General features: G+C 36.9%; 2 protein-coding genes and 4 long non-coding RNA genes across 7 annotated transcripts in view; 2 read left to right on the top strand and 4 right to left on the bottom strand.

Moving 5' to 3' along the window:
- The window catches only part of NUDX1 (nudix hydrolase 1), a 1,894-nt gene extending 68 nt beyond the window's left edge, over positions 1-1,826 (bottom strand). The window contains exons 1-2 of the mRNA XM_006840833.4: positions 1,463-1,826; positions 1-618 (exon numbers count right to left, since the gene is read on the bottom strand). The exon at positions 1-618 is cut by the window's left edge and continues 68 nt beyond it. Of these exons, the coding sequence (XP_006840896.1) occupies positions 326-618; positions 1,463-1,598 (429 nt within the window). The 5' untranslated portion in view covers positions 1,599-1,826 and the 3' untranslated portion in view covers positions 1-325. The remainder of the gene's footprint in view (positions 619-1,462) is intronic.
- Positions 1,827-12,066: 10,240 nt separating this feature from the next.
- LOC18430710 (uncharacterized) lies at positions 12,067-13,629 on the bottom strand. Its single transcript, XR_016058177.1, has 2 exons — positions 13,112-13,629; positions 12,067-12,626 (listed from the first exon to the last, which is right to left on the bottom strand). It is a non-coding gene; the product is annotated as an uncharacterized LOC18430710 (long non-coding RNA).
- Positions 13,630-31,997: 18,368 nt separating this feature from the next.
- On the bottom strand, positions 31,998-90,598 carry LOC18430708 (peptidyl-prolyl cis-trans isomerase FKBP15-1). Of its 2 annotated transcripts, XM_011623757.3 has the most exons (7): positions 90,468-90,598; positions 89,793-89,842; positions 67,787-67,849; positions 63,933-64,023; positions 35,344-35,448; positions 33,219-33,388; positions 31,998-32,219 (listed from the first exon to the last, which is right to left on the bottom strand). In XM_011623757.3, the coding sequence occupies exons 1-7, from the start codon at positions 90,526-90,528 to the stop codon at positions 32,205-32,207; spliced, it is 555 nt and encodes a 184-aa protein (XP_011622059.1). In that variant the 5' UTR covers positions 90,529-90,598; the 3' UTR covers positions 31,998-32,204. The 2 variants fall into 2 exon arrangements, with proteins under 2 accessions (XP_011622059.1, XP_011622060.1); XM_011623758.3 differs by lacking the exon at positions 33,219-33,388.
- A 4,999-nt stretch (positions 90,599-95,597) lies between these two features.
- LOC105420363 (uncharacterized) lies at positions 95,598-99,772 on the top strand. Its single transcript, XR_966553.3, has 2 exons — positions 95,598-95,812; positions 99,005-99,772. It is a non-coding gene; the product is annotated as an uncharacterized LOC105420363 (long non-coding RNA).
- Positions 99,773-113,984: 14,212 nt separating this feature from the next.
- Positions 113,985-118,644, top strand: LOC105420362 (uncharacterized). Its single transcript, XR_966552.3, has 3 exons — positions 113,985-114,510; positions 118,196-118,258; positions 118,387-118,644. It is a non-coding gene; the product is annotated as an uncharacterized LOC105420362 (long non-coding RNA).
- Positions 118,645-129,245: 10,601 nt separating this feature from the next.
- Positions 129,246-133,832, bottom strand: LOC148781658 (uncharacterized). The gene is made up of 2 exons (XR_016058176.1): positions 133,387-133,832; positions 129,246-129,525 (listed from the first exon to the last, which is right to left on the bottom strand). It is a non-coding gene; the product is annotated as an uncharacterized LOC148781658 (long non-coding RNA).
- Between the last annotated feature and the right edge of the window lie 10,347 nt (positions 133,833-144,179).

The raw sequence follows: 144,179 nt of genomic DNA, 5'->3' as shown, positions 1-144,179 counted from the left end.
AAGTGAGAACACATTTTTAAGGGGCCACCCACTATTTACTAACATTACCTATCCCCTTGGCAAAAGACAAGAAAAGTAACAGAAGATATCCCACCTCCACGATGCGTAAGAAGTGCAGAATAGGAGGCATGTGCGTGGACATTTTAGGAGTCTAAGCCATCAACTCAGTACAATTACATATTCCCCTGCAAAATCAAAATGCAAAGAAGAGGACAGGAAAAAAAACCATGACCACAAAAAGGTAACAGGGTCAACCTTCTGAATTGTTGACATAGAAACAATAGGCTTAGAGAAATGGAGTAAACCCACTTTCAACAGTAGACTTCTAAGTAAATGGAGTGAACCCACTCTCAAACAGGGTTTCCAGAGGTTGGAAAAGGGGTTTTGGGAGGTTTTCCCATTCATACCACTCCCATCCAGCACATTTATCAGGTTCTAAATTCTGAGGAATTTGTTGAGGATCAGCGAGAACACAACGCATAAAGATTGTCACATAATGCTTAGGTGTTGTCTCACTTTTTAAAATATTGTTGGTGACTGTTACAAATTCAATTTTTTTGACGTCTAGACCAGTTTCTTCTTTCACTTCTCTTGTTGCACATTCCTCCCATGTTTCCCCTGTCGCAAATAACACAATAAAGGACTAAGAAAAAAAACAAGGAAAGGGTTTATATAAAGTGCCAGCTTTCTACAGAAGTAAGGTGCACCTCAAAAACCCAACGTAAAAGGTTGTTTTTTCATCAGAAAACTCTCAAAATGGTCATCTCAACCTTGATATGTATTTACATAAAAAGGAAAAAACAATTCCAAGGTAACACATTCTATAGACCATCAATTTTCAAGATTTTCGAGTGTTTATGATCTGAAAGATCTGTATCATTTTTAAAGCTTTAAATTTAATAATAGGCATGAGAAAAAAATTTAGGCCATCATAAGGGTTTCAGGCACTGGAACTACAACTTTAAACAAGATTTAGAGGTGAAATTTACTGTGATTGTTCAAGGTTGACGCCTTATATGAACCTCACCCAAAAAAAAAGGTATACATATCCTCAGTGAGCATTAGTCCTATGTATTGGAGAGTATAAGCGTTTTAGAAAACTAAAATTACCAAGAGTGATCTTTTACTGTAATCTCCAATTGTGTCTACCAAAATTGATTATATCATGCATCCTTACATGAAAATGACCAAAATGCCAAAAACTGGCAATATTAACCAGAAAAACAAATTCACAGTAATTTTATCCATTGTTTTGAAGAATCTTTTTTGGAATAGTACTTCTATAATTTATCTGAGGTCTTTGCAAAAATTATCAAGATTAATTCATTCACTAAGCAAAACCCCAGAATTTTCAGAAGTAGTTGCCCTAAATCTTGCAACCCCAAAAGGTAATACAGAACAAAAAAACACTTCTTAATGGAGAGAGAAAGAAACAAAGTAGGGTTTGTTTTCTCTATCTTACCAAACTCGAGATGGCCACCAGGAAGGGCATAGGTGGAGTTTCCAGTAGAGGAGAGTCTCTTCCCTATCAATACTGACTTTTCTCTCACTACAAACGCTGCAACACCAACTTTCGGCGCCCGTAAATCGCTTCCCATTGCCAAAATTTCCCCAAAAAAGCTTTCCTCTCTCTTCTCTCTTCCCTTACTGGTTTATAAGTGCCGTTGGTTCCCGCCCAAATGGACTCTCTCTCTTCCCTGACTGGTTTATCCTTTACAGTGTGCCGTTGGTTTCCCCCCAAATGAGGGTGCTTTGATGCGTTCTGTCTATGGGAATCACTTCGGAAACTCCGGCGGGTACGTAACCCGAGCGCGCCACCGACTAGTGATCTTAAAAAAATAATAATAAATTTATATAAGTTTAATAGTAAAGAATTTGTGTTATATATTTTTTATGTGCTTTCAATCAGTTTGGCAAAGATCGAAGGTGTTAGATATTTATTTTTACATTCTGTTTCTTCGTTTTAAATTATTTCTACAATACCTCCCGTCACAAATTGATTTTTTTTTTAAAATTGTTTCGACAATACCTCCCGTCACAAATTAATTTTTTCAAAAATCTAGTTCTTACTTTTTTTTAACCTCATTAAGATGTGTTTTGTTTAGTTATACTTTGAACACATTTTTCCTATTTTTGTATTTTTTTTATATTTTTTAATTTAACTTTTTAGCTTTCCTTACTCAGACCGATTAACTCGAACTTGGCCCGAGTTTTTTTGGCTTAGTCATGGACCGAGTCTTGTCCTCAAGTCATGGTTTGGAACGGCGAATAAAGCTCCAGGAAAATGATAGAAACCCCTTTAGACTATAATTTCTTGGCATTCTCCCCCAGTATTCTTTGGCATCATTATCATCAATACTATTTATTTTTGTATGGTAAGGTTTATATAAAGTACCTACCTTATGCTATACAAATTTTTCTGGGAGATAAAGTTTTGGTGCTGCAAACCTTATGTTGGCTTCAAATTCTATTATTCAACAATATTTATAAAATTCAAAATTTTAAAAATGATGAAATCTAAAAGCATTTAAAAATCTTCAAAATAGACGATCCAGAAAACTTGTTACAATTGTATCATTTTTAAGACTTGATGTTCCTTATTTTTCTTTATATTCATATATTTTGAGATTGAGTTGATCAATTGGAAGTTTTTTCTAACTTCGAAACACTCTTTTCTATTGGATTTTTAAGGTACACTATATTTTGATAGTATAGGATTGAAACCTTACATAAAAATTTTCCATTTTTATATGTACCCCTAGAAGCTTTTATAGAACTAAAATACCCCCATATATAAATGCTAAAATTTGATACATTCTCTATCTCTAAAATTTCAATTTTAAGATAGTTTTTCTAAGAATTTTGGAATACTTTTTCGCTCTAAAACTTGAAATTTGATATAATTTCTCACTAAAAATTTTAACATAACTTCTCACTAAAAATTTTAACATAACTTCTCTATCTAAAAATTTAAATTTTGATATAATTGCTCTACCTAAAATTTTTGAAATAGGTTTTCTCTTTTAAATATTTTGAGATATTTTACTTTCTAAAAATTAAAATTTTGGGTAATTTTTTCTTTCTAAAAATTAAAGTTTTGGGAAATTTTTCTATCTAAAAAGTTTGAGATAGTTTCTCTCCCTAAAAATTTTGAGATAATTTGTCTTACTAAAACTTAAAATTTGATATAGTTTCTCTCTTTAAAAATTTGAGATAGTTTCTTTTTCTAAATTTCCAAATTTCAAGTTTTTAGAGAGAAATTATCTTAAATATATTGAGGGTATCTTCATTTCAAAAAACTATTTTCTTCCTCAGGGGTAGGATGAAATAATATATAAGATTGGGTTTGTTGGTGTGATTTGAAAAGTGTTGGTGGTGGACATGCCAAGAAAGTATACCCCAAGGGCTCTATAGTTTTTCTAATTTAAAGTGGACCAAGATAGTTCAATTCTACAGAGACGTCCTCTTGTTCTTGTTATTGGAGAAATTTATAAAGTTACCTACAAGAGATGAACAATTTAATGTCTTACCCATATCTTTTCTTTTAATTTCAAAATATCCATAAAAATATGCATGATCTTTAGTTGGAATAGTGATAATTGGGTAGAATGTTAAATAATTCATCACTCATGGGTATTTTGATAAATTGTTATTTTTTGTAAGATATATTATAAGACCGTGCACTTTTTGTATGGAGAGGTCACATTCACCCTTATGAGGGCTTTAAACTAGTCTGGGTAAAGGAGGTGATTTGTATTAGGCAGTCAGCAAATGCCAAAACCTTTCTATGAATCCTGAGTCTATAATACTTGTTTGTGCTAGGACGTTCCTCGTTAGCAGCGCATTGTATTGAAATCCGGGTATAATTAGAAATGAGCAACGGTTAGGTACAGTATTCCTTAAAAGCGACATGCCGCAGTGCCACCCCCATTGCAATGAAAAATAGACAAGGGTTCCCGCAACATTGTGGATGAGTGCAAGTAAAGAAGCAAGTCCAAGATAATAGGATTCGTCTAGCATGAAATATAGAAACGCTTATAGGTAAGAAGAGTACGGAGTTAGTGAGTACAATGAGACGAATGAGAGTAAACATGGCTTATCTACAAGAAACTAAGTGGAAAGAGAAAAAATCTACGGAACTAGAAGAGTATAAACTTTAATAAACATGAAAGGATGATAATAGAAATAACATCGGCATAATAGTAGACAAAGATGTAAAAGATAAAGTAGTTAATATCAAGAGAGTAGGTGATAGGCTCCTATTAATTAAACTTGTATTATGGGAAGAGATAATTAATGTAATTAGTGTTATACACCACAAGGAAGACTATATGATAGAATTAAGAGACAATTTTGGGAGGATATGGATGGAATATTCCAAGACACGCCAAATGGAGAGATGACCTTTTTAGGAAAGGATTTAAATAGATATGTAGGTAAGGATAATAGAGGATATGAAGAGGTATCATGGAGGATACTGGTTTGGTGAAAGAAATGAGATGGGTGGGGCTATTCTAGATTTTGTTGTGGCCTACAACCTAGCAATAGCAAACACTTAATTTAAAAAGCAAGATGAACATTTAAAAACCTATAATATGGATCACATAAGCTAGATAGATTTCTTCGTAGTTAAGAAGGTAAATTGACCATTATTAAACGATTGTAAGGTTATCCCTGGAGAGAGTTTGTTACTGAACACAGACTCGTAGTCATGGACATCTGCATACAGACATGGATGAGAAGGGGTGAAATTAATAGGTGTCCAAGAACTACATGGTGGAATACAGAAAAATAAGAAAATAGAATTATTTAGGGACAAATTAATTAAATAAACAAAATAAAACTTTGAATATGAGATCAATATTATGTGGAGTGAGATGACTAACTGTATTAAGAATGTGGCAAAACAGTTTAGGAGAAACCGAAAAACCAAAGGAAAAAGAAATTCTGATTTAGAAACTTGGTGGTGGAGAGATGAAGTTCAAAAAGCTATTACCAAAAAATGACCATGTTATTAAACTTAGCAATATAATTAAAATGAGCAAAACTTAGAATAATATAAAAATACTAAGAAAAATGCTAAACAAATTGCAAGTAAGGTTAAATTTAAAGTATATAATAATCTATGCAATAAACTAGGAAAAAGAAAAGGTGAAAAAAATGTCTCCAAATTAGCGAAAAATGATAGAGGTAAAATATAGGGATCTAAACCATATTAAATGTTAAAAGCAAAGATTAAAGGGTCTTGGTGAAGGATAAAGAGGTTGATAATGACTTGAGGCCTTAGCGGTAATATTACTGAGCCACATGATGAGGTCTTTAAGTCCATTTTCACCAAAGGGTCTGGACCCAAATCCCTACAGACTTGCCACTTTTAAACTTACCCAAAAAGAATAAAGAAGTCAATGAAAGGTGGACATTTTATTTTTAAAAATGATTAAATGACAAATATAATAGTTCATAGCGATAGAAGGATCCATTGACAAAAATGACGTGGAAGGTCATATGTAGATTTGCATGATTATGTTATCAGAAGTGAAAGAAGCTTCGAAGAGAATAAAAATAGGAAATATTTTAAGTGGGGGAGAATGATTAATCAATGATTAAGATGTGAAATGAGTGTATCAAAAAACTAATTTGGTTTTATGCTAAGGAAGTCAACAACTTAAGTTATTTTCCTACGTAAATGATTGAAAAGTCAATGAAAGGTGGAGAGTTTATTTTTAAAAATTATTAAATGACAAACATAGCGATGGAATGAACCGTTGACATAAATGAGGTGGAAGGTCATATGTAGATTTGTAAGATTATGATATCAGAAGTGAAAGAAGCTTTGAAGAGGATAAAAATAAGAAATACTTTAGGTGGGAAGAGTGATTAATCAACGATTAAGGTATGAAATGAGTGTATCAAAAAACCAATTTGGTTTTATGCTAGGGAAGTCAACAACTTAAGTTATTTTCCTACGTAACTCATTGAGAAGTTTAGGGCTAACGGAAGAGACTTCGAGATACTTAGTTTTATTACTCTCTTTGCATGATATCCACTAATATTAGTTTTAACCCCCTTTTTTTCTCATGTTTGTTCTATCCCATGTTATATTCCTATTTATATTCTTACTTTGTATTCATATCCCTTTGTCTTGTTAATAGGGATCTCTTCTCCTTTCATATTCATGTTCACGCTCTCTTTTCTTTAATCTTGTCTCTCTCTTTTATTTTACGTTCTGCATGCTTAATTTAGATAGTAGCTTATACTTTGTAACGTCCATGCTTTTTACTTTCTTATTCTTCTTGCATTTCAAAGTCAAATTCTTTACCCATGTTTACCTATATCTCCTTAGTTTAGTTGCTTATTTTGTAGTTCTCTTCTCTTATTCTCTTTCTAAATCTATTTTCTTAAAAACTTCATTTTACCTCAAACCGCCTTTTGAAAGATTTCTTTGTTGAATCCCAAAGTTAAGATAGGAGAGAAGCCGACTTTGTCGGCAGTCAAAGAGAGATAAAGTCTTAGGACCCGATTCTCCCTCGGAACATAATTTGACGGGACCCATACTCTATCAACTCATCGATTTGTTTGCATCCGAAACCAATGCAAGGGTGAAATCCTTTACCCGCAATTTCAAGTATAAACATGATGCCCCCTTCTGGTATTTGCATTGCCGGACAGGATGGCAAGTATGGAAAAAAAAATGGCCGTTGTAGGGCGGGCAGAGGGTGGTGCTCATAATTTCGGACAAATGAGATCCCATTTGATAATTGAGCCCTCCCCCACCAATAGTGTCCGTACATAATTTGCTCAAATATATATTATTATGTCAACTATATATCATTAAAGCTACCTTTTGGATAGTGTAAGTGCATGCTTGTCAACAAGGCTGGCAAATACGCATCTTGACATCAGGCAGCCTAACCAAGACTTCATTCGCTATTTACTTAATAAAATTGGCTGCTATATTATATATACTAAGTTTTTATCTTCATCTTCTTAAAAAAAAATTTGAGCTAAACTCCAATGAGTTAGTTGAACTCCAACGAGTTAGTTGAACTCACCTGAATAACTTTCCTTCGCCAAGGCCCTAGTACCTTGGCCAAATCGATTTTCTGAACGCTACTCATCTCCCTTTGCAATACAGTCTCTCTATCTCATATCCCCCTCTCTCTCTCTCCCACAGTACCATCACTCTCCCCACCCTATCTCTCTCTCTTCCCTACACTACCATCTCTCCATTGCACTAGCACCTCTCTCTCTTCTCTACACTACCATCTCTCTCTTGTACTGTAGAAGTCAAGTGCACCTATAATATTTACTTAAAGATGTTGTTTCGGCGTCGAAAATCTTATGATAACTTTAAAATCTCTTTTTAAATTCAGTTAGAAAATTTAAAATTTGAAAAATGGTACAGATCGAGCAGATTAATAAACATTTGAAAATCTTGAAAACAGACGGTCCAGATGACTTTTTACTAAATGTACTATTTTTTGAACTTGAAATTCTTTGTATTCTTCATATCCATTCATCTCAAGGTCTAGATGATCAGTTAGAGGTTCTCCTATGTGGGAACACTCTCCACTGTAAGATTTTTGAGATGCACCTTTCCTCAACAGTATAAGGTTACAACCATATACAAACTTTTTCTTTATTTATAATCAGGAGCTGTTTTCCTTAAAGGGAGGAATTATCAGCTGAGTTTAACAGCTCTCTCTTTTCTTTAAGGGGACCAGAGCAAAGGCAAATTTACTTTCGAATTCAACTGCTTTTTAACTTCTTCTCCTCCTCATTCTACAGGGAACAAATCGACCACCTCTCTCATCTATTGAATTGGTTTTTACTTCACATAATTTTTTTGCATGAAATAAATTAACGAATTCGGTCTTGCTGGTTTTTCTATATGTTAAAATTTGGTTTTGAATGTTTTTGGGTTTCATTAGTTTTCATGTCAATATGATTTCTCTATTTTTTCTCTATTGGTCAACAACATTAAAAGTTAGCTAAACCCTTTCAATAACAAATAGGTGCAGTAGGCATACGGATGCATCCGTAGGTGTAGAAGTAAGATGCACCTTCAAATTTTATTATGGTATATAATTTTGATGTAAAGTGTTTTTAGGATTATCTCAAAATCGATTTTTATATTTAGTTATAAAATTTTAAATTTTAAAAAATAGTTAAAATCAAGTAGATCTATAAACATATGAAAATCTTGAAAGTGGACAGTGTAGATAGTATGTTGTAAAATGCACTATTTCTGATACTTAAAATCTTTTGATTTTTCGTAGTCATACATCTCGGTGTCGAGATGATCAATCAAACGGTTTTTCGACATTAAAACTACCTTTTTCGATGGATTTTTGAGGGGCCTCTATGGTTCTACATTATAAGGTTGCATGCTTATATAAACTTTTTCCATAACAAATTAGAAGAGAGAAAGTATTTGACTTAGCTAAACCCTGTCTAGGAGATATCATGAAGCCACCAATCTATCCAGATCTATCTAAAATAGAAGAATCTAGAGCCTAAAAGGGAAGGGCATAAGGATAAATTATCCCAGAGTTACCTTAATTTCTAAAGAGACAGCAATTACAAGTAAGAAAACAAAAGTTGTATGAAATGGGAAAATTGGACCTTTTTGTATGGTAGGAAAGTGGCTCAAAGTAGAAAGTGTAGTTCAAACGTCTTTTCACTCTTGCACATGTACGTGTATCAATGGTTTAAAAAACGGACCGGTGACCCGGATCGGGCTTCCAAAAAACCGATCGGGATCGGCGAATAGGCGATCCGGATCGGGAATCGGGTGAATCGGTCAGAATAAAGCTTAAAAAAAATCCAAAAAATTTATTAAAATTCATTATAAATATTGTTTTTTAGGAATTCAATAAGAAATGAGGTACTCCATTAAGAATTTTCATGTTTTTGAATTAATATGCGAATATTGATATGCTCTTTCCCTGCATGAACCGCCATTCAGCATTTAATTTACATCACACAAAAGGATAAACATATAATTATCATGGAATAAGTATATCAACATACATAGACTGCAATAAAGCATAAAATTGTAACATATGATCCAAAAATAAAATGATAGACGACGTTATTGTTCTTCTTGGTCACGCTGGTGCCATTGATTGAATTCGTTTAACAATTCATTGATTCGATCTAAAAACGAATCATCGATATTAGCGGGCGTCTGACTATTCCCAAATTCTTGAGTGTTAGTGTTTTGTTGTGTTCACATCTTTTCGGAAAATCATCATTTTTCAAATATTTCGATCATGGAAAAAAAAAAAAAATTACAGCAAACTCAAACAATAAAAATTAAAAATTGGGTTTAATACATTATGATAATCAAAACTTTATCACGATTTTCACATCTTTTCGGAAAATCATCATTTTTCAAAAAATTCGATCGTGGATAAAAAGAAATATAAAAAAAAAGTACAGCAAATTTTCAAAAAATTCGATCATGGATTACAAAAAAAAATTCGATCATGGATTAAAAAAAAAAATTAACAAATTTTCAAAAAGTTCGATCATGGATTAAAAAAGAAAAATCACAAATTTTCAAAAAATTCGATCATGGATTAAAAAAAAAAATCACAAATTTTCAAAAAATTCAATCATGGATTACAAAAAATTCGATCATGGACTACAAAATTTTCGATCATGGATTACAAAAAATTCGATCATGGATTACATAAAATTCGATCATGGATTACATAAAATTCAATCATGGATTACAAAAAAAAAAAAAACATAAAAAAACAAAAAATTCGATCGTGGATTACAAGAACAGAAAAAAACAATTCGATCATGGATTACAAGAAAAAAAAACAAACATTTCAACCATGGATTACAAAAAAGTCGATCATGGATTACAGAAAATTCTATCATGGATTACAAAAAATTCGATCATGGAATACAAAAACAAAAAATAAAAAAAAACAAAAAATTCGATCGTGGATTACAAAAAAAGAAAAAAACAATTAGATCATGGATTACAAAAAATTCAATCATGGATTACAAAAAACTCTATCATGGGTTACATAAAAAACAAAAAACAAAAAACAAAAAATTCGATCATGGATTACAAAAAAAAAAACAAACATTTTGATCATGGATTACAAAAAAAAAAAACAAACATTTCGATCATGGATTACAAAACATTCGATCATGGATTACAAAAAATTCTATCATGGGTTACAAAAATAAACAACAAAAAATAAAATTCAATCATGGATTACAAGAAAAAAAAACAAACATTTCAATCATGGATTACAAAAAATTCGATCATGGATTACAAAAAATTATATCATGGGTTACAAAAAAAAAAAAGAACAAAAAATTCGATCATGGATTACAAAAAAAAAAAAAAAGCAATTCGATCATGGATTACAAAAAAATCGATCAAGTATTACAAAACATTTGATCATGGATTACAAAAAAAAAAAAAAAAAAAAAAAAAAAAAAAAAAAAAAAGAAGTTCTGTTCTTCACAAACAGAGCCATTTTACATAAGCGATTTTAACTCAAAAATCTACCACCAAGTGAATAAAGTACATCCAATTGATTATATTTTCTGATAAACAACAATATAAGGAATCAAAACCCTAAATTTTTAACACATTATTTCTAATATATCATGAAAACAAAATCAAAAGGCGGAAAAAAAAAAAAAAAACAGCGGAATTTTGGTTCCGCAGACATCTCAGTGTTCATCTCAAATTTCATGCTGTAATTGACCAGATTATGTAAAATTGAAAATTTTAAATCATACTAGACACAATAAAGATTAAAAACCCTAATTATTGAACTCATTATGTTCAAAATATGCCGTGAAATAAATCAAATGGCGGAAAAAAAAAAAAAACCCAAACTTCTTACCTGATTTTGTGAACCGAAGCCTTCAATCTCCAAAAAACTCTGTTTTTCTCAACGATTATCACAAATTAGTAACAAAAGGTTTTGATTCACAGCTTTACGATCAAAATGCCTACAAATTTTGAAAGATTCATGCCCTATTTGGCATGAAACTTTCAGAAAAGGCGGAAACCCTAAACACCAAAATTTTCAACCATTTAATCCTTGAAAAAGGTGAATAAAGCTGTTTACAGCCTGCAAATTAGATCACATGCCAAAAAAAACAAGAAAAATAATCAAAAAATGACAAATTTCAAAGAATCCCGTGAAGAACACTGTGCAACCCGTGTTCTTCACGGACTCGCCGATTTCGCACAGTGACTCGGCGAGTCACTGTGCAGAATCGTCCGGTTCTCTCTAGAACCGGACGATTTCCGATTTTTTGGCCGATACGATCCCCTTTTTACGATTTCCAAATCGAACCGAGCGAGTCCGGTTCGACTCGGCGTTTTTTAAAACACTGATGCGTATACAAATACGCCAAACGCTGCGCATGCTCTGCATAAGCTTTTACGCTCTCCCATTTGTTCTATAAACATAAAGCTAGAAAGTTTGTCTATTTAAATACATAACTTTCGATTCTCTCGACTAAAAACCTGTAACTCCTCTCTTTATAATGTAATATTTTAGAAATAGTATAAATTTTAGGATTGAACCTTTTTTTTTTTTTTTTACCCAATGGATAAAAATTATAATGCCAAAAGCCAAGTATAACTCTGACGCTAATACATCAGCTCTTCAAACTAGAGTTTGTGGCAGCTCTCTTATGCAATGAAAAATTAGAATTGATCACCTGCAAAGAATTCATCGAAGGATACCAAATGGGAAGAGAAGGCAACCAATTAGCAAATGGCACATCCACATCAACTCTGAACTTTTTAACATAAAATATGATTGAATGGACCAATGTTAGAAGACCCGCCTCGCCCTAGGTAGTCGGCCCTGGCCCGGGAAGAGTTATTCAGGTGAGTCCCAGTGGACTCATCCGAGTACTGAGCACTTTGTGTAAAAATTTAAGGCAACCTAAGAAGTTCAAATAAGCTTAAAAAGGTATATAAAACATAGATTTAAAAAAAATGATTTATAGTTTGAGACACTTTAAAAGTCCCAAAAAATAATAATTATAGGGCATAATGACAAAAAAAAAAAAAAAAACTCACCAATCTCTGCCAATAACATCAAAATTACGTATAAAAATTGTACACATTAATACCATAACCAACACAATTCTTAGAAGATAACTACACTCAATACTATTCACGCAAAAAAATTACACTCAATACTTGTGAGAGCACATATCTAAGAGATCCAACAATCTACCTACTACTAAATACGCCCACTAGAAGAGAACCCACAACCACTAAAATGTAACAGAGTCGACTTTCTCAAGATTTGAGTATAGAAGCAATGGATTGTGTTAAAATGGAGTAAACCCACTTTCAAGCATTCACTGCAATGGTGGAAAGAGAGGTTTGCGGAGGTTATCCCATTCATACCACTCCCACCCACCACACTTATCAGGCTCTAAATTCAGTGATGTTTGGTCTGGATCATGGAGAACACAACGCATGATGATGGTCACATAATGCTTAGGTCTTGCCTCACTCCTCAAAACATTGTTTGTGACTGTAACAAATTCGACTTTCTCGACATCAAGACCGGTTTCGTCTCTCACTTCTCTTGCAGCACATTCCTCCCATGTCTCCCCTGTCGTAAACAACACAAGCAATATATACATAGATAAGGAACACATGCAAAATGCACAGATAAATAAGTAATAAATCCTTAATCATCATGGAATGGCAGCCACATGACTTTCAAGTTTTTTGAAATCTACAAATTCAACTTTCAACTTAACAATATTTCCAGTTTGCTTTAAGGAAAATGTTGAAAAAATGTACTCTTATTCACCATTACAAACTCAAATTTTTATCCAGAAAATAGCAGTCTTCATCGAAAGTCAAATTTGCATTGCTTTCAAAACTGTTTTTCCCAATCTTATTGTACGAACTCATTCATATAAGTGTTTCGAATAATCACCAAGCCGATGTAGATAAGCAAAGAGTTTCAAAGCATCAAAGAAATCGACACCCAAGAAATTGTAATTCGAACTGAGAACAATGCAAAAAAAAAAAATCTCTTCTTTTAGGAAGAAAGAAAGGAAAAAAATTAAGAGTGTTGCTTTTTCTGACCAAATTCAAGATGACCACCAGGAAGTGGCATAGGTGGAGTCACCAACGGTGGAGAGCCTCTTCCCCATGAGAACTGAGTTTTCTCTCACTATGATCACTGCAACGGCCACTCTCGGTGCCGGAAGATCGTCGCCCATGGCAGAATCGCCGGAAAACCACCCCTTCTCTGTTGAGCGAACGATGAGTACAGGTTTTTGTATTCCGTTGACCCCTGCTATCCGCCTACCCTGTTGCCTGGAAGTCCAACATTGAATCTTGCTGCGCACGTTTTAACATGGGCACGTATTAAGAGGTGGCAACGGGTCACGCCCAAACCGGACCCGAATTATTATCGCGACGCGGAGCTGACTTGGATTACATTAAAAATCTGGAGAGTCTTGCTAGTACATGCAAAGAAAAGGGAACCCCGAGACCATATTCTTCTTCTCGGATATGAGTTTTGATGAAGTCTCGAATGAACTCAAAGAAATTTTCATCGTCGGTTGTAATCGTATGTGCATTCCAAATAACTGCAGTAGCTAAATATGAGGTTTAAAAAAATAGATCGGTAACCCAAATCGGCCATATCAAAAACTGTGTCGGATCAGTGGATTAGATAATTGGTTGGATTGGTTGGTTTTGGCTTAAAAAAACCTTAAAAATAGTGTTTTTTGAGTTTAAAATTTTTTTTGGGGTTGTTATATTATGTACTTTCATTATTTTACAAAAATACGTGAATTTTGAGACGTTGTTTCCTTATCTAGATATCTATAAATTATTAGTTATAATATAATATTATGATATTGCATTAAACATGATTCAATAAATACTAAAAAATACTTCTATGTAATAAGAATAAAAATAATAATACCCTATATAAAGTGAAATTTGCATCACATCAGGTCTTAATTTTCTCTACTCATCGAAAATTATCACAATCTAACCTATTATAATATTATATATTAAAATTGGAATTATTATTTTATATTTTATTTTAGCTATGAAAATAAGAATAAATTTAAACTTTGTCTTATAATATCACCTAATTTCTTTTAAAAAATTTATTTATAACTATAACAAAAAATAATACATTATATAATTTGCATCCATCTTTAAGGTGGATGATTTATACCTCGAGGACTGCAAATGTAGAAATGCGGTCCCCGCCGCATGAAACAATTTTCCTAAAAATAAATATAAAATGCCTTATATATTTTGATGTTATGACATTAAAAAAAAATGGGAAATTATTGCTAATATGCCTATATTTTAATAAAATCGGGAAAAAAAAAAACCCTCAACTTTCAAAAACCTCGTCTACACCTGTTTTCCTAATTTTTGGCTTTTTGTAGATGAAAATACCATTTACGATAGTTTTTTACCGTAATGAACATTACGGTAATTTAAATACCGTATTAAGTTGAAGGACTATTATGATAATTAAAATACCGTAATACCTTAAAGTAGTATTACGGTAATTTAATTGCCGTAATAACATTACGGTAATTTAAATACCGTAATACTCATTATGGTAATTAAAATACCGTAATACCTTAAAGTAGTATTACGGTAAATTAATTACTGTAATATTGCCCGAGCCTCATAACAAACGATTTTCTACTCTCTTGAGTCTAATATCTATTTCCTCCCTCGACAAAAATCCATGTTAGCTGTATTTTTTCAAATCTCAAAATTTTAAGATATAATCTCTACTTAATTTTTATATGGTTAAATAGGTGTTTTTGAACGAGAGAGTAGATCCACATAGTGCTCCCATGGGAACATGAATTTTTGTAAAGAGAGAGGGGTAGACATTATAGGAGCACAATATGGATCTACACCCTTGTTCAAAAACACCTATTTAAGAGTATTTTTGTTCTAAAATTTTGAAAACCATATAAAAATTAAGTTATCCTAAAAGTTTGAGATTTGAAAAATACACCTAGCATAGATTTTTGTCGAGAGTGTAAATAGAAAGTAGACTCGAGAGAGTATAAAATCTTTTGTTTTGAGGGTAGGGCAATATTACGGTAATTAAATTACCATAATACTACTTTAAGGTATTATGGTATTTTAATTACCATAATGAGTATTACTGTATTTAAATTACCGTAATATTATTACGGTAATTAAATTGACGTAATACTACTTTAAGGTATTACGGTATTTTAATTACCGTAATACTCCTTCAACTTATTACGATATTTAAATTACCGTAATGTTCATTATGGTAAAAAAACTACCGTAAAGGGTATTTTTGTCCAAAAAAGACGAAAATTGGGGAAAAGGGTGTAGACAAGGTTTTGGAAAGTTACGGTTTTTTTTTTCAATTTTATTAAAATATATGTATATTAGCTATAATTTTTCAAAAAAAATTACTTAAAAAATAATGACTTAAAATTTGAAAAAATTTTAAAAAATAAAAATAAAAAAAAGATTGAATCACACACCATATGCATCAAAAGCCATGATTTCTCAAAATCCAAAAACCGGTTCTGATTATGGCTCAAAATATGAATTTGTGTCATATTTTAATGAAAATAAAAAAATAAACAAATTTATGCTTGCATGCATGAGATATTGTTGTTTACCTAAAAAAAAATACTTTTTTAACAAACTTACTATATTTCATTATTTTACCTCAAAATTTATTTTTCTACTCGTCCTATTTATTCACCCCTAGAATTGGTAAAGACAGCCCATTTAGTCACCCACAAAAAAATTGTGTTGAAAACCAAGACTTGTCCCACAATCCAAAAGGGTGCAGTTTGTATAGAGCCGAGGCTCTAAACAATCAAAGTAAAGCGCATATTTAAATAGTGTCAAAAAATGTGATTTCAATACTAAAAATCTTTGTTATAGCCATAAAATATATTTTTCATATTTAATTATAACAGCTTCAAAAATAGTGTAGATCGAGCAGATCTATGAAAACTTGAAAGTCTTGAAAATTGACAGTCCAAAAAATTAGTTTCAAAATGCACTATTTGCAAAACTTGAAATCCATTTTTTTCTTATATCCATACATCTTGATGTCGAGATGATCAATTTGAGAATATTTGAACACCAAAACAACCTCTTCTAGTGAAATTTTGAGGTGGGTTCTAACTTGACTGTTTAGAGCCTTAGCTCCATGTAAACTTTTTTCTTGGTTATCATAAATAAATAAATAAAGATGAAGTTTCTATAGACCTGCAACCCTATTTATTGAAGTTGAGCTGAAGCATCTGCACCATCTATGTATTTGAACGGTGCAGATCTTACACACTCCCCGATTTAGGAAACCGGAGCTTGCGGTTACCTCGCTGGTATCCAAACTGTGTGCCCTCTGTCTCTTCCCCTCTACCCCTCTCTCTCTCTCTCTCACATCTTGGCAAATCCAGCACTCACCTCTCTCTCTCTGCTCACAGCGAAACCATTTTGGGTTTGAACTGCAGCAACGAAATCATGCTTATTTTTTTCCTTCATCGAGGTCAAGTTTTTTGGTTGCGCATTGAATGATTTTGGGTACCCTTCGAAGTTCAGACAGAGCAGATTATTTTACCTTCAAATAGTGTCAAGAAATGTGGTTTAACAGAATAATTTTTTTAAAGTAAAATTAAAAAAAATACCTTAAGACAAGATTATTTTACCTTCAAAAAGTAGCGAGAAATATAGCTTCAATATTGAAAATATTTGTGCTAGCCTTAAACTATATTTTTCATCTTTATTTATAAAGTTTAAAGCTTAAAAAATAGTGTAAACCAATAGATCTATGCAAATTTTAAAATCTTGAAAATTGTCCATCCAAAAATACATTACAAAATATACTATTTCCAAAAAATTAATGATAAGATTTACATAATGTAAAAAAAGGGTAAAGCAAATTAAAAAGTAAAGCTTCACCTCTAAACCTTGTCAGGAAAACGCTTTGGCCATAGGAAGTCTATGTGATGGCTCTAAAATCCATTTTCACAACCGATTATGAAAGTTGTAGATCAAAAAATAGTACAGATCATGCAGATCCATAAACACTTGAAAATGAACAGTCTACATAATATATTATAATATATATTATGTTTAGAGCTTGAAATTCTAATTTGTTTTCAAAATCAAAATTGTCAAGATCGAGATGATCGATTTGAAGGTTTTCCGATTCCATATGTATCACTTAGGAGTTATTTTAACCTTTTTCTATTAAAGGATAAAGAAAAAAACTTTATATAAAGTTGAGGCCCTAAACAATCAAATTATGGCCCACCTCAAAAATTCACTAGAAGAGGTTATTTTGATGTCGAAAAAACCTCAAATCAGTCATCTTGACCTCGAGATATATAGACATCAAAAAAATGGATTTCAAGTCTACGACACAATACATATTGTAATGCATTATCTAAACCGTCAATTTTCAATATTTTCAAGTCCATTATCTACTTGCTGTATAGTAGTTTTCAGGCTTTAGTTTTTTTAATTAGTGAAAAAAATAGATTTTTAGGTCATCACGAAGAAAATAAATCGTCTTACTTTAATTGTTTAGGGCCTCAATCTTATACAAACCACGCCCAAGGAAAAGAGGATAAGGTTTTTGTGTCATCCAAAACTATTTAAATTTTAAAGATGGATTTTCGTTTAAGATTATAGAGATTGAAAATCCAAGCCATGATGATTATAAATCTAGAAAAAAATTATTTTAAAAAAATAAAAATGAGATTCTAACACCCCCAGTTTTGAATCTGGGCTGGCCTATCATTGGATGTTGGTTGCATCAAGGGACACTATTGTATAAGTGCATCACATGATGCACCAATTAATTTTCCATTAAAAAAAAGAAATGACAAATTAAGCGCTAAAATTGGTCTAGTTGTATCATTTGTTTGAACTAGTGGTTTAAAAAACGGATCGGTGACCCAAATCGAACATCTCAAAAACCTATCTGGATCGGCGAATCGGCGATCTGGATCGAGAATTGACTGAATCGGTTGGATTAAACCTTAAAAAAAATCCTAAAAAATTATTAAAATTCATTATACATATTGTTTTTTAGGGATTCAATAAGAAATGAGGGTACTCCATTAAGAATTTTCATTTTTTTGCATGAATATACGAATATTGATATGTTATTTCCCTGCATGAACTACTATTTACCATTTAATTTACATCACACAAAAGGATAAATATAGAATTATCATGGATTAAATATATCATTATACATAGACTATAATAAAGCAAACAATTCGTAACATACGATCTAAAAATAAAATGACAGACGGCGTCGTTCGTCATCTTGGTCATGCTGGTGTCATTGATTGAATTTGCATGACAATTCATTGACCCGATCTAAAAACGAATCATCCAAATTAGTAGGCACCTGACTATACCCAAATCCCTGAGTATTAGTATTTTGTTGTGGTCCTAATCCAAAATCCCCGAAGCTTGTCGATCCTTCATGCTCACCTATACTATCGTGCTCATCCCTACCATCTTGTTGTTGGGACTCGATATGTGAATAATTTGGCTGGGATTGGGTGACTTCAAAATCATCATCTCTCTCATTGTCCCTTAAACCCCCTTCCCACTCTCCTTCATTAGTTGCAATATCATTGATATCTCCGACAAATTGTGGATATGTTGACGGGCTGCTTCCTCTTTCATGCTGCTCATCACCTTCTTCAAGATCTTCCTCACCAATAGCCTCAAGAAATGTTCTCTTGTGCAACACTGGCTCCTCTTCTTTTACTACCCATTGTTCTGCTGTGTCTGTGATAAATATTGTGTCCAAGTCTATCGCCCCATAGTCTTCAAGCTTCCTTCTTATTTGTCGCTCTTGGAGGTTTAAGTTGTAATGAACGTAGACTAGTTTATGAAGCTTCTCCGAAGCGAGTCGACTTTTCCTAGTAGTGTGCAACCATTGGAACGTACTCCAGTTTCGCTCACAGCCTGTAGCAGAACATGTCTGGGAGAGCACCTTGATTGTTATCCTCTTTAGGCGAGGTGCATCACTACCATATATCTCCCACCATTCAGTTGGATTAAAATGCAAAAAGCATTGCAAGGGCAAGAACGATTCATAAGATTAAATATATGAATGAACAAAATATTATTTTGGAGATAACCTGGATCCATCTTAGTTCGAGAATTCCTGGTAAGTCTAGTTTCAAAGGACCCTAATACATCCCTATACATAACAAGCTAAAACAAAATATTTCGTTTTAGTGCATTATTACTCACAAATATCACAACTCAATCAAGTTTTTACCCAAATATTAAATAATACCTCTTGTATTGCTGCTACCTGGTTTCGATGGCTTCTCTCCAACCTGGCAATAATGTATCTGACCCACCCCTTCCATAATCTTGTGGGGATGTTCAGGTGCCAAATAGAAACATTTTCGGTTGAAGTCGTAACCTAGAAATTATATAGATAGAGAAATATCATTTAAAATTTCATAAAAAAATAATTTAGAATGAAACATTCTAATGATATAAAGATATATTTACCTGCATAATGAATTGGACGTCCAAATTTGGTGTTCCACCTTCTTTCTATAATCGAGATCACTTTATTAGCAAAACTACACTTCTCCCCAATAGCTGATTTGGCCCTCTCGATACCCTCATAAATGATGCTCATGGTAGCTTTCTTGTCAGCATCCACTATTCTTAACACCGTGACCAAAGGAGTAGTGGCCTCTACGATCCTAGAACATCGAGACCAGAACCTCCTATTTGAGGCTATGCCATCCACTTTTAGCCCTGTACTACACTTCGAGAGATGGTCATTTAACCGCTCTTCACTGGTAAACAATCTCTTTATTGCACCTTCAGATTCCTGAATGGAGTCCACGGCCAAGTAATCTGTCGCAAAGCGGGTTATGGCAGGCCTGATTATCTCTTTTTTCTTAGACTGTTCTCTGAACAAAATAAAATTTTAAAATGGTTATATATAAATCTTTACACCAAGCTCACTTCCTGTAGAGTCTCCTTCATAATTTTGATCTCACCGATCTCCTTTAACATAAGATCGATGTTGTGTGTAGCACACAGGGTCCATACTAGATGCTTCCTCTTATCCATCAACTTGCTGCCCACAAAAACACATGCACGTGCATTGTCCGTAATAAACTGAACTACATGCTTATCTCCCACCTCCTCCACTATCTAATCATATAGTCGTATGTAGAAGTTTGCATCCTTTTTTGTACCTGATACGTCTTTGCTCAATAAAAAAGCTGTACTTTTTAGGGAATAGGCCAAAAAATTTACAAACTCATTTTTCTAACTTTATTCAACCAACCATCACTCATGAGAGTAATGCATGTTCTTGCCAACTCTATTTATATTCTTTAATCCACTTTTTAACTTCCTCCACCTCTTCATCCAATGTTGACCCACTGAGCTCATATGCCGTCAGGGGTTTGACCCCGGGCCCGGCTCTCTGGATTGCGTTGACCATAGGTGAAAAATATGGACTATTGGCTGCATCAAAGGGGATCCCTTTATCGTAGAACCATTTACCAACATATCTGCCAAACATGGTTCTCGTACCTTTTACCATGCCTTTGAGGATCATCTTTTCTGACTTAAGCTTTGAGAGTAATGGGTCTATACGACCATGACCTGCAATACTGGCAGTCCTAGATAAGCTAGAAACAAATTTTTCAACGTATGATTCCTCTTTATACATATTGCCATCAATCCCTCTATACATATTGAGCTAGGCTCGCCATACATGCTCGAGCTAGGCCCGCCATGCATGTCTGAGCTAGGCCCACCATGCATGCCCATGTCATAACCACCAGGCATTCTAAACTCGCGTTCCCTCTAGTATGTTTCTTGTAAACTCATTCTTGTGGCCATCTCCAAGTCATTATTATATTACACTTCTGGATCATTCCCGCTTGATGGCGTTTATAAACTAGCTATCTCCTCATCCATCATCTGCTTTGCAATTTCTTTTCCTTTGGTAGCATTAAGAAATGCTGCCATCTGCTTTTTTACATTATTAGGGACACTATTGCACGCAGAAACATCTTCCTTAACCCTTGCCAAGTGTTGCTTGAACCTATGTACCCTATTTGGCAGTAATTACAAATAAATTTGTCTTTTTTGTTGGGATCAAGTCTGACCCCATGTTGCCATGCAGGGTCTTCCGCAGATCTTGCCATGGTTCAACTTTAATATGTAAAAGGGTAAAAATTAACCTGACAATTCAACATGAAAAATAATCACCATGTGTAGTGATAATATGTAGGGGTAGTTCATGAAGTTATATTTGTTGTTAATGCAAAATACTTCTATTGATAAAAATATTTTAATCTCTACTAGGAATAATAATTTAATTATGCAACATTATAGATAAAAATAGCCTATATCAGCCACTACATATAAAACAAAAAATTTACATTGATATACTATCAATAAAAAATATATTTACAATGGTATAGTAATTCACAATGCCAATACATATGGACTTGTCACAAATCTTCATTTCGACAAACATGAATTAGTTCCTACTGAGAAAAAAAAAATATTTATACAACATTATAGATAAAAAAAAGTCTGTATAAGTCACACTTAGAATCAAGAAAAAAAATTACATTAATATAGTCATCCATAATGCCACTACACGTATATTTGATACAAAAAACGTTTATAATGATATAGTCATTCACAATGCCACAAATAAAATTTACAATGATATAGTCGGCACAATCCTAACTCGATTGAAATGATCACAAATAGTCGTACATCTCAATTACAAATATGCATGATAATATAATAAAAAATACAAGCACCAAACATGGCTACAACTCAATTATCAAGAACATACAGTTTTGGCATTAAAATTTAATAATAAAATTGAAAAATGCAAGATAATATAATTATCATACATGCCACGATTTTTTTACAATGATATTTACGTTATTTCTTTATCATGATACAGTTTAACAACATGTATTTTTTGTATTAAAAATTTTAAAAATTAAAAATACATTTTTAATGCAAAACTGCATTAAAAATATAATACAGTTTAATAGCATGTATTTGTTAATGTATTTTTTTGCATTAATAACAAATTAAAAAATACAGCTTTGCATTAAAACTATTATAACATGTACTTTTTTGCATAAATAATCTACCAACATGCAAATTTTTTAACTAGAAATTTAACAATAAAAATTAAAAATATTGTTTAATTCCTCATGATAATAAAAAACTGGTCACAATTTTTCGGAAAATCACGATTTTTCAACAAAATTGATCATGAATTCAAAAAAAAAAAAACACAGTTCTTCACAAACCTACCAAACATCAGCCATTCTAACTCAAACAAATCGACCTCAAATCGTATAAATTACATCAAATTGAATGCGTGTTTTGATAAACAACACTATAAGGAATCAAAGCTCTATAATATTAACACATTATTATCAAAATATTAAATAAAATCGATTGAATGGAGGAAAAAAAAAAAAAAAACACTGTTCTTAACAAACATCAGTCATTAAATCTCAAAAATCAAGCTCAAATTGAATAAATCAGATCAAATTGAATACATGTGATGATAAATAACACTATAACGAATGAAAACCCTATAAATTTAACACATTATTTGCAAAATATTTACTAAAATTGATAGAACGGCGGGAAAAAAAAAAACTCAGTTTATTGTTTTTTTCACAAACATCAGTCTTTTCTTCTCAAAAATCCAACTCAAATTGAATAAATAAAATCAAATTGAATACATGTGATGATAAACAACACTATAATGAATCAAAAGCCTATAAATTTAACATATTATTTGTAAAACATTGAGTGAATTTGATAAAATGGCCGGAAAAAAAAAAAAAAACGCAGTTCTTACCTGTTTTTCGTGCATCTGTGCCTTCAAATTCAAAATTGATATGTATTCCTCCAAAATAATCACAAATTATGAACAAAAACTTCTGAACAACACTCTTACGATCAATCACCCTGAAATTTTACAAAAAATGATGCCCTCTTTCACTTGAAATCAGTGAAATGGCAGAAACCCTAAAACTCACTCTTCAATCCAAATTTTTTTTATCAAAATCGTTGATTTTTATTACCTTTTATTGGCTGAAATGGCTTAAAAATTTGAATTAAAGCCTGCAAGATTCGATTATAACGCTCAAAAAGATGAAAAATGATAAGAAAATGACAAAAAAAGATGAAATCCGTGAAGAACACTGTGCAGCCCATCTTCTTGGGCGAGACTCGGTGAGTCTTAGCGATTCACTATTGGGAATCGCCCGGTTCTCGCTAAACACGGGCGATTTTCGGTTTTGTAGTAGTACCGGCACGCTGTTTGCCGATTCTCGAGTTGAACCAGCCGAGTCCGGTTCGACTCGGCGAGTTTTCAAACCCTGGTTTGAAAAAAGCAGATCGACGACTCGGATCTTCGATCCAAAAAATTTGGATCGGTGGATCAAGGATCCAGATTGGCAAGATCCAGAGCTTAAAAACTCCAAAAATAGCTAAAAATTCTTAAATATCTAATTTTGTAGGTTTTTCAAAAAAATAGTTGTATTGTATTATAATAAGGGTGCAGTTTGCATAAGGATGCTCCGTAGGTGTAGAGGTAAGGTGCACCTTCAAATTTTATCATGGTATATAATTTTGATGTAAACTGTTCCTAGGATTATCTCAAAATGTATTTCTATATTTAATTATAAAATTTTAAATTTTAAAAATAGTTAAAATCAAGTAGATCTATAAACATATGAAAATATTGAAAACTGATAATATGTTGTAAAATGCACTATTTCTAATACTTCAAATCTTTTTGTTTTTCATAGTCATACATCTTGATGTCGAGATGATCAATCAAAGGGTTTTTCAACATTAAAACTATACTTTTCGATGAATTTTAGAGGGGCATTCATAGTTCTCCATTATAAGGTAGCATCCTTATATAAACTTTTTCCTTGGAATAATTAGTTATTCTTATTGAAAATACATCGGTACTGAAGACCTCTCTCATGCCTAAGTATTTATTATCCATTACATGCATTTTATAGTCAAATGAAGTTTAAAATACTATTCATTGCAATAAAATGGATCTCTTAAACTCAAATTTACAGTGAAGAAAAGGAAGTGTATAGTAGTTTTGGACCTTTTGATTTAATATAGAGAAACGGACCTTTTGATTTAATATAGAGAAACAAAGGTATGACGCTTACAAATAAATAGATCTAAAGTGTAATAATTAGTATGACAAAAAAATATAGCATTTAGAAACATGAACTTGCAATCATATTTTAATAAAGTTAGAAAAATAAATAAATAAATTCATACTTGAGATGTTGACTAATGGATAAAGTTATTTGAAAATATATTATGAAGTGGGTGTATGGAGCTAAAGGCTCCCCATGAGGTAGTGTCATTTTTTTCTTTTAAATTATCCCATAAGTTAGTATTATTTTTCTCTTTTAAAATATCCCATAAATTAACATTATTTTTTACTTTTTAAATATCTTATGAGCTAATATTAATTTTTATTTTTAAACATCCCAATAAACTAGTATTAATCATCTCACATTTTATTAGCCAGATTCTATTCACCCAAATTCTATTCACCCAAAGGCGATGATATCAATTTTATTAGTCTGATTTTATATACCCAATTTTAGGCAAACTTTCGTATAGAACCCTAATTCCTCGTATTATTTCATGGTAGATCCTCCTTCTGTTTTTTTTTTAAGTGGCATAAGAAAACCCCTATAGATTTCACCATACCCCATCATCTATTATCTTCCTATTTTATTGACTTTTGATTATACAAGTTAGCCCCAACAAACCTTTTTATACCATTTCAACCTAAAAACATTTTTAATGAGTGGAAAAGAAAATAGAAGGTTAAATAAGTTTTTGGGATGAAATGGTATAAAAAGACTTGTTGGGGTTAATTTATATGATCAAAAGTCCATAAAAGATGGAGATAAGAGATGAGGGGTACAGTAAAATCTTTAGGGATTTCCTTATGCTGTTTGAAATAAAAACGGAAAGAAGGTCTACCATCAAATAATATGAGGAATTATGGTTCTATATGAAATTCTCCCTAAATTTTATTAGCCGGATTTTTTTCACCAAAACACGATGATATACTTGAAGAAACGGAGAAAATTTATCCCACATCAAAATTATATCTAAAAAATGAACCCAAATTTATGGTTAGGTCCCACTTTGAAGTAAGTAATATCTGTTGGGCTATTGCTCCATAGAAAATTTCAAAGATGCCTATAATACCTCAACCTATTATCAAATGTCGAATTTCCTCCCCAAAAGCTGGTTCAAGAGAAACCCAGCCAGTTCAGTTCTGACAGAATCAACCGGTTATTAATAATACTGACCTGACCTGGCTGGATCTTGGGGAAACACAGTCGGTTCCTGAAATATAGGGGGAATCATACCAGATTCAAAGATTTTCGATTTGGATCGAAATTGTCTGATTCGGATCATCGATTTTTCAAACATTGGTTTGAACAATCTATTTCAGGTCTCGTAAATTTGTCATATCTACACCATGTTTAGAGTAATAGAAATGGTTTTACAAGCCATCACAAAGTTCTTTCATGCTAGGGTTCTGAGGTGCGGTCTTACTGGATTTCGTGAAGCTCCATCTTCACCAAACCCTCATTATCTCTCAAATTTCACATTCCAAAATTCAACAAAATGATGAGCCAAGGATGCAAAATTCTTTCGATCCACCCTCGTAATGTCCAAGATAGAGATGTAAAAAAGAGTGGATTTGGCCCAATGTTCCATCTTGAGTGTTATCCTATAACCCCCTCGAAATTCTGACTAAGAGAATTTTTAAATATCTCTTTTTTGAGCTTGAAGAACCATAAAAACTTTAGTAGACCATATGCAATCTAGAATCAATATAATTGATCTAGACCTGCCTAAACCTATCCCAAATTGAAGTATACCCCGAGAGCTTTCTAACGGTCCAATAATCACCAAAATTGGACCTATGATTAAAAAGATCCAGAAAATGACAATTTGGTTCTTGCGAGACCCTACAAGTGTCGGGCATCATGGTGGGATGTGTTGCGGCCCGAAAAATCCAAACACGGCCTGATGATGCAGTAATTAGATAAAAATAAATAAAATAAAAATAAATCTAAAAAAATCCAAAAAAAATCCCACTTGAAGCTTATAAACACCCCTTCTAAAACCCAAAAAAGACATCAGAAATCTCCTAAAAATATTTAGAAAATAGGACACAATTCCCCAAATTAAGAAAAATAGCCTAAAAATACCCGACATTAGAAAAAAAACCCTAGAAAATTCCAAAAAAATTTGGAAAAATCCAAAAAAAATTTCTAAAAATCCCAGAACTCAGATTCTATAACCTTAAAAAATTAAAGAAATTATCCTCCAATCCCAAAAAAAACCTAGGTAGACCCGACCTAAAATTCTCATGCTTTAAGAACCCTAGATCTAGGTCAAGGAACATGAGATCTACCAATTCCTGCAAACATAAGGCATTCAAAAAAAGAGATAGTGAACCCTTTCCTTATAAACTCTCAATCTATGTCAAGGAACCTTAAATATATCAATTCTTTTAAGCATAAGGCATCCAAAAAAAGAGATAATGGCGCAAATAAGAAGAGAGGTTTGATCCAAGCCCAAAACTCTGGGTTTCAGATCTTTAGAGCTAAATATTTATTTTTGTGCTTAATTTGATTTTAATTTTTCATTTAATTCTTTGTTTTATTTTATTTATTTCTAAAAAATAATTTATTATCATATTTTATTAAATTTATAAGCATTTTTAAGTAAAAAATACATATTTAGAACTAGTGCTACTAATGGACCCAAGCAAGAATCAAATATGAATAGACTTGTGCCATTCTTGAGCCCATAATTCAAGCGACCACACTTTCTCTATCCCTTTAAAATTTAATTAAGGTTTCTTAAAATTTGAGTAGATATCATCCCAAAGATCGGCGTATATCGGAGTGTAAACAGTTTGGCGCCCACCGTGGGTTTGACGACCTTTGACCTTTCGTAGAAAGCAACTTGATCTATCATCCATTGAAATGAAAAGGACGCAACCCATGGGTGAAGAAATTCATGTATTATGGAAGAGAGTTCTCTAGGCACATACTCATTTGAGAGGTTTCGGGAAACGCGCAATCAATGATCTTTGATGAAGATTCTTAGAATCGATTGGCAAAGTCAGGGAAACGACTCAACAAATTACTTGCGCTTCAATATGCGCTGACCTCTGGGATTAGATCTGCTCAAATCTTAACAAAACTTAGTTAAATTTAAAAGAGTAAAGAAAGTGGGGGTTGCTTCAATTATAGGTTCAAATTTTCTGATTTGTGCCATCATTTCATTTTTTTGATGTCTTTACATGCTTGAATTGGTAGATCTAAGGTTTTTTTTTAGATCTAGGGTTTCTAAGGCAGAGCGAAAAGCTTGAGAATTTTATGTAAGGTCTACCTAGGCTTTTTTTGGGATTTAGAGGAGAATTTCCTAAATTTTTAGATGAGGATTCGAGATGAAGCTTTATTTTGTTTTCATGAAACCTAGGCCTTATAGAAATTGCATCCATAATTAAAACCAAATACAAATTTTCAATTTGGAGGAAGTACTTTGTTGCAAGCCCGCTAGGTCTGACAACCACATAGCTGAGGCATCTTAAAATCCTTCCCCACTCCTTTGAAAAAGGTAACCCTTGGAAAAAAATGATGAGTTACAGAACGGAAATAGATGCTTAGTAGCTTACTTAATTTGGCACCTACTTACTCAAGTACTTATGGTAAAAAAAATTATGGAAATTTTTCAGAAGCATCCCTTATTTTTAAAAAATATCTCTGATATTTTTTGTTTCATGGCTGCATCCCTTTTTTAGAGATACTAGTGTTAAACAAAATTTTGAACCCCAATTCCAAAACGGTAGTATTATTTTCCTGGTGGACAAATTCGCCGAAACTTCAAGGTTCGAATCAACTTTTAATAAATAACTTGGTTTAGAACTCGAAGTTTCGAACAATTTATTCATTTAAGAAAAGGTTATTCAGTCATGTTCCAGACCAACTAAAAATGTTACTCCTTGAAGTGACAATATTCAAAAGTTCGCTTGCATTCGTGTCCTCGCAGGCCGTATACGAAATCGCTGATACTATTCAGTCATTGTCCTATTGGAAAACAAATGGTTCTCAAGGGACCATTTGTACACTGTGGTCCCAAGTGGCACCATGAAAGTGACCTTTTGAATGGTGTCCCTTGAATGAGGTTCAAAACTTCAAGCGCCACCCTCAACACTTTTGCGGGTTTAAAACTTGAACTTCCAAGCAGACTAAATTTTATGTAAATCCTTGGAACTTCAAGAGTCGAACTAGTTTATTTATGAAAAAGTCGATCCGGCATTGAATGATCCCATTGGCAAAAACCGAACACCCCATCAAGAACTTGGAGTTCCGAACAGGATTTAGTATGGAAAAAAAAAATTTATTTTTTTTTTAAAAAAACAGGGACATGAGCATAAACTATAAAATTTCAAATATTTTTCTCGAACTGTAAAAAATAAGAAATATTTGTGAAAATTCCCAAAAATCCAAGGCAATGAACAATTGAGTGCATCCATTGGTAATTCGAAGCTACTTCCCGGTAATTCCGGAGAATCCAAATATTAGAGATTGCTTGATAAGCTTCGAGAGTGTTATTGTTGGCATAACAGTTTTGCCCTGTATATTTTGCTATGCCTCTTAGATCTTCTTTAGGGGCTTATACAACTTTGTTTTAACATGTTCATTCCAACCTTAGAGGCTACCTCAAAGCATCTCAAAATTAGGTACAAATTCTTCCCTTTTCTGCCACTGACTTACCAAAAAAAAATAATTATAGTTTATTAGATTGAAAGGATCATAAAAATATAATTAAAATTTCAATATTAATTATATTGGTAAATACAAAAAGCTACTTCTATATTTATTCATTTATGTTTTATTTATCTTTTTTTTTTGTATTTTCTGGTTTTTAATTTTTTGCAATTTCCAAAAAATAATCCTAATATGTAAAAAAAAGAAGAAGAAAACACTACTACCATAATAGAATTATTAATTAACAAATTATTTACTCATAAGTAAATAACATATATTATTGAATTTATTTAAAAAATATATATTTACTTATACATAAATTAATATTTACTTAATAATATTTTTCCTGCAATTTTTCAAATAATATTTACGTATAAGAAAATTATATATTTACTAATATAATAATTTCAACTAATTTAGTAAAATATATAGTTGGGGATTCCAAAAAGAAAAGAGAAAGCAAAGAAAATTAATTGGAAATATAAATTATACAAGATAAATAATATAATTATAATTGTAATTTATCAGCACGACAGAATTTTTTTTAAATAAAAATTACACAAAAATGCAAATTATATCATTAAGCGATATAATTTTAAAAGTATAGTATTCCTTGTATTAATAAATGAAAAAACTTTCTTCTGTGTTATTCTTTATTCATTATTTTTTTATTTTTCTTTTTTTTTGTTTTTTGTTGTTGTAAATAAAATTGCTACCAAATATGTTAATAATTCCTGAATTTAATAATAATTATATTATGGTATCAATAATATAAAAATCGCTAATACGATAAATAGAATTATGACATTATCATTATATTTAACAATAATTCTATAGTGACTATTAGTATTCATATTTTTATGTTTATAAGATATGTTATGGAAATTACAATTTCTTTCCTTCTATAGTTAGCACTATTAGTATTTTTATTTTTATGCTTATAAGATATCTTATGGAAATTACAATTTCATCGAAAAAATATAATCTACTATCTGCTTTTATCATTTATTAAATAATATTTACTTATAAGTAAATAATAGATTACTAATATAAGTAAATAATATTCTACTACAACTTTTGGAATAAGATTTATTTATAATTAAATAATATATTTACTAATATAAATATAAATAATTTTTAATTATGCTGTTAAATAATATACTAGAAAATGAAAAAATTGAAAAAGAAAAGACAAAAATATAACTTATAACACAAATTATAATAGATAAATAATATAATTAAATTATAGTATGTTAGCAAGAAACAATTATTTTTGGATAAATAACTACTTAAAAATAAAATAAAAAAATTTCTATCTCGATTTTTCTTTATTCATTACTTTTTTCTTTTTTCCCTTTTTTTTTTTTTTACATTTTTTATCTCTACTTTTTTGCACAATTATTTCCATATTTAGTCTCTTTCTCCCCCCTCTCTACGAATGGTCTCTCATCTTTGTTTTTTCCTATTAAAAGGAAATTTATTCTCTCCTTTCCCTACATGCACACCATCTCTCTAAATGTATTCTTTATGGATCTCTCTCCTCTCTCTATCGAAGGCTTCTTTTCTTTTTTCTTTTTTTTTTATTATTATTTTTTATTTGTAGCCTCCCTTGTGATGCATCTCTTTTATATTAAATGAACATTTTACTCTCTCTATTCCCCATGCAACTTCACCTATATGATGACCCACACAATGGTCTGTGCTGCATGATCTTAAACTGCACAGCCGTGGTCCGTGCTACATCACCTTAAACTGCTCAGCCCATAGTCTGTACTGCATGACCTTAAACTGTACAGCAGTGGTCCGTACTGTATGACCTTAAATTGCACAACAGGGGTCCATGCTGTATGACCTTAAACTGCACAATCGTGGTCGGCGTTGCGCGACTCTAAACTGCATAGCCTTGGTCTAAACTATATGACCTTAAACTATAGCAGAAGTCTAGTTGCACGACCTTAAATTGTCAATCTAGGCTGTTAGTCTCATAAGTTCATATGAACTAGTGGACGTGTTCATATGAGCTAGTGGGGTGAGCCCACTAGCTCATATAAACATATGAACCCAACGGCTTAGATTGAATCTAGACCGATCTGATTATCACGGATGTTCGGTAGTGCTTAAATTTTATTTTATTTTTTCTACAAATCCAAATCACTTAAAATTTTAGGTGTGGCCTTCTCATCAAGGCGCACCTAATAAAAAAAAAAAAAAATTATCTGCGAAAATCAAAATGACCAAAATACATCCCAAAATTTGTCGGGGGTATTTTGGTTAATTTATTTCACGTAAAATATATTTTTGATATTTTTGAAAAATTAACTTATTTTTTATGAATATAGGCCTCAAATTTTAAGTGATTTAGATTTGTAAAAAAATAAATAAAATTCAAACACTACCGGACATCCGAGATCGTCAGATCGGCCCCGATTCAATCTGGATCGCTGAGCTCATATGTTCATATAAGCTAGTGGGCTAACCCGATATATATATATATATATATATATATATAAGCATCTACAAAATACCTATACGTGAAGTTCTGCAATACATCACATATACCTCATCACCGCCCAAAGTTCATCACACGGTTACAATTTTTGGTAGTATTTAAATTTTTATAATTTTTTTACTAATCAAAATTATCTAAAATTTGGGGCGTATATACATATGACTAACTCGCACCAAAATAAAATATTTAAAAAATAATAGTCATGAAATAAAATGATAAAATTACGCTTGAAACTTTATAAGGATATTTTACATAATTTTTATCTTTCAAATTATTTGTTTTATATTTTATTCATATGAATCTCACTAAGGCGCACACATTTACAAAATGTTTTAAATCAATATAATTTGTAAAAAAAAATTGAAACACTATCAGACATCTGTATTAATCACAATTAATGATTACAACAGTTATCTTGCTTTTTCTTCACAAAAATTTTCTGGGTAGATTTGTCAAGAAATAATCTGATCAAAGTTCTTCTCTAGTTATTAATATCCTGCCTTAATCAGGACAACGTAGAGAATTACCCGAGAATTCTTGCTCCGATCGTTTTAGAACATTTCTAGCACATAAAAAAATTGCATATCCAAAGTGCTCAAATTCAATGTTTTGTTTGACAGATAAGTTGTACCCTAAACTTAGGAGTAATTGAAAGCATGGAAATCTTACCAACCTTAAACAATGTCCATTGAAATCAAATTCCACTACAATTCACTGTCTGCAACAGCACCTTTTCCATTTACTGATACAAGCTTTGTCTCAAATATTAGAGTTGCACCACCTGCAATTGTAAACTGGAAATCTCAGAACATTGCAAAACATGTACATCAAACGTGATCCTGTTCTCTCAATGCCATACGCATGGTGTCAAAATATGATTCTTCATAGCCAACAATCAAAGATGAGCAACAAACCAATGCAAGTGTTCTTGTGGGGCGTTTTTTGCAAGTAGTTTCTGCAGCTACTCAAATTTGGTTTACATAGTTTAGAAATCAGGTTCAGCTTCAATAAGAGCTATGCCTACATAATTAAGAAAGCAGCTGTTGAACCTACCGAAGGACAAAGTTTGCAACATGATCAACTGTGAGTTTAAACCTACGTTTTTCATAATTTGGCAGAATGTGATTCCTATATGATAAGAAAACAGCTCTAACAAGGCAAACCAAAATAGAAGTAAAAAATAACCAATAAGGAAAAAGCAAGCTCAGAGGAAGAATGCAGAAAGGAAGTAAAAATCAAGGGTTCTACATTACTCCCATCCCCAAACAGCAGCCCATAGTAAGCAAATTCATCAAAGATTCTACTTTGATGCAAGAATTGTGGAAGGGAGACACTGAAAATTTTCGTGCCTTTGTTGACTTTTTCATATCTCAATTAACATCATACTTTTCCTTTCATTTGCCCCACAAAAAAATTACTTTTAACACATACAGAAAATGGTTTGTATATAAGCATTCAGCGCACAAAAAGTGTGCTCCATGTCAATTCAACAACAGAGTTGAGATGAACATTTCCTCCACTCAAGTGGAGCTTGGTGGACGTAGGTGGGAAAAGAATTCAGTCTAGCCATCAGTTAGGTGATATACAGCACTCTGTCCATGTGCCATATGACTCAATGTAATATTTTCCCAATAACAAATGTCACAGTTATAAAGAAGTGCCACAACTGGTTGCATGTGTTGTATGCAGTTATACCCTGCTCTCTAGCCTCGAGTACCTTCTTTTTATGTGACTAGCTACGTTCTGCACTTAAAGAAGAGCATCAGTTAACCAGTGTTACCTTGAAAATGCCCATTTCCTTGAAGGTGTGATACAAGTCAACTGTCAGGAGTTTAGCCATCAACAACAGAAGTGTCATAAACTCTTCATGAGGCCCAGGCGATTCGAACAAAGGTTGCCTACCCGTGACACATGCACCACACTTGATATTTGGAAATGCCACAAACTTTGCTGGAAATATAAAAGTTGTCCACAATTGAAGTGTGAACACTTCATCATAAACAATTGAGAGACGCTAACACTTTCTAGAAGTATCAGATCCTTTGACAGAAGTGTCGAGAATGTGTCGAGATGGGAAAAAAGAAAAGGTGGTAAGGGTTTGTATACAATGAGACAAGTGAAGGCTCCTACAGTCTTCAACATCAGCACACTCTCAGATAACAACAGATGGCTGGGCTGATGTGAGAGAATTATAGGAAACTTCTGTGCTCTCATTGAATACTTCGCCTTTCTTACTTTAATTTTTATTTTTTCTTTTTCTTTTTTTGTTACTGTTGTATGGGCGTGTCAACATTGTCAGAGTCTATGGGGTCACCATGGTAGAAACTGCTACAGGTGTCTGTGACACCAAAACTCATGTCAATGTCTATGGAATGCTGCATTTAACTGCAATGGGTAGCATCCAATTTTCCAAACAGAATATCAAATACGTAGCTACTGGTGTGGGCATTAGACAAATAAGCAAGAAAAACTACAGAAAAATTTAAACATGATAAGCCCAAGATATGTAGAATCCCACTTACGTTCATAATCAAGCTTAAAATAATTAGATTCCCTTCCCTAACTATAATGCATAAAAAATAAATACTATTCATGCTTTTCACTGCCTTGCTGCAGATGCTGAAAGGCCACAACTTTGTGATATTAGGACCTAGTTAGGGTAAAACCACTTTCGAAAAAATCACTGATCTGGATAGGCAATCATCTATCTGGATTGGGAATCATTCATATCAAATCCGGTTCTTTGTAGGAATGAGTGATTTGAACAAGGTATAAAATAGAATGGGTCCTTTTTTTTTCAAACCAGTGTTCACAAAATTGAACCGGAACGGTTAACCGGACATGGGCCAGGAAGCGGTTTAACTGGCCTAGCCGGTAAACCGGCCGATTCAACCATTCTAACCAGTCAAGTCCCGAGCGGTCAAAAAATTGTTGAAACAAATAAAAAAGACACAAAAAAAATCTACTAAAATATGAAAAGCATATAAAGAATAATTAAAACAAAACATATTCAAATGAAGTTGAAAATCTGAAAAAAATGGATTTTAACAAATCGATTTGTGCCTAGGGGTATTTTTAAAAAATTTGAAAAAGATGGGAAAATATAATAGTGAGTATTAATGACCAAAACAATTTTTAATTTTTACTATAATGTAAAGAATATTAAAACTGCATTACAAACCAAATTCCTTATTTTTGGGAATTTATATACAATTTTTTTTAAAAAAAAATTGGAATACCGGTTGATCACCAAAACCGCCCAAAACCGAAACCGGCCAATGGCCGGTTCCGATCTAACCAGGCCGTTAGCGGTTAGATCGCCCGGTTTTCCAACAGTGTTTCAAACCACTTGAAAGGCTTACATTGTAGCAAGGACAAAGAAGTAGTGTGACGTCAGTGGTTCAAAGCTCCCCCAACGCACTTCCTTTTTATAAAAACTCATATTTTGAGAGGTTCAAAATTTTAAACTTCAAAAAAAAAAAAAAACTTTTCTATGAGGTCCAAATGACTTCGCCTACAGGATTAGGACGCTGGATCTTGGATACAAGGTCACAAAGCACGCCCAAAAAGCTAAAAGTTAGGGATGTTAGGTGATGTCAAATAGGCAAGTTATTGTATATAACACTATTCTTAAAAAAGATTACCAAATCGGCGATCTGAACAAATCCGAAAACAATCCAGATCGCCCATACCGATTGGGATCGAGGGTAGATAATCCGCCCCACCAATCCATTTTTTTTAAACACTGGGTAACACTATCACAAACCAAAACTATGTTACAAATCCATACCAAAATCTATCACCAGATAAATTTAAAAGCATAAAAATGTATTCGTTTTGAAAAGCATGGAGAATATAGTACTTATAGGAAAAGAATAGCACAGTCCCAAACATGATGACATTACCTGGAATTTTTGGAGGAGATCCTTGTGACCCATAACCAAGCTTTGAAGGTATCTTAAGCTTCCTTTTCTCTCCCACACACATTCCCAATATACCTTGATCCCAACCTTGAGAAAAATACCAAATCACATGGAAAAACGTTAGTGGTCCTGTCTAACACAATACACGTATCAATCTTTTCGTGGCTGACATAAATGTAGTTGAAAAGATGTAACTTCCGTATATTGCTACATGCCATAAAGCATAGTTAAGCTTTAGCATAAAGATTTTGCTGGTTTAGTTCCTTTTTCCCACAATAAAGAGCAACTTCAATTTATTTGAGACAAATATGCATGTTAAAATAAAGATAAGATATGAGGAAAATATTGTTCATTGTCTTATTTAAAACAGGAATCTACTCTGAAAATAGCAGTCATTACAAAAGGAAGATCTAAAATACCAACACAAGTCATCATCTATTATTGTTCATTTTCTTGTAATGCACATTTGTTTTCTTTGTTTTAAAACAATATTTCTTTGTTTATTCTTTATGCATAAAACGTGTTCTAATATGTTAATTTCTTTACATAAATGATTCAAACTTACATTACCATATTTCTATAGATGGGAACATAGTTACCGAGAGCCGGAGCAGGAACAGCTCCCGGGTCAGGAGCAGGAACATCAAATCGAAGGGTATTTGGAGCTCCGGCACTTCGATCGCGCTCCATAGAGGGCATCTAGCCCGGAGCTGGATCCCATATATAAACAATCTCGCTCCTAATGCTCATGGGATCTGGATTCCATTCTGCAAGGATCGCCTTTCCCTCTTCTCATGGGATCTCGATCTCAAATACCCAAGGACCACGATGGATATAAATTGGAGTCCTTGATCCATATAGATATAAAGGATTGCAATCCCAATTCACATGAAAAACTAGATCCTATTGCACAATGACTGGGGTTCTACCTTCCCATTGTGTTAAATGCTTTAATTATTTCTATTATTTATATGGTTTATACATTTTACAACTCTCGTAGCAATCTAAGTAATCTAATTCTTGATGTTTGGGATCAATACACAATAAGATGGAGATCCACAGATATAGGGATCGACATCCCAATAAGGATGGAGATCCACAAATATAGGGAGCGATATCCCTGGATCTAGGGATCATGATCGCAACATGGTAGGGATCAGGATCCACAAATAGAGGGATCGAGCACCATGATTGGGGGGATCCAGGTCCCTATGAATAAGGAATCGAGATTCCGTGGAAAGGGCGCGAGTTCCCTCAAAAAAGAACAAGTTCCAATCAAGATCCTGGCATCGAAGCGCGAGATCTAGATTCCGGAGCTGGAACCATGCTCTCTAGGGGTGCTCCCCATAACTATACATGGGAATATAAGGGAAAAACAAGTGTCGACATTAATGTTCTTTTGGCTAAGCAAATTTTCTTCCTTTTTTTTTTTTGAATGTTGGCTAAGCAAAAAATTACTTTACAAATTCTAATCGTGATATTAAGGGCCCATTTTGGTACCTGGAAATGCATCCGTTAGAGAGATAAATATCCTTAGAGATGCATCTATTTGTGAGATAAATTCTCTAGAAGGCCGGACAATACTGTTTGGATAGTGTTTGGATACAACTAGAAGATGGTTTATAATTTTTCTGCCGACACCAAACAGTTGGAATAAGGATTGGATGATGATGAATATTTCTACATAATTTCCCCTAATTTAAAAGGCAATTTTTCCTCCACTGTTTAGAAACTCGACTCCGCCCTTGGCTGAGCCATGGACTTAACCAGGTCCAAACATAATGGACTCAACCGAGTCCTGCACAACCAAGAAAAGGCAAAAAAAAAAAGTAAATATTTTTAAAAGGTTAAAAATAAGAAAAAACATAAAAGAGGTAGTAGAAATCATTAGAGGTCTAAAAGGACGAAAAAACTCTATAAAGATGGATTATTGAAAGTTTTTATTTAGATATTGAATCATCATTATCATCAACATCGGAGCCTTATCCTAATATTAGAGTCAACTAATTCATAGTAGGGAGGTGGCAAAAGTGCTCCGCTGGCTGCCAACCTAACATAACCCTCCTTTCTCATCTACGTTTGGGATAGGGGCGGAGTTTGATTTCTTGAATACATTTGAAAAATTAAAAAAAGGAAAACAAAATATAAAAGTTCCCAAATCACCTTAAAAACTATTAAAATTATACTGAAAACTAATTGTAGGTATTATGGTGGCGTTTTCCAATTTCATTTACTTTTTTTTTTTTTTGAGAAACGTTTACATTTTTTTTATTTTTGTATTTTTTCCTCCTTAAGAACAGTGGGGCGAGTTGTCGTGGAACTCAACACTACTCAAACGCATCCATAGGGCGAGTCCGTGTAACTCCCCTAAGTCCGATTAGGCTCAGGCAACTCATGAAACATTGTTTTCCTCCTTTCTAATTAAATCATCACAATGTAACATTTTTATCTCTCTCGCACTTGCTAGGCCTCAAATTTTCACAGGGCATCAAATCTTGAAAAATAGATCCCGGAATCAGAATATAATGTACATTCAAGATTCATGGAAAAGATATGCGGACTTATGGCTTCACTAAAGGTATGGCCCTTGATAGAACATAATATCAGACCAAGATTTGTGTAGCCGATCCCAAATATTTGCAAAAAGGCTCTTATAATAATGATGATTGATCCCAAAATCATAATATAACTAAGAATGCACACATCAATAACAGCGGTAATGTGCTCTTTATCCATGAAAATTTCGCCCAAAAGAGCCATTCTTATTCCACCATTGGTGTGCCATGCATTTTTACAACAAAAGCCCATTTCAACATTGTGGTTCTCAGGGTGTTTAACCTCTCTCTCTCATTTAGGATGATGCAACAGTTTGTTTGTATCCAATTGTGTCAAAAGGGTAATATTGTAACACTCCTGCAACATTGTAAACACTCATCAAAATTCCTCGGACAAATGATCTATAAGCATTGCAGCTGAGGGAGTCAAGACAAAACTTCCAAATCAGAGTATCAGAATTCTTTGAATGGTTTCAGTTATTAAACTATCAACCAAGTAACAGCCAAATTGAACCAAACCAAGCGTAAACCAAAAACAAAAAAAAAACAGCCAAGATATCAGATTAAGAAACTCAATCGAACGAGAAAAGAGTTAACTGGAGAAAATCGAATAATCATATGATTACTAAGGATTCAAAGAACTGTTATGACCAATAGTGCATTGGATTGCAGGATACAATCTAGTTTGCAATGGAACAAAAATAACGCATCAATCATTATCATCATCATCATCTGAGCATGATCCTATCTATTTAGATTCGGCTACACAAATCTTATTCCGCCATTCCGCTCGATAAAGGGCCATACTCTCAATCAGACAATAAATCACCATATCTCTTATCACTACTTTCATCCATGTTCTTTTGGGCTTTCCCCTTGCCCCTTTAGAGCGTTCCACTTGAAGGCAATACAAAATAATACATCAATGCAAAATGAAAATAAAAAGATGTGAGAGTGCTATGGTGTGAAAGTGATGTTGAAGATGAGATTGACATGGGAAGTAATTGAGACAAAGACAGTGCCTTATTGAAACCAGGAAACCCTTTGATAAGAAAAGAGAAAAGCACTTAAGGAGAGGCTAGAAGAAGCAAAAACACAGTCAACAACGGCAGGGAGAGCAGCAGGTGGAATGTCCTCAAACACTTCACCACTAGCTCTGCACCCAGTTTTGAAGAAGCATCAGAGCAAGGTACCTCCGTCTCTAGGAATTGGGCCCATGGTTGAGTGTATGAGTTAAAAAACTGGGTTAAGAAAGAGCGGAGGATGCAGGGAGAGGGGATGGTTGAGGGTTTCAATTGACAAAGAGGAGCCAATGAGGAGGAGGGGGGGTGTTGAGAGAATATTGTAAAAAAGAAAAAAGAGGAGAGAGGCATCCATAGTAGAGCTGAGGTATAGAGTTCGCATCAATTTGATGATGATGATAGTGATTAGGAGGGGTGTGAAGAGGTGGAGCAGCTTGCTATATCCCAGACTAGGGGGAAGTGAAAGAGAGGTGTAATTGGTTCTAGGGGTGGGGGGCCTAAGAAACCTCAAGTTAGGGGGCCTATAGATTATTTTTTGCCTCGGCCTGACCCTGAGGTTGCAGGTGAGAAAATAAAGAAGCAAACAACTATTGAGAATAGAATCAAGAAGGAAGAGAGAGAGAGAGAGAGAGAACTGCATAGTACATTGCTAAATAGTTTTATGAGGCCAGCATTCCTTTCAATGCTGCTCACCTAAGCAGTTTCTGCATCTTGGTAGAGATAATTGGCCAATTTGGACCTGGGCTGAAAGCCCTTTGTTAGCTTTTTGTAAAAGCTATTTCTCAAAACAACTTTTATCTTCAAATTTGTTGCTAGTGTTTTTTATAGTGTAGACCTTTTGGTCCACACATCTTATGCTCCATGTTTTTACATGAGGTGGTTCGTTTTCATCACCTTCTCTGTGGCAACTTTACACCCGCTTTTCATGTAATACTGACACCTTCTTTATGAGATGTTATGACAATCTCTCTCTCTCTCTCTCTCTCAAGAAACGTGACTAAGTTAGAAGGCTCTCTCCCTCACTGAGTTTTTACAGAAATTATTGAAAGAGGGATGGATGATTTTCTCTTAATGAAATGGATGACCATCTCATGGGAAAATCGACATCATGAAGTGAATGATGGATTTTATTTTATGTATGGATGTGTTCTACATAAAGAAATATGCTCACTCTCAAATGTGTGGTTTTGTAATCATCCAGTAAGATTTTGAACATAACATAACTCCATACAGAAATTTTCATGGTTTCTGTACCTAATCGAAGTTTCTTTCACAGATTAGAAGACTTTTTTTTATAGAGAGAAGTTCTCAATGATGTTTTATTGTAGTATACCAATTGGATGATACATTTTGTAGTAAGATAGAGAAGTCTGACTCCAAGTTATGTTTATAATATCATACCGATTGGAAAGACATCAATTTTATAAACTGTGGTTTTGTATAGACCTCTTGAATGTGCAACTTAGGGAGACTCAAGAAATTGCATTCCAATCTGGCTATATTTTGGGAGTGTAATCATGGGACCACCCATTTGCACCTTGGAATTTTATCGAGACAAAGGCGTTTAACACTTTGAAGAAAGCTAGCTCTTCTCGTGCCTCCAGATCCCCTTATTGGTCCCAATAATATGGAAGAATCCACTCTGATGTATAGTTTACTGCGGTGAGACCCCAAACAACCAATAATTTCAAAGTGTTAAATATATTTTTGGAGATGTCTATTGATTACTTGCTAAACTATAAGAACCAGGATTTTGTAAGGCCATATCAGTTTTGATGATGCGCTTCATTAAGATGGCAACAAGCATTCCAATTTCTTAGAAAATTGGAAGGTGTGTAATGTACAGACCGATGGTGTCTGCTTGCTAGCCATGAATTTGTTAATTTGGTGGTTGATCCGATCACGCACAAAATTTCTGCAGGCTTCGAAAGAAGCAAAGGCCTTAGGCTTATCTGTGACCAATGAATATAGTTTATTACGATCTCCAATGTCATTGTAGTAGGGGGAACCATTGTGGGTGGACTGAAGTGCCACCAGACATGTTTTCAAAATTTATGCTTGTATTGGGACCTATAGAAATTGTGGGGGTGACATCGTCCTAAAAAGGACTACCCCATCTTCGCCAAGGCAATTGGCAAAGGAACATTTGAATAAAAATTTACGGTGAGGTCCTTGCTTTTTCAATTTGTATCATGCCCTTGAAATCCGGAGATATTTTGTTAAGTCTAGGATTTCTGAAGATATTTTGTTATGTCTAGGATTTTCACCTCAATACGCATGTTTTCTATGAGATTTGTGGTTAACCGTTGTTGTGGGTCAACTGGATATATATACTAGTAACCCAGGTTAAGAGCAATGGGATGTGGTCTGTAGGGTCTTGAGATATTTCAAAGGAACTATAGACTGTGACCTACATAATGTGGGTGATTCGCTATATTAAAAGGTACACTAATGCTTTCCGAATTCTAGTGAATCTATGAGTATCAAAGGTATCTCCACTTGGAGTAGGGGTGTATTTTTGGATTCCAAGAGGTAGACTTGTATCTCCATTTGGAGTGGGGGGTGTATTTTTTGATTCCAAGAGGTAGACTTGTATCTCCACTTGGAGTGGAGGGTGTATTTTTGGATTCCAAAAGGTAGAATTGTATCTCCAAATGATTGGAGAAAACTGCCTTGGAACCCATAGTAAAGAGGCCAAGTGGCTATGGACTTCATGGTAGGTGTACCACCTATTCAAGGCCCATGCCTTTAGTCTCATACAGTGTGACTGTGAAGCTATTGTATACTAAGCAAAAGGTTAGGGATTCATTTCGGCAAATCCAGTTATACTCACTTGAGGCACAGTCAATTGAGACTTATGCTTGAGATGGAATGATAACAGTAATCCAGATCTGTTCTACCCACTACTTGGTAGAATATTAATAAAAGACCTTGCAAGGCACTAAGTCTGAAAGATAGCAAGAGGGATGGGATTGAGCCCAAATGTATGATGCCACAAGGCGATGGGAACCCTATCTAGGATAAGGAGATCTCAAATCCAAGGTTCAAAGGAAAAAAACAAGACGTTCATGTGATGCCTGATGGATGTGAGTACCACAAAATACTATATTATGGAATTTATAAAATTTTGCCCCATCCCTGGTTGTGCGGTACAATTTACTGCAATGAATGGAGAGGTTGAGCGTTACTCTGAATGATTCTATTTGCCTAGATAATATAAGGCCTAGGCTATGGTGTCGTACTGCAGAACATCCTCCATACAATCAACTATGTAAGTGTGGAAGTAGAGGCCACTTTGTATGGGAACTGGGCATTCCCTAGAGCACTCATGAACACCAGCATTGGCACAAGGCCTTTTAATGAGCAAGCTTATTAGAAAACCACAATCTTTTAAAGTGAATGTGTGGTATGTGGGAGGCTTATCAATAAAGGACATAGTTCAAGGTGCGTCCGCTCACTGCCCTAGTTAGCGCTCTGCATAATACTACATGGAGGTTCAGTTCTATAGAACACCTTAACTTATGAATTTGTCTTTCCTGATATGTTTAAGAGAGTTTTGTTGTTTTGAAACAAGTGGGGGATTGTTAGCTTTTTGTAAAAGCCATGTTTCAAAACAGCTTTTATTTTCAAATTTGTTGCTACTCTATTTTCATAGTGTAGACCTTTTGGTCCAACATCTTATGCTCCATTGTTTTACATGAGGTCGTTCGTTTTTACCACCTTCTTTGTGGCAACTTTACACCCCCTTTCATGTAATATAGACACCTTTTATAAGGTGTTATGATAACCTCTCTCTCTTACTCTCTCTCAAGCAACACCATTAAGTTAATTAAAAGGCTCTCTCCCTCACAGAGTTTTTATAGAAATTATTGAAAGAGGGATGGACAGTTTTCTCCCAATGAAATGGATGACCATCTCATGGGCAAATCAGCATCATTAAGTGAATGATGGATTTTGTCTAATGTATGCATGTGTTCATTCCATCATAAAGAAATATGCTTGCTCTCGAACGCATGGTTTTGTAGTCATCCGGTAAGATTTTGAACTTAATATAATTTTATATAGACATTTTTCACGTAATTTTATCCAATCAAAGTTTGTTTTACCGATTGGAAGACTTTTTTTTTTTAGTGAGAGAAGTTGTTCTTAGTCGATGTTCTCAGTCGATGTTTTAATGTAGCATACCGATTGGGTGATAAATTTTGTATTAAGAAAGAGAAGTTTGTTTCCAATTGATGTTTGTAGTATCATACCAATTGGAAAGACATCAATTTGATGTAACTGTTGTTTTGTACGGGTCTCTTGAGTGTGCAACTTAGATATTCAAGAATTGTATTCCAATATAGCTGTATCCTGAGACCCGTTTGCGCCTTAGAATTTTTTCTAGATGGGGCGTTTAACATATTGAAGAAAGCAAGCTCCTCTCATGCCTCCAAATCCCCTGATTTTGGTCCCAATAAGATCGGAGTTTATGTCCACCGTGATGTATCGTTAACATCGGTGAGACCCCAAACAACCAACAGCCCACAAACCCATATGAGCTTTAAGAGTCTCTTTTTAAAAAAGCGGTGAATGTCTAAGGGAGATTGTGGAGTCACAAAAGGATGCATAATGCATAGGCTCAGTATTGGGTTTCTGTTATGACTAATACTTGGAGTGATAAAAAAGAAGAAGCCACATGAATTTTTTGGTGAATTATCCTTTAAGGACTATTTTTATAAGATTTATTGATGCCTCCGATGATAGCCATGATGCCCATTACATATTTAAAGTGATGGAGAAGGGTATCAAGGAGGTTGGGGAGCAGCATGTTATATAGGTTGTCACAGATAATGCTGGTCCTAATGTTGTTGCCGCTAATTTGTTGCGCATAAGTTATCCTAGTATCTTTTGGATACCATGCACAACATACTGTATAGACTTCCTGTTTGAGGCTCTTGGCGGTTTGAGCGACATTTCAAGTGCAGTTAAGTAGGCCAGGTCAATTAGGGATGTAGGAGAACTTGAAGAAACATAGAAAATCAGCAATAAGCAATCCAAACACAAGCAATTTTGGAGAAACCCTAAGGTTTTCTCGCACCAAGGCTCAAGCCTTAGGCTTCTTTTACAAGATGAAGTCTTTCTTTTCTTAAAGAGGCATACATGAATAACTCTCCAGCTCATCCATGCCCTTATTTATATTGAAAAAGTATTGTTTGGGACAATATTTGTCTATACAATTTTAACTTCTGACCAAAAGGTCCTAACTTAAATATAACTTGAAACTAAACTCCTTAACTTTAATTAAAATATCTAAAAAGTCCCTAGAATTCTTAGAAACTACCCTAGAGCTAATCCCTAAAACTAAAATCCAAATATACATCCTCTAAAATTGAATAGAAATTAAAAATAAGTATAATTTTTCCCTCCATCATTCTCCCTTTGTTGGAGAAAACTCGTCCTCGAGTTTTTAAGTGTTCTAAGATGAATTCAGCGTCAAAACCACCACCTTCTTCTTTGTTGGTTCAAAAATTATTCCTAGTAAAAAAAATTCCTAAAGAAACGGATCTTGATATGTATATTGAGGAGTTACGGCCACAATTTGCCGCTTCTAAATCGAACATGCTTCCACCACGCTACTCTGATTCCAATACCCCGAATTTCTTGAATGTTTTATCTCTTCAATATTAATGACATCTTCAAAGGCCAAGATTTGGATCAGTCCTCCTGTTGCCTTGTCTCCATATTCTCTACCCTCTTCTAAAATATATTCATTATCATTTTGATCCTTATTATAGATCGAATCTCATTAGAAATCTTGTTGTTTATCTAAGTATATATCGAAGATTGGTGGTGAATCCCAAACTACAATTTGCTGACTTTCCATGCAATTTGTGTCAAAAAAAAAATCTTATCCTTCATCACTCAACTCCCTACACAAAGTGCAAAAGTGAAAAGGCATGTACTCGAGATCCTCTTGAGCTGAAAGATCACCGTCTTACCCATTATTGAGGCTCACGAAATGTTGTGCCAGCTGCTGTATCAGCCTTTCAAGTTCCTCAAATCTGTCATCTATAGGATCACAAAGTAGATCAACGGAAATCCACCTGCTATGGCCTTTTCTCACTACCATGGGTACACCGAAATCACAAACCCTAGGAAAATAATCAACAAAAATTGCTGAAATCAGCAAGATTTAGGTTGTTTTGGCAAAACTTTGACAAAAATCAGCAAACCCTAGACCCTACTATAATTTTCTCTCTTTGTTGTTGACTTAGGGCACCAAAAAAAGTGGTGCTACAGTACTACCGTATGTGTTATCCGTGCTTATTTTATTAGTTTACATTTTACTAATTTGTATTAGTCAGTAATTCAAAAAGCGGACCGCCCTGCGCCTAGGCAGTCTAGAAGGCCTAAGCGTATTACTCAGGCCTAGATGGCCAATCTGCGCGGTCGATCCGCCTAGGCGGGCACCCAGCCCTAGGCGAGCACCCAGCCCTAGGCGGGCGCTCAGGGCCGGAAAAACCATTTGGTGAGGGCATTTTTCGTCTTTTTTTGGTTTTTAAGGGCCAAAAGGTAGGGTTTTAGGTTCATTTGAAACCTAAAACTTATTGAAGCCAAATTTAGAGAAAGCCCCCAAAAAACTAGATTGTGGGGAATTTTTTAGGATCGAATGGTTACTCAAAGTTAACAAAAATTAATCAAAACATCACCCATTGGTATTATATTTACTTTTTGATGTTTTGCAAAGTTATTGGGGGTTTTTTTAGCAGATATTGAGTATTTAGAAGCATCTTTGAGGTGGAAGTTTGAAGATTGAGCAATCAAACTCAAAGTAAGTTTTTTTTATTGCTTTAGTAATTTGCATTATTTTTGAGATGTCTTCTTCGAGATCTAATAGGAGTGGTGATCCAAGTTGGAAATATAGCTATACCCAGATGCTAATGATAAAAATTATATAAGATGCAAGTTTTGTGAAAATGATACAAAAAGGGGCATAAACCGGTTCAAGAAACATCTTGCCGGTATCAGGGGGGATGTTGCCCCACGTAAAAAGACTGATGATGTTGTTAAAGAGGAAATAAAGAATTTTTTGAACACGGTGAAAATGAAAAAAGATGAGAGAATTGCCTCTACAAAGATTAAGTCTGAGGTTCGGGTCAATTTTGATGATGATGTTAGTGATGAGGAAAGGATTGAGGAGGAATGTCAAGAGGTTGAGCAATCCATTATTAGGCGAAAGGGGAAGGCAGTTGTAATTGCTTCTGGTTCTGGGACTAAGAAGCCTCGGGTTAGAGGCCCTATGGATAGTTTTTTACCTCGACCTGACCTTGAGCTTGCAGAAGAGAAAACAAAAAAGCAAACCACCATTGAAATAGAATCAAGAAGGAAGAGAGAGATAGAGCTACGTATTACCTTGCCACATGATTTTATGATGCGAGCATTCCTTTCAATACCGCTCGCTTAAGTAGCTTCTATGTTGCAATAGAGGCAATTAGCCAATTTGGCCCTGGGATGAAACCCCCAACCCCATATGAGCTTTCAAAGCCTTTTTTAAAAAAAGGCAGTGAGTGCCACAAAGGAAGTTGTAGAAAGGAAGTTGTAGAACTTAAGAATGATACATGGGCTCAGTATGGGGTTTCTATTATGACTGTGGCTTGGAGTGATAGGAAGAGGAGAAGTCAGCTGAATTTGCTTGTGAATTGTCCTGCAGGGGCTGTGTTTTTTAGGTCTATTGATGCCTCTGATCATATCCATGATGCCCAATACATATCAAGTGATAGAAAAGGGAATCATGGAGGTTAAGGAGGATCTTGTTGTACAGCTTATCATAGACAACGCTGCTCCTAATGTTGTTGCATCTAATTTGTTGCGCATAGCTTATCTTAGAATCTTTTGGACAACATGTGCAGCACATTATTTAGACCTCATGCTTGAGGCTCTTGGCGGTTTAACCGAGATATAATTTCATTTATAGCCATCATCTCACCCTCAGCATGATACGTACCTTTACAAAGAAGAAAGATATTGTGAGGCCTGAGGTCACGAGATTTGCGACTTGGTACTTATGTCTAGATAGCATACATTCGAGGAAAGTGCAGTTGAAGCAAATATTTATCTCAGATGAGTGGAGAGCATGCAAATGGTGTAAGGATCAGGTTGGGAAGAAGGTGAGAGATATTATCCTTTCTAAGGCTTTTTGGCGAGGGGTGGAGGGCGCTCTTAAGGTATTTTTTCCTCTTGTCAAAGTCCTTCGCATGGTTGATTGTGACAAGCCAGCTATGAGCTACATATATGATGCTATGGAGAAATGCAAAAGAGAGATAGCCCAAAAGGAAAAATGAAGAAGAAACCCGCTACAAGCCTGTTTCGGAGATTATTGATGAGAAGTGGGATAGGCAGCTACATCGGCCATTGCATGCAGCTTTGTTTTATTATGACAAGGATTTAAAAACAAATGACACAATTATGAATGGATTTAATGAGTGTGTAGAGGTGCTAGTCCCTGATCTTGAAATGCGGGATATCATATGCATTGATGAGCTGATAAATTACAAGTGCTCATTAAAGTCTTTCGGGACTCCAATGGCGATGAGGTAAAGGACCAAAACTGGACCAGGTATTAATAATATTCTTAAGTTCATCTTTATCAAGTTCAAGTAATCAAGTAATTCTATTATTTATTTATGATTTTTTTTCTATATCTTTGCAGCCCATCGGTGGAGCCAACATGGGTGTAGTTCTCCAACTTTACAAAAGTTGGCCATTCGGATCTTAAACCTAACCACTTCTTCATCCGGTTGTGAGCGCAATTGGAGTACTTTTGAAGCGGGAAAGCCATAAGGGTAATTTATATAATTTTAGAAATAATACATGAACCATAGATATTAGATTTTAATTAATTTCATTTGATTTTGTTAGATTCATACAAAGAAAAAGAACAGGCTTGAATAAAAAACGCTCAATGACCTAGTCTATGTCAAGTACAATCGATTCTTGAAGGACAGGTTTGCTAAGAGAGATAAGAGAGACCCCATCAGGTCAAAAAATATGGACCATGCTATGGAGTGGTTAGTTGATGATGATGAGGTCGAGGGGCATGACGGATTGACATGGGACATGATCATGGATGCTTCAGGGACATCAGTTGACCCTTCTAGGTACACTAGATCTTCTGCACAGAAAACAATGATGAAGGAAGAGGAGGAAGAAGAGGCTGATTCAGAAGAGACAGAGGAGGACAAGGACGACCAATATGTCGAGGAGAGTGACGACTCCGCCAACTCCGATGAATATGATGTCAATGCAGCTGACCCAAGATTTTCTAATGATGAATGAATGATGATTGATGAATGTTGATTGTTGAATAATTATTAAACTTTGAAGTTTGAACTTTGATTGAAGTATTGTGTATTGATTATTGAACTATTGAAGATTCCTTTGAGTCTTCAAGTTTTACTTTCGAAGTTTCATAATTCAATTTTGTTTTCTTCCTCATGGTGGTGTACTGCAGTACTAGTGTGATACTATTTAATAACTTGGTTTGATAATTTGGTTGGTTGGAAATTTTAAGTTTTAATTGGATATGGAGTATGAATGGATTATGGTTATGCTTATGGAGTGTGTGCTAAATGCTAAATAATATGCAGTATAATTTGAATTATGTACTGCAATACATATAACTGATACTGACATAACTGCAAAATGCCAGAATCCTTATTTGGAATCAATTGAGCCGCCCAGATTCTGGGCGCCTGCCTAGGCGCTGGGGGGCCTAGACCCCCCAGGCCGCCTAGGACCCGCCTAGCGCTTTTTGAAACTATGGTATTAGTACATTAGTAGTTACTAGTTAGTAATTGCTTATTACTAAGTCAATTGTAAATTTGTAGTATTATATTAATTAGTTTCATTTGATTTTATTAGATTCATACAAAAAAAAAAAAATAGGCTTGAATCAAAGAGGCTCAACGACCTAGTTGATGTGAAGCATAATCGATACTTGAAGGAGAGGTTTGCTAAGAGAGATAAGAGAGACCACCTTAGATCAAAAAATATGAATAATGGTACGGAGTGGTTGGTTGATGATGAGGTCAAGGGGCATGAAGCATTGACATGGGATATGGTCATGGAGGCCATGCGGTCAGCAACCAACCCTCCTAGGGCCACTAAATCTCATTCCCAGAAGACGAGGCCGGAGGAAGAGGAGCAGCAAGCAGAGGCTGATTCAGAAGAGACAAAGGAGAACCACCATTATATTGGGGGAGATGATTCTGATGATGATGGGCTCAACTCCGATGCATATGATGCAGCTGACCCTACTTTTTTTTATGATGAGTGACTAAAGACTCCTTTTGAGTCTTCAGGTCTATATTTCTTTCATTTTCTTTTCCTCGTCTTGGTTGTGTAAGTTGTAAACTTGTATGTATGGATTATGAATATGGACTCCTGGAGTATGGAGCAGGAGTGTATGTGGAGTTGTGGACTATGGACATTTGATATGTCCTAACTCCTATGTGTTATTTCTTACCTTTTCTTGATAATGAATCGATATCTTACCGTCTTGGATTATAGTTTCCTAGTTTTACTGTGCATTATTTCTTACCTTTTCTTGATAATGAATCGATATCTTACCGTCTTGGATTATAGTTTCCTAGTTTTACTGTGCATGGACTACGGAGTGCATGGAGTTTGGATTATGAACTGGACTTTGGAGTATTAGACCAATACTCCATTTCTAATGGTTTGATGTTTGAACTTTGAGGTTTGAATTTGAACTTTGATTTTTGAATTTGAAATGTAAGGAATATAGTTACCCGAATCGCCCACTGGGTAGCAATTCTGTTTCGGAATCCCGATTCCACGTTTCTCATGACGAAACTCGATTTTCAAGGAAAATAATCACTTTCGCAGTTTTTTGAAATGCGATTCAATTTAGTTTATGAATCTCGGTTCCTGGAAGCTTGGAATCAAGAATCCATAACGCAGAATTTGTGATTCTTTGCTACACAACAATGCGATTTTGCTTGTGCGAAATATTGATTCCAAATTTTTAGGAATTGTGAATCCATGTTGTTTGGAATCAAGATTTTATATCGTAGACATTGTGATTCTTAGCTACACAACAATGCGATTCTACTTGTGCGAAGCGTTCCAAATTTTCAGGAATTGTGAATCCATGTTGTTGATTCCAATTTTTTAGGAATTTCTATCCTTGCATTCGAATTCCATATAACTTTTTAACAACTCTTACCAAGAATAAATATTACTAAAAAAATTTGTTACTTCAAATTTAATATTTTATGGTAAATGATATATGTAAGAATGTAATATTGTTTAATATATGATGGGTACCAAGACATGCTACCACTGCTTTTCTTCAAGTAGAATAAGAGGATAAGAATATGAGTGAAGTGCCCTATGGTGTTTTAAGTTAAATTAATCATTAAATATCATACATTGACTTAAAATTGAATAACTCAATTTTCAAAAGTCAAAACTACATTTAACAAAGAAGAATTTCTATGTCATTTGCTTTTTTTATAATTCTAGGGAAGGAGATAGACAGAGCTCACCCATGTTCTCACCAGTTGTATGCCGTAGACCAGCTCCAAGCCTTATAAGCAAAGGGTTGTTTCGTAGACCAAGTCCATTGTATGGGATTGTTGACAAAGATATCATGAATATTAATATTGTAATTGGACTCAATATATATAAAACCAAAATTCAATCTTGTAATAATGATAAAATTTAAATATATTTTGAATACTTCTCTTATATACCGGAAGGGATTGGTGCGCAATTCCAATATAGGGAGAATCTCGATTTCTGAATGCTGAGAATCTTGAATCCAAGTTGATGGGGACAATGATTCCAGAATTTTAAGAATCACGATTCTATATTTTTAAGAATCACGATCCAATTTCATTGGATGGCGATTCTAGGATCCACTGAACTATGTAGGGTCAGGTGTGATTCCATATAGGTATGAAACTCAAATCCAACATGAAGAGACATCGATTCTTACAAATAGGAAACACGATTCCTAATTTTATTAGATCGCGATTCCGATATAGTGCGAATCAGAATTCATAATGCCGAATCGTACGGACAACGATTCCACGATTAAGAAACATTTGATACATGTGATTCCGCGATTCCAATTCCTGAAACGATTCGGAATCACAGGCATTTCCAACAACTATAGTAAGAAATTATGGACTATATAATGTATTATCAATGTGTAGACATATGAATTTTTAAATTCTTTACACAAAATCTAACCATAAAACAGTTAGACAATTAGATCTCCCAATGCTTTCTATTCTACTGGACCGCCCAAGTTCTAAGCGGCCTAGACCCCAGCCACCTAGGCACTGCCTAGTGGTTTTTGGAACATCCGCTTCCATGTAGAGAGAGAGGTTTTTTATGAGAATGAGATGATGCAAGAAATGGGAATAAAGGCCCCTTTTCTTTAGGCTTCAACCTTCTTTAGGATGAAATAAAGTGTTATTTTCGGCTCCGCACAGCAGTTGCATCTCACGGAGATGCAACTCTTTCGCCTTTCTCGTGGAAGATTGATCTCCTTAATTTGATCTCCATGAAATACATCAAGGTGTTTTTTTGAGCCAAAGGGAGATCGCTCATCTTCCTGGAGATGCATCTTCAAGAGACGCATTTTCAGCTTTCCAAATGGGCCAAAAATCTCCTTTCATAATGATGGAATCTACACCAGATGGAATTGGGAGCAAGCATGTAAGGCCCTCCAAGATTGCCATTGACTCAACCAAAGCAGAGCCAATGTGTTCAGGACGCCCTAAAAAGGAAAGGATTTGCCCTTCATGGCTAGCCAATGAGCCTCCATAACCCAAGGGACCCAGATTTCGGAAAAAGCACCCATCCACATTGAGCTTAAGAGACCCCATAATCGGGGGAGACCAAAGCAACCTAGAAATTTGGATCCTAAGGGCCAAAAATTGGAACTCCCCAGAGAAGACGACCTAACTTGTGAAATGGAGGGCTCATTCAAATGATGAGGAGTTGCTGGATGGACTTCAGGGTGATGCATTAAAAACAGAAGAGTTGCAGGAGAGAGGCCCAAGGGGATCGAGCAATGTCACAGTGGAGGAAGAGATGGCGGATGGTTTCCTAAGCTTTGAGGCACATGACACAGCAGCTGGGCAGCTGCATCCCCCTCTGTTGGAGTTGGTCCCCTGTCAACACCCCTGCCATGAGTCAAAATCCAATAGAAGGCTTGAACCTTGTGGACCACAGGGGCTCACCAGATTTGGGGGAAGGACAAGATAGGCAGCAGGGAAGGCTGAACAGTTGCATAGAAGGAGGCCTCCGAGAAAGAACTGGAGGGGGTTGGGGACCACAGCATCTAATCCCTTGCTTCGAAGGGCCCAAAGAAGTCTTGGGAAGATAAGCCATTGCGCAAGGGTTGCGCTCTCAAAGTCTGAGAGGGCCCGCCTAGAGGTAGGGGACCAAATGAGATGGTCACCTTGGGTTTCATCAGAGTCTGCAATGGTGCAGTCCTGATCTATGGCTATTGCTCAAAATACCAGCCACCGAAGTCCTAATATCTGATCACTGATAACAGATGTTTCCACAATTTGATCGTCTCCCATACCAACTTTGAACCTAACCGACCTTTTGAAAGCGTAGCCGCACTTCATAGTACAAGTCCAACCCTCCGAAGCTCTATGTCGTGGAAGCCTTGGGAGCCACCCGTCTTCTCCCACGCCATATTTAGCACTTCCCAAAGGCCGATGTCGTTAATACTAGTTAATGTATATGTCCATAGAAATTTGTGCCAACATCACATTAAGGCATGAATTATCAAGAAAAAACAATCCATTTCTCACCAATTTATTGAAAACTAAGATTCCATGGCAAAGCTATGATTTCTTCACACATACAGAGCTTAAAATGAAACAAAAAAGAAACAGCAATATCAAACTATATGAAAAATTTGGGCAATTTATGTCCCTTATAATTAGTGGTATATAAAAAACTTCCTAGATAGCTATAATGACCGTCACAAATTGCCAATACTAATTTATAAAGAATCAATTGGATTGAAGTCATAGCATCATCGTTCACTGGAAACTGAATATCTGCGAGATCCGGATCACAATTTGTATCAATTAAACAAATCGTCAAAATACCAAAAGTGAGGCATTCTCTAATAGCCATATATTATGTTAATTTCCCTTATAATTAGTGGTATGTAAAAAACATAATCTTTATTTTACATATTAAGCTCATGAAAAATGTTTTGATAGGGCTGCAGCCCTATCAAAATAAGTAAAGCCTCACCTCAAAGCTATGATTTCTTCACACATACAGAGCTTAAAATGAAACAAAAAAGAAGCAGCAAATATCAAACTATATGAAAAATTTGGGTAATTTATGTTAATTTCCCTTATAATTAATGGTATATAAAAAACTTCCTAGATAGCTATAATGACCCTCACAAATTGCCAATACTAATTTGTTAAGAATCAATTGGATTGAAGTCATAGCATCATCGTTCGCTAGAAACTGAATATCTGCAAGATCCGGATCACAATTAGTATCAATTAAACAAAATCGTCGAAATACCCAAAGTGAGGCATTCTCTAATAGCCATATATTATGTTAATTTCCCTTATAATTAGTGGTATATAAAAAACATAATCTTTGTTTTACATATTAAGCTCATGGACACCCTGTCAAAATAAGTAAAGCCTCACCTCAAAACTCATGTAAAATTCCATTTTTGGCATCAGAAAATCTACAAATCGATCATCTCGGCCTTGACCATTATAGTTGTGAAAAAAAAAGGATTTCAAGCGCCAAAACCGTGTATAATGCAAGGTTAAAAAAATTCGACCGCTTAGGCAGCCAGGCTGACAGTTCACCTAGGTATAGCCTAGGTGGAGGGTCTAGGCAGGCTCAAGGCGGCCGCCTAGGCAGGTCTGAGTGCCCACCTGGTGCCACCTCGTTAACTTTTTTCCTTTAATTTAGGGAGAAATAATTAGGTCTTTGGAGAGAGATTTTTCATTCTACTTGTACTATTATACATTTATTTTAGAGAGAAAAAATATCTTTTTTAGGAAGAGAGTGTATGGTTTTTTTATTTGAGTAAAAACTTGGTCTTTAGAGATGGAGAGAACTTTTATAGGAGTCGTACTTTTTTTCATTAAAAAAGTAAAGTACCTGGCATGGTTCTTAAAAAAGTGTAGTATCCTTTTTCTTTTATTTAGTAAAGTACCTTTCTAAAGTGTTTGTTCATTAGAAAAGTAAAGTTCCTCGAACAGTTCTTAAAAAAGTAAAATATCCTTTTTTTTACTTAATAAAGTTCCTTTCTTTTAATTTTTGAAAGAGAGAGAGGATGCGTTTCTTAAAAAAGCAAATATGTGGCACATTAATAGAGTCTTGGAAAAGAAATAGGTTCTGATTTTATCTGTATATTTTTTAGATTTTTTACTTCGATTAATAAATCCTTTGTTTCAGGATCTAGATCTAACTCAATAATTTTTCCTAATTCTGAAATATTTCTATCAATATTTTCTAATTTTTGCAAGATCATGTTTCGATCTACGTTTTTTATAGCATGGGTTTTGCTAAACCAGCTATTTATTAAGTCTATTAATGCCTTTATGCCATGACTAATACTATGTAAATTATTTTCTAATTTTTTATCTTTATGGCAAATATGTTCGAGATAGCCTTTTTTCCTAATTTTTTATCTCCTAAGCAAGGAATATCTGCCATCTAAGACTCAACTGTGGCTTCTAAGGCCTATTAACCAATGATTATTTCACTTCCAATAGGTCCAATGCCAACACGCCACTCAGGGCAAAACGGCAAACCCCAAAGCTACTAATCAGTCAAGTGTATGGGATATTAGGAGAGCAAAGACTGAAACAGATAGTCTCTAATAGAAAAATAAAAATTTTTGGAAATAAAATTAAATGAGCAATTTTATCATAAAGAAAAATTTTAGTGCATAATTTCTGATGCGAGAGTTCGTCGTTAGACGCAGTCGCAGAGCATACTTAAACATTACAAAATAAAAGCATAACACAAATAACTTATTTAAAATATGCAGGTAAAAATATCATTACCTCCCCCCTGGCTCTGATACCAATCGGTTGCGGAACAAGAAAATACAGGTGCTTGGATTACTAATAAGATGGATTCTTACAATGATTCTTGCATAAAGATAAAGTCTAAATGCAGGGGTTTACAAACTACTGAGAAGTGGTTCTCATAAAGCAATAATGCAAAGAGAGAGGGAGAGCGAGAGCTAGAATGAGACTCCGATGCCTTACTAAGAGGGGTATCCTCTATTTATAGGCGAAGAGCTTGATCCGGACTTCAAATAAAAATTTCAACTCCGCCAAGGTGAAGGCCTTTGCAGATAATTCGATGCTTCTTCAGATGGTTACTATTGGCTACAGTAATTGGTCAGGTGAATCATCACAAAAGAATAGTGTTTTTACTATTCAATAAAACTGTTCCTATGGATTCGTGTGTTGGATAGTGTTTGCAGTCGATCGTCCATCTCATTATCATTCGGTAAGTCTCAATTGTATAGTGGTCTTTCAAAGGGTGCATGAAAGAAGATTCCTTCTTTTGAATAGTTTTATACAAAAACTCATGGCTTTTTGCATTCATTGCAAGGTAGACCCTTTTTGCTTTTTTAGCATTCATTGCAAGGTAGACCTTTTTGCATTTGTAGTTTAGCATTCATTGCAAGGTTAACTACATGCATATGCATATATTTTATTAAAGAAAATCTTTGCATACTGTCTGCTTTATCCGAAATGTACTGGTTTAGTCTTATCCCAGGTCCCATCTTGCATACGTGTGTCAATCTTCCATCGTATTTTGTACATTGGCTTCGGCTACGCTGTCGAAGCTGAAGCTTGGCATTGGACTATTTGGTCCTTCTGGTTCATCAAAAGGAATTAGATATTGTGAGACATCCAGTTGGTGTTTTAAACAATTATCCAGGAGCTCTTGGACTTACTAAACAACAGTTGGCTGAAGTCCAAGAGTACATGGACAATTGTATAAAACCCCAACTGGACGTCCCACAATATCTAATTCCTTTTGATGAACCAGAAGGACCAAATAGTCCAATGCCAAGCTTCAGCTTCGACAGTGTAGTCGAAGCCAATATACAAAATATGATGGAAGACTGACACATGTAAGCAAGATGGGACCCAGGATAAGACTAAACCAGTACATTCCAACTAAAGAAGACATTATGTAAAGATTTTCTTTAATAAAATAAATGCATATGCATGTAGTCAAGCTTGCAATGAATGCTAAACTACAAATGCAAAAAGGTCTACCTTGCAATGAATGCTTAAAACACAAAAAAAGTCTACCTTGCAATGAATGCAAAAAGCCACAAGTTTTTGCATAAAACTATTCAAAAGAAAGAATCTTCTTTCATGCACCCTCTGAAAGACCACTATACAAGTGAGACTTACCGAATGATCATGAGATGGACGATCGACTACAAATACTATCTAGCACACGAATCCATAGGAACAGTATCTAACAGTAAAAACACTATTATTTTATGATAATTCACCTGACCAATTATTGTAGCCAACAGTAACCATCTAAAGAAGCATCGAATTATCTGCAAAAGATCGAATTATCTGCAAAGGCCATCATCTTGGCAGAGTTGAAACTTTTATTCGAAGTCTGGATCAAGCTCTTCGCCTATAAATAGAGGATAGCCCTCTCAATAAGGGACCGGAGTCTCATTCTAGCTCTCTCTCTCCCTCTCTCATTGAATTAATGCTTTATGACAACCACTTCTCAGTAGTTTGTAAACCCCTACATTTAGACTCTCTTTATATAAGAATCCATCTTATTAGTAATCCAAATACCCATATTTTGGTGTTCCGCAACCGATTGGTATCAGAGCCAGGGGGGAGGTAATGATATTTTTACCTATATATTTTAATTAAGTTATTTGTGTTATGCTTTTATTTCTGTACTGTTTAAGTATGCTCTGCGACTACGTCTAACGACGAACTCTCGCATCAAAAATTATGCACTAAATTTTTTCTTTATAATAAAATTGCTCATTTAATTTTATTTCCAAAAATTTTTCGTTTTCTATTAAAGACTATCTGCTTCAGTCTTTGCTCTCCTGAAATCCCAAACATGTGATTGATTAGTAGCTTTGGGGTTTGCCATTTTGCCCCAAGAGGCGTGTTGGCATTGGACCCATTAGAAGTGAAATAATCATTGGTCAAGAGGGCTTAGGAGCCACAGTTGAGTCTTAGATGGCAGATATTCCTTGCATAGGAGATGAAAAATTAGGAAAAAAATGTTATTTCGAACATATTTACCATATAGATAAAAAATTAGAAAATAATTTACCTAGTATTAGTCATGGCATAAATGCATTAATAGACTTAACAAATAGCTGATTTAGCAAAACCCATGCTATAAAAAACGTAGATCGAAACATGATCTTACAAAAATTAGAAAATATTGATAGAAATATTTCAGAATTAGGAAGAATTACTGAGTTAGATCTAGATCCTGAAACAAAGGATTTATTAATCGAAGTAAAAAATCTAAAAAATATACAAATAAAATCAGAACCTATTTCTTTTTCAAAACTCCATTATGGCACAAAAATGCTAACTCTGGAAATTTGGAAAGAAAAAGATTTTGAAAAATGTAACTCTATCAAGGAACTTCTGGAATACTGGAAAACCCGATATATTAAAGAACTAGATATTTTAGAAAGAGAAAAACTACAAAAAAAGATGCAAGAACTTTTTTCGAGCAACGAAAAACTCTTGACAAATTTTAATTATGAACTTATCATTTCTTTAGAAGAAACTGATGAAGAGACTGTTGAAATTTGCTTCAGGCAATTTTACAAAAACTGTAGACCCAGAAGAAACTACTTCTGATTCAATTAGTGAATATGATATAGAAAATATCGATTCAAAAGGAAAAAGGAAAGTCGAAGATCCAGATCCATTGGAATTAGACCCTGAAACAAAATCATACACAAGCCATGAATTTTTAAGAAAATTGGATGAAGATCAATTCAATATTTGGCGATTCATCTTCAACAGATCCTATAGAAGAAGAAATTTTAATTAAAAATATGAACAAAAATTCAGTTGGATGTTGGGGTACTTATCTAGATCTGACAAGTATCCCTTATAATGAATATGAGCACGCAATCGATGATTGGGCTCAGTCCATGGCTGTAATAATAATACAGAAAAAAGGTGAATGGAATAATGAAAAAATTTTAAATTATATTTGCACAACCCTGCAAGGTGATGCATTAAGATTTATCAAAAAATGGCTAAAACAAAATACATTAGGCCAATTAAAAACAGGCTGAAATTATAAAAAATCCACTTTTTGAAAATGTACTATCCGATTTTACAACCTCCTAAAACAGGAATTTATCGGATATCAAAGCATTGCTAGTCAACAAGATGATGCAACTTATTCACTAACAAAGATAAAACTTTGGAAAATTAGTGAATTTGAACTTTTGCGAAATCATTTCAAAGATACTTTCACGAAGTGAAAGAATCTGATTCAAAATTTTAGAAGGGTCAGGTTTTTCATAAACTACATCCACCTTGGGATGAATTATGTAATTGCACATATAAGCCATATGTAGAATTACATATTTGCACATACTCTTGGTAACAGGATTGCTTTTGTACTTAGAACTATGATGGAACATTGCCTCACTTCTAGGGCAACAAAACAAAGAATTTTAGAAGGGTCAGGATTTTCATAAACTACCTCCACCTTGGGATGAATTATATAATTGCACATATAAGCCATATAGAATTACATATTTGCACACACTCTTGGTAACAGAATTGCTTTTGTACTTAGAACTATGATGGAACATTGCCTCACTTCTAATGCAACAAAACAAATTAAAAACCAACTTTCCCGAAAAATATGTAAGAAAGTCCTAAAAGAGGAATGGGAAGTAGGTTGTAACAGTCCAAAGAATTACAAAAGAAAAATTCAAAAAGCATTTCAAATGGTAAAAATGGAAAAATAAGAATAAACCATTCGAAAAGAACAAATATGTTGTTAAGAAAAATAACAAAAGATTTACACCAAAAAAAGGTTGTAGATGTTATATTTGTAATGAAGGACATTTTGCACCCAATTGTCCTAAGAAAAACCAAAACACCAAAAAAATGGTTAAGTTTTTGGAAGAAAATAATTATGAAATTTGTTTTGGAGAAGATCTCTCTGAAACAGATTCCATTCTCTATGAAATAGAAGAAGAAGAGGGGGAATCTTCTGAAGAATAATATTTCATGCTTAGTACATCATCTAATAATGAAATATTTCGAAAATGTTCAAGAAGATCTTGAAACTATTAAATTGGGAGATGTCATAAGGGAAGAAGACTCAATCAACGAAGATAAGCTAGATAAGCTAAAAATAATAAAAAAAGAAGAGATATACAAAATCTCTAAGTTCAAATTCAGGTCAGCCAGACATTTTGAGCAATTTAATGGTAATACTACTGCTAAAGCATCAGAAGATGGAACTTGTGAAATTTCTATTTTTGACAAAACAAAAATTAAGAAATTAAAACAAAAATTCCTAATATAAGATATATTCATATTGGGGTAATACAAGTTGAAATAAAATCATTATTTCGACAAGATATAGATACACCAATATTGGTCATAATGTTAGACAAACGTTTTAATGACCCAATTAAAGCATTAATAGGTGGAGTTCAATCTAACCTTGCTAATGGAATAGTTTGGTTTAAGGTAAAACCAAATTATTTTATTTCCGTCAATGAACCTAATATTCAGATACGGTCAAACTTAGAATTCAAACCAAAAATATCGGCATGAAATCAGATAGTTTCGACCTTTCTATTGAATGGAAAGCTATCCATGAGTTGACTAGTTTAACCAAAACATCAACCAAGGATTACGACAGAAAATTTGTTGAAGTGTTCGAACCACGAACCTTTGATAATGAAATTCAACCGAGACTTCTAAACTGGAAAGATCTGGAAATACCTAAAGATTGGCTTGTCCAAAATTTTACTGAACATAAAAGAAATTATGAACCAATAAATTTTCAAGAAAGTGGTAAAAATCTTTATATCACTGATTCTAGATCTAATCCAAGAAGATCTATAGATATAGGTCAATTATCTGGACTAGATGAAAGGTTAAAATTAAAAGAAATTAAAGAACCTGAAATTCTCGAAACAGAGGAAAATGTTTTTGCATTTAAAGGTTTTGAAATACCAATTCTTCCTGCTTTACAAGAAGAATAAAAAGGTTTGGTAATTTCAAATATGAGTATTGGAAACGCAAACATAATCTTCTTTAATAATCAAAATAAAAGAAGATACACTTATGTCTTAGCACAATTTAATTTCCAAGGATACAAACCTTATCAGCTAGATGCACTAATTGATACAGCAGCTACTACTTGTGCTTCTCGACCTAATGCAATACCATTAGACAAATGGATTGCCATGAGAAACCCTATTCTTGCTAAAGGAATAAATGGTGCAGACACCCAAATTGATTTAAAAGCCAAAAATGTTCCAATATGTTGGAAATCATAAGTTTATTATTTCTAGAATCATATGTTTTCCATATATGCATGGAGATATAATTCTAGGAAATAATTTTTTGCATGAATATTTCTCTATGGAAGTTGGCCCTAAAACTATCACTCTAACAAACAATTCATCAAAAATTATGATCGACTTACTTGTAGAACATAAGTATCGCCGTAAAAAAGGATTTACGCTGCTATAGCGTGGTGAAAGTACGACTACAATTTTTAATTTAAATACTTCACATTGGATCTATAAAATTCTAGAAAAGAATTTTAGTGAAGACCCCTTAAAATTATGGTAACGAAAACCTCGTGACTATAATTTAAAGCTCAGTGATCCTAGATTATTAGAGTAAAACCAATGGTCTATACTAAACAAGATATAGACGAATTTTCAAAACAAATAAAAGATCTTTTAGAAAAAGGAATAATTGAATCTACAACTAGTCCACATTCCAGTCCTACATTCATAGTTAGAAACCACAATGAAATAAAAAGAGGAAAAACTAGAATGGTCATTAACTACAAACGGCTAAACCAAAATTTAGAGTTTGATGGTTACTTTATTCCAAGAAAAGATGTGTTAGTTAGACAAACTAAACATGCAAAGTACTTCAATAAGTTTGATTGCAAATCAGGTTTCTGGCAAATCAAACTAACCAAAGAATCCAAACCATTAACGGCATTTAGTGTCCCTTATGGACACTATCAATGGACTGTTATGCCCTTTGGATTATGCAATGCACCACAGATTTTCTAAAGTTGGATTGACAACATTTTTTCTGACCTTAAAGATTTCTGTGTTGTTTACATTGATGATATTTTGGTCTTCTCTAAAACAAAAGAAGACCACAATAAACATTTAAAAATAATATGTGATAAATTCGTAGTAAATGGAATTATCCTTGGCCCAAAGAAACTAAAAATAGAAAAAACTTCTATTGATTTTTTAGGAATTGTTTTAGACCAAACTGGAATAAAACTTCAAGAACAAATTATTTCCAAGACCAAGAATTTTCCTGGAGATTTAAAAGACAAAAAACATCTTCAAAGTTTTCTTGGTTAATTATGGAAGAAACTTTATAAAAGATTTATCCAAAAACGAAAAACCTTTATTGGAAAAATTAAAAAAGAATAAACAAATCTTTTGGTGTGAAAAAGACTTGCAATTATTAAACAAATAAAAGCTGATTTATTAAACATTCCTACAGTTTATTTTCCAAAAGATGGAGAAAAGCTTATACTTGAAACTGATTGGGGAGCGGTTTTAAAAGCATGTGTAGATAAAAAAGAATTAATCCGTGGTTACAATTCTATAAAATTTAAACCAAGTGAGATTAACTATATTACCTACGAAAAAGAGCTTCTTGCCATAAAAAATGGCTTAAAAAGATTTCATATTTTTCTTGCTCCTGAAAATTTTCTTATTAGAACCGATAAACACTCAGTAAAAGACTTTCTTAAAAATAAAAAAGGAGAAGAAAATCCCAGGAGAATCAGATGGTACAATTTTATATGTCAATATACTTTGAAATTGAACATATTAAAGGTATTAACAATGTAATTGGTGATTTTCTTAGCAGGGAAAGTTCTTAAACAAGGAACTACGAGAGATAAAAGAAAGGGTAAACAACCCTTACTACCTCATCAAAAAAAGGAAAAACTTTACGAAGGGATAAACCAGGGAACATTCAATTTAGAGAGCCTAGACAAGCCTCTTAGCTGCATCAACATTTTGCTCAAATCCCAGATACTCAACGGTTATCTTTTAAAGATATTTTGAGATTACAAAAGCAATTATGCTTATCCCAAACTAAACAAGTTGCGGATTTTTTTAGAAACCCAGATATCACTTCTGAGTTCTATCATGAATTAAATGCTCTATGGAAATCCCATATTTCACAAAATCAGACAATTTAGAAAAAACAAGGGAAAATTTTCTGAATTGTAAGCAAAGCAACGAGTTAAAACTAGGGATCTGCACAACCTGTCTTTTCAGATTTTTAAACAAATCGACTGGGAAACAGAATTTTCTTAAGAAAAATAATTTTCTAAAAATTTCATAACACCTGGATAGCCAATCCAGAGATCCTATTTTTGAAAGAATTAAAAGAATTTGCCTTTATGAAAAACTAAAACTAGACCTCCCATATGACGTTTTTCATGAGCATATTGAAAATAGCCCAAACAAGCCTGAAAGAAATATTACCAGAATACTAACCAAGTATAATGGTAATCTTATTTATGAATCCAACAAAAACCCAAAAATTGTATTTTTTTTAATCATGACGATTGGGAAATTGAACCAACCGAATGGAGACTTGTGGATAAAATCATTTTTGACCATCAAGATTCGATAAAATTTAAAAATTTTCCAATGATGATCAAAACTATGATTTATGAAACTACCAAAAACTTGAAGTTTCATAATTATATTACTTTAAAAATTTACAGTTCAATAGACTGGACTAGCCGAGAAAGGTTTTTTCAACCCTATCAGATTTGGCTTTTGAGAAATGCCACAGATAACACATGCACATAGCCATGATATTAATATTATTTTTTTATACAACTGCATATTGCTTAGCATTAACGTTATTTGTTTTTATACAAATTGAAACCATTCAGGGAGAGAATTCCCTACCCTCTCCCCCCCCCACCCAAAAAAAAAAAACCAGCACCGCCTAGGTATCTTGGCACCTGCCTAGGTAGTTGTCGGGTGATCAGGGCCCCTGCCCACTTAGGTGGCCGTGTCCACCTTCTTGAACACTAGTATACTGTAACACATTATCTAGACCATCCATTTCATTTTAAGAATAAGTGCTCACAGATCTACAAGATCTGTACCATTTTTTTAGCTTCAAATTTCATAGTCGGTGTTGGAAAATCATTCTGGAGCCATCATGGAGATTTCTGATCCTCATAATTCTTTCTGGAGGACGATTCAAGGTGAGGTTTTACTTTGTTTTCATAAAGTCTAGGCCTTACAAAAACTGCAACCTAAGCTCATGTCCCTTTTTTTCATTTTTTTATTTTTCCCAAACTACCCCCAGATCAGAACTATTAGTTTCAAACCCATCACTAGAATTCTAGTGAATGGCTCAGAACTAATAGTTCCAGGCCACTTTGATCTATCCTTCCATCTTTGTAAGGAATCAAGTGGTTTAGGATTAATAGTTAACAAACAGTTTGACATTAATAGTTCTGGGCCACTTTAATTAATTCCTTACAATGAGAGCTGATAGTTTCAGACCGCTTTGATTCCTTACGAGTTGTAAATGAAAAAAAAAAAACCTTGGTGTAAAATGTAACTCATGGGGAACATTTTTCAAATACTGCAAATTACTAGGGATACTTGAGTAAATTTTCCAAAGATTAAGATGTAATGGCAAACCTTTGATAACTTGACCAGCACCAAGCTCAAAATCTATGGGGTCAGCCCTTTCATAGCTGGAGTCAAAGACAGTTCCATCTGTAAGTGTTCCCTGGCAAAAAAAAGAGAATAAGTCCAAATAGGAAAAAGAGCAAGTAAAGAAATATAATATGGTCCAAATATAAAATAACCTCTAAACAACTAATAGCCCTTTAAATCATTTATAGAAGCTGGTGGTTTAATGTTGCTAAACGTTACTGAAATACAGGGTCTAAACCAGTGGTAATTTCATGATAGAAGATCAGTTTAAGAAACCCTATGCAGGTACACTTCAGTCAAGACAAACCAATTTTGAGAAAGCTGGTGCAAAGAGAACATTAAGTGCGTTGCAATGATAACAAGAATGGTCTTACCACATTAGTTGATTTCCACATTTCAACCAAGATAATTAGACAGAATTAAGAATTCTCGACCAAGTTTCAATGAATTACGGCTCCTCCCTTGGGAACTCTGGTCCCTCCGGAGTAGGCAGGCTCTTTCGTTCATCCAATGGACAGACACTGCAAGCCTACTCCTGCCCCATTGAGCTTGCGGACTCATCTCTAGCAAAAGTCCGGCCTCTTATGTTGTAAACTTCACTCCCAATATTTTTTAACAATGATACACAACAAAGACTTCTTTTTTCTTGGTCTCAGCTTCGTGCTATTTAATCATTACCCATACTTTTGAGAGTTCTAAGTTTCTGTTTTCTAAAACTGTTCATGAGAATAAATAATCATCCTTCCCAAAGCCTCTTGCTGCAGCTAAAATGCGAATGATATGAGCATAAACCAAAACCCAGACCTAGACCACCCTCCCCCCTCCCTCCCTCCATGTTCGAAAATAAATAACCATGCTCCTCCTTCCCTCCCTTCCTCCCTTCCTCCCTCTCCCTCAATAAATAAACATGCTCACCAAAACTTCTTGCTGCATAAGCCTAAAGGCTAAAATGCCTTAACGATATGGGTGTATAAACCAAAACCCAGACCTAGACCACCCTCCCGCCCTCTCTCCATTCCTTTTATTACCATTTTTTTTTAGAGTTCCAAGTTTGAAAATAAATAACCATGCTCCTCCCTCCCTCCCTCCCTCCCTCATATTACCAATTTTTTTGAGAGTTCCGAGTTTGAAGATATATAACCATGCTCCTTCTTCTTCCCTCCATCCCTCATATTACCAACCTTTTTGAGAGTACCGAGCTCCCTCCAATTTTACAGGCCACTATTTAGAGGCAACAATTCCCTCACTCCCTGCCTCCTACCCATTTTACAGGCCATTATTTAGACGAGACAATGTTTAAAGGGGATAGTGGCTGAGATTGTCGTGGGATTTTCTCTTTCTAGGAGCTCAACTCATAAATTCAAGGGTTCACAGAGAAGCTCAGTCACGGCAGTCTTTTCACTGTTTTTAGAGGGATTGCGCCCTATTCTTTGCAGTAAACTGAATCATGTAGAAAAATCTGGGGAGAAAACATAGGTAAGAAATAGTTCATCAATAAAATCCTCAGCATTCGAACCCTAAAACAGATAAGCCTCCTTCGACTTATAGAGGCATTTGCTCTGAAATCTCAAATTGCCTTCTTATCTGTCATTTCAAGACCAATGGTCCACTATGCTCTTATTTTCATTAAGATTCAACAAAAACCCTAGACTGGAGAACCAGATTCAGATTGCTTTGGGCTCAACAACAGGAATTGCATCGCTCCTTGGAGCTTAGAAACAGGTAACAAACCACAGACAATCATCTTAGACCATGATTTTCTTCCATGTAGGAGAGTTTAGAGGTCAGGGCTGCAACTTTATGAAGAAGGAATGCAGTTGATATATATGTATACATACATATATATATATATATATATATATATATATATATATATAGGAAAAAGCTACCAAAAGGTAGCACCTATAGTCGTATAGGTGGTGGAATCCCAGCCGTCAGATCTTGACCAAGTAGCGGCCTGGACCTTGACCCAACCAAACCCGAAGTCACCAGACCCCAAAATATAATGTGAGACCCAGACCCGACCCAAAAATCAAAATATCTATATCTTTAAATATAGTTAAATATATTCATAAATTGGGGCCTGAAAATATAATGAGGGACCTGGACCTGGACTCAGAACGGACTGGACAGAACCCAATCGGACCCAAACCCGAATAGGGTTCAAGTCCAAGATTTGGACCCATAGCAGATCTGTTGGGTCCTATTTTTGGACCCAGATCAAGGTCGGGTCTACCCCTATCATGTTTTAGGGCCATTTTGGTCATTCCAAATTTTGAAAAATATTGGATTTATAATTTTTCTTGTGAATCCTATTTTTTAGTACACACGCCCAAAATTTTATCTCGATCCGATTTTAGAAAACAAAGATTAAAATTCAAACAGTGACATGCATTTAAAACCATCCAATTAAGATCTGACGACTGGGATTCCGCCACTATTATCATTCATATAAGTGCCATCTTTTAGTAGCTCTTTCCATAAATACATAAATATATACATACATACATATACACACACACCTATATATATATATATATATATATATATATATATATATATATGGGAGTAGCTGAGTTTAGGCCACTAGTTGACAGCAATAGTAAATACCCAACAGCCCAGATTGAATATGAGCCAATCCAATGGTCACGTTTGCTTTTCATATTTGAATTTTAATTTTTTATACAAATCTAAATTACTTGAAATTTGGAGAATCTATTCTTAAAAAATAGATAAATCTAATAAAAATAAAAATAAAATAATTTACATAAAATAAATTGACCAAAATACCGTGTATTGATTGTTTCATCCACTTTTGTGAGGACATACTAGTTTCAGCCACTAGTGCCTCATAGGTCGCATTCAACAGTCATCAACATGTTACCCTATTTTCTATCATTGCAACTGAATTTACAGCAGAACCCATTCAAGAAGTCATCATCCCATGCCATTTCAACCAATGATGGCCTAAGAACCTTGTTCCAACCTATATGCCAAGACTGCAGCTCTCAATCAATGGACCATCCGCAATATTCTTCAAAGGATAGATATCATACAGCATAAATTGAACTACTTGTCTAAATAATAAGCCTTTTTTCACTAAAGGTTTAATTCACGAGTAATACAAAGCATGCCAATAAAGTATATAATATCCATACGCCATATAGCATGGTAAGGAGACACATGACGAAGATACAACTTAGGAATTCATTGTATTACTTGAAAATTCGCAGTTGAATCAAAGCAGGGTCTACAAAAGAAAAGCATAAATAAACGAACAAGCACAAGGCTTGAATGTTGCCAAATAATTTATCATGAAAATGGGTGTAATTACGAACATATAATCATTTATTTTGCAAGACCAGAAATTACTGATAGTATTTGGTTCCCTTGCATCTGAGCAGTTGCATCATTTTCGTCATGAAAAAATTAACATGAAATAAGAAATATATAGATTACACAATAGTAACAATCCTAAAAATGAGAACAATAACAACAGTAAAACAATTAGGCCCTAAGTTTCTCCATTCATGACATCAAATAAGGCCCCACATCAAGATCTTATGCAAAAGTTAGTCATAACACTAATCCAAAATGGACAGGAGAGAGAGAGCAAGAGAGAGAGAAAGAGTCATAATGTTGTAAACAAGACCCACTAAGTGCATATCAAGAGACCCATTTACTTCCAATAATTAGTATAATTAAAGATCAGAACGATTTTTCTTTCACTACAATAACAGTGATTGAAATAATTCACTAGGATTTGTTGCTTGACAAGTTGCACTCCTAATCAAATCATCCATAAACTGACAAAAGAGAATTGCATCAGTACTCACCCGGTAATGCACTTTGACTTTATCACCTTTGTGAGCTTGAATCTCACAAGATTGTGGCTTATACTGCAATCAACAATGAGAAATGTGTCTAAACTCAAAACGAATTATAGCGCTACAAAGATAATTTGCTAAATCATAGAAATTTACATGCAAAATGACAAGAACATGATACAATAGTTTTGAGAGCATACTAATGGTCACAAAACTATACATATGGCTCAACAATTTTGATTCAACAACCTGAGAAACCCTTTCAAGAAATAATACAAGCATCAACACCATTTTACAGTGGTAATTATGAGAAGTAACTGAGACCTAATTCAATAATTTGAACCAGTTATTAAAAACTTGGAAGTTGACTTGGCAAGTGGGACCCTAGCAAGTAACATAGAATACTCTGATACTTCCCCAAGTCTGCTCTTTCCAGCCCTTGAGTGGTTTTTTAAGCATGGACATGGCTGAATCTTATTGAGACTTGGCCAAGTCGAGTCAATCTGACTTGACTCGGGATCCTGGCAAGTCCTTGAATCCCAAGCCAAATCTCGGTTTAAACACCAATATGGACAACATTTTAAACCAATTATTGCCACCATACATATTTATGCATAAACCAAAGTTAACCCAACGTATCTAGTAAGGAAATATAAATGCATTCCTTGCTTTAAGTACAAATCTATAGCACAAACCTTCTCAACTATATATATATATATATATATATATATATATATATATATAGACTGCAACTGTAATCCAGTCCATTCTTTCCATTAGGGATGAAAATAGAAAAGACATTCATTAAGACCTGTTAAAAGAAAGCCACAATATGATCAGCAATGCAAAATTAATACTGCATCACTAAATTCTGGTTTCGAAGGGCCTATGTGTGTATGTCCTTGTGTCAGTGTTTGCTCCTAAGAAGTGACTACATAGGAAGATACTACAAAACGCCTATAGGCGAAAATGAATAGTGATTTCGCCTACCCTCATCACTATCCAAACTTCATCGCACGATCACAATTGTCCGGTAGTGTTTCAATTTTTATATTTTTTTTACTAATCGGAATGATATGAAATTTGGAGCGTGTGTACGAAGGTATTTTGGTCAATTTATATTTTATAAATTATTTTTTTCATATTTTTATTAGGTGTGCCTCACTTAGATGTACACACGCTACAAATTTCAAGTAATTTGGATTTGTAGAAAAAAATTGAAAATTGAAATACTACCAGACAACTGTGCTTGTGCGATGAAGTTTGGATGGTGATGAGGGTAGGCGAAATCACTGTTCAATTTCGCCTATAGGCGTTGGGAAGAGTTTTTCGACTACTTAAATGACTTAATTCTAGAAAAAAACATAATTCTTTTACAATGATATCTCAAATTTGTTCATGCCCTCATCTAAAGAACCAAAATTTTCTACATAAAGTATCACCTAAACATTAATTATGTGTTAGATATGTAATGCATTCATGAATGTATTTGAAGTTTAAATATTCAATTTTCTTTTAAAAGTTAACTACAAATTTATCCCAAGTATTTTATTTCCAAATAATAAATTATCTCTCTTGTCTATATGCCCATATATCGCATTTGAAGATCTTTTTACTTACAAATATTATATGAAAATAAGTGATACTCACGTATAACATATCCATTTATTCCATTTATGTTATGACAGTATTCGCATTTCTTTTGGGGTACTTTAATTGCTTGTAAACCTCGAATGGAGTTTGTAAAATGTAAACAAGGACTTCGTGGGAAAATCAAATGCCGAACTTTGAGCGAATGATATTTATGGCATCATTGATTGTAAGATTTAGAACCTTTCTTTAGAGAAGAGAAAGACGCACAGAAATTTGGTAATTGAGTTAGGTTCAATGAAGAGATGCTTGGAGATATGGTGGAGCCAAACATTCATAGCACAATGCCGCTATAGAAAGGGAACATGAAGTCATGCTTCTTCAAAGTAGTAAGGGCACAATGTGAATTTCACAGTTTCATAAAGAGGAGAGAATGTGATTCTTCTTGCTAAAAAGAGGTATCTAAAGATACTCAGCTGGTCTTCAATGTAGAAGCCCAAAACGCTCTTGATATTCTCCCTACAAGTTAGTGTTATTGGGTATTTTTCGACACTTGTATCCCCGGTGAACATAAGGAAGAAGCTAGTTGCGACCTCGGCCTGCGGGTACCAAAATACCTATCTTATGGAAGCATTGGTAGAATAAATCCTGATCTTGAGTGAATTATGAAGGGTGTCAGATTGGTCCCAAAAGACGTAGAGGTGGCATTTGACTCCCTAAGAACACCCACCAAGTTTCGTCGCGATCTGACGAAGTTCAGACAAATCAGATGAAAAACCAGTTTTCAAATTTGGCTCCTAACACGCTAAAAAAGCACTTCATAACAACAGCCCCATTATCGGGGTCTCAAATGAGTACCAGACTGCTTCCATTGGATTCAAAAGGTCCGAAAACCTCCAAATATCAAGTTTCAGCACATTCAGGCGTTTCTAGACCATTCTATGGCCAACTTACCCGAAAATGGTAGGTTTTACACTATTCTGCTGCACCCTTGATGAAGCAGTTTCCATTTAAATAGAAATTGTACCTTATGATTTCGAGATCATCTTCCAAGGGCTGTAACTTCTATGTTTTAAGCCCGATCAAGCCCAAATTTCAGGAGATTCTTTGTCTTGCCAACACACACGTTTTGATATATAGCACGACCTGTGACACAGCCCGAGACGGAACAAATCCTAGAGAGAAATTGCACAAGAAAACTCATGTGTTGCAAATTTTGGCAAGATGGAGACTCCCTTGAACAAATGGTCATATCACGAAACCCCGACCTAGGATCGTCTTGAAAATGGGTCCATTGCGACCGTGACGTCCAGGGCTTCAATTCATTGTAAACATCACATTTGAGAAAAGATCAAAAGTGTTGTATTTTTAGGTTGCAAAAAGGGAAATTTTCCAGCGACCGGTATCCATATTCCGGCAACTTCCCCAATTCGGAAAGTGATGATTCGGCAACCAAATCGAGCCATTTTTATCACAAAACAAACATGGTGGCTTCCCCGTCATTCTCTGATGAAAAGAACGGCCCACAACATCAAGAGACGGACAAGATTAAGCATTCAAGATTGCAAGAATTCTATCTTTTGCCAAATTTCAATAAGGGTCGAAAATCTCGATTCCAGGATCAAATCATATGTCAAAACGATCGTCTCGTCGAGACCATCAGGTTTACGGTATTATTTTTGCCAGGAGGTTGCCGGAAGGACCCAAAATGAGCCCCGAACGATCACCATAGCCCATGGTACCTTATTGGGGATCATCTCACCATTTCCAAGATTGTGGGTGGGGGCAAAATGGTCATTTTGCCCCAAAAACGGGATTTAATTTTAATTCATAGAAAACATTTTTGACAATTTGGTTTAGTTTTGAGCATCCACCCTTGTTTCAAGGGGATGTTATATATACACCTTAAGCTCATTTGTAACCCTAAGTTCAAGAAACTCAAAAGAAGCTTGATGTAACGCAAGAATTAATCAAATATATTAAGCATCCCCCTGGAGTTGGAGATTTTTTATTCCATCTTCTTCATCCCAAATGAAGGAGAGAGAAAACTTTTGCCTATTGAGGATTAACCCTAAACTTCCCACTTCTCACTTAGAACTTCCCACTTCCAATCCAAGGTAACCCCTCCCCTTTGCTCTATTTCTCTCTCTTCTTTTCTCTCTTTCTCTCTTCTCTCTTTCTCTCTATTTCTCTCCTCTCTTTCTCTCTTTCTCTCTCTTCTGTCTTTCCCTCTGTTCCTTCACTCAGTCTCTCTCGTCTAGAGTCACGGGCTCGTGCCTAGCTTTCTCTCTACCTTCCTCTCGTCTTGTTCTCTCTTGTGCTCTTTCTCTCTCTTTCTCCCTCTTCTTCTCTCTTTCTCTTTCTTTCTCTTTCCTCTCTCCTTTCTTCCTCTCTTTTCTCTCTCCCTCTCAAATCCAAGTATTGAGCCTATACCTAAAGGCAAGCCCATCTCTCTTATTCTCTTCTTCTATCTCATTCCCTCTCTTTCTCTCCTCTTTTTCTCTCTCAAGTCCAAGTTCTGAGCGCACACCTAAAGGCAGGCCCAACTCTCTCTTACTCGTTTCTTCTCTCTCTTCTCTCTACCTCTCTCTTCCTCACTCTGTCTCTCTTTTCTCACTCGCTCTCAAGTCCAAGCACTGAGCCCGCACCTAAAGGAGGGCCTAGCTCTCTCTTTCTCTCTTCCTCTCTCTCTCTCTTTTCTCTCTCTCAAGTCCAAGTACTGGACCCACACCTAGAGGCAGACCCAGCTATCTTACTCTCTTCTTCTCTGTCTCTCTCTTCCCTCTTTCCCTCTCTTCTTTCACTCAGTCTCTCGTCTAGAGTCATGGGCCCGGGCCTAGGTGTGGGTCCAGCTTTCTTTCTCTCCCTTCCTCTCGTCTTGTTCTCTCTTGTTCTCATTCTCCTCTCATTCCTCTCTCTCTCAAGTCCAAGTACTGGGCCCGCACCTAGAGGCGGGCCCAGCTCTCTTACTGTCTTCTTCTCTTTCTCTCTCTTCTCTCTTTCCCTCTCTTCCTTCACTCAGCCTCTCTCTCGTCTAGCCCTACTTTCTTTCTCTCCCTTCCACTCGTCTTGTTCTCTCTAGTTCTCTGTCTCTATCTTCTCCTCTCTCTTTCTTTCTCTTCTTCTCTTCCTTTCCCTCTCTTTCTCTCTCATTTTTATCTCTCTCAAGTCCAAGTTTTGGGCCCACACCTAGAGGCGAGCGCATCTCTCTCTTACTCTCTTCTCTCTCTTTCTCTCTTCCTCTCTTTCTCACTCTCTCTCTCTCAAGTCCAAGTTTTGGGCCCATGCCTAGAGGCAGGCCCAGTTCCCTTATCCTCTCCTAATCTCTCTTTCTCGCTTCCTCTCTTTCTCTCGCTTCTCCTCTCTCTTCTTCTCTCTTCTCTCACTTTCTCTCTTGCCCTCTTTTCTTACTCTCTCTCAAGTTTGAAACCTGGACCTGCGCCTAGAAGCGGGCCCAGCTCTCTTACTCTCATCTTCTCTTTCTCTCTCTCTTTCCCTCTCTTTCCCTCCTTTCTCTTCCTCTCAAGTTTTGGGCTCGCACCTAGAGGCGGGCCCAGCTCTCTTACTCTCTTCTTCTCTTTCTTTCTCTCTTTCTCTTTTTCCTTCCTCTCTCTCAAGTCCAAGTTTTGAACACGCACCTAGAGGCGGGCCCAACTCTCTTCTTCTCTTTCTTTCTCTCTTCCTCTCCCGTTCTCTCTCTCTCAAGTCCAAGTATTGGGCCTGCATCTAGAGGCGGGCTCAGCTCTCTTGCTCTCTTCTTCTCTTTCTCTCTCTCTCTTCTCTCTTTCCCTCTCTTCCTTCACTCAGCTTGTCTCTTGTCTAGAGTCACGGGCTCACACCTAGTCCGGCTTTCTTTCTCTCCCTTCCTCTCGTCTTGTTCTATTTCTCTCTTCTCCTCTCTTTCTTTCTCTTCTTCTCTCCTTTTCCCTCTCTTTCTCTCTTCTCTTTCTCTCTCTAAAGTCCAAGTTATCGACCCACACCTAGAGGTGAGCCAAGCTCTCTCTTACTCTCTTCTTCTCTCTCTTTCGCTCTTCCTCTCTTTTCTCACTCACTCTCTCTCTCAAGTCTAAGTTCTGGGCCCTCGCCTAGAGCTAGGCCCAGTTCCCTTATGCTCTCCTTCTCTCTCTTTATCTCTTCCTCTCTTTCTCTCTCTTCCCCTCTCTCTTCTCTCTTCTCTCTCTTTCTCTCTTCCCCTCTTTTTTCACTCCCTCTCAACTCCGAGTCCTGGGCCCGCACCTAGAAGCAAGCCCAGCTCTCTTGCTTTCTTCTCTTTCTTTCTCTCTTTCCCCCTCTCTCCTTTCTTTCCCTCCCTCAAGTCCAAGTTCTAGGCTCACACCTAGAGGTGGCCCCCGCTCTCTTACTCTCTTTTTCGCTTTCTTTCTCTCTTTCTTTCTCTTTCTCCTGTCCTTCCTCTCTCTCATGTTCAAGTTTTAGGCATGCACCTAGAGGCGGACCCAGCTCTCTCACTCTCTTTCCTTTCTATCCCACACTCAACTCCCTTTTGCTATCCTCTCTCTCCTTTCTCGTTCTCTCTCACCTTCTCTCTCGCACTCACTCTCTCTCGCCCTTACCCTCTTTCTCCCTCTTATCTTCACTCTCTCTCCCTCTCGCTCTCATTCTTTCTTGTTCTCTCTCACTTTCTCTCTCTCTTGCTCTCACTCGTGCCCTCTTTTTCCGTCTTATCTTCACTCTTTCTCCGTCTTATCTTCACTCCCTTTCTCTCCCTTTCTTGACCTTGCTCTCTCTCTCTCTCTTTAGTCTTCTCTCTTCCGATACCTCGTCTTTTTCCGTCGTTCGTTGCATTGTTTGTCTTTTATTCATACACATCACCATATTCTTTCTTTTTATTTCTCTTATTAGATATTTTATTTATTAATAACATTGTTGATATAAGATTGTTTGTTAAGATGGCGTTGAAAGGCTGTCAAAATAATAAATGGTCTTCTATCTTCCTTTCACCACCCTTTTATCTTCCCCCATTACTCTCTCGACGAATTATCCATCTAACGACAAGTCAAGGTCTTCTGCCCACTTGTCTGGCCATCTTATACATGTGTGTTCATAATGCAAAGAGTGCAATAAGGGAGCCAAAGCCGGACCAGCCTCAGGCTAAGGGGCTTTCCATCGTGATTTAAGAGAGCATCTACACACAGACAAACGTGTCACTAACCCACCCTGAGGTAAGACCCACCTCACACCCCATAATTCTCTCTCACCAATTGGCTCCTACCCGCATGCGCACCCCATGTACCACGGTTTCCGAGAGAGCGATCTCAGGCCAGACCCCACATCCGAGTGCCCCCACACGGTCTTCCGAACCGACGAGATCAAGGCTCAAACAGCTTGGCGACTCCACTGGGGAATTGGGGACCAATAACTATATAGGTGCTACTTTTACCAGATCTACTACCGTTGGAGTTATTGAAACCATTCAAAGGCTAGAATGGCCTTTGAGCATTACCTATGTAGGGGCAGATGCTCGATTATGTAGGTACGAAGATGCTAATGGGGAGCAACAGTTCAAGGTGATGGTGTTCCCATGTATCATGCTCTCCATAGGAATTTTGATTCTAGTGAGAATCTTCCTACTCTAGGAAAGCGAATGTTGGAGATGCAAGGTCTTCATTGGGCATCTGGTGGACTCCGTTTCGAAGGGGAACACCAATATATAGTGGACTCCGTTTCGAATGATGGAGCTCACCAAAAGACTGACGGCGCACAAGCATGTGCAATGCACCTAGACATGATGCTCAAGAACGATGCAAATTGCATTAAGAAAGGTTGAAATGAGGCACAAAGATGCGAAGTGCGTTAAGAATGAGCAAAAGGTGCTTAAAAGGTGGTTAAGGCATCAAGGTTATGCTAAAAAGGGCCATTGGAGCATAACATCAAATACATGATGTGCAATGGAGAAGCAAAAGAGATATGGAAGAGCAAATAGCCATGAAAAAGACATGGAAAAGCAAGAAAATGAAAAAGGGAGTGCACCTTGAGGACGGGAAGAACTAGCACTAGCCATGGTTCCAAAGGTCACCTTTTTGTTGGAGGACTTTCTCTCTTACTTTCTCTCAAAAGCTAAAGATGGTGGTGAAAAAGGAGAAGGGTGGGGTAAAAAATGAAAACCCAATTCACTTCCTCGAGTAAAAACTCTCTCTCTCTCTCTCTCTCTCATACGCTAAAGAGCTTTAGGATCGCGCCTAGGCGCGGGCCCGTCACAAATCCTCTTCTCCATCACTCTCTTACATGCTAAAGTCCAGGCGCGGGCCCGTCAAAACAATCTCAACTCTCCCACTCTCTTTTGTCCATTGCAAGCCCCAGGTCCGCGCGGGCCCGTCAAAACAATCTCATCTCTCCCACTCTTTTTCGTCCGTTGCAAGTCCCCAGACTCGTGTCTAGGCGTGGGCCCGTCAAACTCTTCTCATTACTCTCTCTATTACTCGATTAAAAACTCCAAGCCCGCGCCTAGGCGCAAACCCGTCAAAACTCATCTCATATCTCGTCCCCACTCACTTGCTGAGTATCCCCCGCCCGCGCCTAAGAACGAGCCCATCTTTCCTACCCCTACCACAAAGTCACAAACTCTCATCTCTCATTTGAGAGCTCGGGCCGCATTTAGGCGCTAGCACCATCTCCCTTACCATCATTTTCTCTTATCCTCCTCTCCTATACACTTAAACACACAGACCCATGTTCAAGAGTGTACCTTCTCTCATTCTTCACAATCTTTTCACAAACCCACACAAGCCCATGGCTCAACCATGAGCTGAGCACACACCCGTGCACAATGAAACATGGTGGACGAATGGGCTATGCTCCTTGTTCTACCTGCACACACTAGTCCCTCAATGGGTAACCTTTGGCCAAGTGAAACCCGGAACCCTGAGCTCAAAAGCCCCCTTTCTAAACCCTCTAAGCTCAAGTCACGGGCCTGTTGAACGAGTACAACCCTGGGTTCAACACCAACAAACTTCGATGAACCTTACAGATGATTCTTATCCTTCATGAAACTTAACCCCCAGTGGAATCATGCACCTAACCCCCAATGACTCACAAAAATCATGCGAGTCTCAATCACCCCGTCACAAACCCTTGTTCACTCGGCCTTCACTGCAAAACTCCATCATTCCTATTGAGCATCTCCTACCAATTGAACCTCCATGAGACCCCACGAATGATACCATGTTCAAGCAGTCATAAAAACCCACAAAAATCATGCGAGTCTCAATCACCCCGTCACAGACCCTTGTTCACTCGGCCTTCACTGCAAAACTCCATCATTCCTATTGAGCATCTCCTACCAATTGAACCTCCATGAGACCCCACGAATGATACCATGTTCAAGCAGTCATAAAAACCCATGATGGTCCATCATTCCCTAGTAAGCCACCACCTCCAATAGACCATCTACTCCAATGGCCCATCACTCCAAGGGACCTACTTTGGTTTACATCCTCAATGATAAATAATCAACCACTGTTTCCAATGAACCATCAAATCCCGATAGTTCATCATCCCCAGTGAGTCATTACTTACGGTGGTCATTGCCCCCAATGGTCTATTAATCCATTAAATCCTTAGGCCCCGGTGGTAAGTTGCCATTCTCAAGCGGCCCCTCAACACCCAATCAATCATTAACCCCGATGGTCCATCAACCACGGTAGACCATTATCCCTAGGGAATCACTACCTACAGTTGCCCATCTTACCACAACAGTCCATTTAACCCCAATACCCAGCAAGTGTGGACCTTTCATCACCTTGCGAAGCCTAGCACATCCCCAGTGATGTCCACTTCTCCCAATAAAAGCCTCACCCATGGTATTTGTTACCCGAGTGAGCCTTAGACACCTATAATCCCTCTGTCCTATCCATCATCAAGGAGGAGGATTTCTCTCAAAAAAAAAAAAAAGCCGGGCATGATGAGCATCCGATGAGGATAGTCATGGGTAAAAGTGAGAGCTTCCGAAGAACATAGCTATGAAGCTATGGGTAAAATTGCCAAAGAATAAAAATGGGCATGGTGAAAACCTGAAAGGGCACCACGAGTAAAAATGGAAACGACAGATGTGGCCATGAAGTCACGGGTAAAAGAGCCCAATAAAAGAAGGAAATTGGTGAAAATCGTTCTACGACACTGCTTTCACTCAGTTCAAGTGAAAACCCGAAAGGGCGCTCGAATCAATAAGCCGGTTGATGCAAAGCTCGCTCTCACAGGCGGTTTCAGCCAGCATCCCAAACAAGAAATCTTGGTAGTTTGGGAGTCAATACCCCCTAAAAAGAGGGTACCCTACTACCAAGACAAAAAAAAGGCCAAAGAAAATTCCAACAGCCTGGGTCAATCCATAAAAAGACCCCCAAAGGTCAAAAAAATCAACAAGATGGCAAGTTCGAGCTCCACGCTAAGAGAGTTCATTTCCAAGAAGTCACCAAAAACAAGAAAATCATGACGATAAGCCGAGGATACTCTCAGAAGGCGGTTGACTGTCAAGCCAGACTAATACCTCCACCGACATCCAGGGTAACAGTCTTAATAAGGTTCCCAGTTGCTGATGGTTTAGACTTTTTAGGATGGCCAACAAAAAGCCCTTGACTAGATCTAGTAAGACTGGGACTTCAAGCCCCAAAGAGACCGTCTCGTCAACATCCCCACCAATCGATGGTTCAGACTTTTCAGGATGGCAACCAAAAGCCCCTGACTGGATCCGGTAGACTGGGTCCCAAAGAGATACCCCGCCTGTCAAACAAACTCCAAACCCTGGTGTAGCAGCTCATATGCCCCATTAAGGGCCCTCGACTGTCTATCCAAAGCACAAACATCTCCTGAAGTGGGAAGAAAGCCCTTAAGCAAGGCCCCTACCAGAAGATTGAAAATCAAAACCTGACTGACATGGGAAGAAAGCCCTTAAGCAAGGCCCCCGACTGCCAGACAAACCCTGATTCTGACTAATTGGGTCCACAAGCCCTTAAGCAAGGCCCCCAGTTGCTGGAACCAAAAAGAACTGTTGAAGTAAGAAGAAAGCCCTTAACCAAGGCCCCCACCAGTGCCTCAAGTCTCTTTTCCCCTAAAAGTCTTGACGATCTTGGGTCGACAAGCCCTTAAACAAGGCCCCCAGTCGTCGAAGCACCTCGGTCATCCCCTAAGGAAGAAGCTTGGCATAATTCCCCTTCGCCGGTTGTGTTGATACTGATGGCCGAGAAGAAAAATGAAAGCCGAAGGGCCAATTTTGATTCTGAATGTTGTCCTTCTTGCTTCTCTCCAAGCACAACATTTGACGGGGCAAGCTGTTCTTCGACACTTGAATCCTCGGTGCAAATAAGGAGGAAGCTAGTTGCGACCTAGGCCTGCGGGTACCAAAACGCCTGCAGACTATGAAAGCATTGGTAGAATAAACCCTGAATATGAAGTGAATTTTGAAGGGTGTCAGATTGGTCCCAAAAGGCATGTGGGGGTGGCATTTAACTCCCTAAGAACACCCACCAAGTTTCGTCACGATCTGACGAAGTTTAGACGGATCAAATGAAAAACCAGTTTTCAAATTCGGCTCTTAGCATGCAGAAAAACACCTCATAACTACAGCCCCATTATTGAGGTCTCGAATGAGTACCAGACTGTTTCCATTGGATTCAGAAGATTCGAAAACCCCCAGATATCAAGTTTCAGCTCATTCGGACGCTTTTAGTCCATTCTATGGTCAATTTACCCGAAAATGGTAGGTTTTACACTATTTTGGTGCATCCTCGGTGAAGCAGTTTCCATAAATGGAAACTGTGCCGCATGATTTCGGGATCATCTTCCAAGAGCTGTAGCTTCTCTATTTTAAGCCCAATCAAGCCCAAATTTCAGGAGCTGCTTTGTCTCGCCAACGCGCGCATTCTAATATATGGCACAACCCATGACATAGCCAAAGACAAAAGAAATCCTAGAGAGAAGTTGTACAAGAAAACTCATGTGTTGCAGATTTTTGCAAGATGGAGAGCCCCTCGATCAAATAGTCATATAACGAAGCCCCGACCTTGGATCGTCTTGAAAATGAGTCCGGTGCGACCGTGACGTCGAGGGTTACGATTCAAAGTAAACATCACATGTCATAAAAGACCAAAAGTGTTGTATTTTGATGTTGCAAAAAGGAAAATTTTTCAACAATCGGAATCCATGTTCAGGCAACTTCCCCAATTTGGAAAGTGATGATTCGGCGACCAAATCGAGCAATGTTTATCACAAAATGACTATGGCGGCTTCCCCGTCATTTTTTGAAAAAAAGATTGACCCAAAACATCAAAGAAACAGACAAGATTAAGCATTAAAGATTGCAAGATTTCCATATTTCGCAAGATTTTAAGGAGGGTTCGAAACCTCGATTCAAAGATCAAATCATATTTCAAAACGATCGTCTCGTCAAGACCATCACTTTTACGGTATTATTGTTGTCAAGAGGTTGTCGGAAGAACCCGAAATGAGCCCAGAACGATCACCATAGCCCATGTTATCTTTGTGGGGACCATCTCACCATTTTCAAGATTGTGGGTGGGTCATTTTGCCCCCAAAAATGGGACTTAATTTTAATTCATAGAAAATGTAATTTTTGATAATTTGGTTAAATTTTGAGAATCCACCCTTGTTTCAAGGGGATGTTATATATACACCTTATGCTCATTTGTAACCCAAAAGCATAAAAAAGAAGCTTGATGTAAGTTCACAGTATTGGCAAAAATTAATCAACTACATTGAGCTTCCTCTTTAGTTGGTAATTTTTTATTCCATCTTCTTCATCTCAAAGAGAGTGAGAGAGAATTTTTACTTGTTGAGGACTACCTTAGAACTCCCCACTTCCGACTTAGAAGTTCCTACTTCTGACTTAAAATTTCCCACTTCCAACCTAAGGTAACCACCCTTACTCTCTTCCTCTCTCTTCTTCTCTCTTCTCTCTTTCTCTCTCTTCTATCTTTCTCTCCCTTCCCTCGCTCGTCCTCGCTCTCACCCAAAATAACGGGCCCGTGCCTAGATGCGGACCCGGTTTCCCCCTTTCTCTCTTTCTCTCTTTCCTCACTCACTCCCTTTCTCTTTCTCTCTTCTTCATTCCTTCCCCCTCTCTCCCATCAAATCATGGACCCGCGCCTAGGTAAGCCCAGCTTTCCTTCTCTCCCTTCTTCACGTTTCACCCCCTTGCTCTCTTTTCATTCTCTTCTCTCTTCACATCCTCTCTTTCTCTCTTTCCCCTCTCTCTTCTGTTCTGCTCTCTTTTCTCTCTCTTCTCTTCTACTCTATTTCCTCTTTCTCTCTTCTCGCTTTCTCTCCTCGTTCTCTCTATCAAGTCAAAGTTCTGGGCCCACACCTAGAGGCAAGCCCGGCTTTCTTACTCTCCCTTTCCTCTTTCTCTCTTCTCTCTTGCTCTCTTTTCTCTCTCCCTCTCAAGTCCAAGTCCCATGCCTGCACGTAGAGGCGGGCCCAACTTTCTTACTCTCTCTTCTCTCTCTTTTCTCTTCTCTTCTCTTTTCTTTCCACCTAAAGGCGGGCCCAACTCTCTTACTCCCTTTTCTCTCTCACGTCCAACTCTCTCCTCCCTTGATTTCTTTTCTCTATTCCCGTTCTAACTCTCTTTCACTCTCTCTCTTCTCTTCTCTCTTTTCTCTCTCACTCAAGTCCAAGAGCTGGGCCTGACGTAGAGGTAGGCCCAGCTCTCTTCTCTCTCTCTTCTCTTCTCTCTTTTCTTTCTCTCAAGTCCAAGTTCTGAGCCCGCACCTAAAAGCAGGCCCAGCTCTTCTTCTCTCTTCTCTCTCTCCTCTTCTACTCTCTCCTCTCTTCTTTCCTTTCTCTTTCTCTCTTCTCTCTCTCTCCGCTTCTACTCTCTCCTCTCTTCTTTCCTTTCTCTTTCTCTCTTCTCCTCTTTCTCTCTCTCACTCCCTTCTCTCTTACTTTCTTTCCCCCCTCTCTACTCTCTTGCCCTCTTCTTCTCTTCCTCTCTCTTCTCCATCTCTTCTCTCTCCCCCCCATGTCCAAGTTCTAAGCCCATACCTAGAGGCAGGCCCAGCTCTTCCTCTCTTTTCTCTCTATTGTGTCCAAGTTCTGGGCCCACACCTAGAGGCGGGCCCAGCTCTTCCTCTCTCTTTTCTCTCACTCTCTCTCAAGTCCAAGTCTTGGACCCGCATCCAGAGGCGAGCTCAGCTCTTCTTCTCTCTTCTCTCTCTTCTCTCTGTTCTCTCTTTCCTCTCTCTCTCTTGTCCAAACTCAGGGCCCTAGAGGCGGGCCCAGCACTCTTACTCATCTTCTCTCCCTTCCTCTCTCTCTCTTCTCCCTCTCTTCTGTCTTTCATCTCTCTCATATCTGAGCTCTGGGCACTCACCTAGAGGCAGACCTAGCTCTTTTACTCTCTTCTCCCCCTTTCCCTCTCTCTCTTCTCTCTTGTTCTCTTCTCTCTCTCCCCCATATCCAAGTTTTGGGCCCGCACTTAGAGGCGAGCCCAGCTCTTCTTCTCTCTTTTCTCTCTCTCTTTCAAGTCCAAGTCCTGGGCCCGCACCTAGAGACGGGCTCAGCTCTTCTCTCTTTTCTCTCTCTCAAGTCCAAATCCTAAGCTCGCACCTAGAGGCGGGCCCGGCTCTCTTACTCTCTTTTCTCTCTCACGTCCAACTCTCTCCTCCCTTGATTTCTTTTCTCTCTCCCCTTTCTTGCTCGCTTTTCACTCTCTCCTCTTTTTCTGTCTTTTCTTTCTCTCTCAAGTCCAAGTTCTAGGCCTGCACCTAGAGGCACGCCCAGCTTTCTTAATCTCTCTTTTCTCTTTCTCTCTCTTTTCTCTTTCTCTCTTCTCTCTGGTTCTCTTTTCTCTCTCTCACGTCCAACCCTCTCCTCTCTTGATCTCTTTTCTCTCTCGTCTTTCTTGCTCTCTTTTCTCTCTCTCTTCTTCTCCACTCTCTTTTCTCTTTCTCTTTTCTCTCTTGCACCCTTTCCTCGCTCTCTCAAATCCAAGTTACGGGCCCGCACTTACAGGCAAGCCCAGATCTTCTACTTTCTTTTCTCTCTCATGCCCAACTCTCTTGCTCTCTTCCTTTCTCTCTTACTCTCTTTCATTCTCTCTTTCTCGCCTTCTCTCCCTCACGCACTTTCTCTATCTCTCTCCCGTCAAACCAATCTCTCCCTCTCTTGTTTTCGCTTTGTCTGTCTTTCCCTTTCTCTCGATTTCTCTCTCCCAGCTTCCCTCTCCCTCTCTCTCCCTCACCTTCACTCTCGTTCTCATTCTCTCACCCTCTCTTTCTCTATCCCTCTCTCATCCTCTCTCTTCATTCTCTCTCGCACACCTCGATTTCTCCCTACTCTCTCTCATTCTCTCCCGTCCTCTCTCTCATCCTCTCTCATTCTCTCTCTCGACTTCTCTCTCGTGCAATATCCTCCTTTGACCCCCTTATCATCGTATTACTTTCCTTTTTTTTCCTTTTTTATTATCATTAATAATATTGTTACTTTAAGATTGTTTGTTAAGATGACGCCGGAAGGCTATCAAATTGATAAATGGTATTTCATCATCCTTTGCCTCCCCCATCATACATCCTCAATAAACCACCCATCTAACGATAGGTCAAGGTCTTTCGACCCACTTGCCTGGTGCAGTAAGGGAGCCAAAACGAAACCAGCCTCAGGCTTGGGGGGCTTCCGTCGTGATGTCAGAGGGCGTTTGCGCACGCTCAAGCGTATCACGAACCCACTAAGAGGTAGGTCCCACCTCACACCCCATAATTCTCTCTCACTAGTTGGTTCCTACCTGCACACGCACCACACGCACCGTGGTTTTCGAGAGAGCGATCTCGGGCAAGACCCCACATCCGGGTCCCCGCTCACAGTCGATCGAGACTTGTCGTTAGATGGATAATTTGTCGAGACAGTAATGGGGGAAGATAAAAGGGTGATGAAAAGAAGATGGAAGACCATTTATTAATTTCACAGCTTTTTAGCGCCATCTTAACAAACAAGCTTATATCAACAATGTTATTAATAAATAAAATATCTAATAAGAGAAATAAAGAGAAAGAATATGGTGATGTGTATACGGATATAAGACAAACAATGCAATGAAAGACGGAAAAGGACAAGAGGTATCAAAAGCGAGAAGGCGAAACCGAGACAGAGAGCAAGGTCAAGAAAGGGAGCGAGAGTGGAGAGATGGAGATGGGGAGAGATAAAGAATTGAGTAGAGGAAAGAGAAATTGATAGAGAGAGAATGAGAGAAAGGAGATGAGTGAAAACAAGAGAGAGAAAGAGGGTAAGGGCGAGAGAGAAAGTATGAGAGAGAGAGAGAAGGCAAGAAAGAACAAGAAAGAATGAGAGCAAGAGGGAGAGAGAGAGAGAGTGAAGATGAGAGGGAGAAAGAAGGTAAGGGCGAGAGAGAGAGTGAGAGCGAGAGAGAGAAGGCGAGAGATAATGAGAAAGAAGAAAGGAGAGCAAGAGGGAGTTGAGCGCGAGAGAAAGGAAAGAGAGTGAGAGAGTTGGGCCCGTCACTAAGTACGTGCCAAAAACTTGGCCTTGAAAAAGAGAAAAGCAACAAACAAAGAAAGAGAAAGAAAGAGAAGAAGAGAGTAAAAGAGCTGAGCCCGCCTCTATATGCGAGCCCAGAACTTGGACTAGAGGGAGGGAAAGAAAGGAGAGAGAGAGAGAGAAAGAAAGAGAAGAAGAAAGTAAGAGAGCTGGGCCCGCTTCTAGGTATGGGACCAGGACTCCGACTTGAGAGAGTAAGGAAAGAGGGGAAGAGAGAAAAAGGGAAAAGAGAGAAAGAGAGAGGAGAAGAGAGAGAGAAAGAGAGGAAGAGAGAAAGAGAGAGGAGAGAATAAGAGAACTGAGCCGGCCTCTAGGCGAGGATATAGAAGTTGGACTTGAGAGAGACTAAGAAAAGAGAGAAAGAGAGTAAGAGAGAGCTGGGCCCGCCTTTAAGTGTGGGCCCAGAACTTGGACTTGAGAGAGAGAAAGAGAAGAGAGAAAGGAGGGAAAGGGAGAGAAGAAGAGAAAGAAAGAGAGAGGAGAAGAGAGAGAAAGAGAACAAGAGAGACAAGACGAGAGGAAGAGAAAGAAAGTCAGGCTAGGCGTAGGCCCGTGACTCTAGACGAGAGGGAGGCTGAGTGAAAGAAGCGAAGGAAAGAGAGAAGAGAGAGAAAGAGAAGAAGAGAATAAGAGAGCTGGGCCCGCCTCTAGGTGTGGCCCCAATACTTAGACTTGAGAGAGAGAGAGAGAGAAAGGGAGAGGAAGAGAGAAAGAAAGAGAAGAAGAGAGTAAGAGAGTTCGGCCTGCCTCTAGGTGCATGCCCAAAACTTGAACTTGAGAGAGCATAAAAAGAGAGAAACATAGTTGCGCCCGCCTCTAGGTGCGAGCCCCTAACTCGGACTTGAGAGGGAGAGAGAAAGAGGGAAAGAGGAGAAGAGAGAGCAAAAGAACAAGAGAGAACAAGACGAGAGGAAGGGAGAGAGAGAGCCAGGCTCGTGACTCTAGACGAGAGAGAGGCTGAGTGAAGGAAGAGAGGGAAAGAGAGAAGAGAGGGAAAGAGAAGAAGAGAGTAAGAGAGCTGGGGCCCGCCTTTAGGTGTGGGCCCAGTACTTGGACTTGAGAGAGAAAAAGGAAAGAGAAGAAGAGAGGAGAGAGAAAGAAAGAAAGAGAGAAAGGGAGAGAAGAAAAGAGAAAGACAACAAGAGAGAACAATATGATAGGAAGGGAGAGAAAGAAAGCCGAGCCCACGCCATTCTAGACAAGAGAGAGACTGAGTGAAAGAAGAGAGGGAAAGAGGGAAGAGAGAGAAAGAGAGAGTGAAAGAGAAGAAAGTAAGAGCTGGGCCTGCCTCTAGGTCCGAGACAAGTGCTTGGACTTGAGAGAAACAGAGAAAAGAAAGAGAGGAAGAGAGAAAGAGAAAGAAGAGAGAGGAAGAGAGTAAGAGAGAGTTGGACCCGCCTCTAGGTGCGGGCCCAGTACTTGGACTTGAGAGAGAGAGAAAAGAGAGAAAGAGAGAGGAAGAGAGAAAGAGAGAGGAGAGAGGCAGAGAGAAAGAGAGAAGAAGAGAGTAAGAGAGAGTTGGGCTCGCCTCTAGGTGCCGGTCCAAAACTTGAGCTTGAGAGAGAAAAAGAGAAGAGAGTAAGAGAGGGAAAGGGAGAGGAGAAGAGAATAAGAGACTGGGTCGGCCTGTAGGTGCGGGCCAAGTACTTGGACTTGAGAGGGAGAGAGAAAAGAGAGGAATAGAAGAGAGAAGAGGAAAGGGAGACAGAGACCAAGACAGAACAAAACGAGAGGATGGGAGAGAGAAAGAAAAGAAGAGAGAGAAATAGAGCATAAGGGAGAGGTTACCTTAGATTGGAAGTGAGAAGTGGGAAGTCTAAGGGTAGTCCTCAATAAGCAAAAGTTTTCTCCCTCTTCCGTTTGGGATGAAGAATGTGGAATCAAAAATCACCAACTAAGGGAGGAAGCTCAATGTATTTGATTAATTCTTGCCTAACATCAAGCTTCATTTGAGTTTCTTGAACTTAGGGCTACAAATGAGCATATGATGCTTATATAACATCCCCTTGAAACAAGGGTAGATTCTCAAAATTAAACCAAATTGTCAAAAATTACATTTTCTATGAATTAAAACTAAATCCCGTTTTTGGGGCTTAGAAATGACGAGAAGGCCCCCAAAAAGGTACAATGGGCTATGGTGATCGTTCGGGGCTCATTTCGGGTCCTTCTGACAACCTTCTGACAAAAATAGTACCGTAAAAGACAATCGTTTGACATATAATTCGATCCTTGAATCGAAATTTCGGACCCTTCTTGAAATCCGGTGAAAGATGGAAATCTTGCAATCTTGAATGCTTAATCTTGTTCGTTCTTTGCAGGTTTGGGCCGATCCTTTCATCATAGAATGACAGGGAGGCCGCTATGGTCGTTTTGCGACAAAAATGACTCGATTTGGTCACCGATTCATCACTTTCCGAATTGGGGCAGTTGTCGGAATATGGATTCCAATCGCTGGAAAATTTCCCTTTTTGCAATTTCAAAATACAGCACTTTTGGTCTTTTATCACATGTGATGTTTACTTTGAATCGAAGCCCTTGATGTCACAATCGTAGCGAACCTATTTTCAAGACGATCCGAGGTCGAGGCTTTGTGATATGACCATTTGATCGAGGGGGTCTCCATCTTGCAAAAATCTGCAACACATGAGTTTTTTTGTGCAACTTCTCTATTGGATTTCTTCCATCTCGAGCCATGCCACGGGCCATGCCATATATCAAAACCTACACGTTGGCGAGATAAAAAACATCCTGAATTTTGGGCTTGATTGGGCTTAAAACATAGAAGTTACAGCCCTTAGAAGATGATCCTGAAATCATAAGGCACAGTTTCACTGAGGGTGCACCAGAATAGTGTAAAACCTACCCTTTTCGGGTAAGTTGGCCATAAAATGGTCCAAAAGATCCCGAATGAGCTGAAACTTGATATCTAAGGGACCTTTTAAATCGAATGGAAGCAGTCTGATACTCCTCGGAGACCCCGCTAATGGATTGTAGTTATGAGGTGCTTTTTCAACTGGTTAGGAGCTGAATTTAAAAACTGGTTTTTCATCTAATCCGTCTAAACTTCATCAGATCGCAACGATACTTGGCGTGTGTTCTTAAGGAGTCAAATGCCACCTTAACATGCCTTTTGGGACCAATCTGACACCCTTCAAAATTCACTCCAGATCAGGGTTTATTCTACCAATGCTTCCATAGTCTGCAAGCGTTTTGGTACCCACAAGCCTAGATCTCAACTAGCTTCCTCATTATTTTCGCCCGGGATACAAGTGTCGAAAAATACCCTATAATAGTAAGACCTCATAGTTTGGCCCATAATGCCTTTGAAACCAAAGTGAGGTTAATAATATAGGCCTCAATCTCCTTACAGGTACTTGAATGGGTTTAGCCCATAGTTCACAGACTGCCCAAGTTGTTACGGGACTCACCCCAAGTCAACTCCAATCAAATGAGAAACTAAGCAAGTAAACACTAGCAATTGGCTTCTACAATGAAGATTGCGAAGTAAAAAATTAGAATATGCTTTCAATAACTATAGAGAAGATACTAACAAAATCTTCCCTCTGTAATATGCTGATCTATTTTTGCTCAATAATCAAAATGCATGTCAAAACAGAAATGGTCTAAGAAGGGTGAGGACCTTAAACTTTCCTTAACCCATCCCATGCCCGGGTAAAGGGGTCGGGTTGTGTTAAGTAGGCAGCCAATGTAAAATTTTACAAAACCTATTTAACCGACCCCAATTAATTAGGAAAAGGTTATGATGATGAGTCAAGATGCATGTCAAAACATATATGGTTTTAAAAGGTTGAGGTCTAATGGGATGTGCAAGAAGGGCCCTGAAAACATTCCTTCTCCCCATCTTAAGACATGTTACTAGAGAACTTTTTAAGGGGCACAAGCAATGGCATACAGGTGTCTGGACAATGAGATGTGATGTTATTTAGTGTCAAGAAAATGTCATTGATTTGGTAGGTTCAAGAGGAACGGCAAGAAAGCAAGGAATGAGTGTTAGTTATAGACGAGTATGCACTCAATCTACTATTGTGGGCCACTCTTGGGTCATGGAAAGTCTAGGTTCCACCACCACTATAGCATTCAATACTTATCTTGACAGATGGAGTACAGACATTTATTGGTTAGTGGAAGTGGAAGATCATCATCGTCGTTGTCGTCAAAGCCTTTTTCCAACTAATTGGGGTCGGCTACATGAATCATGGTCTGCCATTCTGCTCTATTAAAGGTCATACCCTCCGTAAAGTCATATGCCCCTTATCTTTTCTCACTACTTCCAACCATGTCCTTTTGGGCCCACCGCTTGACCATTTTGAGCCTTCCACTTGAACTAACTCGTACCTCTTAACAAGTGTTGTACTGGATCTACGCCACACATGGCTAGCCCACTTAAGGGAAAATTATCAAAGATCATTACCCACCTCATAATGTCTGCAAGGTTAAGATCCAATCCTGGAAAGGTCTCACAGTGAAGATTGATTTGATTTCGTGTAGAACTCATCTCATACCACTTCTTTAAGGACGACATTGAGACATGCCATGGGATTGTTGCACAAGGAGGGACTTCCTTAACACATCACATGTATTCCTCAAGAAAACTTTTATCGCATCTCAAGGATCATTATGGTGCAGCTTTCCCTTATTGGGTTATGTACAAATAGTGTAATGGAGAAGAAAAGAAACATGTCACTTTAGGATCATCTCTCATACAATCCCACTTACTAGAGGCGTTTATCACTTCGAAGGGAAAAAGCATATATTCTAATGTAGCAACAGTTTTGTATAATACCAGGATAGAAGGTAAAATCAAGCAAATACCAACTGTAGGTGGACACCGAACAAATCAAAGAAAAAGCTCCAGATGGCTATGGAAAAGGAGCAAGGCAAAAGCAAACAAACCATGTTTGACAACCCAACTAATCAAGCAAGTACTCAAAAGTTTCAGGCCCAGGTCTTGAATAAGGTCACCAGAAAGAACCTTATTCACCATAAGTGACCAACAAATACAAGTACTTTGACAACATTGAAGGCACTGGTACTCAAAAATATTGTGTCTATCAGAAAAATCAACCTGGAGAGATCTAGCAAAGGACCTAACCGAAAACCAGATACTATTGCACCTCAAGTAGGCATTACAAGCAAAAATGTGAACAACTCCCACAATACCCAAGATAAGATCCAATCCTCCACTCAACTTTGCCTTCTGAATTTAGAAACAATCAAACAACCAAACCCCTTACAAACTCCAACAATTGACGATCAACTACCAGAAGCAATCATCAAGTTTAGAACCACCACAACAGATGTAAGCCACACATGAATGACACCATCCTTACCCACCCTAGACCTAAAGCCATCCTTAAACACAGTACTCACATATAATGACAATCCACGCTCTTGACACCATATTATCCTTGGCCAACTCTTAGAAAGAGTATCCATAATAACTATGACCACACTCACCTACAAAATTCACCCAAAACCAATTTGGACCAAAGGCTCACACATTCTATGCCAAAGGGCCACCATTTCTCCGAAATAGCTTGTTGATCAGAAGTATTAGTGTCTCACACTGCCTCCGCTGGCATATCATTCTTATCAGAACTAATTAATTATGTTTGGATTCTTTCAAGCTTAGCAGCAACTCAAACAAAAATTTAAAAGATGGAAAGTAAATGGGTGTAGCACTAAGTAACCTTGCAATATGGATAAGACTACCCAAAAACTAAAAAATTTTGTTCTATCAGAAAACAAATAAGCTCTATACAAATAAGTAAGAGAACAAGAATTTTGGGGATTGAATTTTACTGTTCCCAAATAAAAAAAAAAAGCTCGACATTATTTTGGTTTTCTATGCACATATGAATGCAGGGAAAAGAATTGAATCTACCTTCACCCCAATTCGTAGCTCCGTGACATCTCCAGACTTTTTTGCGATAACTGGAAAAATAAAAGGCAAAGCATCATTACAAGAGAATCAATAGAAAGAAGAAATGTTCAATACCAGGTCTAGAGCACTAATTCAGTTTTAAAAGTAGATAGAGAGAGAGTCAAGCTTAGTGATATCCATCAGAAATGTTCAAGTTGGTAAATAGAGGCTAAAGGATCAATAGGAGATCAAAAACATTCTAGCTTAAAGTATCACAGTGGTTGCGTCTGGAGCATCTAGGCTGACTGCATAGGGAAAAAATTCAGTTACTTTTACATCCCAAGGCTCAATGCAAACAGTCTCAGTCGAGCATTGAAATAAATACATGATAAGAGCAAAATGTTCATAAATAACATCGTTCAAAGCGAGATTCTTCGATATTTTTCACTCAAATATCCACCAATTCCTTCCATTCTCTCACTACCATTTCAACTGACCTCTGATCACAAATTGAACTCTTGAAGAATAAGAGAAAGTGGAAAGGCGTGGACATCAGAAGGCAGTGCTGATCCCCTTTGATAAGTGTTCCATGAGCTCAAATCCCCTTCGAACGGGAGTTCATTGGCTCAAATACACTATCAGTAAAACAAACGCATCTCTCTGTGCAATAGAAAAAAGCGCCCAAGGAATTCTCACCTGATGACAGAGAAACTGTAAGAATCAGTGCGACTGCAAGCACCAAAAGCCTCCGATCCATGACTGACCCACCTGGCTCACTTTTTCCCTCTCAAGAGCCTCTCTAATGGCTCCCTCTCTCTCGCTCTCTCTCCTCTCTCTCTCTATAAATCTAAACCTCTTTAAAGCCTATCGCGCGTGCCAGCCAGTGCGAGACCCGCAGAAACAGAACGCAAATTGAAAGTGGGATTACAAAAACGGTTTGGTGTCCGGACCGGTGACACCAAAAAACGTATTGGATCAGTGGATTGGAGTTTAGATCCGAGAATCGGCCGGTACGTCAATTCCTAAAAAATTTACATTTTTTAAGGGAAAAGTTTATATGGAGCCGAGGCTCTAAACAATCAAATTAGAGCATACTTCAAAAGTTTTACAGAAGATGTCGTTTTGTTGCCTAAATATCTTCAAATTTATTATCTCAACATCAAGATGCATGGACATGAGAAAAAAATGGATTTTAAGTTTTGAAAATAGTGTATTTTATAACACATTTTTGGACTGTCAATTTTCAAGATTTTCAATTTTTCATAGATGATCTACACTATTTTTTAAGTTTTAAAAGTTATAAATAAAGATAAAAATATATTTTAAGGTTATCACGAAGGTTTCCTGTATTGAAACCATATTTCTCGACACTATTTGAAGGTAGGCTCTTCTTTAATTGTTTAGAGCCTAGGCTCTATACAAACCATGCCCATTTTTTGAAAAGACAGTTTTTTAGGTTTCTAAAAGAAATAGTAGCAATTGCGATATGATTTTTCGTTATTGTATAAAACTATGTAAATACTGAGAACATATCGCATGTTGAATGTTTGTTGTCTATTAAATTTATTTTATAATCAAATTAAAGTCTAAAGTACAAAATGACAATAAAATGAATCTCTCTAACTCAATTTATTTATTTATTATTGTATTTACTTAGGATTTTTTATTTTTGAAAGAAGCCATATGGAACAAATTTAATGGAAGAGGTTGTTAGTAGAGAAAGAGAGAAACAAAAAAAAAAGCCTTGGCATACACTTGTGTGTCTGCATTAGTCACGTGTACAAGTTGTTTAGCTAGCCTCTATATTTATTAGGAAGTACAAGTAGGGTTGTTAGTGATTACATGACTTCCAAAAAATAGGTGGGATGGACTACCCCTGTTCTTGTTAAAAAATTTAAATCACACTAACTTCCAAAAAAAACAAAGGCGACCATTTTAGACCCTAATTATGTTTCCTGACAAAACTACCCAACCGAATTCTGCCCACTTCCTGACGAGACCGACCATTTTAGACCCTAATTATATTTCTTGACAAGACTAGCCAACCTAATTCTGCCAAATTTCTGACAAGACTGGCCAATCCAATTCTGCCTAATTCCTGACAAGACCTGCCAACCCTATTCTGTTTTTTAACAAAACCTACCGATTCTTGATAAGACCAACCAAATCTATTAGCCAGTTGGTCGGTTCAAGAGGGGAGTTGGCCAGTTCTCGATATATGATGAAAACCATATCAATTGCAACATTTTAGATCCAGGTCAGCAATATTTGAAACCTTGGAAAGTAAAAGCACCTTATGATGGATCGTATGTTAGCAAGCAGTTTGTGTTTAATAAATATATGTTTGTGCTATCATTTTATTTTCCCACATAGTCCTACCCAATGGTTTAAAAAACGGATCGGTGACCCGGATCGGACAACTCAAAAATCGATTCGGATCAGTGAATCGACGATCCGGATCGAGAATCGGCTGAATCGGTCGGATTAAAGCTTCAAAAAAATCCGAAAAAATGATTAAAATTCATTATAAATGTTTTTTTTTAGGAATCCAATAAGAAATGAGGGTATTATATTATTAACTTTCATTTTTCTCACCAATTTGTATATATTGAGATGCTTTTACCCTGTATAAACTTAAATTAAATATTAAATTTGCATCACATAAAAAAAAATCATAGAATTATCATGGATAAAATATATAATTATACATGGACTATTATAAAGTGTAGACTAATCAATGAAAGAATGGCCATTAAAATCTTGTTTTGGCGAAAAACCCTAATCCGCTAAAAAAACTTAAATTATTACAACCTAACTAACTATAATCCAAAATTATTACAACTTAACTAATTATAATATTATATACTGAAATTATAATTATTAGTTTACATTTTATAATTATTTTATTAGAAAAATAATAACAAATTAAAAATATTTTAGAATATTATCTAATTGAAAAGTGATTAAAAAATTATTAGAAGAGGCTTCCATATCATACGACTAAAATTAAAAATAAAACAACCAATAAATTCTAATGTAATTATATTAAAAGATTCAAAATAACTTTACCCAAAAAAATGAAAAATAAAGATGCCAAAATTCAAAAAAAAATCCTATCGGCAATATGCACAATAGCTACAAAAAAATAAAAAAAAAAATAAAATATTGTAATAAAACCCATCGAAAAAACTATTTTACTAATAAACATCAAAAAAATTTATATGGCTATTTTTTAATTTGGCACATTAAATTAATGAGTGCTATTAATTTATTTTTTAATTTTATATAGCCGTTTATTAGTGCTATTAATTTGACACGCTAAATTAAAACGCTACACATATGGATAATGGCTTGCAATAATTAATAGCTTGTGCGACGATGGCTTGCACGCTGTTGAAGGCAAGTGGGAATTGTCCCACATCGGAAATATCAAAGCGACTTCCAAGTTTATAAAAGATGTGAGGTTGAGCTCTTCAACAGCGTGCGAGCGAACGGTACATGGGGTAACACGTGGTTATATATGATTGTGGTACTCCCGTCCAACAATATCGAAAATTACCTGTCTTTTTAAGACAAATATCCCAATTACCCTTGAAAACATCATATATGCCGAGACATGACGTCACCATCCGATTCTATACAGTGAATCGGCAACCTTGCACGTGTGAGCGCGCACGGACGAATGAGAGCACGTGCGTGAACTGGCTGAACCGGATGAGAACCTGGCGGTTCTCTCTAGAACCGGGCGGTTCCCAATTTTATGATGGAACCGGCACGGGCTGGTCGGATCCCGAGTCGAACCGGGCGAGTCCGGTTCGACTCGCCGATTTTTAAAACACTGGTCCTACCACTTCATCTCATCCCTATGAGGGCAATAAGGTTGAGAATTTACCCGATTTGGATCTGAAACCTGAATTTTGAATCTTATTTGGATTTGGATATGATCCAAAATGGGACAAATCCAGATCCAAAAGTTGGATGTGAATAGTAATCTAGATTTGATCCTGGTAAATGTGGATTTAATCTGGATCCAATCCTGTTATTAAAATATTATATATTATTTTATATATAGACATATATGTTATATAGTATTTTTCATATTATTTTATATATATATATATATTTATTTATTTATTTTTTATTTTTTTTGGATCTAATTGGGATGGATCCAGATCCAAATCTCATATATACTTTTTGTATTTGGATCCATATTCAAATATTATGCTTATCAAGATCTAGATCCCATCTATACTTCTTGGATCCAATTCCGGATCTTGTTGGATTTGGACCCGGTCCAACTCATTATTAGCCCTAAACAACAGGGTGTGGCTCTTCCTACACTCAACGGATGACTTCCCAAGGGAAAAGAAATTGGCAAACTTCCGGATGATAACATGGAATACTTTCCCCGATCTTTCAAACCTATCCATTCTTTTTAGAAGAAAGATATTTGTAAAAGTTTACAAAAAGAGCATATACTTTTAAAAAGGGGTTAAAATTGCTCTTGTCTATCCGATCTCAAATCAGGTGGTTGTGAGTGTATCGTTGACTAGTCTCAAAATTCAAAAAAATAAATTTTCAAACTTTGTGTCATACCTCGAGCCATCGAATTTGACATCTAATGGCTAGTAGAAATTGTGACCTCCTTATAACAAAGATAAATAGTCTTGTAGCATACAATCCTAAAATATTTTTATAATGATCATATAATATAAAAAGTAACAATATTTTGTTAAATATACCTAAACAGTGAGAACCCAAAACAAGCAAGGACAATTTACAAATTGGTCTCACTTTAGAGGGTTAGCTGGCCCCAAATAATTTGAATAGGGCTTGGATAATGATGATAATGGTGGTCTCACTTTAGATGGTCGAGCCTAATCACACTAATAGCATTTCTTATTATGCTTCCACACTCAAAACATTCATTACATATTAGAATAACTAAGAGGAGGCATTTTAGTAATTTGGCCTTAGTTTAGTGGCTTGAGCCAAATGACAATACTCCTTTGCTTATTTTGAGTTTCAAACCAAGATTATGCGTTTTTTTTATTAAAATATCATAAATGTTTTGGAACCCGAAACAAATGGAGAGATTTAGGTACGTATGTTCACTTGAGTCCATCAAATAAAATGACCAAAAATACCTCCAGCTTATTTTGGACTCCAGTCCTAAAACAAGGGCAACTTGATCTCCTTAGCAAAATGTCTGAGAAGGTACCTAAGGGAAAATATTTTAGTAAAGTAAATGCTTGGTAATATATTAGTTAGTTTAAGTATCACGGTGATTTTTTTTAGGTGGTTTGACCATTTTATTAATACTTTCTTCTGTCGCATATAGAATTAGAGCTGGGTGGGCGAGGTGGAGATACGTAGCTTGAGTTTTATGTGATTGGTGCATATTAATGAAATTGAAAGGCAAGTTCTATAGGACAGTTGTAATACCAACTTTGCTTTTATAGAACGAAATATTGGGCGGTCAAAAAACAACATACCTATAAAATGAGTGTAAGTGACATAAAGTTGTTGAGGTGGATGAGTAACAAGACAAAAATGGATAAAATTAAAAAATAATACATTTGAGAGAATTTATGTGTTTTGCTCTCCTTCAAATTTTAAAATACTTTTTCACTCTAAAAAGTAAAATTTGAGACAATATCTATTTTTAATACATAGTGTGTTTTTGTTGAATTAATTATATTTTATAAACTGGTTGTCTCGATAACACAAAAATCTAGCCGGAAATAAAAAATCTAGCCAAAAAATAAATTTCAATCCCAAAATTTTGATCCAAACACCACAAAAATGCGTTATAAATGAAATTACATGCCATTTCCTCGAATAAAGAACGCCACCGATGATCGTTTACGCGCGCGGTACGCCAAAACCCTTCTCCCTCTCTCATGCTCGCCGTTTTCCCTCTGGTAAGCCCACCACCTCGCACTCTCTCTCCTCCCTATCTCTCTCTTATCAAGCCCCTAAGCTGCAACTTTTGAGGAAAATTGGAACTCAAAGCGAGCGCTCTAACGCTTCGACACCAGGTACTCTCTTGGTCTTGGTCTTTTGTTTCTCTCTCTAGAGTTTCTGAGAGCTCAGCCACATTTTATGTTGTCTCTATATATTATTGAATCTTTAGATAGGTCTGAGTCTCTTTAGAACTTTGAGATTATTTTGGTCTATCTCTCGACATTTTGGTTGGGGGTTTCATTCTCTCTCTAGAACTTTAACAAGGTTTTGTTGTTAACGTTGGTTTTGGTATAGAGAATCCCCAAATCTAATAGGGTTTCTTGTTAAAGAGATTATACCAATGCCCAATTTTAACATGGTCAAGTTGGTTTATTCTACTCATTTAACTGAAGAATCATTAACAGGTTTGTTGTTTAGTTTTTTATTTTTTTCTTCAAATTTTCTGCATTTTTGGTATTTTTACCATTAATGGTATGTTCATAGTGAGCTATGATTATTATGTGAATTATTTTCTAGATTACTTTTCACTCAAGTTGTTGTTGCCTTTTAGTTGTATCCTTAGGCTAAGATGGGTTTATTTTCCATCAATGTTTCCCTGAACCATGAAATAGGTTATTCTACCTTTAACATACTTGATTGGTGGGAGGGCTGCCTTTTTAGTATCCTTTTAACTTCTAGAGTTTGATGGATTTGCATAAGGTTGTATTCGGTCAATATCATACAATTTGGCTACAAGTTTTGGTTTTTTTTTAAGCTTTTGCAAGTTAAATTATGCCTTATTGTTGTTCATTTTTGAGTTAACACAATTTGGTTACATGTTCTGATTGGTTCTTTACTTTTTGCAAGTTACATTATATGTGTGATTGCTGTTCATTTTGATTTTGATAGTTTTTTCTTGTTTTGTGTGTTGTGAATTTCTTAACTTTTTAGACTTGCTGCTGTTTTTCTTATTATGTTCTTGCTATAATGGATCGGTTCGTGTCGGATCATATCTTTTATGACTTTATTGCTACTTTACTTCAATTAAATTTTATTATGACTTTATGAATAGGATAGAATTTGGAGACTCAATAATGTCTTTTCCTTGGTGTTGATTCAAGTCTTGAACATATAACTGACGTGAATCTCATGTAATTGTTGCACTATCTATCTTTATAATCTTTGGGTTCTTTGATTAATTAGTTTTTGTTTGTTAGATAGTGGTTGTGAGTTTGAAGTTTGAGATAACCTATCAAAAAGGAAAAAAGATAGAAATTTGTCATCTGAAATATTGAGTGATTTTCATGACTGTTGCTTCATGCATGCTACAGTGTGAATAAAGAGTTCTTTTATAGGTGGGGTAGCAGGATATTCCATCTACTTTGTTGTACTTGACTTAAGCTGTCTTAGAGGCCAAGCCATTGAGCTAACATCTGGTTATGCAAGTCATGCCTATAACATGATTTTGTGAAATACAATAGGGGGTTTTATCTTGTTATTTCTTAAAGGGTTCACTGTTATCTTTAAGTGTCTCATGTGAAAGCTGATAGTTTCGACTTTAATGTTATTTCCCCAGCCTTTAGAAGTGACCTTGAGATGTCCTAGGCTGGTTAGACAGTTTTGCTTGAGTGGCACATCGGTTCAGCAGCTTACAAGTTATTTTATCTCTTAAGGGAATTAACAACAATTTGGATTATGAAAGACTTATTTGTTCATGAAATATATAATTTTTTGAATCAGTTCATAGTTGTAAATTTCCATGCATGCCATTGCATTATTACTCGTTGTAAACTAACATGAAGAATGTCAATCATTCCCATAGATGAGGTCAAAACTTATTCATTGGTAGCTTATGAGGATTCATGCTGGTCCTTGACAGAAAAAAGCCCTATAACAGTCCTCTCTCTTGTGAATTTTTGTCATGAATTATGGCTTTGAGTTGTTAATGTGCCTCTGAGTCAGCATCCCAATACCAGGCACCCAAGAAATTGCTATAAGACCGTTTCATGAAATTCTCCAGAAAGTACCGACGTCTATGGTAGAAACGCACTATATATCTATATTAGAAACACACTAATAGCTAAATATTTATATTAGAAGCACATGATAACTAAAATTAGGCTTGGGTTCCTATTAATTTGGAGAGACCTATTCATTGTTTACAAAGCAGTGGATTGGGGATAAGCTGCTTCTTTTTTATGGTCATGTTACTTTTTCGGGTGTCTCCACATGCACAAAGAGAGAGACATTGGTGAAGAAATCTCGTTATGTGTAGATGCCTTTCTAATGTTTAGTCAACTTTTATTTAAGAAACCCGGATTGAGAGAGTGAGAGATGTATAGGCCGAATTGACAACGCAGAATTGTACCTAAAAAAAATGTATTGCTGGCATGAAAACCATGCTGTCCTTTAGAATTGTACTTTTCCAATTCTTAACTAATCTAAAACTTCTAGGCTTTCTTGTGCTGGTATCATTATCATCATAACTATAATTTGGATATCACATCAGCATTTCTTCTTTATCACATAAGTAGTTCTTCTTTTGCCATGGCATCGTGATTACAATACTTATCAATGTCATAAGAGGGATTTGAAGATTTTAGCTTATCTTTGGGGGCTACATTTATGTACTTTTTGGTTAAAAATATTCATGCAATAACATAATTGTAGTGAATATACATTTTGTCAAATTGTGAATTTGTGACTGGATCTTGTTGTTGGATGTAAGGTCATGTCTAAATGTTTGACATTCATGGTAGTAATGTTTCTCATTTACTAGATGAATGCATTCCATGTGAATTTTTTTTTAATAGTTGATGTGATAGTGATATTTAATAACTCATATTACATGACGAATGAAATTCCAATGACTCGATCAAATCCCAAGACAGGGAGGAAACTTAAACGGACTTAAAAAATGGAGACAATTTTGTTGGAGCTACTTGTTGAGCAATGCTTGCTCATTAAGAAGCCCGAATCAACTTTAAAAAATGAGCAATGGAGTGCAATTGAGCAGAAGTTCAATGTCAATCTTGGAATGAATTTGAGAAAAGACGTTTTTAAGAATAAACTTAGAACGTTGTTAAAGAACTATAAGACTGTAAAAAAAAATGAAGCATCAAAGTGGCTTTGGATGGAATGAAGAATCACATATGGCCATTATCGATGAATTTTTATGGGATGACTGCGTAATGGTATGTGCATGTTTCTCATCTATCTAATTTTTTATTATTTTGAAAAATGTAAATTAGTTATTTAAGTTAATGCATATTATATTTGTCTTGTAGTCTAATGCGCTTGCAAAGAACTTCAAAGGGAAGTCCTTTGAATACTGGAAGGAGCTGAGCATAATTGTCGGCAATGATTTTGTCGAGCGTGCTGGTGTCAGGACGGCAGCACAACTAGAGAGGGACATTGATGATGTTGAGGATGTTCGAGAGACGATTGTAGGCTTAGATGATGGTGATGGTGTTGAGGAAATAGGTGATGATGAGGACTTCCCAGAGACACCGGTCCAATCAATCCATTCGAGAAATCAACATCATTTATGCCATCGAGAAAGAAAAAGAAAACCATGGTTGACACTGTAGAGTCACTAGGTGTAGCCGTGAAAGAAATTGGTACCTCAACTGTAGAGTTGAGGAAACCAAAAGCAAACCCACATATATGAAAGGTCCGCAGAGCTCTTAAACAGGTCCACGGCCTTGCTCGACCTTTCATGCAAGCATAAAATAAAATAATGGAAGACGTAAATATTAGTGAGGGATTCTTAGAAATGATTGAAGAAGACCGGGTGTTTTGGATTAACTCGAAATATTTTCAAGAAGGTGGTGACATGTAAAGTGGAGTGAAATCTACACATTTTTTTAAGTGGTTCCTCTCTCTCTTTGTTTGACCAAGATGGGTTTTGGACTTGAGAATTTTTGTTATTGAATTGCTGTACTTACTCTCTAACACGCATACACATACATCATCTCTCTCTCTTGGTGGATGATGATGAACTTCTCTATCAGTTTCTATATATGTGATAACATTAATAAATCTTGTTGAAACAATAACAATTTCACGTTCTCATTCTCTCTTTAAAATGGTGATGATTAAGATCAATGTTTTGCACTCTTTCTATCTTTTGGAATGATGATTATTAATACATTTATTTATTTTTCTCTCTCTCTCTAGAAGGGTGATGCTATCATTATTGGAAAATCTTTTTGGAATGGTGTAATGTTGACTTCAATTCCGCACTTAAGTGGAATTTTGTGACAAAAAAGAAAGAAATGATAGTTTACAGGTTGGTAACATGTTGGTAATGCATTCCCATATTTTTTTCAAACGTAGCCAAACAAAAGCAATGTATTTCTCAAATTGCATTTAAATACTACCCAAACAGTAACAATCTATTTGTAGGTAATATATTACATAGTAATGTATTACGTCAGCAATGTATTTCAGACAATATATTTCCAGGTATCCAAACGAGCCCTTTGTCTCACATCAATCTTGTGGGAAGGAAACTAGGAAGAAGATACTATTTTTAAAAACGAGTCTCGATGAAGAGGCGTTCTAATGCGGCATAGGGCTGAAGGTGTGATAAATGTATTAAATGTTTTTTGAAAAATAAAACAATAATAAATAAAAATAATTTGAAATTAGGTGATGTGGCCCAATTTTGTCAGAGAACCGGCCATGTCATTTGGGGACCGGCCAATCTATTTTGTGGGCTTGATTCGTCTCTTATGATTTTTTATCCAAATTGGTTGATTCTGATTCGAGTTTACATTTTTTTAAACCTTAGCATGGACACTCTATGATGATTTATTATTAGTGATTATAAAATCCTATCGTAGATCACACATAATCATTGCATCACACATAATGCGGTAATGTGGATCTAAATTACTGAAATACCCTCAAAAACACTAAAAAGAGGTATTGTCCGTACGGACAAATGCACGCATACGTGCATATCATATGTACCGTTTGAAAATTATAGCCATATTTTAAAGAAGAATAATGATCCTAGGAGACCTTCTCACACCCCAAGAGCATGAGACCCCAAACCTTAACTGTTGGATTCGATGGCTCCCAAACAATTCAGATGATACCTGGTGACCAGGTAAAGCACACGGTTTAAGAGGGAAAACCATCGAGCACGCGCTCCACACGCTCCAAGAGAAAAAGGCTTTTAATATCTCAAATTATGTCCTTTCTTTTGCTCCCTCTCTATTATTGTCCTTGCTCTACCCCTATTTGACATCCCCCACTTCTCTTTGAGACCTCTCATTGCACGCTGCTCTCTCTAACAAGGCAGCTTCTCTCTTTCTCCCATAGCTCTTACCCATTATCATTCTATATCGGAAGGCCTAGTGTTCTTATTTCTCTTCTCCTGAGGGTCACATATTTTTTCCTACCTCTAGCATTTTTTTCTCTTCATGCAACTAAAAAAAGTGCCATTTAGAGTGAAACAAGGCATGCTAATTTGCAGCATGCCTTGTATATGGAGAGAAAAGGAGACAAAGAAGGAGAAAGAAGGGGCAAGTAAACATTAAAAAACAACGGAGTGATGCATTGAGAGAGATGAAATCAGAGGAGGCGGAACGATGAGGTTAGGAAATGTAAAGACAACTAAAGGAAGAGAGAAATCTGGTGGCAGAAAGAGAAGAGAGGTAGATATATGGGTTCAACTTGTTCTTCTGCTGGTCGGCCCCTCAGCTTCCTCCTCTTTCTTGCATCTGGTCCTTGTTGGGGTTGTTTTAGTTCTCTTCATTGTTACTTCATGGGGTATTGGGTCATTGCTTCCTCTTTGTTTTCTTCCGAGTTATAAGGGTATTGGGTCATTGCTTCCTGTTCGTCTTCTTCCGAGTTATAGAGTCACATCTGTAGATTCAAACCTTAGAATCATAGAGAGCGAGTGGAAAAGCTTAAAAGGTATAATGTTTAATTTGTTTAGGCCAGTTAGAGGGTTGAAGCACATGCAACGAGGCTTTCATGCCGTTTATTCTAGACCAAAATTCACAATCGTAGAGAGACATGAAGAGAAAACATTTCTTTTGCCTTAAATGAGACATAAAGATAGCAAAACATACACAATAGAGGACAAAGAAGATTCAAAATATCAGCTTTTGATGCACAAACTCATTCATTTATATAGAGAGATAGAGAGAAATTCGTAAATGGTTACCATTTAACTCACTAGAAGATCAAAACCCAATTTAATGGAGGTTAGAAGAGATAGAAAATTGAGGCAAGAAATTGGCTTGCTCATGACTGATAGAAATTAGAGACGACGGACGAGAAATTGGCTTGGTCATGGCTGATGAAGAGTGGGATTGAGAAATGAGAGAGAGAGAGAGAGAGAATTGAAGAGGTATTTTATTTTTTTGATTTCAATGCATCACTGGCTGACGGGATCCCTAGGTAACATTTTTATTGACTTGACAGCCCATTGAGATCTAACTGTTGCAAATTGGGGTCTCATGTTCTTGAGGTGTGGAAAGGTCTCATAGGATCATTACTCTTTAAAAAATCCGATATACTATGTCCAAAACATGGAACAACATGTGCCACACCTCAATTTTCATGCCACCGTCGTATTGCACCACCTAGGGACCTGTGTTGAGCCCCTTAACTGCGTCTATGTTGATCATGAAGTCATTCATTTGAAACCAACACCTTTTGACCTCGAACAATAAAAACTCCACTTGGGTCTCAAATTAGACGCATGCAACCCATCTCTATGCCCTCATATCCTTGAAAACAAATCTGATAGTCATCTTTAACCCTAACTAGCCTTAGGAAGTTATAATAATCATAATTATGTCCCTATGAGACCCCCAACTAGATAGTTTCCCTACTCAGCCCTTACATAATTATGCTCAAATTCTTTATACTAGGTTCCCACATCTCTTTTTTTTTCTCCCCACCTTTGAATGCTTAAAGTTCAAATTTCATACTTTCACCCAAGTTGGGCTTGAAAACAGCAATTCTTGTCACATACCAACCTATACAAATCAATTATCTCCCACACACTATGACATGTCAAGTTGGGCTTGAAAGCCCCAATACTTGTCACATACCAACCTATACATATCAATTATCTTCCACACTATGACAAATCATACACCTTAATCCATCCAATTCACCTTAAGTATCCCTTTGATCTACTTCAATTCAGTCTAATATTATCATCGTGGAGACATGCCTCCACTCAAATCAGTCAGATATTAACTTCTTACTGCTCAAGGTTTCGTGCAACATGCCATACTACGTATGCTTTTCCCTTTCTCTACTCTATTTCATTTAACATAACTAGTAGGGCTTATTTTAACGTACTCTTAGTTTGTTATATTTCAAAATAAAGTAGCAAACAATTTCCTTTGTCTTCATTATTTTGATTTTTGAAGTCATCCTAGTCACCACCTAAATTTGTGTGTATGTAGGGATTTTCTATGCTTAACAACCCAAAAAAAACATGAGTTCAAGTTAGAATTACTTGTGAACCATTTTTTTACTTCCATTGCGCACATATTATTAGAACTAAAAGCCTTTGTACAAGGACATTTTAGACTTGCGCCTCAAAAACTGAAAAACGATACTAGGAAAGAAAGAAGTTTAAATTTTAAGGATCTTTCCCTCCCCAACATATTGCCCTCCCCCTCTCTCTCAACATCTGGCCCTCCCCTTCTCTCTCAACTTCTGGCCCTTCTCCCCCCACCCCCCATCTATCTCTTCACTTCCTTGCCTCATAGCTTTACCCCTTTTTTTAGACCTTTAAAAAAGAACAAGCCTAGTTTTTTGCCTTTTGGGTCTAAAAGACTCGTTTTTCAAGACAATCACAATTCTACAAAATGATTTCTATTTAGAGGGTCAAAGAGAAAGGATGCGACGGTGGAAAGGTAATGGCGGGCTCCTCCTACTCCTTCAATTCGATGCTCAAAACCGTTGAAACCAAGTGAGTGAAATTGCTTTCACAGAGAACATCTCCAGCAAAATCGCCCAAAAATTAGTTGGAAAACCTCTCAAAAGCTCATTTGCAAACCAGTTAGGAGCTCTCAAGGATCTTAGAGTTAAGATTCGTGTTTTGTGTCACGTTATGATTTTTACATAATTTGGGGTTATTGTCGAAGATTAAATTTTGGGCAGCACATATGCTCCAAATTTACTAAAATTGGAAGTAATCAAAGCTTGATGACCATGGAATCATGGCAATGTTTTAGGGGTTTTACAAGATTAGTCTTTTAGGTTGCAGAGGTATATGGAAAATTTGTAGGTGATAGTAAGTGTTACAATGGAGGTGATCTCAGGGCAAATAAGACGTAGGGATGCAATGGGCCCAATAGTGGATGAAGGACCACTGCTGATAGATATGTGGAAGAAGACTATTGTTTTGGAGCAGTGATCCATACAACAGAGAGAGAAGGGTAAGGCAAGGTGTTGAGAGAGAGGAGAGAGAGAGAGACGGGGAGGGCATGACACTCAAAATTCCAACTACCCGCTTCTTTATTATTGTTCTCTTACTTTTTAAGTGAAAAGTCCAAATATAGGCTTTAGGTTCTAATAATATATGGCAATGGAGGTAAAAAGGTGATTCACAAATGATTTTAACTTGAACTCATGTTTTTTGGGGGGCTGTTAACTATAGAAAATCTCATATATATATATATATATATATATATATATATATATATATATATATATATATATCATCTTTTTATAGATGGGAAGTAGCTGTATTTGAAATGGTTTAAAATCCGCACGGACCTCTTTAATAACGCGCCAACACCTTTAGGAAAAGTAAGATTCCATTTGCATAGTGGAAGGGTGCCACGTATTCTTGCTACAGTAAAACGTTTGTCGATAGCTATAGTAATCTGTCGGTGGCTATAATACCCTTGTATTTTGTTGGCGATTTTAGGGACATGTGTCTTGAGTAGATTTGGAGTTGTACCGTCCTTGCTTAAGAATTTATTTTAGTTCATTAGAGGAAAACTGATCCCTGCACAATCATTATCATTTAGAGGGCTATAATTCTTAGTCTCCTCTTCTTCGTTTGTTGATGTAAACATTTTATCAACATCTTCTTCAAGTGCTAATAGTAGCTTCCTTTTTAAGCTATGCCTTTGATAATTTTGGATTCTTCTATTGCATTATTGCAACATATTCTGTTACATCCATATTAGAATTTTATGAGGAGGAAGGTACTAATTTCATATAAATTTTTTCCGAATCTAGGGGGTTATTTTTATAGTTGTCCCACCATTTTATAGATATTTGCCGACGTACCTCTAGGATATACTCCCATTTGTCCATATCGTCTTCGGAGAGCTGATATATCCATTTAAGAATCCAATGGACCTGATATAAGGTCATAAGGTATAAATGATAATCTCTTTTTAAATAATGTTTATTGTAATCAGATAACTTTCTTTGTGATACTTGCATTTTTGAATGAAGTATCTGGCTGCATGATCCCCATAAAAAGAACCAATTTTTTAACCAGTTAGGGAATTCTACAAGTTCAGTTATTTTAAACTGCACATACCAACTATGTGAATTCTTGGTATTTTGATAGGTAAATACGTCATCCCATGCTTTTATATATTCGAAATAATGGTAGGATTTAATTTTAAATCCTCTGGTATTTAACATCCTTGGTTTTAAAGGATCAAGTTCCCAGTCTCTATAAGAGATGATCTTATGAATTTGAAATTTTGAGTACGCAATTTCTGGGTCATTATTTCTATAGTGGTGAACTATAGTCAATTATCCTGTTTCCATGAGTATGGCCTCATACCATTCTCTACATTTTTCTCCCATATTGAGATGCATGTGGTTTCGTAAATATTATACCCAAACTGTTCACAATAGTCTCTTGGTTCTTTCTTCCCTGTCTTCCTTTGGTTTTCTAATTGTATTCGGAGTTTCAGGTCTGTGCACAAAGCAAGGCCTCCAGCGCAGATTTCCGTTGAAAATTTTCCAAGGGTATAAAGGGAATATAGAATAATTCCTCCATGTTTATTTTTCAGCCGTGCTTTAACCTTTTCAGCAAAAAGATGGGGAAGTCCAGATATGAATTTGTCCTTCCAATGATCTACCTTACTATCTTCCTTATTATTTATACAAAGTGTACTGGTAGAAGCTGTCCTACTAGATAATGTTATGAACAATTTTGCCATATTAGATTTCATAATCTTAATCTAAGTCAACTGAAAATAGTCCCTACACCTTCCCTGCCTTCTAGCTCAACGATGATCTTTGGGTCGCAGTGACTTTAGATTTGACTGAAAAATCTAACTTTGCACAGTTGATCAGATACCATAATAATTAACAACGGAGTAGAGATAACTAACAACAACATAATAATTAACAGCCGAGTAGAGATAACTAACAACAATAATAATTAACAGCGGAGTCGAGATAACTAACAACGCAACATGAACAATAGAACCATGATTAATAAAACATAAGAACATAAAACTTACATAAGATAAGCTGGATACACCACCAGGGTGGTTCGCTTCTACTCAAGCCAATACACTAAATACACAAGCACTCAAACCAATACTGAAACTCTTATACTCAAACTTAATAACACTCTAACTCTTTCTCAGACAAGCACGCAAACACACCCAAACACTTTGACTCTTCCTCCTCCCTTTAATGTATGTGGCTTCTTCTTTTTATAGATGGGAAGTAGCCGAATTTGAAATGGTTTAAACTCCGCACCGACCTCTTTAATAATGCACTGACACCTATAGGAAAAGTAAGATTCCATTTGCATAGTAGAAGGGTGCCACGTATTCTTGCTACAGTAAAACGTTTGTCGGTAGCTATAGTAATCTGTCGGTGGCTATAATACCCTTGTATTTTATTGGCAGTTTTAGGGACACGTGTCTTGAGTAGATTTGGAGTCGTACCGTCCCTGCTTAAGAATTTGTTTTAGTTCATTAGAGGAAAACTGATCCCTGCCCAGTTATCACCATTTAGAGGGCTATAATCCTTAGTCTCCTCTTCTTCTTTTGTTGATGTAGACATTTTATCAACATCTTCTTCAAGTGCTAATAATAGCTTCCTTTTAAGCTCTGCCTTTGATAATTTTAGATTCTTCTGTTGCATTATTGCAACGTATTCTATTACATCCATATTAGAATTTTGTGAGAAGGAAGGTACTAATTTCATATAATTTATTTCTGGATCTAGGGAGTTAGTTTTATAATTGTCCCACCATTTTATAGATATTTGTCGGGGTACGTCTGGGATATAATCCCATCTGTTCATATCGTCTTCTGAGAGCTGATATATCCAGTTAAGAATCCAAAGGACCTGATATAAGGCCATGAAGTATAAATGATAGTCTCTTTTTATTGTAATCAGATAACTTTCTCTGTGATATTTGCATTTTTAAAGGACGTATCTGGCTGTATGATCCTCATAAAAAGAACCAATTTTTTAACCAGTTAGCGAATTCTACAAAGTTCAGTTATTTTAAACTTCATATACCAATTATGTGAATTCTTGGTATTTCGATAGGCAAATACTTCATCCCATGCTTTTATATATTCGAAATAATGATAGGATTTACTTTTAAATCCTCTGGTATTTAACATCCTTGGTTTTAACGGATCAAGTCTCTATAAGAGATAATCTTATGAATTTGGAATTTTGAGCACGCAATTTTTGAGTCATTATTTCTATAGTGGTGAACTATAGTCACCAATCCTGTTTCCATGAATATGGCCTCATACCATTCTCTACATTTTTCTCCCATATTGAGATGTATGTGGTTTCGTAAATATATTGCTGCTATTTCAGTAGGATTTTTTGTTTTGTGATCATTTTCAACGACTTCGAGTGGTATATAAGTCATCTTAAGAAAATGATTTCTATTAGCACTCAGACCAGGACTATTAGTGCTTAGAGGAGATTGTTGAGGAGATATATCAATCTCTTGAACTTACTTATTAAAGCACTTGGAGATGTTGATGGTGTAGCCAGGCCTTTCCCTGGACTAAGAACTATATTCATTGGGTGATTTTGATTTTGCTTTCTCCTGCTTTCCCTGCAAAAATTCTCGAGTCAAAAAGTCAGGAAGATGATTACTTTTACCATTAATGTGTTCAATTGTAAATTCAAACGCTGAAAGGATACCTTGCCATCGAGCAAATATTTGTTTTGAGACGAGATTTTTTGCATATTTTTCAATGATATCTTTAGTTGCCTTATCAGTACGAATAAGAAAACATTGATTTAGCAGGTCGCTTTGGAATTTAGTTACACAATGAACAATGACAAGAATTTCTTTTTTAACAATGGAATAGTTTTGTTGAGCCGAGTTCCAGGTTTTTGACGTATATCAAACCAATTGTTCTTGCTCATGGAGTTTTTGTTTAAGTACGCCACCTAGCCCTTATTCAGAGGCATCGGTTTCAATAATTTTAAAAGCTGTAGGATTAGACAATGCCAATCAAGGTAATTCTTTGGCTTTCAATTTTAGTTTTCTGACTGCTCTAGTATGATCGTTAGTCCAATCAAGGGGGTTCTTTTTTAACCATTGAAACAAAGGTTTAGCGTGTATAGTAAGGTCCTTATAATAATCAGAGATATAAATTAGGCAATCAAGAAATCGTTGAAGTTAGGTTTTGTTCTTAATGATATATGAAAATTTTGACGCAAATTCAATTGCCTTATCAATGAGAATAATCCTTCATTGATAAATGTTATGTCTAAGAAACCTCACTTTTGTTTGGAAAAGATTTATCTTTTTTGCTGATACCACCAACCCAACATTTTTAACAGCTTTTAAAAATGTGCTTAGATGTTTCCAATATTGATTGATGGATTCAAAAAAAACAAGTACATAATCAATGTATATAATCATGAATTTGGTATAAGGATTGAATATATCATTCATAATGTTTTGAAATTTAGATGGTATATTTTTTAAACCAAAAGGCATAACGTTCCATTCATAATGCCCGAAAGGGACATTACATGTTGTTTTATACATATCATTTTATATTATTTGGATTTGCCAATATTCAGATTTTAAGTCAAATTTTGAAAATACGTAGGCATTTACCAATCTATTTAAGATATCTCTTTTATTTGGAATTGGATACCAAATCCATCTTAATGCTTTATTTAATAGTTTATAATTTATAACCAATCTAAGGGATCCTCTTTCGATTTCAGAAGCCTTCTCAATATAAAAGATTGAGCAGCTCCAGGGTGAGCAGATTTTTCTGATAAATTTTTTATCAAGTAATTCTTCTATTTCTTTTTTACAAATTTCAAGGAGCCTACTATTCATTTGAATAGGCCTTGCTTTTGTAGGTATTTTTCGCTCATCAAAGCATGGATCATAAGGAAGTTCAACTATATGTTGTTTCTATTTCAAAAAGCGTTAAGGATATCGGAGCATATTTCTTTTTCAAGAATTGTTTTGAAAGTACTAATTTTATTTTGTATTTATGAAAATAGTAATTTTTCTTCAATGGTTTTATACTTGATCTCTTCTTTTAGATAAAAAAAGGAAAATTTCCTTAGTAGAGATTTTATTCTTAATGTTATTTATTTCATGAACTCTAGGTTTATCTATGAAGGTAAATTTTACTTCATGTCCCTCAATGTTAGCCTCAATAACGGTACCATCAATTTTGATAAGGTAAAACATATTTAGGAATGGGTTGAAAGAATAATTGGTTGGCTTAATCCTTTTACCATGATAAAAAGAAATTTAAAACATGCTCCATTATTGCAAACTGTCGCATCAGATGGTTTATAGTTCATTAACATTTTACTTCTGTCAGCGGTGTTTAAAACTTGGGTAGTTTTATTAAAGTATTTTGTAGGGACTAACCACTCATTTATGCAATTTAGATATACTCCAGAGTCAATAAGAGCAGTGGTTTGGAAACTATATTCCTTTTGTACTACTATTTTAACGATAGGAAACCATCGTTGAGTTACGAATTTGTCTAAAAGGTTGACATATGCACAGTTTTAAAGTTTGATTTTTTCTAGCATGTTACATTTGTTTGAAGTTTCAAGGTCATCATTTTCTAGAACTTTTCGAAGTGTATCTTTCGCTTCAGGTGGTAGAAGATTATGGTGATTTTCATTCATCAAGTTGCTGAATTCTACTTCAGTATTTTCATCATGATTGCCTTCTTTTCTATTAAAAGTAGCAGTTTCCATTTCCAAGATTTGAATTCTAGTTTTTAGGGTTATTAATTCATTGCGAACTTCATTTATCTCATGTTTTAACTCAGGAATTGAAGGTTCCTTGATAGTTTGAGTTTTGTTTTGAACCATTTTTAAGATGTCGTGGAAACTGTATTCTTCTCTTGTTGGTACGAGAGAAGGTTTTGGAGTAGTAGGTCTAAATGGATCTTTTGCTATGTCGATCTATTGAACCAAGGCTTTCTTTTTAGCCTATGGGTTACTAATTTTATCAATCAGGTCAATAATTAAACTTTTTTTTTTTGTAAGAGTATTTAGGTTTAAACCATTCATATCAATGATAGCCTTATAAAAATTACATTGGCAGGCTTTTCCAGGATTATCATCATCATCTGAATCAGAGTCAAAGTTAGAAGAACTATCAGAATCATCTCTATTCACTAAAAGAATATCAAATAATTGTTTTTTGACATCTTCGTCGATTTTCAGTGCATTGATTTTCTTTTTAACTCTGCATTTATTTTTATAATGACCTACATTTTCGCAGTTATAACAAACATGTATCTTTCTTTTTCCCTTTTGTTTGAAAGTGTGATCTTGCATAAATCTTTTAGGAAATGTTTGTTTTATGCCATGTGAATGTTTAAATTTTGACTTTTGTAAATTCTTGTATTTTCCTTTGTGAGAGGGTTTAGAAGAGGGTAAAGTATTATACCCAAACTGTTCACAAAAGTCTCCTTGTTCTTTTTTCCCTATCATTCTTTGTTTTTTTAATTGTCTTCGGAGTTTCAGGTCTATGCACAAAGCAAGGCCTTCAGCGCAGATTTTCGCTGATAATTCTCCAAGGGTATAAAGGGAATAGGGAATAATTGCTCCATGTTTATATTTCAACCGTGTTTTAACCTTTTCAGCAAAAAGATGGGGAAGTCTAGCTATGACTTTTTCTTTCCAATCATTTGCCTTACTATCTTCCCTAGATAATAATCTAGAGTAGAAAACATCTTTATACCGTTTAAAATGAGAAAGTGTTGGGCAACGTAAATTTAAAAGCAGATCTTCTGATCTAGCGACTACCAACAAAGTGAAGGGTGATAGTGTAGATTAGCGTATTGATTGCATCACCTTTGTCAACTATATTTTCTTAGACTTGTCTAGGGTCTACTTCAGTTTTAATAATCCATTGTTTAGTAGCATTTAAGATTTTATCATTTGCAATCTCATCCATATGAAAATCTCACCATCCTCTAAGCCATCATGTAAAGCTACATATGACAGCTTTGGCAATTTCATGGTCTTTGTTTCCACTTGCTTTACAAGCGGTGACATACATTGTTACGTGTTTCATAAGATCAAGGATCTGATTTTCAGACATGCCATCTATATTCCAATTTACAATTGACCTTCCTGAATAGGACACCGAACTAGAAATAAGATATTCTTCTATCTGGAGATCAATAGGAGTGGGTCGAGGGTAATACATTCTAGTTTGGACAACTAGCCTAGTTTTCCTACCATAATCAATTCTGTTAAGATCGAAGCTTTCTGTTTTAAAAGCATTTTCTATCTCAAAAATTTCATGGTTTGAATAATTCTGATCTTTTTGTAGGACTTGTAGCTCACCGATGAAAGGTTTTCTATTCTCATTAATATTTAGTTTTGCAAGTCTTTTGACTAACTCATTAACAAATTCTTTATTATCTTCTTTTTTCTTTATTCCTTGTAGCCTGAATTTTCCTGCTTCTATACTTGATGGTGGTTTGAATAACAATGCTTCCTTTTGATTTTCTTCTTTCTTTTCTTGCTGTACAGATTTCAAATTATTCAAGACAGTTTCAATTCTAGTGGTTTGTTTTCCTATAGTTTGTAGGAAGAGATTTTTGTAATTATTCTGTTTTATGATGTGTGGTATTCTTTTCAATTTGGCCATGTGATTTTCAGATTCATTAGGCCCCAACTTAAAGGGAGAAGCTTTAGTTTCAAGCTTCTCTCCTTTTAATTGTAAACTCGTTTCTGGGAGATGGATAGATTCGATAGTTTCACATTTGATAGTGTGAAAGGTCTGAAAGGCCTCTTCGGCCATATTTATTTTAAACTTTGGAAGCTTAATCCATTCTTTTTTGAGGATATACTTAAGTCATTTGAAGAATTTCACATTTCTTCTATGTTGTATCATAAATTTATTAAACTTTTTATGAAAAACATCCCTCAATTCTTCTGTAAATTTTTGGAAAAATCATTCCCTTATTTGTCTATTTTTTTTTGAAAGGAAATCTCTTTAAATCTATTCTTTATCAATGACAACCTCGTCTTGACTCTGGATTGTAAGTAGATCAAAGTCAAATTCTGATAGGGTTGACTCTTCTGGTTCAGTTTGAGAAGAACTAGGAGTGTTAACTCTATATATTGGATGTTGGACTTTATTTGAAGCATTTCTAAGTCCTTCTAGGATTATTCTTTCATTATGGGTTTTTTCATAATCTGATTGAGGAATAAAGGAGGTTGAAGTTCTTGTTTTAGGAAGTGTATTGGAAATACTTAGTCTAGTTTTTCTAAACGATGGAAATTGTATTTCAATTTCTCCATCTGGGTATTCAATTATTTGTTCAGGCTCTTTATTCTCAGGAATCTTAGTCTGATTTTCAGACTGAAGAGACCATCTTTCCGGTAATTTAACATATGTCCAAGATACATACTTATGTGTAACCATATTAGATTTATCCATATTTGTTTGAAAGAAAATGGTATGACCCTTTGTATCCATTTGCCTTGTATTTGGACATAGAGTGTTCATAACTTTATAACAAATTTTATAAACAAAAACTAAGTTTTGAGATCCAAGATCCATATCAAAACTTTGAGTTTTTAGATTTAGAGTTAAAACCTTCAAAAGATTTGGATCAGTTAAGGCCACCGAAAAATTGGGAAAGCAATTAAAATATATAGGACCATTGCAAAGACTTGATTTGATGATTCCTAATAAAGAATCGGTGAACCTTCTATGTCTGTTATCCCTTAAGCAAAGCAAAACATATTTGTTTAACCCTATCCTAGTTAAGGGTTTAACAACTATTTGGATTAGGCCCATATGCAGATAGTTAAAATATTTTCTTTTATGCTCTTCAACCATTCTTAAGGATAAGAGTTGGAAACTATCTCGAGTTTCCATGACAGAAATAGTTTTCTCAATAGTTTTAATTGAGAAGCTACTTTTGAAGCTTAATCCCCCAAAATACACTTGAGGATAGGAGTTTTTCTAAACTCAAAAGCTTAATCTCTTATTTTTTGAGGATATACTTAAATCATTTGAAGAATTTCACATTCCTTCTATGTTGTATCATAAATTTATTAAACTTTTTATGAAAAGCATCCCTTAATTCTTTTGTAAATTATTGGAAAAACCATTCCCTTATTTGTCAAGTTTCTTCTGAAAGGGCTCTCTTTTAATCTATTTTTTTATCAATGACAAACTCGTCTTGACTCTGGATTGTAAGTAGATCAAAGTCAAATTCTGATAGGGTTGGCTTTTCTGGTTTAGTTTGAGAAGAACTAGGAGTGTTAACTCTATATATTGGATGTTTGACTTGATTTGAAGCTTTTCTAAATCATTCTAGGATTATTCTTTCATTATGGGCTTTGTCATATATATATATATATGGGTTTGTCTAGAGTTAACAACCCTTCAAAATATAAAAGAAGGGGTTGTGATTGGTGTATTTATCAAAACAATTATCATTTTTTATTAAAAAATTATTTAAATATGTAATTTTACCATCAAGCATGAGTAAATTTGAAATTTTCACAAAAGTACAATGACACTTTGAAAGTTAGTGTCTTGAAACTTTATTTATAAAGTGCTATTATCTTTTAGTTAAAATTTCAACTTTATCTCTTATGGAGATGACAAAAATACATTTTGTCTTGGAGTAATAATTACAAAATTACCACACAAAAGTAATATTTTTTTTAAAATAGACTACAAAATAAATGAATTCACCCTTCGCAACTCTATCTATCTTCAACTTTTGTAAATTGAAAGATGCTGAAGTTTAGATTATATATATATATATCTAAAAAAAAATCGGATCAGCCCACTCGCGCATTCCCGTTCAGGTACGCCAACGGCTATGATCGAAAATTTCAGAGTTTGCGATCAAAAAGTCCATTTTTTAATGTGTACCTGGCACATTTAAACTCCCGAAAACCTACACATCGACACAGCTGACTCCTACTCAAACAGCCTATTCTCTCTCTCTCTTCCCTCTTATTACGTTTTCTCTCCCTCTCTCTCCCTCCCTCGCTCCTCATCCCTGTGTTTGAGTTTCCCCTGCTCAAACCCTCGCTCGCTACTCTCTCTTCCCTCGCTCGCGTTTAAACCCCTCGTCTTCTCTGCTCACTGCTCTCTCTTGCCTCGCTTGTGCTCAAACCCCTCGGCTTCCCTCGCTCGCACTCAAAACCTCGGCTTCCCTGCTCGCTGCTCTCTCTTGCCTCCCTCGCGCTCAAACCCTCGTCTTCCCTGCTCGCTGCTCAAACACCTCGTCTTCCCCTGCTCAAACCCTGCGTTCGCGCTCTCTGCCTCTCGCTCCATTGCCTCTGCTCGCTAAGATCTCTAAAGGTACTCTCTCTCTCTCCATGTATTTGAGTCAGATCTGTAGTATGGATTAGGGTTTATATCATAAACTAATTTGCATCTGATTTTGTTGAATCATGTTATTATTTCTTACCATTAATTGGCGGAAATGTTCATTTCTTAAAGGTGTTTAGTCTTTCTTCTTTGATTACGTTTTCAATGGCGTTAGGTGTTGCTTCTTACTCAATGATTTTTTAGTTTCTTAATTGGCTTTCTTGCCTCTTGGTTCTCTGTCAATGATAGTCTATATCATTTGATTGATTTTGTGATACATTTTCCCTGACCTATCTAAATTATGTTTTTGGCTTTGAAAGTGTTCTACTCCACTGACACAATTTTAAGAGTTAAAGTAACTCCCTCACCTCTTTCAAATGGGTGGGATGGTGATCAAAAAAACCAAAAGGCTGGTGAATGGTTATCACTAAAAGAGTGGTACATGAAGAGAGATGTACATGAACATTTTTGTAGATAAAATGAAGGCACTTTTGAAGATCAGCTACTCATTCTTTGGGAGCATGGAATATTAGTGAATAACTCTCTCTCTCTGTCTCTCTCTCTCTCTCTCTCTCTCTCTCTCTCTTTCTATCCACTTACATCACCATTGGATTAAGTGTAGTGTTTGAGATTAATACTTAACTTTCATATTATATTCAAAATTTAAATGGTCATTTTAAATTTTGAACTCAAATCAAAATTTAAAACCCTCAAAACGATCATTACTATTTTTACAGGTTAAGTTTTGATAAATGAATTGGATTACTAGTTTTACAGTACTATTTTTAGGGTAAGAACAGCATGCAAATATTGGATGTGATAAGAGTGAGAATTGGGAATTTGATCTCATTTGATCATTTTAACTGAATCATCATTTGAATAAAAAATCAAATGAGTTTGTTGAGAACAAGTCTTTCTTTCAAAATTTCTTGAGCTCTGTTTATGTTTATTGAGTAATTTCTTGAGCTCTGTTTATGTTTATTTTTATGCATTTTGAGATATCATATGTTGTGTTTAAGTCCACTATCTTCATGTGGCATCTGATTCTCCATATTATGAATCACTTACTCTTGGAAATTAGAATTGTGTCTTTCTCCCCCATTTTCTTTCCTTTTTTGCTTTTCTTGCTACATTGTTTTTTTTTTTTTTTTTTTGTCATTGGGTTTTTTTGCCCCTGCTGCATTGAGTTTATATTACAAGTATGTAGTATCCATTTGTTACAAGTTTTGCATGTGGCAAGGTGGGTTGAGAAAAATATGATTGGTATTCTTAAGATGAAGGTTTCAATACATGTATTTTTGTAGTTTGCAGTTTCACATTGGGTAAGTAAAAAAACTGAGATGGATCCCACGAATTCAGTCGGTGTGACATCTAGCACATGCCCAAATGTAGGCACATTGATGAAATCTTGGAGGATGGTTGTGGCTCACCAAACATTGGCCAAGAAATAGAACAACCATGCGTAGGAATGATGTTTGAATCACAGGATGATGCATATGAGTTCTGTAAGTCTTATGCATTGACCAAAGGTTTTGGTATTCGCAGGCGGACTACTCATAACAAGAAAGGTAAACAGATCGATAGGGTTTATGTTTTCTCAAAGGAAGGGTTTAAATAAGAAAAACCTAATAAAAGTGGAAATGCTTACCTTGAGTTAAGGTGTGAGTGTTAGGATGTGCATAAGTAGGCACGATGACGACGAGTGTAACGTGTCTAGCGTTGTTAAATATTATAATCATGATCTAGTTAATCCAAGAAAAACTCATCTAATTCGCACACATTGATCATTGTCGAGTGCTACAAAGTCATTGATACATTCAATGAGCTTAGCAATGGTTAAGCCTAGACATATTCATAGAGCAGATGGGAAGGATTGACAATGTCCCTTGCACACAAAAGGACATCCAAAATGAAATAGAAAGAGCCAAAAGAAAACTTAGAGGAGAATATAACAATTTAATTTTGCAATGACTCTATAAATAGAACCAATCGAACCCATCATTTTTCTATAGATTGAGATTAGATGATGAAGATCACATTCGCAGTATCTTATGGGTAGATTCTACATTTAGAGTTCCTACCAGTGCTTTTTTGATGTGGTTACCTTTGATACCACATATACTTGGTGTTTGGTAAATATGTTTGGTATTCCCTTTGCACATATACTTGGTGTAAATCACCATTTCAGTACAACTTTATTTGGATTTGCACTCATATTTGGCGAGAAAATAGAATCATTTATATGGGTATTTGAAAATTGGTTGGAAGACATGGGTGGACGGCAACCGGGCGTTATTCTCACTGATCAAGATCGTGCAATTTCATATGCAATGAGACATGTTCTTTACCAAAGTAAGCGTCATTATTGTAAGTCGTACATATTTGCGAAGATCAAAGAAAACATTTATGCATCCTTCTTATTTAGATACCTTTAGGAGGTGTGGCTAACCCAACAATTGAAGAATTTGAATCAGGATGAAAATCAATGATTGATAATTATAAGTTGAAAGACAATAAATGGCTCAGTAGGCTTTATGGTTGTCACATGCTCTGGGTTGATGCGTACTTGGCTGGTACGTTCACTGCGAGTATGACATCTACTCAAAGGAGTGAAGGGATGAATACATATTTTAAAATGTACTTGACACCCACAACAAGCTTGTGCACATTATTAAAATTTGTTGCAAAAGTCCAAGATAAAAATGTACGGAAAGAGAGGGAAAATGATTTGAAAGATATTCAAACTACTCCATTCTTGCGAACAACCACTTTCATTGTGTTACATGTATCAAAAATCTATACTCAAAAGATTTTAAAGATATTTGGGGAAAAGGTGGCTAATGGCTTTAATTTTACGAGGGAGGCAGTTAAAGACAATGGATTGGTTGGTACCTTTAAGGTGGCAGTCCCGGGGACCGGATCTAGACCCTACTTAGTGAAATTCAATTGCCATGACAATTCTGTTTATTGCAGTTGTCACTTCTTTAAGAGGATGGGCCTTCTTTGCAGGCATGTATTGAAGATTTTTATGGTGAAAGATGTGTTTGAAATATCTTTCACAATATATAATGAGGCGTTGGACCAAGGATGTAAAGAAGGGAGTTTTTATTGATGACATTGGGGAACGGATTCAAGTAACATTTGAACTACCACGCTCCATTAGATATAATGAGGCTATGTAGGCAAGTCAATCTCTTGCCGAGCGTGCTTTACAAAGTGTAGAGGGTCAGGAGTTTGTAATGTCCATAATACAAAATGGAATTCGTCAATTTGATGAAAAGTTTGTGTGCAAGAGAGGTCCACAGGATAATGTCATGAGCCATGTCAATGAAGATGACAATTATGCTCGTTGTAGTAACACATCAAGTGGAAGTAACCATTGCCGCAATGTCCTTGAACCTGCACGAGTACGAACAAAGGGATGAACAACCACTAAAAGAATGAAAGCTCGTTCTGAGCGATGAAATCCTAAGACTAAAAAAAGGAAATGCACAGTTTGCAATGGCAGTGGACATGATAAAAGGAACTGCGCGTCGTTCGTTTGTGATAGGTAAAACTGCATACTTTTACATTATTTTGTTTTGCAATTGTATTATCTTCATGTTATTGTTGATGTATTTCATTTACAATTGTATGAATTTAAATGCTAACATATGAATTTATCTTCCTCTTATAGGGCTAAAGACAAATCACGTTGTATGCTTCGAACCCATAAGGAGGCAGCTAATGTGCGTTGATGGTAAGAGAAAATTGTTGGGAAGGCATGTATGTAAATTCATTTTGAAACGTTTTTATATGCGTGTAAGTTCATATTTGTAATTTCATTTGGAACACTATTGTCACTCATCATAATGCATTTTGTCTCAGACAAGGATGACAAATTCATATGGAACAACTTCAAAGGAGGGGCTATGTTGCTGTTTTTTTGTTTTTTTTAAAAAAGTTTGTTGTTAAACTATTGGCATTATTGATGTAGGTTGTATGACATTCACTCAAAAAAAAGATGTAGGTTGTATGCCATTGTACTCTTTTCACTAAACTTTATATAAACAGTTTTGTTATTGAATGGACTACCTTGTATGTAATATTGCAGTTATCAAATGCAATGTATTATCACTATGGCAATAATTTGTCAACTTGTTTCTTGAAAGGTTTTTAGATAAGTAGAATGTATGTCAAATTGTTATCAGATGCTATATATTATGACTCGAGCCCGTCTCGCTAATTGCCTAATTGTGAGTCTTTCATTCTGTTAAGTGTACAATCCAAGTAAATGATATCCTACATGTACGGGGGAAAGAGAGAGAGAGAGAGATGGACGTGCAAATATGTGGTTTTTTAAAATATTGGTACCTGATTGTGAAGGACACGTGTAATGCTATCTTGTGGACGTTCAACACTAATGTTGTAATTAATTTTATAACCGATTCAATTATCCCAATGAGCTTTGTATCTAATTGTTGGACTCATGCTTGATTGTAGACCTAATGAGCTTGATGGGCCTTACAAGGGGTCTGGAACAGCCCTGTGCCAAGCTGACCTTCAACGCCCATCGGTACTTATGTTTAGTTGTGTCACAGGGTCATAGCCATCTCTAGTTTGAGCTCCATAAAATTAATGCTAACGTTTTATACAGGCTAAATTGGCCTGAAAATCTATTATGCTCTATGTCCGTACTTCTCAAAACATACTAATTTTAATGCTTGAAATTTATAATTCTTTCCAACTCAATCTTTGAAATGATTGATTTGAAGTAGGTTTTCTATCATCAGAGCAATAGTTTGATATGAGGATTTACCTTCTATCGGAAAGCCTAAGACTTGCATTAAAACACTAAGGAATATTTGATGTTGGAGAGAGAGATTCAAACCACTTAAGAATATCTGATGCTTGCGTGTGTGTGAGAGAGCGTACCAAAATACATTAATGTACAAATATATCAAATTGAACATTGTTGTTCCATAGAAGATAGAGAAGTATAAATGTATACAATTATAAGTATATAAATACCATAAAACATATACCCATTCTTTATCATAAATAAAATTACACATATGAGAGTAATTTTTTGAACGTTTGCTTTATGATGGACCATAACAATAGATTTGTGCTTCTCATTTTCTGACAAAGATGCATATAATCCATCAGCAACACAAGCGTCTACCCTCGAAGACACGAACCGTTTAACCAAAGGCTTCCTATCTTCACTTAGAATTTCATCACACCACTCTAAATAGTCGCATCCAGTCTCATTCTAGCGGTTAATATGATAAGATAAATGTGTGTTAGATATATGCTTACAAATGAATAGCAATTTGCTTCTACATTATATTAATGAATGAATGTTATATACCTTCCAGTTAGAACATTTATAGAAATGTCTATTGCAGCTATCGTGTCTTTGATATAAACACATGCATCCGATCACATCCTGGTTTGCGTTTATAAATCCTTGGAGGGAATTGGTTGTCGAGATCTATTCTATAAAGAAATCACAAAGAATATATTAAAAACTTCATCACAACCATTATTAATCCATTTATTTGAGATGGTTAACAATGGATAACACACCTGATAGCATTCATAAAATTCATCAAGAAGAAGAAAAAGTAGTTTGCATTCTTGTCAAATTCAGTGAAATTGAATCTTAGGAGTTTCATAATTAGATAATACAGAAAAGAAAGGAGGTTATTTGGATTTGATGGGGTAAATCAAATCATCATAAACCAACTTTGAAACACGATCAATAGTTGGTCAGTAGCAACAAACTAGACCATAATACTAATACAAGTTCAAATAAAGAGGCATGACTCCTCCAATAAGAAGGCATACAAAGGTTAACAACCCCATCAACAAGATTAAGAATATGTCTGAAAGAAATCCTCCAATATTAGAAGTCCCATTCTACCTCTTTTTTTTTTTTTTTCTCTCAGTTTTTCTATTATTGAAGAAAATAAGCAGGAAGCTGACTTGGAAGCTAGGGATTGAAGACGAAGAGGTGACATGAAATCAAGAAAAATAAACATCTAAATTAATGAATAAGAGTTCCACATTGCCCTAGCTGGGTCTCGAAGAATTTCAACGAGTATATGTTGCACCTATCTCAAGGAAACCATAAAAAACATCAATGGTTGACATTGATAACCAATGACACATTAACAACAACAAAGTAAGAATCGAGCACAAAACTTTAGCAGTGATATTTTTGAATTCTGATTTAGATTTCCGAGAAGCTGCTCTATGAAATAGAAAGATAAAAATATATCCAATACTTGCATGCTATTCTTATCCTAAAAAATATCAAGGATAATATTTTTTATCAAGGATGGGTGGGAAAAGATCTTGAGACTCAAGGCCTCTTAAGAGGAGGCTTCCACTAGTACTTAGAACTTAGGATGATAAGAGTAGTTATTAGAGAGAGGAGGAGAGTCTCTGTTTCCACACCTAGATCAAAGTGTTTCTTTAGGGGTCCCATCAAAAGCCAGATCGGGACTAGAAGGATTGTTTGTTGAAAGGTAAAAATTGAAGTGAGCAGACGAGGAGAGACAGTCGTTGAGATTCTTACGAGGTGGAGTTCTAGGGAGAGAACAACATCCCACCTCCTAAAAATTCTAGGCCAAACGACTACTGGGACTAGCACCAGAATAAGGTTTACCCCTTCGACACAGAGTGGACGGTTGCTCTACTTCGACTACTGTTAGAACAAAACATGATACAGTTGCCGGAGGCCAATACTGTGGAGTCGGCTAGACAGGAGGCAAATGAGAAGTACTGCACCTATCACAAGAGGGTATGCCACCCCACTTACGACTGCTATAAGCTCAACGACACGATCTAAGCCCTTATCAACAAGGGTCAGATAAAGCTCGAAGAGTTGAAAAGAGGGTTCGGGGCAACTGAGGTTTCTCACATAGTCACGATCCAAGAGGACGACGGGGCACCCGCTATCCTTCGTGTGTTTTTCTCCATAATGCTCGAAGAAGGGCTCCTCACTCCCAACCCGACAAGGTAGCCCATGTTCATGTCTCTAGGAACTGAGAACCTTTGGTGCGGATATCACCAGATACGAGGCCATGACATCAGCGAATGCACCGACTCCCACAAGCTCTTGGCAGAGAAGTTGCAGCAGTGCCAAGAAGTTCAAGGCAACCCAGAAGGACACCCTCGAGTCTCTCTATCGCATGTGCAAGAAAGCCTCCCTACTCAAGCCTAGCAAAATACTGAGCTAGACCATCTACAGGCCCTCTTCAAGGCAATGCTCCAACAAGGGCATGTCATTCCCAAGCCTGCCAGGTAGCCGAGGCGCCTTGCCCAGGGCACGAAAAAACTTTGGTGCCCATATCACCAAGTATGGGGGCCACAAAATCAACGAATGCTCTGGGTTCGAAACTATAGTCACTGAGAAAGTCCAACAAGGCCACATCGTTTATGCGGTTCTCCCGGAACGCGTTCAGGTCGTCGCTCCGGTCCACAGAAAGCCACACCACCAGCCCCTCCTGAGTATACACTAGACCCTTCAGAGCCTTCGACCTCTCAGCCTTGGAAAGTCTACCATGGGCGGAGTAGGCTCAAATCCTTGAAACATGAGGCAGTTTACCAAGCAAGGGCTACTCACCAGCCTAATAGGGTGGTCCAGACACCCCCTCAAGAACCCCAAAGGAGACTACATGAACCTAGGTCGGCCTGTTGAAGGAATCATTCACCTCAGCCACCAGGCGAGAAAGAATTCCTCAGGCCCCTTCCTCCACTGTCGACCCTGCAAGACTTTATTTCAAGCATAGCTCGCGTCGTCCTTTCGTCCAATCAGGCGGACATCCCCGAGTCACCAACAGCTTGAGATTCCCCTAATATGACACTAAAAGCACCACATGACGGTCAAACCCGGGGCAAGATCTAAAATATTCCCTGGGCACGTCCAACTTCGATGATGACGCAAAAAGCTGCCCAGAACGTCTTAACTCTTCTTCTCCTCTCTCCTCTTTTATTTTTTTCCACAGGTGCAGCTCAACGGTGCCCAGACTTCGACACTTCAAACAAAGAGTTCGGAGACACTAACCTCACCCAACGACAACAAGAGTGCTTAAGAGAGATGTTAGCTCAGGCGATTGGATTCTTGATAGCCATTGACGGCCTGTCAAACAGAGCACAGACTGAGTCATCTTCAGGCTCCTGTTCTAAAGAAGCCTCCCACATGGTGCAGATCTTGGAAGTATCAGCTAGCACGGGGCAAATGGGTCTAAGATCGGGAAAGAAGCTACAACCCACACTTCCAAAGCTCAAATCCCTCAAGTTTCATGATCCTCCGCTTTCTCCCAAACCTCAACCTCAAACCTCTACATCCCTAATACAAGCTCCTATTACTTCCTCATCAACCCAGACCACACCTGCTGAACAACAAAGTCAGTCGGTGTCGCAAACCAAAACTCAACCAAAGCTTGTTCCTATGCCTACCCTACCACCCACACCAGTGACAAGATCAGGAACACAAAAGACTAATAAGGATAAAGTGAAGTACGATGTAATTGGGAATTTGATAAAGCTTCCAGCCCTTTTAAGTATCTATGATGCCCTCCTGCTGTCTAGAGACTACTGTATGGCTCTGGTTCAAGCTCTTTCTAACCTAGAGGTGTATGAGATTGAAGTGGAACCTATTGAAGTCAACCCGGCCATTCTGAGTGGGTGCTTGACAATCTCTTTTTTTGAAGATGACCTTCAGTTGGGAGGCAAATTCCACAATCGCCCCCTCTTCGTGAATGGTGAACTTCACCCCTACCCTCTCAATTGGATCATGCTAGACGGGGGGTCAGCAGTCAACCTGATCCAAAGAAGGATCCTTACCCGATTGGGATTAGGGTCTGACGACCTCACGCCTACCCACATCACTGTGCAAGGGCTTAACTAGTCAGGAGAAAAGCTAGCCTGCACAGTGTGCCTTCGTCTCAAGATCGGTGATCTCAACGATTACGCCCAATTCCACGTAATCGACATCGATACCTCCTACAACGTCCTGCTTGGTCATCCCTGGCTTCACGACCAGGGGATGGTTCCTTCCACACTCCACCAATGCTTCAAGTACAATCGAGATGGAAGGCAACACACGGTCTACGCTGATAAAAGACCGTTCCCCGTAGATGAGACTCACTACGTCGACGCCAAGTACTATTTCACAAAACTTCCAGCGTCAGAAAAGTCAAAGGATGACGATTGGAAGCTTGTGAGAGAGACAAGACCTTCGTCTCATGATGACGTAGAGGATCTGGGGCGAATGATCACGAAAATGTTCAAAAAAGAGGAAAGGCAGGCAAGATCCTCCCCTTGACCCCTATCTACCCAAGCATACCGTGCCACCTCTCTGAGGTCATGGTATCCTCTCCCAAAGACAAAGCTTCCCCCTCTACTTCTAACTCGCCAGAACAAAATGAGGAGCTAGACGCAACCCCCGAGCCTGAGGAAGTCTCGGAGGTATACATTCCAACGCTAAGGGTAACCTATACATCGGACCAGCAAAAGGTCCTGCATGTCTCGATCACTCTCCTAGAAGCAGAACTAGCATACCAACCACCAAGGAAGGTCCTCCAAGTTCCGGCCTCCTTGAACAAGGGGAACATCAGCAGCCAAAAGAGGGTCCTACACTTCTCGGGGGTTGTTGAAGAAGTGCAGATAGACAAGAGTCATCTCTTTAGCTCTTAGGAACAAGACCCCATGGCAGAGCTGAGAAGCGAGGATCACTTGACTAAGACTTATGAGGAGCTCAAGACCAATGCATCTCGAATCGAAACCAAAGCTCCCCCAGACTGGAGCATTTACAACGAGCAAACTCATTGAATCATGACAACCATGAATTATGAGCCCCTCTCCAATCAAACACTAAGGGGTAAGGAAGCCACTGCTCCCCCATTCAAGGTCATTTAAGCCACAGCAGGTTGCCACAAGGCAAAGCAAGAGGTGGGATATTCTTTCCCGTCTCACACTAACAAGGGATGAAAGCAATAAAACAGAAGAAGACAGAAGAGCAAAAGACATATCGCACAACACTTTAAGCAAAAAAAGGGACATTTCATTCACAAAACCGAAAATGCACACAATTGTTAACATTATCAATACCAAGAATTGATGTACAAAGAGTTACAAACAAGAGTGTTCATTCAAGCTTCCAGACTAAGCCTATAATGGTCTTCTTGTGTCCACTTGATTCCATCCTTCAAGGCTGCCGCCTGAAGGAGGGTATGCACCACGTACCAACTGAGGAGAAAATAGATCTTTTCCTACCTTACGGGCTACAGCAAGAAAGCCTTCCAAATCGTTGATGTTACATTCAAGAATCGCCTTGTCATTCTCATTCTCAAAACTTGTGATTTCTTTAACCATCGAAGGAACCTCTGATGGCAAAATCTCAAAATTTGGGTGAACGAATTGACGCATGAGTTAGTTGGTTCTAAGGTTACCCAAGTGTGCCGCCATGGAATCGGTGATAGCCAAGGGCCCAGGAAAAAACTTAAGTAAATGCTTAATAGAGGGATATTTCTCAATAGAAGCTGATTCTTCTAAAGACAGAACTTCTTGAACCTGTCGAGCCATATCAGCCACCTTCGTTTTGAACAAGTCCGCGCAAGGAACCTCAAAGTCTAAAAGGTTGTCTATCAGCCTCTTCACCAAAGAGGGGAACATGATCAGCTCAAAGAGAGAAGCCTTGCTGAAAAGTTGATAAGCGGCTCTAAGAAGATCACGTGCGTTGTCTGTAGAAACATTACGGAAATTGAGCCTAGTGAGTTGTGCAAGGAAGGCATCACGGCCTGCGAAACAACAAAGCCTCCCCAAATGCGCCAGACAAGAGAATGAATAACTTGTTTCGAAAAGGAGGTGAGTACAAAAGCAGAGCCTATGATGGGTTCCCTTCAAGCAGAAGATGCAGACTCCCTCTCAAGGTGGAAAGAGGGATCGTCTGGTGCCCATGATTATTAGGTCATACTCGCTCTCACCTCTAGAGACAGGAGGTCGAGGAGAAGGATGCGGTTCATTCTCAGTAGTAAGAGGCTCCTCGTCCTCAATAACCATAAGGTCCCTACTTGAAGAAGCCTTGGCTGATCGTCGAAAAGGCATTTGTCGGAGGACACTAATTATCGCTAAAGGCACGACTATCGTCGTCTGCTACTAAGAGGGTATCGCCGCCTTGCAATCAGTAGAGGACTATCGCCGTCCCACGAACCAAGGCGTATTAATGCCTCGCTCTAGCTGTCAGCACGCGTCGCACGTGCGTCCCTTGAAATCTGGGCATGCCGCCTGACACTTGTGGCGTGGCTTGTCATCGTGCATGTGGAGGGTGACCATTCGTCGTCCCACGACCCTACGTCTTTGTGATTGTTACGGTCCCACAACCCTTCGGGTTCCCATTGACGTTTCCCCTCTCCACCGGGAATCCACTCCCGACCACCGGGAAACCCCTTCCCTGCCTTCTACTGGTTATTGGAGTTAGCGAAAACCACTGGGAGTCCCCAGAAGACTTCCTTGCAACCCTGCGGGTCTTCCCTTCCCCTTGGTTTCCCACTTCAGCAGTTCACCAAAACTCACCGGAATTCCACTAAGTGTTTAGTGAGCCTAATGCAGCCCCTTTTCTTTCTCCTCCAACAACCAAAGGACTGAAAGAGCCCTCTGAACTCTCTGTGACTTCCTCAGTAGCAGAACGACCGGAGGAGCACTTGAACCCCGGCAGAGCACCTTTGCAAATCCTGCTAAGGCCCCTCTTTCTTGCTCTGAAAGCTTTGACACTTATCGAAAAGTGTTCGCATCACTATGCAATGCTTAGTACCTCCTGAAGCTCGCTAGAAAAACTCCTAAGGGCCTGTCTCTGCAAGTTTTGGGCGGAAAGTTCATGCCGAAAAATCCCTTGCCAAAGGCTCTGGCTCTCTCTCTCTCTCGCTCTAAAAACTGTTTTACCCTTCTGTAAAACAATGAATGGGGTTTTTCCCCCTTTTATACCCAGCGATGCCACAAACTACCCTCAATAAACACGAAATGACATTCCAATCCCCAGTTCTTGGCGGCAATAAGACCAGGCTGGGGCAGGTCAAGCCCGAGACCCGAGAGGGCCACCGCCACGTGCCTTCTTCAAGGGCCATCGCCATGCACCTTCGTCAAGGGCCATCGCCGTGCACCTTCGCCAAAGGGCCATCGCCGTGCGCATTCATCAAAGGGTCATCGCCGCGCGCCTTCATCAGGGGCCATCGCTGCGCGCCTCATCGAAAGAATTATCGCTGCGCGTTTTGCCAAAGGCCACTACCGCACACTTCACCAAGGGGCCCAATGCCGCGTGCATCATCCACCACTTGGAGCCGCGACCATTGCCCTGCATCCTCAGGAAGTTCATTCTCTGCATCACAAACTCACTCCTTAGGGGGTCCAATCTCCGGTGACAGCTTTACTCCCCATGGAGTCACATTCCCTCACCATGCCGCGGTCCATGGTACATTACCTTAAACTATACAGCCTAGGTCTAGTTGCACGACCTTAAACTATAACGGTGGTGCAATTGCACGACCTTAAACTGCATAGGCCTCGTTTTATGACTCTAAACTGTAGCGAAGGTCTAGTTGCACGACCTTAAACTGCAAGGTCCAAACTATATGACCTTAAATTGTAGCGGTGGTCTAGTTGCATGACCTTAAATTGCATTGTCCTCGTTTTATGACTCTAAACTGTAGCGAAGGTCTAGTTGCACAACCTTAAACTGCAAGGTCCAAACTATATGACCTTAAACTGTAGGGGTGGTCTAGTTGCACGACCTTAAATTGCATAGTCCTCGTTGCTTAATCTTCTTCTAGAAGTTCATCCTCTTCCTTACTCCATCTTCTTTTTTGAGCATTCATACGCAAGATGTCTTGGTTCGTCGCATCGAGCAAACTTTACATTATCCTTTTTTTCTTCTTTAAATTTCAGTTGGCGTGCAGCCTCCTTTTGGGTGTGCCAAGTGTACCTCCATCTTCTTTTTTGGGCTTTCATATGTACAATGCACTGGTTCGTTGCATCGATAACACGTAAAACTTACGATATCAGTTTTTTTTCTTCATTAAATTTAAGTTGGTGCCAAACCTCCTTCTGGGTGTAAAATCGCTTATCGGTACTCCCTTAGTATTTAGTTTCTACTCATAAAGCAAGTAGTCCTTCATGATGATGAAGAAGATCCATTTTGAATCAAGCTCGAGGTCAAGCTTCTCCCAACCCCGAAAGAACGATGCAAATCGCAATCAAGATTTTATTATTATTATTTTAGTTGCTTAGAAATATTATTTTTTATGAATATTTAGATGAGAGGGTCCACGTGTTGAAAGAAAGGGCTTCTTTACTGATTGGTAGTTTCTTTGGAAGACCACATTTTGTTGTGGAAGGCTTTATCTTTAAGTAATATTTTTTTGAAGACTATGTTTTGTTTTGGAAGGCTTTATCTTTAGGAAAAGGTTTATTTGCTTCCACTACAGCATGGAAGTTCTATCCTCCCCTTACCATCTAGCCGTCAAATTTTGATCAAGAGAGCCACTCACCGTTTGATCTTAGATCCGACGTCTCAAAGTATTTTATTTTTAGTTTTTTTATACAAATTGTATAAATATGAAATTTGATACGTGCTATCTTCTCATTGGGGAGCACCTATAAAAAATATTAAAAATAATTTTTTGATAAAATATAATGACCAAAATACCTTTGAAACTTTCAAAGTTATTTTAGTCATTTTATTTTATTGAAAATATTTTTTTTATATTTTTTGCTAGTGCGAGTTTAATAAATGAATGGATGTCCACAATTTAGACTCAAAATAGTTTATAAAAAAAAAATTTAAAAATACAATAGTATAAAGACATGACATTGTGAATGGGGAAATCTTAGCCCTCAATACAGAATGGAAGGTTGGATAAGGGGAAGATAGAACTTCTATGCTGTAGGGGAAACATAGAAGGTTTGCCCTTAAATATAGGAAGTCTTGAGTATAGGTAGGGGTATCTTGGAAAAATATCATCTTTAAGATGGAGGTAATGGATAAGTAATCCTTTGGTAGTTAGTTTCTTGCAAAAGATAAGGAAGGGTTGAGAGGAAGTATGTACAAGGTAGAAAGAGAGTATTTTTTTTTTTTTGGGTTTTTTTAGTTTGTTATTTGTTTATCCCTCTTTCTTTCTTTCTTTCTTTCTTCCTTTTTTTTTTTTTTTTTTTCAAAGTCTATTTAAAGGGCATCTTTGTAAAGACAAAGATTAGGAATTTAGTAAATTGATCTTGTGCAAAGATTATTTTTTGGGTGGATTCCTGCAGACATTGAGAGAAGGTATACTCTCTCAACCTTTTTTATTTTTATTTATTTGTTCCCGTATTATTTTCTTCTTACATCACATTTCCATTTGTTGCATTATGGTCATGTTTTACTCTTTGCTTTATGTAGCATAGTTCATTTTCACATTCTCTGCTTTCTTTAAGTTCATAAAATCCATATGCACCATAAAGTCGATACACACTTTTTCATAGCCTCAATTGCATATTTATTAGGACTATTTTTTACTTTAAAACTGACACTTACGTGTTGGGCATTATAAGAGCGAGGCCCAATCTTTTGAAATCGGTCACTATAACCAACATTCTAGTGCTAAGGCATGCTCAAGGCCTGAGTAATATTAGCTACAAAGGAATTGGGCTTGATCTTGAGTGAGTGGCAATTGACATTAGCAATACTACATATCAAGCTAATATCATAGAAAAGGCTTTTTCATTAGAAAAATATTTCCAAAGTCAATATAAAGACAACTGTTTTATAAGTTGTGAGACCAACTCTCTAATCATATCAAACACTTTTCAATAAAAGTAGTAAAACAAGAAAATGTATTTTACACAAAAAAAACAAAACAAAAACTGTTGCATACGCCATAAAGCATCAACAAGTAGTGGATGAATGACCATCGATCCAAGCTCGTCCATTAGATGCTTTTGTGATACTTGTAATTGACATCCTGACTGGTACAAGGTCTTGATCTGCATCCAAATTTCATAAAAAATAAACAAAGCAATGTATTCCGCACATGAAGGTGGTTATGATGTGAAGTCAGTTAAAGACGTAGATGTTTAAGTTTATCTTTGCTTATGTGTTCTCTACATGGCAAACGTAATATTCACGAATTCCAAGAAAATATAGAAGTAATATTCAAGAATTCCAAGAAAATATTCAACAATTCCAAGAAAATATTCAAGAATTGAAGAAGTAATTTACTGTGACTTTCAGATGGAAAGTTGCGTGACTTTCAGATGTAATTTGTTATTATTTTTAGTACTTTGTCTATTCCTTGCCAACATCTAATCAATCAAGCCAAATGACCTAGTCCTGATAGAAATAATTGCGTCTTTGATGATGGGGTTGAACTTAACGACTGTCACCATTGTATAATTGATGGATGTGGCATGGATGGAATGCTCAACCGTATGGAAAGAGTCACAAACATAAATGCTTGTAACAGGTAGATGCCAACTGGATAAATACATTATGAATTTATGGTAACTATGGACAAATTGAAGAAATGGAGAAGTGGTATGATAAACCTCAATACGGAAAGAAAGACCTACGGGATCATCTTTTGTTGGGGAAATATAATTTTTTTTTTTTTTAATAATAATCACCTTTTATAATTTTGGCAACAAGATCACTCACAAATAGTCTTATTACAAATAATAGAAATACCAAAAATAAATAACACATCAATAAAATAAATCTCAACTACTTGATGTCATTCATACAACCTAATACTGTGCTTGAGAATATAAAATAAAAGAACAAGTAAATAAAAAAAAAGATACTGAAGATTACTTCAACCGGGCTTTTTACACCCCACACCGAGTTACCACATTCAATGGTACAAGATCTATGGTCTAGAGGTAACTTCGGACTCATCGTGCACCAAATTGGACCGTCCATCATGTGCGACGTTCGGCTCAGATTAAGCTTCTGACCATGTGCTCCTAATGGGTCTAGTTAGAGCTAGATCCGAAGCGCGAATGTCGTGATATGGCCGTTTGATAGATGAGACGTGTTGCTGGAAATATCTTGCCACTTTTGGAAGGTTTCCAACAAATTTCTCTCTTCGATTTCACCTGGCTTGGGTCGTGTTATCATGCGTGTCGCATATTAAATCGACCGAGTCGACGAGACGAACATGTTCCCAAAATTTGGGTTCTATCCGACTCGAGGTGAGGAAGATTTGGCCACGTGAATTTGCCTCCGAAATAGAGAACCACAGTTGGCATTAATGGAAACTGGTTCACCGAGGGTGCACCATAATAATATATGACCAACACATTTTGGGTAATGTGGCCATAACTTGCTCCAGAAGCGTCAAAATGCACTGAAAATTGGTACCTACGGCTTTTGAATGTTTTGAATCCAATGGCGAACATTTGACGCTTCGACAATGGTGATGTAGTTCAGAGTTCATTTTTAGCATGATAGAGGCAGGATTTTTAAAATTGTTTTGTCGTTTGCACTGCCTTAAACTTGTCGAATTGAGACGAAACTTGGCAGGTATTCTTAAGAGACCCTTAGGCACGTTCTTGAACCTTCTTAAACCATTATGAGAGTATCGAAAATTTCACTTATGGATCAGAGCTTATTGATTTATGGCTTCCGTAGTCCACAAGCATTTTGGTACATGCGGAGCTAGGTCACGTAGTGCTCTCTCCTTATTTATATCGGGGATACAAGTGATGGAAAACAACCTCAAACAGACCAGGATAGCTGATTTTGGCCAAACTAGGTAACTACCCCTTAAAATCTCTACTAAACTTTAACCCCCAAAATTAACTAAGGCCCCATCTAATTTTTCCAACCCTTAAAATTAACTTAAGTCTAAAGAGGAGAGAGAATACTACCTAAAGTTTCGGAAAGAAAAAATTAGAGAGAGATATATGGAGGAGAGAGAGTGAGGCGTGCCCCTCTATGAGAGAGAGGTGATGGGAGAGAGAGAGAGGTTGTGCATAGAGATTGGGGGGAGAGCACCTCTATTTATAGTGGATATTTAGGTTTAGGGTTTCTTAGGGTTTTCCCATAATTTGCCTCTTTCATGAGATTGAATTTAAACCGTTAATCAAAGTGACTTGTGGGGTGAGAGATCTGAGTCATCTATTCCATAGATGGGCTATCAACATTATGGAATGTGCTTGGACCATTATCCCCTTTTTCTTAAACTATTTTCTTATCAATATATTTAAATAAAATAAATATCATGCATTCCATAAAATTGCACGATCCATGTCACATATTCCATAAGGATATGTCAATAATTATCAAGCAAATAAATACTACCAAATAAGATAAGGTCAATATTTCCCTTCCAAGATTTGACAACATGCCACAAATCAAAGTTACTATATTTAACAAACTTGAACACAAAGCAACAAGAGAATCCAAGGGGTGGGGCGTGCCACCCCTTTGTGGCACATGTGGGACCCCACCCACATGCCACATGGTGGGCCCATGTGCACTTTGGGTCCCCCATAGAATTTTATAAAAAAAAATTTAAAATTAAATAAAACGAATTAATATGAATTTGAATTTTTACAACTTTGTAAAATCAATAACTATTTTTTTATAAGTCCAAAAATCATAATTAAAATATTGAAAGATTCATAAAAATTCAAAAAATAAAACTAAAATCATTTCAATAATAAAATGAACACAATTAAATTAATATGATGAAAAAATGATTCATATGGTTTTAGGAATTCAATCTGCAATAATGGGGTACTCCATCTTCAACTGTGGACTACAAACCACATTAACTTTATCGAACCGACCCAGTGTTTCTCATGACCTACAGTCCAATTAGAGGCTCATTAGCAGGTCACCAAAGTCAGGTCGATGAATCAAGGGGTCACAATCCCAATCTGTGGATTACAAGTTCTCCTCTAGAGACGAGTCAAGGTCAGGACGACTTGATGCGACACAACTCTATGGTGCATAGGGGTATCTCTTGCACATGCATACGCTTTACCCAAAGGTGGATAACTGGCTTTCCCGAACGATCTATCGATATGCATACCATGTGATGGAACATGGATGAGGTTTTAACCCCCGTCTCAATAGGCCTATCATCACATACAAGGGTCAGACGGTCCCTCGGCTCACTCATCTAGGCATGAGCTCTGACCTCATAAGGGCTAACCTAAAACCCTTTTCGGTTAATTCGTTATGCCCAGGTACCTTGGATTTTTCAACTGACTGGCCTAGATCGATAAGCACAGTCCGGTATAAACAAACATCATTCACTTAATATGGTCTTTGAGGGACCATACTCCCGCTAAGTTTATATTTCACTATAATAAAAATATTTCAATACGCCTTTAAAAACCATATAAACCTAACAAATACACGGGCATAAAGCCTTTAAAGACCATATAAACCTAACAAACACGTGGGTCCATACCCAAACTCTTAATATTTTGATCCAATGGAATGGAAGAGAAAATGATAGGAGTTGGCATTTCTCAAAAACAACCGTGAGTTTTAATTCAATTATAGAAACGTTTGGAAGTGAGGGAAACATTGAAGAAATGGAGCATATCTTCCGTACGATGAAAATGCAGGGGGATGAAACCTAATTGTATCGCGTACTGCTCTCTTCGTTTTACAACAGTGCCCATCTTTGGGCTCCTACAAAACTATGACCTGTAAAGTGTTTTCACATAAAAAATAGGAGTTTCAAGAAAGAAAAACATCCCAAAAAAACAGAGTTACAGGGGGCGGAAGAGTTTCAATGTAAGAACAGAGGTGAAGCCTACAAACAATATCATATTAACCAAAAAAAAAATCCAAAAAAAAAAATTCAGAGGTAAAGTCTACAAACTCACCTTTGTGTGGTGGGAGTACTGTAGAGCAGTAGAGACGCTGTTGCTGCTGTCTCTGTGGAGAAGATGAAGCCTTCGTCGAGAATGGAAAAGACGGATAATGGGAGAGAGAGAGACTTCTGATAATAGTGGAGACTATGAGAGAGAGAGGGATAATGGCAGGAGAGAGATTGAGGGAGAGAGGGGAAATGGCCGAGATAAAAAGACGGGAGAAATGGCGGGACTGTCAGAGAGAGGGAATAATGGTGTGAGAGAGAGAGGGATGATGGGGAAATTGGGGGAGAGAGAGGGGAGCAACGGCAGAGTGAGAGAGGGAAAGATTAGAGAAGAGAGAGGGTGAGAGGGTCACGGGTATAGAGAGAGAGAGGGAGTGAGAAGAGATGGCGTACCGTACGGAAAGACTATCCAAGTGGGGTTTTTGCCCTTTCACGGTGGACTTTCGTAAAGTCGAACCGAAACGGTTGATTGGATTTGGGCTTAAAGGTGATTTACCATGCTTAATCGGTAAATCGGCCGATTCAATTGTTCTAATCGGACAAATCTCGAGCGGTCAAAAAAGTATCGAAAGAAAATAGAAAGAATACAAAAAAATATATACTAAAATATGAAAAACATATAAAGAATGATTAAAACAATACAAATTCAAATGAAGTTGAAAATTAATGAAAAAAAATAGATTTTAACCAATTTTATATTTTTCAAGAGCTATTTTTAAAATTTTTTAAAAAAGATGAGAAAATATAAAAGTGTGTATTAATGATCAAAACAATTTTTAATCTTTACCATAATATAAAGAATATTTAAAAATACATTACAAATCAAATTCTTTATGTTTTAAAATTTATATATATTTTTTTGAATTTTTAAATACCGGTTGATCACCTTAACCGCCTAAAATTGAAACCGGCCACTGGCCGGTTCCGATCTAACCGAGTGGTTAGTTGTTAGATTGGGCGATTTTGCAACCAATGGTTTTAGCTCAAACAAATCTGAACTGTTGTGCGTAGTTCTTCCTTATACGTGATGAGCCGATATATATATATATATGAAAAATGCTATGGAAAGCCCGCTCTCATATAGCTCATTTTCAATGGCCGGGACGGAAAGCCACTCTCTCTCATTTGAAAAAAGTTTGAATTGATTCCGACGTCAGCCCTCTGCTCTAACAGTTCTCTCATTCAGCTTCCCTCTCTCTCTCAACTTTAAAAATGAATCAATACTATTTATATCCAAAATCAATAGTTGAAACCAGCGTTTTAAAAAACGCCGAGTCGAACAGGACTCGCCCGGTTCGACTCGGGAATAGTGAAAAAGGAACCGGATCGCCCAAAAATCGGAAATCGTCCGGTTCTAGAGAGAACCGGACGATTCTGTACAGTGAATCGCCGATTCACTGTACAGAATCGGCGAGTCCGAACAGTGAATCGGCGATTCCGTACGGAATTTTTTTTTTTTTTTTTTTTTTTTTTTTTTTTTGGGTAATCCATGATAGATTTTTTTGTAATCCATGATCGAATATTTTGGTTTTTTGTAACCCATAATAGAATTTTTTGTAATCCATGATCGAAATGTTTGTTTTCTTTTCTTGTAATCCATGATCGATTTTTTTGTTTTTTTTTTTTTTTTTTGTAACCCATGATAGAATTTTTTGTAATCCATGATCGAATGTTTTGTAATATATGATCGAAATGTTTGTTTTTTTTTTGTAATCCATGATCGAAATGTTTGTTTGTTTTTTTTTAATCCATGATTGAATTTTTTGTTTTTTGCTTTTTTTGTAACCCATGATAGAGTTTTTTGTAATCCATGATTGAATTTTTTGTAATCCATGATCGAACTATTTTTTTCTTTTTTTGTAATCCACGATTGAATTTTTTGTTTTTTTTGTTTGTTTTTTTTTGTAATCCATGATCGAATTTTATGTAATCCATGATCGAATTTTATGTAATCCATGATCGAATTTTATGTAATCCATGATTGAATTTTTTGAAAATTTGTGATTTTTTTTGTTTAATCCATGATCGAATTTTTTTTTGTAATCCATGATAGAATTTTTTGAAAATTTGTGATTTTTTTTTTAATCCATGATCGATTTTTTTGAAAATTTGTTTTTTTTTTTTTTAATCCATATTATTCAAAGAGAAAACGAGAGAGATGATGATTTTGAGGCCACACTATCCCAGCCATATAATTCACATATCGAGTCCCAACAGCAACAGTGTAGGGATGAGCACGAAATACTGTAAATTAAATGCTGAATGGCGGTTCATGTAGGGAAAGAACATATCAATATTCGCATATTCATTCAAAAACATGAAAATTCTTAATGGAGTACCCTCATTTTTTATTGAATTCCTAAAAACCAATATTTATAATGAATTTTAATAATTTTTTCGGATTTTGTTGAAGCTTTATTCTGACTGATTCACCCGATTCCGATCAGGATCGCCGATTCGTCGATCCGGATCGCCGATTAGCCGATCCGGATCGGTTTTTGAAAAGCCCGATCCTGGTCACCGATCCGGTTTTTAAACCATTGGTTGAAACCATTTACACTTCTCTCCCTCTCTCTCCCAAACCAGCAAGACTTCTTTCTGTTATACGTCATTTTTGGCGTACTTGTATTCTCATGGTGAATAAGAAGAGAGTCGATGGTTATCTGGTCCCGTCGGTGCCCAAGATGCTGACAGATGACGGGAACACTGTAACAATAAACTTAAATTTGGGCGACCTTTGAAGAAGTGTCAGAATGATTTCAAATTTCATGAGAAAGTAGTTTTGGATGCTCTAAAGACACCCACAAAGTTTCGCCACGCTATGATGAGTTTTGATATGATTACGACGAAACTGGGTTTTCAAATCCAATTCCTATCATGCTGAAAATGGACCCTATAACTACATCCCTATTTTCTAGGTCTCAAAACAGTATCAGACCGCCACCCCCAGGTACAAAATTTCAGCTTAATCGGACCCTCCAGGATCATTATGGGCCTAACTACCATAAAAGGATAGATTTTACAATATTGCAGTGCACCCTCAGTGAACCAGTTTCTATTTATAAAAACTGTGTGATCATTTTGGGATGATTTTCAAATGCTCATAACTCACTCGTTTTGAGTTTAATTAAGCTCAAATTCTGACATGAGTTAGATCTTGATGATCCACTCGTTTTGACATATGGCACGTGTCATGGCGTGATCCAAAACAAGAGAATTTTTAGAGATAAGATGGACTCGAAACATGAAAATTCAGATTTTATAAAGAATAACATCCAATTCTTTGAGTGGCCATAGCTCAAGATCCCGATGTTGGATTGTCACATGTATACGTATGTTGCGACCGTGCTTTGAAGAGCTACAGTTTGATATAACTTTTATGTATAATCAGAGGTTTGCTGACACAAATTTTGAGGTTGGAAATGACATACTTTTCTGGTTGTTGGAATCCCATTTTTCGGTGACTTACCAAAATTGGAATGTGCTCAAATAGAGACGAAAATGGACAAAATTTGTTGCAAAATGATCGTGATAGTATCATCTTCAATTTGTGATCAAAATGAAGGCTTGGAACGTCATAAATCGTACCGGATTGGTGGTCCAAGAATCACAAAGTTTATAGACTTGGCCGAATTTTAGGTTCTTCCTTAAAAATCCGTTTCAAGACAATTAAAAGGTATTAAAACGTGCACAATAGTTCAAACATCAATTCTACGATAATTGATCCCCGGAATGACCGTCGTAAGTATTTGAAAAAGCTCTTGAGGCCTAACAATGGCGAGAGGCCCCTCTTGGAGGGATGATTTTGTCACTTATTGAAAAATGCTTAAGAGTATTCTGGTCATTTGGTCCAAAAATGGGATTAATATTTTAATTAATAAAATGTGTATTTTTTTAATAATAATTTTAGGTGTTTTTGAGCATTCCACCCTTGTTTTGTGGTTGTTCTATATAAAGAACCCAAGTCATTTGTAGTACTCTCTCTTAGACTTTTGAATACTTGAGTATTTAGAGTGAAAGTCTTGAATTCTTAGCTTGTTCTTTTACTTTGCTTTCAAGTTTAAGATTTAAGATGAGAGGAGAGAGAAACATTTCTAAGAGAGAAAATACCCTTAGAATCCTACACTTTCTAAAGCCCCAAAGTTCTAATTCCTTTAGGATTCCCAACTCTCAATCCCATACTCCCTATAACTCCTAGCTTCCATACACCCTAGAACCCCTACCTTCCAATCCTATTCCATAGACCCTACACCTCACCTTGGCTTACCTACATCTTAGCCTCCATATACTAGAGTACATCATATACCCTAGCCTATCCTACACCTTACCCTATACCATACACACTAGCTCTTATACACCTCACCTCAGCCTAACATACCTAAACCATACACCTAAGCCTTGGATCCTAGTCTTGACCCACCAAAGATTATCTCTCATGTGCATGCAAAGGGACCGACGAAGGTGCACCTAGGTTCAAGCTCGTTTTAGGTCCAATCTCTCTCATCTCCCTTCTCTCTAATCTATCTTCTTTCTCTCTCTTCAATCTTTATCTTCTATTCTCTCTTTCTCCCTCTCTCTCTCCTCCTGCTCAGACCCAGAGTGGGTCTAAGCCCTCCCTCTCTTCTCTCTCTTTCTCTCTGTCTCTAGTCCCAGACACGGACCCATACCTAGGGCGAGCCTGATCACATCATCCCTCTTCTGCCTGCATCTCACTCTCTCTTTTTCGTCTGCCCTCATCTTGCCCTCCCACCCATCTACCCTCATCTCACCCTCTCTTTTCGTCCGCCCTCTCTTGCTTTCATCTCACTCCTCTCTCTGTCCGCCCTCTCTCGCCCTCATCTCACTCCCTCCCACTTGTCCGCCCTCATCTCATTGTTGAAGGGTATTTTTCGACACTTGTTATGTCCGATATGCATAAGGAGAGAGCAACTTGCAACCTGGGACCACAGGCACCAAAATGCCTATGGATCACAAAAGCAATAGTCAAATAAGCCCCCATTTAGAACATAATTCATGACAGTTTCATAATAGCCCCAAAATGGTTGAAAACGTGGCTAAGGTAAGAATGCCCACCAAGTTTTGTCGTAATCTGACGTAGCTTAAGTGGATCAGAGTTCAAAACAGTTTTTCAAAATTCGACCTCTAGCACTGAAAAGAAGACTCTGTAACTACAGCCTTACCACTGGAGCTTGAGATAATCACTAAACTACTTCCATTGGATTCAGAATGTCTGAAAACCCCCGGGTACTAAGTTCCGGCTTAATCGGATGCCTTTGGACCAACCTACGACCAACTTACCAAAAATAGGTAGGTCGCACGCGAACTTGGTGCACCCTCGGTGAACTAGCTTCTATTTATGGAAACTGTGTTCTCCAATTTTGAGCTGAATTTCCCTTGGCCATACCTCCTTCATCCCGGGTCAAATTGAGCCCAAACTAGGAGAAGATGTTCGTCTCATCGACCCAATCCTTTTGACATATGGCATGCCCGCTGGCGTGACCTGAGCTAGGAGAAATAGAAGAGGGAAGATCGCCATGGGAAGGCAAAAGTCGCAGGGAATTTGAAGAAGAAAGTCCCTTTTGATCTAAAAGCCACGTCACAACGCATGCATACTCGACCGACCTGAAAACATAGGCATTGCAACCACAGGATCAAGAACCTCATTCAGGCTAAACCTCACGCGTGATGAACGACTGGATTTACTGCATTTCAGGGACAAAGAAGAGGCAATTTCCAGCCACCGGAATCCCAACTCCAACCAAAGTTTCCAAATTGAGAAAGTGGTCATTCAAGTGTCAAATTGAGCCATTTTTATTGTAAAATCATCAGGGCGACTTGCCCGACAATCTACTGTAAAGAAATCAAGGAGAAAAATCTTGAATCAAGCACAATCTCGGATCTAGGGTCACAAGTTTCTCGCAAAACTTGTCACTTCGAGTTAGTAACTCAAAACCTCGGTTCACAGCCCAAAATCTATACCAAAATGACCACCACATCGAGCTTTACAAATGTATGGTACTCTTTTGGCCAGATAGTTGCCGGAAGGACCCCTTGTCAGTCACAAGGAGTTCACCTGATTTTGATGGCCATGGCAAGGACTGGTCTAGAATTACTTAGCTTGTTGTGAGCAAGGGGAAAGATCGTCATTTTGCCCTTAATTTCTTGCTTTTCTTTAATTCATTTTAATTGTATTTTTCAACAATTAGGTTAGTTTTTGAGCATCTACTTGTGTTCTAGTGGTTGCCTATATATATCAAGCATGTAATAACCAAATGAGAGGTTCTCTGTTCCTTAGTTCTGTTCTACCTAATTCAAATTATTGAGTGCTTCCCCATTATTTTCCCTGTGTTTTGTGTTTGAGAGAGAGGAAAGAGAATATTTTTGCCCATGCCCCCTAGTCCTAACCGCTGAGACAAGGACTGCTAGGTAATCTTATCCTTTCTCACATGTGAAGGTGAGGCTGACGACTTGCTCTCTCTCCTTTTCTCCTTTATCTCACTTGTCTCTCTTTTTCTCTCTTCTTCTCTCTTCTTCTCTCTTTCTCTTTATCCCTCTCCTCTTTCCCTCTCTTCTTCTCTCTCTTTCCCTCTCTTCTCTTCCCTTCCCTCTCTTTGTCTCTCTCTTCTCTTTCTCTTCCCTCTCTCTCTTTCTCTCTCTTCTCTTTCCCTTCCTCTCTCTTCCTCTTCTCCAAACGACAGTTAGGGGACTTTTCCCAAGTGGAATTCTCAACCGCTGTCTCATTCTTTCACCCTCTCCCTATTCGGGGGCGATGGCCTGAGCCTTTTTCCAAGAGGCAGGCTTCAGCTGCCGTCTCGTCCCCTCTCCTTCTGTGTTTCTCTCCCTCTTTCCTCCCATTGCCCCGAGTGGCAGCCTCAAGGCCTTTCCCTGAGTGGTAGCCTCAATTGCTAACTCATTTCCTCCCTTTTCTCCCTCTCTCTCCTTTTTCTCTCTTCAAAAGTCCTTCCTTCTCTTCTCTCTTCCCTAAGCGGTGGCTTAGCCACTATCTCGCTCTCCTTTTTCTCTCTTCAAAAGTCCTTCCTTCTCTTCTCACTTCCCCGAGCGGCAGCTTAGCCACTCTCTCGCCCACCTCCTTTCTCTCTCTTCAAAAGTCCTTCCTTCTCTTCTCTCTTCCCCGAACGGTGGCTTAGCCACTGTCTCGCCCTCCTCACTTTCTCTCTCTTCAAAGATCTTTCTCCTCTTTCTCTCTTAAAAAATCATTCTCTCCTCACTTCTCTCTCTTTAAAAAATCACTCTCTCCTCTCTTTCTCTCTCTCTCTTTAAAAATCAGTCTCTCTTCTTCTCCTTCTCTTCCTCTCTCTAAAAATTCCTCTATTTTTCTCTCTTCTTCGCCATCTCTTTCTCTCTTCCCAAAAATCATTCTCTCTTCTCCTTCTTTTTCTTTCTCCTAAAAAATCATTTTCTCTCTCCCTTCTCTTTTTTTTTTTTTGAAAACCCTTCTTTTTCCTCTTTTTCTCTCTTCAAAAATCATTCTCCCTTCTTCTCCTTCTCTTTCTCTCTCTTAAAAAAATCACTCTCTCCTCTTTTTCTCTCTCTTTAAAAATCATTCTCTTCTTCTCCTTCTCTTCCTCTCCAAAATTCCTCTCCTTCTCTCTCTTTTTCTCCTTCTATTTCACTTTCTCCAAAAATCATTCTCTCTTCTCTTCATTTTTCTCTCTCCTAAAAAATCATTCTCTTATTTCTCTCTCTTTTTTTGAAAACCCTTGTTTTCCTCTCTCTCTATTCAAAAATCATTCTCCCTTCTTCTCCTCTTTCTCTCTCTTCAAAAAAATCACTCTCTCCTCTCTCTCTTCAAAATCTTTCTCTTCTTCTCCTTCTTTTCCTCTCTCCAAAAATTTCTATTTTTTCTCTCTTCTTCTCCTTCTCTCTCCCCAAAAAACATTCTCTCTTCTCCTTCTTTTCTCTCTCCTCAAAAATCATTCTCTCTCCCTTCTCTCTCTTTCTTTTAAAAAACCCTTCTTTTTCCTCTTTCTCTCTCTCTCTTCAATAATTATTATCCCTACCTCTCCTCTTTCTCTCTCCTCAAAAATCATTCTCTCTTCTTCTCCTTCTTTCTCTTCAAAAATCATTCTCTCTTCTTTTTCTTCTCTTCCTCTCTCCAAAACTTCTTCTCTTTTTCTCTCTTCTTCTCCTTGTCTCTCTCTTCCAAAATCGTTCTCTTCTCCTTCTTTCTCTTCAAAATTCATTCTCCCTTCTTCTCCTTCTCTTCCTCTCTCCTCAAAAATCATTCTCTTCTCCTTCTCCTTCTCTCTCTCTTCAAAAATCATTCTCTCTTCTTTTCCTTCTCTTCCTCTCTCAAAAATTTATTCTCTTTCTCTCTTTTCTTCTTTTTCTCTCTCTTCAAAAATCATTATCTTCTCCTTCTTTTTCTCTCTCTTAAAAAAGTATTCTCTCTTCTTCTTTCTCCTTCTCTTTCTCTTCAGAGATCATTCTCTATCTCCTCTCTCTCTATTTCTCTTCAAAAATTCTTCCCTTTCTCTCTCTTCTTTTCCTTTTTTTTCTCTCTTAAAAACGCATGTCCTCTCTCCTCTCTCTTTAAAAATCATTGTCTCTCTTCTCTCTCCCTCTTTCTTCTTTTTCTCTCTCTTCAGAAATCCCTCTCTCTTTCTTCCTCCTTTCTCTCTTCAAAGATACCTGTCCATCTCCCCATTCCCTCTACTTTTAAAAGCATATCTCATTCTCTTTTCCTTCTCTAAGATATCTCACTCTCTACTTCTCTGATTCTCTCTCTGTCTCTATCTCACACCTCTCTCATTCTCCTTCTCTACCCTCTCTATGATCTCCCTACCTTCTCCTTATCTTGTACTCCCCTCTTCTCTTTCATTGCCTCTTTTCGATCTCTCTCTCATATCTTACCTATTTTTATTTTTATTTTTCTTCATCCTTCTCCCTTGAGTACATACGAATGTGTGCTCACCTAAGAGACAAGCTCAGAGTCCCCTGACCTACTTGTCTGGACATTTTATGTGTGTGTGTGTGGCTGCAGGAAGGAAGGAAGGAGGTCAAGGGAGGCGAGTCTGAACCAGTCTCTGACTTGGGAACCTTTCTTCGTGATCTAAGACGGTGCCCACACGAGCTAGCCCGAGCGTGTTACGGACCCACGTGAGGTAAGTCCCGCCTCACGACCCTAACTCCTCTCTTACTAGTTGGTACCTTGCCCGCGTCCTCTTCACGTTATTCCTGTGAGAGCGCTCTTCGGCCCTAGGTCCCGTTACGAATCTGAAACTAGGCCATCCCGGCCCAAACGGGCGAGATCGAGGCACCCAACCAGCTTGGCGACTCTACTGGGGATGCGCTACCCCATCGTCAAATCGTTCTCGCTTGATATCTCTTTCTTTTCTTCTTGCTTTTCACTCACACATGGCTGCAGGGTTGTGCAACCCCTTGATCCGGGTCGAGGATTTCATAATCCCCGCACTCGTGAGTCCACCTTCCAAAAACAGGTTCCGCGAAATGCGTTCCCAACCTTCCTTTTGAGTGTCCGCACCTGGATTGAGGGGAGGTGGGACGTAAAACTCCCTCGCTCCCTACCTTCCAACATTGGTGGACCATCCGCCAAGGGTCCCTGCATTGGTGGCACACCAGTCACCTCATGTTGCATGCACCTTGCCACCGGCAAATCGCTTTCCGGCCCTACTGCTCGGGGCAACCACAAGACGGCTCATTTCTCCCCCGTGATTAGCAGGTCACCTACCATCGCTTAACTGGGTCATCATACCCCTCATTCTCTTATACCTTGGGTCTCCGAAACAAGGGGCTTGATGGACTGAGGAGGAAGTTCAAGGACCTCCACCTCTCGGACACTCACCAAGACTCGTGGTTCATCCACTCGAGCCACACCTCGAGACAACCCTCAAGTTGCCTCAGGTCATCTTCAGGGCTTGGGCTTCCTTGACCTAGCCCCACACAATCTAATCACGTGCACGACACCACTCGAGGCACCTTCGTCTTTGAAATCGCTCAGACACACGGGAGGTGCCCTCTTTGTCGACTCTCCCTGCACAAGCATTCCCATCAAGTGGAGAATGTCCACAATGCCACATCTTCACGGACATTGGCTCACGGCGTCAAGCCTTCTAAGCCCAGGCCCATCACCCAAACTCAGGTTGACCCCCACATCACCCGAATACCTTCTTCGAGGGGCGCACACACGCCATCGCCACGGTCTACACCGAGCTCCCAGCCGAAAGGTCATTTACGACCAACTTCTCCCCCGACCGTCCTTTTCCCTCAGGCAAAGTCTCTGCAGACCTGGTACTCGAAGGTATTCCCCAAGAGCACCATCCTACAGTCCCCTCTCCAAGTTCATCTTGCCCCTCGAACTCAAAAGCAAGCTCAGGGCAAAACTCCCTTCGCCGATGAGATCCCTCTTCGTCATTCTCTCCCTAGGCCAATACATTCCAAAAAGACTAAACAGAATGTCATTGTCTGGCCTTATCCCTTGCCTCAACTCATGGAGGTAGCTTCTGCTTGTTCAAGGAAAGCTGGCCGTTCCCAATAGCAATCCCGTTTTCGATTCTGGAAGGGTGTATACCAGAACTTGAGAGTTATGCATGAGAAAGGTGTGCGGATCACGTCAAAGAGGAGGCCTAGATGCCACGGGGCAAGTAAAGTCATCGACCCTCTGGCTGAGAACCCCTTCTACCCATTGATGATGGTGACTGAGCCTGGAGAAAAAGGGGTGGAAGTATGCACGGTCATTAATGTTGTGGGTGACGACCCAACCCAACAACACTTGCGGTCCCAAGACCGTCGTGAACCGATCATCACCCACTCCACATT

The sequence above is a fragment of the Amborella trichopoda genome, chromosome 6 (assembly GCF_054954075.1).
Source record: "Amborella trichopoda isolate Santa Cruz 75 chromosome 6, AtrichopodaSantaCruz75HAP2 v2.0, whole genome shotgun sequence".
Lineage (NCBI taxonomy): Eukaryota > Viridiplantae > Streptophyta > Magnoliopsida > Amborellales > Amborellaceae > Amborella > Amborella trichopoda.
Note: the sequence above shows the minus strand (reverse complement) of the source record. Positions and strands in the feature narration are given on the sequence as shown.

Bases quoted from the DNA above. Each gene is read 5' to 3' on its own strand.
- LOC18430708 (XM_011623757.3), bottom strand. From the start codon at position 90,528: ATGGATCGGAGGCTTTTGGTGCTTGCAGTCGCACTGATTCTTACAGTT. The intron at 89,843-90,467 runs GTGAGAATTCCT...TTATTTTTCCAG, and splicing joins TACAGTTTCTCTGTCATCAG to TTATCGCAAAAAAGTCTGGA. The intron at 64,024-67,786 runs GTGAGTACTGAT...TTTTTTTGCCAG, and splicing joins AAGTCAAAGTGCATTACCGG to GGAACACTTACAGATGGAAC.